A 121,896-nucleotide genomic window follows, 5' to 3' on the forward strand; every position below is an offset into this window, starting at 1 on the left:
TAGCGAAGCTGAAAAGTGCTGTGGCGGTGTTTATGACTGGATTCTTGACGGTTCATTAAACGACGGTTTCGTAGGCTGCTTGATCCTCGGCATGCAGTTGCTGCTTGCACTCGGCTGCACAAGCCTATTCTTGTTCCCGGGCTACAGTATAGGCACAGCGTGTATGAGCTCGTTCCAGGTTCTGTTCGCGGCGTTGCTGATCGAAAACTGCCTACTCCTCAGGAGTACGTATGACGCGCGGCCTACCCATTTCGGAGCAGGAGAGAAACTGCTGCGCGTGCGCTCTGCTGCGACCGAGAGCAACGACGACACTACTGGCGCAGCCAGCCGCGCGCCTCTCTTTCTCTTCTTTTTTTCCCGCATGAGCATGGGGTTGCGCAGGGGGAGTTTTCGGTGTACAGCCGACAGAAGCACGGACAGACGAATCGGCTAGGCATATACAGCTTCGCTGTAAAAGCTTTAATTTAGTAAAATTAAGAACGGTGTAAGATTGGGCTTGTTGGCAAAGCATCCTTCAATGCCTCATTAGCAGCAAAGGATCCCACAGTTGACAGAAGAGAGAACAGACCTCTTACTTACAATATCATATTATCATATTATATATATATATATATATATATATATATATATATATATATATATATATATATATAGTCAAAGAGAAGCACCAAATTCATGCGCAGACCTGAGCGACATACAACACAAACAAAAATTCAACGTAGTGATTGCTCAATGTATCTCATCTCCTTGCCAGTGAAAGCAACAGAGGGGGACTGACGCAACCATCCTTTAAACTTAGAAATTTTTCCGCTTAAGAATAACTCTGTGCCGTTTAGAGGGCCGAGGAAGCCGCCAGAGCTCAAGCGTTCGTGGCCGACGCCTACGCGCGGATATTCACCCAATCCCCGAATAACTCGCCGGACTTTTCAATATAGTTATTATTATTATTCTTCGATTATCTCGCGTATGACATGATCTCTGTGTGTTTTGCCATCATACTACACTCTGTGAATCTTGAGCTGTGTTCACCGGTGCTGCAATCGACAGAAATCCATCCCTGTTTTGCGCGGTCTACATTTCACACGCACCCGCCGTGGTTGCTCAGTGGCTATGGTGTTGAGCTACTGAGCACGAGGTCGCGGGATCGAATTCTGGCCACGGCAGCCGCATTTCGATGGGGGCGAAATGCGAAAACACCCGTGTACTTAGATTTAAGTGCACGTTAAAGAACCCCAGGTGGCCGAAATTTCCGGAGTCCCCTACTAAGGCGTCCCTCATAATCAGAAAGTGGTTTGGGCACGTAAAACCCATAATCTAATTTAACATTTCGCACGTGTTCCTTCGGCTTTTCATTTAAGCATCGGCCTGTCCTTCCGATGCGATATTTACCGCACGACAGGTGAATCTTATATAGTACGTTATATTCCGAAAATAAAATAAATTGATGGAAGTCAGCGCTCTGTTGTCTTTTCTGTCTGCTATAGTGTCCTCGCGCTGTAAGTCACACTTTAAATTAAATTTAGTGATTATCGAAAGCCGACATTTTTATTGAGGCGATCGATTTTTAATATAAATTGAAGGTTGAAAAATTTTGAAACCCTAAATCATGAGGTTCCCAGCCCTAACTATGGTATTATAAATGATGCAAAATTTCTGCAAGAGTTGTTCTCGAAAGCGGACATTATAGGCATAGTATACACCACGTCAAAAATTTTCACGAGTTTCTGACGAGACATTAGGCAAAACCATTGTAAACATTCCAGCAAATTCACGTGGGCTGTCAGTTAATTGTAACAAATTGGTGACCTTTAGATCCTCTGACGGATGCAGTTTGCAGAACGGCGATATATGTGTTTCGTGTATGGGTTCCGAATTTTGAACTTCGTGTCGCTATTTCTTTTTCAAATTTCCCTATTTTGGCACTTTTTTTAAACTTATGTCTTAAATTAAAAGCCCGCTTGCTACAATCACTAGAATGGTGCACGGAATGCGTGACACCATTGAAAACGAGAGATTCTGACAGGCCCGTTTCACACCAAATTTCGAAAATACCATCCTCTGCAGTAAATCATTTCTAAACGCATGAATGTGTTTTTTTTTTCCCGTCGCTTGCCCTTTAATAACGTAGATATAATGAAAACTCTTGTTCATCATTTTCTTTGATTATAGAAATACACGTTTATCGAGTATAGCAACAATAAGTGGAGAGGCGGCGAGCGCGCGGCGGCGTACGCATCTTTCTCTCTCTATGTATTCAAGCTAGCGAACAAACGGAGTTGTACAGCCATGCCTATCGTTGCCGCTTAAATTTCGCCGTGAAAGATCGGTCCATGTGGCCCGGCCTAAATGTATGTGAAATGTTTTGCTCCTTTGCTGCAAAAGTGCGAGAAACGTTGCCAAGGAGGCATATACCGCGGTAATATGTACTTTATGCATGCTGCTGTCGTAATTGACTATACACACACATGCATTTGCGGCGTTATTTTATGCTATAAGTTCTCCTGCCGCTGCCAATCTGCCCTTTATTTCAGGGAGCGAAGCCGCACCTGTCAGCCCCGACGACCAAGACGGGACCAGGGCTGATTCCGTGACCGCAGATCGCCCAGACCAGAGCATCGAGGAGAAAGCGCGCATTAGTGAGGGCTGTCTGGCATCCCTCTGCGGATAGCCACGGTTGCAAAAGAAGGACTCGTGCAAGAAAAATACGAAAACTTCGATACGAGTTGAGTGGAATTCCAAGCGCGTCAGTATAATGATTAGCCTCGAGTAATCGCGGATGGCTTTTCGACATGTTCGTGCAATAAAATGAAGCAAAATATTTGAATTACTGTCGCATCTCATACATGAAAATGGGGGCATGCTAAATGCTGTCATTTACATGTGATCGTTGGCTCTCTTTACTCAACGTCTTTTCATAATTGCATGAACAACACTGCGCAACTGTGTTGTTCCCGCACAATTTGTGCGATTAAACTTTCACAATTAACGCCAGACAAAACTTAATGCTTCTTAACGTTGTTCACTTTCCCTGGCAGTTGCCTTGAGAGATATTCTGGGTGTCTGCATGGAGCAACGTCGTCTTATTCATATTTTTCGTTTTGCCGAGTATATAAGTATATGAAGCAGCAGTCTAAGAAATTTGGTACTGCTGCAAGTTAGAATAGCTGTTGTGTGGATTCTCGTGGCAAAATCGCATTGACGACGCCCCTGTTACCGCAGCTCATGCGCAGCGCTTACCCCTTTTGACATTTTTCTCTGCATATACAGGATTGTGAAGATGTTCCAGGACGCGCTAGTGATGATGAAAAGCTGCAATGTTGTCATCTTCCGCTTCATCACCACTACCAACCTCGAATACAAAATTTCTTCTATTATTGTGTATTATATGTAACGTTTGTATGAACTCTTCCAATCTGTAAAAAAGATGTAAAAATATAGCACTGTCGGCTCACCGAGATGAGGTTTCCCTAGTGAAAACTGTCGCATGCACTGCGAAAACTCGTTATGTTTTCCAAATAGAGATATTGAAAGTTTTACGCTGTTCATATCAAATTCATGCAGATGGCATAATAATATGTTAAACATACAGAATTATTAAAATGGCTGACGGACCGCTTCAATAGCGTTTAGTGACAACATAACGCTCACTAAACCATTCAAAGTGTGTAATATTGGCACCATAATTATTAAGAATACGGATCAGAAAAAAGAGGTGCACTGAAGACCAAGGTGTGCGGTCAGGCTGAAGAACACTTATGAGGAATCAAAAAGTTATCCAGGAACTCTAACCATGCGTAAGCACTGTGCCACTTGCTCATCGCAACGCAGCCCTCCGTCATTATCATATCAAGCTTGATCCAACCAGCATGAACCTTTATTGGCCGTTATCAACCTTATCAAACTCGATCCGACTGTTATTAATCCTTATCGGTTGTTATTAACTTTATTGAAGCCGACCGAGCGCTAGTCCCGATTGATCCTATTCTTATAAACCATTATCTGTCCTCATCAACCCTTATCAGTCCTTATAAAAGTGATCAGACCTGCTCCAACCATTATAAGCCCTTATCGCCCTTTTCCACCCAATCCATCTGCGTCGAACTTTTGTCAACCGTGATGAAACACATATAATCCCTTATCACCTCTAATCCTCCTCATCAACTCATTGACTGCTTCTCCGCCTGTAAACGCGTAAGCGCGTAAGCCCTCATATATTGGTGGCATTTTGATCGGTGAAGGAATGCCCCCACGGAAGTTGCATCTCGTAACCAGCGAAACCCATCGAGGACGTGGCGTGTTCCGCATTATACTATGACCAAATCGGAATTTTCCTGATGTCTACAAGGCTCTAAGTCGGCTGGGCACTTGGTTTAGAGATTGTTTTTATTCCACCATCACCAAATATTTCAACAAAGCCTTCATAGAAGCTGTTCTCCTTTGAAATTTGTTTTGTACCAGCAGTACAAAACATTGGAGAAGGTTGCAAACCAGAACCTTCCGAAACCCGGCACATTTAAAGACAGAAAATTCAAGACAATACACAGAAGCGAGCTGCAAGCTCTGCAAGCACAAATACTCAGAAGTGGCACACATCTTATGGAAATGCACCGAGATCAGAGCAATATACGTATTGATGTGGTTAAGATATATTCAGCTTTTGCAAGCGCGAGTGTTTAGCCCAAAAGGTAAGACACTCGGCTTCTAAGCGTGGGGTCGTAGGTTCGAAACTCACCAACGCCAACTTTTTCCCTTTCAAATTTATTCTGTTTTTCTTTCTGAGCGCATCGTGCTACGTTACCGACAGACAGACCGACGCACGGATTTGCTAAGGAAGTCGCCCAAGAATGGTTACTGATTAACAGTGGAGTCTCCAGGAAATGACGCAGTCCATACTCTGTCGACAATACTTCCGAGTGATTTACAAGCAGCCTATACCTGCATCTCGTAGTATGCTCCTAAATCCGAAATCTTTGTTGATGTTTCCACGACCCTGCAAGCCTGAGTGCGCCGAAGGGACGCACATTTACAAAGAACCCAGCAGCTTCAGGTCGCAGAGATTAACATCCATCGGGTGCAGATGAATGACTGTAGATGATAGTGATTGTCAAAGTGAGCTTCCTCGTCCGTGTGGGCCTGCGAAGCAGGCGGCCGATGCCTCTGCTCAAAAGGGAAGGGTGGTCGAAGTGGAATCACAGCTCCAATAAAGGACACATGCACACAGCAATGTAAAATTCTTCTCTTTCTCTTTGAGTATATGATAGACCAAAAACTCAGGCGGTGATAACAGAATAACAATTAATGATGTAGTACAAATAATGCGATGGAACCACAGGGGATTTTGCAAAAGCATCGAACAGTTGCACGAACTTTTAGAGGGACATTAACCAAGTGTATATTCGTTCCGGAAACAAACTTCTACAAAATGTATCGGCAGAACCTATATTATGAAGAATGTCGAGGTTAATGGCATTAGCACTGAAGCAATAGCGATATGACATATAGCCACCACCGAAACCCATGAAAAATGAGGCAAGTATGCAGCCAGGTTCTCTATTGACGCGCTCATTAGAAAAGCCTACAGAACCGCACTGAGTCTCCCGTAACACACAAGAAACGAAAGGTTACTACAACTCGGGGTACATAACACGTTGGACGAAATCGCGGCAGCACACAGGATAGCGCATCTCGAAAGACTCTCCGGGTCCAAGGTGGGCAGAGAAGTCATGGAAAAGATTGGCATAAACTACAAGGGAATGAAGGGCCCCAAGAAGCAGATTCACGCGGACGTCCGAGCCGCAATAAACACTGAAAACATCTCAAAGAAATTAACGTGCACTCCGTGCGCAATGTCAAGAGAAGAAAATGCCGCAAGGAAACGATTCTCAAAACCCACGGAGCGAATTAAGGAGTGGGTGCGCTTTGTAGACGCCGCCTGCTACCCCTCAGACCGGGACGATAATGGTGGCGTAGGCGCTGACGACGGTATCCCGCTCTTCGCAGTGGCGGTCGTAGACACGAATGGAAAGACCGTGAACGGAAAGGCTCCTTAAGGATTAGGTCGTCGGAAGCTGCGAAAAAACTGCAATTGCATTGGCTGTAATGAGTGGTCGGCAACAAGACAACAATAATCAGCGATTCCAAGACGGCAATTAGGAACTTCATAAGGGCTGGGTTGCCACCGAGGCGGCAAAAATCCTGAACTGCAGAGTAGACGACTTGAAGAACGGCAAAATCACACCCAAATACCTCAAATGGATCCCGGCACATATGGGGGATGTAACCACAGAATACTCAAGCACCCCTCCCAACCTCAACGAGATGGCCCACCAAGCCGCGCGAGAACTAACCCACCACGGCATGGACAGTGACGGCCCAGAAAGGATAAGAAACACGGAGGAGGCGACGAGGACGAAGTAACGATACAAGACGACAGGGACTTGCCCTGTTCGTCAGAGGCTCCGGCTGCTCACTACTGGTGCGTTCCCACAGCACGTGCTGCAGCGTCGCTCTGGCTCCGCACGCTTTACACTCGCCTCGCGCAACAGGCACATGCGAGACCTGTAAAAGAAATCCGTCAGCAACAAAGAAACCGCTTACGTAGATGCGGCCCGTTATGAGCGGCGAAGCGGTTTCGCGGGCGCAATCACGGACCACAGCGGAACTTGCGTCGAGATCGTGACGATGCACAACTTCCTCTTTAACGTTTGATCCAATGACGCTCTTGGCAAAATTGTAACAGTTAAGGCAATTAATGGCAATCAACGCCGCTTTGCGGAGAAAGAGTTTTTCGTGTCAAATATGCAGGCAGGTTGGGCAAAATCGTTGGAACCGCATTAGGGGCAAGCGTTGGCGTTCCCCTTGGCATTCGAACTTCAACACCATTGATGGGATGCACGTAGCCTCTCGCAATAAAATGCGTTTCAAGGTGCAACTCGCGCACCGCGCATTTGGCATCAAGCGGCTTGTCAAGCCGATGGAGGTTACGCTCCAACAGAACTCGTCTTTCTTCGTCTTTCGGGGCTTTAAAAAAGAGATAACTTAGAACTTTCTTACATACGCGCATATCCAGTTGTGCAACCTGGTGCGTAACAATGGTATAGACGCTGCTTTTTTTAGCCGTTTGACGAGGATAAAGAAGCACACGACACGGAAAAAGTCACACCGGCCATGCCGCAGAGCAAACTAAATGGGATGAGTGGGCGATGACAGCGCCGCGTCTACTTTCGCCACAAGCAGTGACAGGGGCAAGCAAGAGGAGCACGCTTTGGTCCCGCCACTAGAAAGCCTTCTAGTTCACTATAACATGGCTGCGCCGTCGAGGACGTGTGCACGTGTGCATTTCACGACCGACGTGCACGTAAAGAAGCTGGTCACAGAGCACACCGGCACACTGTCGCCGCAACCGCGGCATGTGAAAATTTGCAGAAGGCTCTAAATAAACAAAACACAGACTACAAAGGACAATGCTGCACGAGACGCCTAACTACACTTCACCAAACGGATGCTTGGATTGCTTCGGCTCGGCCTCAGTCGTAACGTAGGCGCGTAGTATTAGAGTTGTCGGACGATCTCGCCACTGCCACCATTTGTAAAGGTTGAATGTCGTAGAGAGAAACTTGGGAAGAACTAGGCGTACAGGGTTTATTTGCAGTATATACATTTTAAACGAGAGATACATCGACAGTCTAGCGTGGCTCCCAAATGGAGCACGCAAGACGAGCATACAGCACACAGCTTACGAGCACACAGCTCACGAGTACGATCACAGAGCACGCACTAGCAGCAACAAACAGCTGCTTATAAACACTCCGCGTTCCCTAGATCACTAGGTGGGGGAAACGTTCGACCAGACAGCTCCCGTAGAAAGTCCTTGTGGCCTTTGAGGGAGGGGGGTAGGGGCTTCACACACACACATTCCGCTCAAGTTTCACTGCCCCCTCCGAGGTGAGACGGGCTTCGCAGAACTCGGGGCTTACGTCTTGAAAGGCGCGTTGGTTCCCCGTGCTGACCCCCGCAGCGTGGCTGCCGGTTGTCCATTGCCTTGCGTCCTGTAGTCGCCACGAGTGTCAGCAGACTGTGACGAATCCTGGGGCCCACGTACCGCAAAGCCCCCTTTTGTTAGGGAAGCTCTCCTTGCTGCAGAGAGACCATATCGGCGGTGGTGGGTTCAGTAACAATAGTTGGTCCGCCGATCGCGTTTAGTCACAACGGCACCGAGGGGGTGTTGAAGCGGCACCTCGAGGTCCCTACGAAATGAGTCACCGCAGCAATTGTGATAGGCTTCCATGGTTCTCTTCGGGGAAGCTCGCAACGCTCGCAGCTGCAGTTGGCTGAGAAAACTTGCATATTGCCACCTCGGCAGGCCATTCCTAACAGTAGATAATCTTATAAATCTTTTGCCTAGTGTCGACAGACATTATTTGTATATATATTAACTGCTTTTAATAAAAATAGTTTAATCTATTTTACTTCATATGCCTGATTTCATATTTTAAAAAATGATAACGCAGCAGTGATCAGAAGCTGATGGCGCTGCCGGTGCATGCGACCTCAGTGCGGCTTGCGTTTGGGGCCGCTAACATATAAAGCGTTTCTGCTTGCGTAGCCAAACGCAAACGCGCCCAAGCGCTAGGGGCCCCAACGCGTTGCGTCCCCTAAAATAAAGCTCTCGAATACTTGGCCTTCTGCTTGAGGTAAACGGAGAGCATCCCATTTGTCTGCTAGAATAAAACTCTAGTCCTTCCAAGTTGCATTCAGCATATTAACTAGGAAGTATGCTAAAATGCAGTTTACAAAGAAACGTGTCTGTTTCGTGCACTCCTTTGACTGCACCCCGGTCAATGCATATCGTCGCTTAGACTGAGGCTCTGTTTAGCGGCCACCTGCGTCCGATACACACTGTTACCAGCAGAAACCATTGTGTGTTGCCGTTACGTCATAGTCGCCTAGGCGACCGTGCAATAATAATAATAATAATAATAATAATAATAATAATAATAATAATAATAATAGTAACAATATACGTAGATTCGTCGATTGAGGTAAATCACACCACAGCTTCGCTGCTCATCCTTCTTCACAAAGTTGAGCGAGTTTTTTTTTTTAATTTTTTGTCTAACTTTTTTTCTTTCCCGTGAAGATTTGAGTGAAATAATATTGCACGGCATGCAGAAGGAAGTTCGCAGTGATGTGTCATATGCAGTGAACAGGCGCTTGCTCTTCTGCAATCTCATCACCGAAAGCTTGTCGAAGTACTTTTCCAACCAACGCTAATGACTGATTCCGCTAGTGCGACAACAGTCTCAGTAATACATAATTGCTAATTTTTAGTTAGAAAAATGTGCGAAATTTGCTTCTGCGATCTCAAACAGACTGAAAAAATAATTAAATTTTAGCACTTCGCACAGCTGCGCCTAGTGTGGATTCCTTCAAGATGACAGCCACGTGCTGCGTAATGTAGTCTATATAACGCGGCCGCCCCGGGGTTCCGCGGCGAGCACTTTTGCCCGCACGGCACCAGCTTTTGGCCAGGTCTTTGCTCTCTTGGCTTCTCGCGCTGAAGCATCCAGCGGGCTAGCGGAGACGAAAAGACCAGTGTCTCGTGCATTGTGGGCACGGGTCACGGTCGGCATTGTAACAACTAGACAATTTGACCAGTTGCTTCAACCTTACGCATGCTCTAACATTATAACCGCGCCTACGCGTGGGGCAGCACACAGTGCCACTTTATGAGATGATTGGTATCACCAATCTAGAAACCCCTACTTTGATAAAGGGCGTCATGTCTGCCGACATGAGCGATCATCTTCCTATCTTCTGCTTTTTGCCGTGCCCTCAGAAATTCAAGCGTAATGCGCTTGAATATCCTTATCGCCAAATTGACACATCTGCGCTAACACACTTTCGCTGTCCCGTCACTGAAATTCATTGGGAAAATGAACTCCTAGGAAGCTACCCAAATAAGGCATACAATTGATTTTTTGATAAAATCGTTGCTTGCTCCGATAAGGCATTCCCACAGCGAAATGCTACTATACGATATAAGAAGATAAGAAAGCCGTGGATAAACTTGGCTCGTTTGAAGAAAATTCAAAATAAAAATAAAACGTACCATACCTTTCTTAGAACGCAAAATGTTGATAAATTGGCTGGATTCAAGAAATATCGCAGCCAAGTAAATTCAGAACATAAAAAAGCGCAAGATCAACACTATGAAAATTATTCACGCGTATTTATACCAATCCAACGAAAAATTTGCAGGAAGTTAGAAATCTGACTGGAAAGAAAGGCAACTCTGAAAGACTCTCTATCTCCTCTTTAAATGGCATCCTTAGTGAAGTTCGATTCCGCATTCGTAATGCAAAAAAGGTGATGCTCCAGCATAGATAGAGAGATCGAGCTGCGGGATCAGATGAAGAGGTTGGAAGCACGTGCCTCCTGCCACACCATTTCACTTATACATGGACTAAAGCGCTAGATCTAGTCATCAAAATTACTCATTACTGATTTAAATTCCAAAAGTGAAAAAAAGTTGCAAATGGTGGGTTATCACACTTAAGTGCGAAATTGAAAAAGAAATATAAACAAATCAAATTGAAGGTCGGACACACGAACACTAAGTACAAAGAAAAAGGAAGCAAAATGTAGTAAAAAATACCATAAATGATAAAAATTAAAACGCATATACTCTTTCAGTACTTTGAAGCAGGGTTACACAAACGAGAAATTTCAGCAGAGCACATAATGCCCTCTTTAAAATGTCTAGAGGAAATAGCGACACCAGTTTCTATGTAAGCTACCGATATGGCTGTTGCGTCGGCGTCGGAATAAAAGTCCGTATAATGTATTTGTCTAAACTTGATTCTTCTGACTTGAAACACGCTTCTCGTCGGTACCTATTCGCCTTCTAGGAACTAATTTCTTGGTGCTCATTTCCTCTAAGCCCGCAATGAACTTATTTTCATCGCTGAGCGCTATACCGTGCAAATTTTTAGACGAACTTTCTACAGAAAAAAAAAAGAAGATGCTAACAATTGTAAGCATATGTTGAACAATGTGCCTTTCAGTTTCTAAATAATTTCATTTTTTTTTTGCAATGAACATGCCCAACACCATCACGATTCACTTATTACACTGAAATTTTCGCAATAAAGGTTGTCAGTATTGACCATTATAACTTGACCACCGCTAGTGAGTGTGAATACTGAAGAGGATGCGGATCATCTTATAGGGCCAATGAAGCTGCTTTCGGTATACGAAGCACGTGGCTACACTGAAGAAAAGTGATGTATGATGCGTCATTCTCGCATTGGTTGATCTATAAGCGTGCATAAATCACCTTCTAGTGAGCCTTAGTAATGTTGAGGGACACACAACCACGATCACCCTTCTAACCACAGCAGTCACGCATGGCTGACAATGTACAGGGTCTCATTTTTAAGTTTGCTGGAATTTTTAAAGGTCGCCTTGTCGCACGTAGGATATTTCTTGTCGTTCAGCTGGGTTATTCCACGATGGGGACATTATAGTAGCACGATAAATCGAAACGTATATTCAACTAATGCAGAAAAATTTGCTAATTATCTCCTTAATTAATTTCTCTATGGCGCAAATAGGAATTTACGAATCGCAGTCGGTGAGATTGCAATGCATACCTATATTTGAAATGAATCTTCAGGATGACGCCAGTTTCGAGATAAGATTTATCAAAGTGTGGGACGAAATGCATCGGCGTTCAAGCTAATGTTGGGCTTCAAGGATACGAGAACATTTTGTTCAAAAAGTAAGTTTAACAACGGTGCCTTTCTTTTGCGACTTTGATGTCACACATCTCCAAACTTGTGTCATCCAACTTATTCATACCAAGTGGATACGCCTTGCAAGCTCACCTGCTACAATCCGTAAATTCCCATATGTGCCGTAAAGTAATAATTTAAGATGTTAATTAGCAAGTTTCTAATTTGTTGAATACATATAATTCTATCTATCGTGCAAGTAATGTCCCCTCCCTGCATAATCCAGCTCAATGAGTAGAATGATGTTATCTGCACCAGGCAATTTTCCAAAATTTCTGGAAAACTTCAACATGACCACTCCTATAGTATATACGCATATGTGTAGTGGATAGAAGGAGCGGTTCTTCGCAATCGAAATTCTTTCGCTCTGCAACGTCCGTCACTTCTAATATTTTCCAGTGGCGTCGCTTAGGTGAGCCTGTATTATAGTCGGCTTCCTGGCTGAAGGCGCTCGCGAACGTAGACATTACGTGCGTCAACGTTAGATAAGGCGAAAGTGTTTTTGGAAGGTCGTCCTTTAAGCACGCGCGTCAGCATTATTGAGCGATTAGTATCGCTACGTTGGTTCCTGGCGAGTGACGTCACCGGCGACTGAGTGCCCCGCGTCCTTCCCGTACACCGTAATTTACAGGTTTGGCTGGACGTGGTTCACAATTGCGCTCCAAAGAGGTGGAACATCGTTAGGTGCGATGAGTGGAGGTAAGCAACGGAAGCACCCCACACGCCATGAGTTCTCGAAGCAGTTTTCGAATAATTGACTATATGTGTAATAGAGCTTGCAATAGTATGTGTGTATATGTGTGTAATAGAACTATGTGTGTAACGGTGGCTGACGTGAAGGAGACGGGCACTTCTGGCTCGGTAATCATGAAGTGCTAGACAAGCTAGAGATACTCTCAAGAAGTGCTAGTTAATTTAGATGCCGAACATGTACCGTCGGAGTACATGAACAGCCAACGACACACCACAGTTACGGGCAAAAAACATAATGAATTTAGCCGATTCCAAAAGAGTATGTTGTTCGTAAGTAAGACCTGTTTGTCAGCACCTCGACAAACAAGAGTGCCTCGAGTGGCTATAGCCACTATAGTCACGTGGCAATTTGGCGTGTATTCGCAGGCTTCTTTCACGCTCAGAAAAACACTTTTATGTAGCACGTATTCAGCAACAAAAAGCTGTATCACGAGTTTCTCATGTTGCGTTACAATTTTCTCACTGACACTTCTCATGTAATCTTGTATTTGAAAAGTTAAGTATTTACTTAACGCTAATTATGTAATTAGACAGAATAAAAAATAATAATCTATCTCCAAGCGACAGCAAACAGCATTACCTTGGTTCTGTCCAGCTACCTGGCGTTTGCATATTCTTAAAGTTTGGCTAAACTTACGTTGGACACCCTGTATATTTGACATGCGAAAGGTGCGCGCTTTGATTAGGCTGTTGCATAGCTCGTGCAACGGGCCTCGGCTTATATGTGAGCGGCGTGGTTAGCCATTTTCTGCTCTGTGTCATAATAATTCGGGTATTACCGCGTTCAGCCCTCCAATGTGACCCTCCACGGTGGCTCGGTGTCTGTAAATTATATTCTTAGTGCAGCGTCGCAATTCGATTCTCACTCGCGGAGTCCCCCGTCCGCGCTTATCGAACCCTACGTAACAAGTGCTATAACATTGTGGGAATAATTTTGAAGTGCAGTGGCGGTAGTCATGCCAAACAATTGCGCTCACTGAATAACAGTGAAAAGCGCCAATAAAGTGGTACGTTGGTTATGAGCTACTTATGAAAAAGGTGCATGACGTAGAAATTGTCCAGAGCTGGGATTTCAGATTGTCGTATTCACGGTTTAGCTTGTTTTTTTTTGTAATTAGTATCAACGTTATTGAGAGCTCATTGCTGCAAAGCGGACTGTGGATTTGCTTATTGCAACAATTTTTATGAGAGATGCATGTGAGGTCATGTATGGTTCATGGTTGGGCAAAATGCGTGGTGCGCTAGTTTGGGGTGTTGATAGTTTCGCGAAAGTTTGTGTCTTCCAAAAGCGGCGAGCCGAAATAGGAGTTTCTAAACTTCATAATTAGTGAGTAGTATTCAATAATAATAATAATAATATTTGGGGTTTTACGTGCCAAAACCACTTTCTGATTATGAGGCACGCCGTAGTGGAGGACTCCGGAAATTTTGACCACCTGGGGTTCTTTAACGTGCGCCTAAATCTAAGCACACGGGTGTTTTCACATTTCGCCCCCAACGAAATGCGGCCGCCGTGGCCGGGATTCGATCCCGCGACCTCGTGCTCAGCAGCCCAACACCATAGCCACTGAGCAACCACGGCGGGTGAGTAGTATTCGAGGAACTGCTGGATTTAAGTCTGATCGTCAGGGTGTCTTGTTATAGTAGTCATTCACTCATTCGGTTATGCCACTACGGGGATCCATCCGTCTCCGTGCCTGATCAAAATAAACATTTCTCTCTCTTCCCTCTCTCTCTCTATGCCACGAAAAGCATAAGTTGGGATATTTAGGAGCCGGTTACTAGCATACTTTCTATATTGTTAAGTGATCGTAATAGTCACAATCCCGGGACATACTGTAACCTATTTGTTGTTTTGTGCGCACTTGTGACAGCTGAAAAAATGCCATTGCTTCCTGAAAAAAATCGCTGTCTTGTTGAAAGAGCAAATCAATGGGCTAATCAATCAATTAGCCTAAAATCTTCATTTGGAAGTTTAAAGACTGCGGAAGTTTCGCAGGAATATGCAGAGTCTATTACTCCAGATGCATTTGCGCCATTCGCGTGTTCATGCAACGACGGTAAGAGCCACTCAGGGACGCTACATCGAACGCAGATATTGGCAGAATTTCCCGTGCAATCTTAAGGGCCAAACAATGAAATCTTCCTTACCTCAGTAAGTAAGCCTTCATTGCGGTGAGGCTACCTTATGTCACTCTGAAAGCTTCCTTACTGAGGGGCCCTCGGTGAAGGCTTCCTTAGTGCTTCCTCAGCATAAGGTAGCTCCAAAGCTACCTTCATGCGTCCTTACGCCGCTCCTGGCCCTGAACGACCGCTTCACCTCACTGTTTAACACCGCACCTTTGCTTGCGCATGCGCGCTGTCGCCCACCTGCGGAGAAGCGCGAGCACGGTACGCCTTGCCAGGCGTGTTCGTTTCAGTCACGCGTGCGGCATGAAAGCGTTGCTAGGCGTTGCTAGGCGTTGCACGACGCCGGCGTGCCAGCGTTGATGGAGCACATCAAGTTTTGCACTGTAATGCGCTACTTTTTTTAAAGTTTAGTAAACAAAACTAGAAGAAAGCGTCCATGCTTCTCTACATTAGCTCTTCAATTTAAAGATTGTGCGACGATACAACATTTTTTATTGAATAATGGTGTTCGCGTAAAGCTTTTAAGAGATAATCTCGAACCCAGGCATCCGGCGACCGCTCCTTACGTGAGGACGGGTGAAGGGAGCTTTCAGAGTACGCTTTCTTCCTCCATCGGTCCTTCGCTGTAAGGAGGGCTCACGTAAGGTTAGGAAGCGCTCGAAGGAAAGGAACGTTTCATTGTTTGGACCTTAAGTTATGTTACACAGCTCTGTAGTGACGGCTTTTCTATGCAGTGGTAACTCCCGCCTCTGACGCAGAACGTGTGTCGTGCCCGAGTTTTTGCTTAAGTGCTACGAAAGTTCGTTCTTGATGGTTGCTTTATCTGTCGCAAGCGACAAGTATCCGAACACCGTTATTGGTTTCGGTTCGAGGGCATGCTTGAGCTAGCGTTTTCATATTCTGATTTATTCCTTGCTAGAGGTTCGCTTTCAGTTTTATATTTAGTGCCCTCTTGGTATATGTGTTTAGTTCTTGTGTCGGGAATCAATTTTATACCGGCGCTTAATTTGCACCGCCAGACGTGACTTCCTCGCATCACTGCCGCGGAAATTGCCTGTGCTGAAATAAATACCGAAATGAAAATACACACCAACAGAACCCGTATATCACGACGACTCTCCATGTTAATGCGATTTGTGTTAAAGCAATGTAGTGACACACCGTATCCCTAAAGGCTCCGGTATTTACAATATGTGGTGGTCATTCTGAGATATCTATTGCTTCGGGTTAGTTATACCTGATGCACATATGAAAAGTTTGTTCAACACCTATGGACGCCACGAAGAAAGTTTCACTAAACGCGACCTCCCGAGCGCAGCCAGTTTTGTCCCAATGGCGTTCTAGAACTGTGGCACAGCATGTCTGACTTCGAATTAACTACGCGCGATTGGAGAGGCTTATTTTTTGTCAGGCGTAAACTTTTATTTTCATTGTCAGCTAGAAGGGCGCGTATCTCACTTTTGTAAGTAAGCTGTTGCCATACGACGCGACTCACGTACCAAACGCCTGAAAGCGTTGTTCTGCGCGATTGAAGCTGGTAAGGATGTTATGTGGGATTTCCAGGCGTGCGTCAATGGTCTAATGGGTGCGTCATGCTGCTGTGCAGAGGGAACCGGGTTCGAAACCACACGTCGAACATGTTTTTTTTTTTTTGTAGAGTCGTGTGATAGCCGTTAGATAGCAGCTAGTGAACCAAAGTGGCGTTAGTAGGCTTATAATGCTTGTGGCATGTTAAAAAATATCCTTGCGTCCTCGCTAGGGCTGCTCACATAAAGTACTACCTAGATGGTTCGCTACGGCAAAATAATTTCGACAAAGAAACACTTACAGGAAGACAGAACATAAAGGCGACAACAGTTTGGAACAATACCAATATTTATTTGTTCCTTTTAACTATACTTCCTGACGTTGTCTGCATGAGTATCATTGCACAAGTACTCTGAACCACATACGCGAAGGCTGATTTCGTGGTCACTTGCTCTCGTAAAAGGTTTTACGGCTGTCGATTGGACAGGCACAAAAGGACTGCACGAAATAATGTTGGTAATGTGTTTGAAATGTTCACTTACGTCGCTTTGTGTAAGTTTTGGAACACAATGAACGAGCGCAGACGGAAAATTCTAGAAACACATGGTTCTCTCGTAGTTGTTATGCTAATAACAGGAGAAGGTGTTTTTCAATTGTCTCCTATCCTTCTTTCCGCTCACCTTTTTTGTCATATAATGCCTTTCAGAAAGTGCAACCAACTAGCTCAATTTAAGGTTCTTCCAGAGCGCTTAAGTGCCGCGCTTCGAAACAAAGAAAGCGATTTTGTTCCATTGCTGCTCGGTGTGAAACAATGAATGAGAGCAGCGGCTGTCTTCGAGTGGCTATAGATACAAGAGCTACATGGCATGCAACCCAGTGTCTTGACCCTCGCAGCTGCTCTGGTGTTGCTACTTATTTGTTCCTCAGCGTATCTATAGTGCTGGAGCATTCTAGATGAAAGTGCGGACATGTGTACATCCAAGTTAATTCGTCATAGGCGATATGCTGCCGCCGGACTTCTGTTATAGGCTTCAGGTTTCAGCCAGCGGTGACAGTCATCACTGCAAAATCGGTCTTTTCAAGAGTGTTTCGATGTGGACCGAATCCCGCGTCCTTGTGGTACTGAACACACTTCTGGTACTTGTCCTACAAATAAAAAAAAGAACTAGAACGTTGGTTAAAACACGTTCGCGGGCTAGTTGGTTAGAATCCATGGTAGAGTGTATAAGCGCGACTGGACGAGGACGAAGAAAGAAACAGATACACAGACACAGACACAAAGCGCTGTGTCTGTGTATCTGTTTCTTTCTTCGTCTTCGTCCAGTCGCGCTTATACACTCTACCATGAACTAGAACGTTAGCAGTCAACATAGCCGTACGAGAGTGTGAAATGTCAACTGAACATTCCACGTTTCTGCAAAATGTGCCTTACCGCCACAGAATGTGCGACCGCCGTCTGAAATTATACGCCGGCGGCTCTATTGACAAAGAAATGGAGCTGGTGCAACGGCTTACGTGATCCCATTTCTCAGTGTATCATGGTCTTCCAGACTTAACCGCATCGTGTCTTCTATGGCAGCCTTGCGGTAGCTGAATTCCAATCAGCCTCAACCTGCTGCTCTTTTTTCAGACAGTAAGACTACGCTGCAACTACTACAGCGCGGATTTCACCTTGACGCCCACATCCAGCGTACAGTAGATGCTGTTTAAGACTTACAGAAGGTCACATTTACCATCGATTTCCAGTGGGTAGCTTCACATATCGGCGCGGCAGGCTCCGAGGTCACTGACAGTCTTGCGCTCAAAGTGTTGCAGGCCAACGAAGAATGCTCCTCGGGACGCAAAGAGACATGAAGCCATAATCCTGTAATCATCATCGTAATCTACTTCCGTTCGTTGTGGTCTCCACCACACCAACCTTGTGTAATTATTGGCCTTAACAAAACTGAAGCCACGCTATTTTATCGCATCTGCACAGGAACAGCGCAAACTCCAGCCTGGCGGTTCAAGACAGAACTTAGCACAACATCGTCGTGTGTGCATTGTCAAGCTCCTGGTGCCATCGACCCCTACTTTATAGAGCGTCCTGAATTTCACGCATATCTTAACGTATTGACACATCGACTGAAGCGCAAGTCGGTGTTAAACTCAAGTGCAAGGGACATTTTATTCGCGCGAGGACACATGATATCTATGAGAGAGGTACTTAGGCTCCTCATAAAATTCATCCTTGATACGAGGTTGGAGTGTGAATTGTGAGCCGTGTGAGTCGACGTGGTTTGGATAAGACGCAACGTGTTATGCTCCCTGTCAAGTTCTGTGAAAGTGGGTGTTGTTACCAGGTGGACTATGACGGGCTTTAGAGTAGCGCATTTGATAGGTGACGCTCGGGCGGAGCAGTTTTCCAGCAACCTTTGCAAGGCTAGGTCCGCCTGCAACAAGCAACACTCCTCCTCCTCCTCATCCAAGAGTTGTGCATCTACTTACTTTCCTAGCCGCACTTTCGGTTCAGAGGCTCAGATGTGGCCTTGTCGCTCTTCGACTCCGCAAGGCTTTTTTCGACGGGGAAATGCTTTCAAGAGGCGCGCAGCAACAAAAGTGACACGCTTAGCTGCCTCCGTTCCTTGTCTACTTCACAAAAAAAACACAGACACACACACACAACGACACGCACATCACGTAATAGCTTGAGAGGAAATTATCAGCAGCTCAAGCGGTAAGTCACGAAATGTTGCATTTCCCTTAACGCCGTTCCGTCGACCGGTAGAAAAAACGGCACGGCGCTTCGGAAACGTTCGTCAGAAGTTTTGGGGCTGTGAGAACGGTTAATAGGGGCCGTTAAAAAGTAGGTGCAGCGTTATAGTCGCGAATATCTATTCATATCCCGGTGTAGCTCAAGGTGCCTAGGATGATCCATATCAGCAAAGGTAGTTATATTCTTCTTTAATCAACCTAAGTGGAGTTCGAAGAAAATATCAACCGGAGCTTCCTAAAAAGTTTGTGCTTCCGATGATTACACGAGCGTGAAGACGTATGCAAGCCTAAAGCGTCTGAACAGAAAACGGTCACTACTTCTTGCGCCCATAGGCGGCATTTCCTCCCTTACGGTTTCATGCCGCCAATTAGTTAAGGTGCCTTGAATCACCGTTTATGAATGCGCGCGTATTAGTATTAAGGAGAGCGGTAACGGTAGGAAGCAAGTAAACTAGAACTCACTTAGTAATTATCTCGTCGCCATTCGTAGCAAACTTCTGGGCGCCCGGTAATGGATATAAGAAAAGGTTTCCGTGTTTCAATTTCACCAGCGGTTGCTCTGGTTATTGCGGCGTTCTTCTCCTGTGGAGTGCGACTCTCGTGTGGCCGCGCTACAAATGAAGATGGCATCACCACGGGCACAGCAACCCCTAATCCACAAAAGAATTTTATGGACCAACTGCGTGAGATGGTTGCCGACGCCTTTGACCGTTCATGGTCGGCTACTTCGCGGAGACTAGTGCAAGCTGAAGTGTCACCCACTTGCAGCGCTGGTCTCTTGAATATGGCGCGTGGCTTGAGGAACTTGGAGCCTTGGGCATTTCGTTGTGAGTATACCAAGCGCTTTGTTTTGTTTGTTTGTTTTCGTTTTATTTGTTTTTCTCTTATTTTCTCTATCTTGTTTGAACCCCGCTTTACAAGAAAGCAACAAAGTTGCAAAGCTACTGAACAGTTTGCTCTCGCTCTGCTCCACTTGAGGTTGGGCCAACGTTTGAAATTATCAAAGCCCTAATGCACGTTTCTTAGTAAACCTCGCTTTTCAAACATTCAAAGTAGCGGACTCAGAGGGAGAAATGTCACCGGAGACCTTTTTCTCAGTACGCCGGTTGCTAAAAAAGGCCTAGACGCAATTAACACTTGTTGCTCCGAATTCATGGCTACTGCAACTAAATCTATCTGAAGCTAAAGTTATGTCTTTCGATAAGCCTGGTTGGTCAATACAAACTCTTTATAGCATAATTAACAGTTCGATTGAACATGTTTCGTTTCTGCTTCCAAGTGTCTTGGTGGTTACTTAAACTGGAACTATCTGGATCTAAACTGGATTAACTTTAAAACCGACATTGCACTGGTCGTAGTTTCAGCTAAAAGCTCACTCAGTCTGCTCAAAACCATAATAAAACGTGCTTCTTCTTAGCTGTGCAAGCTAGCTTATCTAACAGTAATTCGGCCAAAGTTCCAATACGCTGTACTACGGACCAGAGGAACTATGGTCACTTAGCACGAATCGACAAATTTAAGGACAGGAAGGGACAAGCTGAGCGCCCACCCTGTCCCTTCCTCCCCTTATTTTTCTCGATTTGCGCTAAGTGGCCGAAGTTCCTATGGTCTGTAGTACAGTATGAACCGACTAGCCCAGCAACAAGCATTACTGAGTTCCAATATGCTTCGGGGATTTACGGCCCAGATCGAGTACATTTACCTAAGAACATTCAAGCCCTGCTAAACCGATTCACCATTCCTGACAAGCCACGTTACTCAAGCTGACTAGCACTAAAACGACGTGAACTAGAGGACATGTCGTACAGCAGTTGCCCTCACCAGCAGCTTGTCCCGTTTTCATAAGCTTTACTATAATTCTTCGGTTCATGAAGAATTCTTTGATAACTGATATACAGGGTGTTTCAACGAACACTTTCTAAAATTCTTAAAGGTTCCCTGTGACAGATAGAACAATTATAGTTCATGACGTGGTTACTCAAAGCGGCGGACACTACTTGCACGAAAACGTTAAATGGATAATCGACTAGTTAACAAATATACAGTAATTAACTGTTGAAGTAATTGTCTTATGGCCCATATTGCAATTTATAAATTCTAGCTGTGGAGTTCGCAAGGCGGATCCACTCGGAACGAATTTTCAGGATGACACCAGTTTAGAGATATTAATTCCCGGATATAGCGGAGAAATGCCTCGGCGCTCCTGTTACTTTTGTTCTTGAATGCATAAAACGAAGTTGTGATCAGAACGTCACTGGAACGCCCATGCATTTCTCTGCAAAGTTCGGGAATTCATATATCGAAACTGGTGTCATCCGGAGAAATCGTTCCAAGTGAATCCCCCTTGCGAAGTCCAAGTCCATTTGTATATTGCAATATGGGCCAAAAGACTTTAAAAAGTTAATTAGGGACTTTTTGTTAACTAGTCGATTATGCATTTCAGTGTTTCATGCAAGTAGTGTCTGCCGCTTCGAGTAGACCGCCTCATGAACTACAATTATGCTATCTGCCACAGGCAACGTACGTTTAAGAATCTTATAAAGTGCTGAAAGACCCGGCATATCCGCAATATTTTCTCGACGCGATTATACATGCAAAGTAAATCTATTTATGCGTCGATCATGCCATTTCGCTAGACGGTTATTCCAGGAAAGAAAGGATAGTCCATCCGATTGGAATAATGTGCCATCAAAAAGATAGTCTTTGAAGCTGATACTGATCAATTCGATGCTCTTAGGCTTAGCGCCTACAAACCGATACTATTTGTTTTTTTTCTACATGGTTATCCGCAGGAAAGTTGTCATTTGTATTGTTCGTCAACGCTGCAGCTCATTTTGATTGATAACGTTTATTGTTTATCATTTTGACCTGGAGACAACTACTGGCCCTGTTCGAAAATGTTACCGAGTACTTAAAGGGACTGACAACCAATTTTCATGGTGCCCACTTTCTTTAGTGCGATGGAAAGTTTATACCAGCGAGAGAGTCTAATCATGTAGTAACGCGGAAAGCACCGGGAACATTTTTTATCAGAAGTTTTCGATCTGCAGTGAGGATGATGTCGTTCACTGGAAGCATGCTGAAAACCGTGGTAGGTGAGAGGGACAACGTTTATAGACTGGCATTAGTAGGAGGCAGACGACAAGTACTGCCGTAGGTGCGAGAAAGTATTATTTTGTTTATCGAGTGGATGTTCCTGCGATTCATGTTTTCCAAAGTGTTAAAAAATTTTCTGCGGTAATAGCTACGTGTTATTGCGGTTTCCTGTCCAACCGCTTTGGTATTTGACTGAAAACGAAATCAATCCCATCGAAAACGAAACAACGCTTTTGCACGTGATGCGCGGTTCCCGCCGCTGTAGCCAGGCGTGCGCTTCTGATTTCCGATGTCGCCTCCCGAAGACCTGAGCGAGACAAAGGATTTTAGCTCGCACGCGCGCTCAGAATTTATATCCTTACGAAGTAGCACCCGAACGTCATGCTTGGATGGACGAAAGCGGCAGCGGAAGCGACGAGTCCGACTTGCACAATAGACCACCGTCCCCGCCACAAGCAGCGCGCCTGGAGAATGCCGATTGGTAAATGGTCGCTCACACTAGGCCAACCCGATACGGATTTCGGTCTGCCGACTGTCGGCGACAGCGTTTTTTCCTTCGCGTCGGCGCTTCTGTCACACTGTACCACACCGACAATCTGCCGACGGTCGGAGGAGAGCACGGCGTCGGTACAGTTTGACAGAGGCTCCGAAACGAAGGTAAAAGACGCGCCCACTTACGGCACAACTCGTCGATGGTACCTTGTATTATACACTGTAAACGAAAATAAACCCACCTGGGAGTTTTTAAGAGGTGATGTGCCCTAAAACCTCCCCTCTCAAATATTTACTCCGATGTATTGGGAGCAAAACAGCGCCATCCCCTCGTTTCACTCCGCTGGCTAGCTGTGGGAGTATTAAGGCGACATGACGCGATTTTACTCCGCTTAAAAATCTTGTTCTCCCGTGAAACTCCGACAGGGAGTTTTAAAAAAACTCCCATCCGCCGATACAGGTTGGTCACGTGGCGCTTCCCATGAGGCTGTGCGCCTCGCCAGCGACCGGGCGCGTTCGGCGGAGCGGGCAGTGCTCATGGCTGACGGTTTGTTTACGTCTGTGAAGTGTCGTTCCGCGACAGCGTTTCGTCAATTTGTTTCCCGTATTTCCTTCCAGAAAGTGTTATTGGCATGCCTGAAGCTCACTGTATCTCAGCATCAAGTACATTAGCTGTGATCGCTTTGCTGACAACGATGATTGCAAGAACCACGTTTTCAAGTGCGGAAAAAGGCTTAGGTATACCTCGAAGCTGCTCACTGGCTCGTGATGTCGGCTCACGTTCTGGCTGTGTTTTCGTGCTGCGTCACCCTGTCTTGTGTTCTTCAGTACGTGAAATGCGACTTCTATGACCTTTTAGTACATGCTGACAACGTCCAGTGTAGTGTTTGAAAGGACCGCGTAGCAATGGCAACAGTAGCCACTGTTCGAGCGACGACATCCGTGCTAGTCGCGCATGAATGGCGTAACCCAAGTTCGTTGCGGTGCTGTGTTGCCAGTGAGAAAGACCGGAGTGCAAGCAACTGTTTTTATGTATCTGTGAACGGATATCCTCGCCCGAAGAAAAACGGTAGGACATAAGTATGCGTACTGAAAATAAAGCTTCTTATTGAGCGATGTGAATCGAATTGTTATCGCGCATATATGTTTTGGTCACGTTGTTGCTTCCTATATTGCATTAACATTACGCTCTATCCGAGACATTGATTTAGACGCATGCCTGCTGGCTCCGAGTTTAGGGATTCACTCGACAGATCAGCGATGTAGCTCCTTTTCGCAACCGAGACAGATTGCTCGGACGCAGAGCAAGTAGTGCGGTGTATAAAATGTATGACTGCGCATTTCTCGGTGTTAATTATGGCGGCTGCTGCGGGTCATGCTCAAACGTAATAATTTCTTGCTACGCTACCACTATATCGCAAAAATTTAATTTTGCTATGCAACACATGCACTTACATTTTTCTTGCTTACTGTAACTAACGCACTACTTTTTGGCCGCGAACGCCGGCAGTGTGCGAAGTCGCTTCAGCACTCACAGAATGGCATGATAATTTTGAAAAATTACGCCATTAACTTTTTCTCTCTCACTATTTTGAATTAACAGTTTTGTGTTGCTTAAGGTATTCTGTTAATTTCAGAGAGAGAGATCTCGTATGAACGAGCATGTGAGTCGTAATTCTGAAAACAGCACAGCTGCTCCCTAGGCGGTTTCGAGGCACACAATATCGTGGCTATATATACTGGCACCGTTGCTTCTTGAGTATCGCGTGTACGTGTGATGTCTTTCAAATTTCTGCATTGGGTGTTTCTGAAATGTTTATGTATGTCATGATATATGTGCTTTCATTGACTTGTTCCGTCGGATTCGACGCGGTCTCGTGTGCATATTTCGAAATTTGACCAGCAGCCTCTGCATGTAAACATGTTCGCGCAAACTCACGCGATGGCTCTTTTTATACTCCCATTGCACCTCGAAAGAACTCCGTCAATAGCAAAGCAAAAAATAAAGAAAAGACAGAAAAAAAACTCCCATAATTCCACGCGAAAATTCCGCTCGTACGGAGTAAAAATTCTACTCCGATCATACGGAGCAAAAAAAACTCCGAACCGGGGGGTCGCTATAGGACAAGCAGTATACTCCCACCTCGGAGTTATTTCCGTTTACAGTGTAGGGAGATCGTAGAACTTTGGGTACTTGCAAACTCGTCCTACACTCGCGCGCGAACAACAGCATGTGCACCGCCATGCATGTGGGAGTCTTTACATGTGGGTCGACGCGACCGGCGCTCGTTAGCATGGACTTTCTTCACTTTGTAATACGCATAAAATAAAGCTCAAGTGTCTAATTTATAGTAACTGCAATTTTAAGCAATAATTATATTGCACTTAGTGACAGTCGACTTACGTACAGTGATCTCTTCACTTTATTTCGAAGTATCACGATTTCACCGGCACGCCTCGCCACTTACTGGTTTTTCTAACTTTCTTTGCCAATTTAAAATTATACTTCCTGCTTCAATTCCGAACAGCGTGCTGGACTCTATCACTATAAATCATGGTCATATCATTTCCATCAACGTCTGACAACACATTCTGGCCAGTTGTCAGTCCCTTTAAGGAAGGTTTTATTTGTTCGTTTTCAATCATTTTACATAACTGCCCGTGATTAACACGTGTTGGTTTATATGTAGTTTAAATGTGCTTCATTTACGCCTCCATCCCTCCCCCTCTCCAACACAACGACAACCTATGTAATAGTATAGTGTTCTAGATTGAAAATCCAGATGGCGCCACTGTGGCCTTCTCCTTGACACCACGGCCGCGCGCCGGAGGCGCCGGCTGGCCGCGTCCGAGCGTGGCGAACAGAATCACGGCTGTGCTTAAACGCAGCGTTGCAGTTGTGTTAGAGCGTGACCACAATCAGATGGATCGCGTTTGTGGTTTCCTCACCCTTTTAAACCTTATGTGCGTGTTTTCATTGTGTTGCGAGAGCACGAAATTCAGAGCTGATCTTGCGAAGAAATGGCGTTCATGCACAGGAGTGGGACGAGGTACAGGAATAAATGACCTGTTTGGCTTAATTAGGTGTTAAATAAAATTGGTCAACTGTCGTTTTCTACCTTTCTCAAGGCGATATATTGAATGCTAACAAAATTACCCCGATGCCCTAATAACGGCCGCAATTTGACATTTAGGGAGCATGTAGGCTACAGTATTCGTTACGTGCAGCAAGTCTTTTTTTTTAGTTTAATTGTGTGTTTTGAAAATATTTACAGCCTAGGCGGGTTCTTTCTCTATTTTTATGCGTGATACGCCTGAGACGTAGTATGTTTTCAAGGTCGCCTGGGTGAATAAAGCAAAACACATTGTTTATATTTGCTTGAATTAAGATGCATGTCTATGTCTTCGAGCTCGCGCACGTTTCCAGTGTCACATGCCTCCAATGTCAATGACGGTTCAACTCATAGCGGGGGCGTTCTCTTTGATGACCGGCCTTCATCGGTTGCATGTGAGGCCGTTCTCTTTCACGTGGGCTGCTCCGGTGGGGGCTACTACTCGTAGAGATACTCCGGAAGATACGGCAAGAATGTGGGTACCGCATCAGACCGAAGCGCAGGGTTTCCACGCTGTGTCGATACTTTCTGGCTTTCAATGATGTGCACATAGTGCCTCAGTATCTACTTTGCATCAAAGTGCGCCTCACAAATGAAGTCGGTGGCTTCCAGAGGGTCGATAGGTGCGGTGAAGATCGCGCTCCCACACCCGGCACCTTTCTTCATCTTTAGCGACTCCGAAGAGCGAGAGTTTGGCCTGACCTTTCAATCTACCGTATATGGTTTTGCAGTCCACAGGCACGTTTCCAGTGTCACAGGCCTCCAATGTCAATGACGGTTCAACTCATAGCGGGGGCGTTCTCTTTGATGACCGGCCTTCATCGGTTGCATGTGAGGCCGTTCTCTTTCACGTGGGCTGCTCCGGTGGGGGCTACTACTCGTAGAGATACTCCGGAAGATACGGCAAGAATGTGGGTACCGCATCAGACCGAAGCGCAGGGTTTCCACGCTGTGTCGATACTTTCTGGCTTTCAATGATGTGCACATAGTGCCTCAGTATCTACTTTGCATCAAAGTGCGCCTCACAAATGAAGTCGGTGGCTTCCAGAGGGTCGATAGGTGCGGTGAAGATCGCGCTCCCACACCCGGCACCTTTCTTCATCTTTAGCGACTCCGAAGAGCGAGAGTTTGGCCTGACCTTTCAATCTACCGTATATGGTTTTGCAGTCCACTACACAACAGTAGTTTTTTCGCCGACGTGTGCTCACCCTCTCATTCTTCGAACACTCTAAATTAAATTAATAAAATTATGAGGTTCTACGTGCCAAAGCCACTTTCTGATTATGACGCACGCCGTAGTGGAGGTCTCCAGAAATTTTGACCACTTCGGGTTCTCTAACGCGCATCTAAATCTAAGTACACGGGTGTTTTCGCATTTCACCCCCATCGAAATACGGCCGCCGTGGCCGGGATTCGATGCGCGCTTCGAACGCTCTGCCAAGTCGCCGAGTTAAGAGACAAACTAATCAGACATATGCGCGGGACGTCTGCGCGCGTATACATCGTGCAGACGGTATCGTTTGACGGAAGTGGGGAACTGAATTCATGGCAAAGCAGTAATTTTATTGTATTCTTTCTTTTTTCGTGCACTTACTACGTACAAAAATGTTGGGAAAGAACGCAAGCATGACGGTGTGTCGAGGAGACGACAGGTCGGCGCCGCCGTAACCGCCGCCGTTACGCGCGGTTTCGCCGGGCCACCGAGGCACCGGATTGGCCGGAATTTCAGAAGAAGGCGATGGCAGGGCCGCCGCGAAATTCAGCGTTTCTTGCTTCCATCTCGCCGTTTGCCGTTGCCTCCGTTCCGGACTCACTCCCCCATTCTAGTATACTCTAGTAATAACCTCGAAAGGCGGCCTTCGGCCAATACTTTGAAATGAATGAATGAATAAATAAATTAAGGAAGCGTACCACGGGCGACTAGGCACCTACACGCATGTCCCTTTTCGTTCTTGTAGTCGTCTTTTCCTTCTGTGACGTTATGCTAGCACTTTACGGTGCAACTCAAAGAAAGGCGTCACGCTTCCCTGAGGTCATATGCGGTGGCTATATATGTATCAAGGTTGTCTATGAAAGAAGCCGGCACCTTGGTTGTGGTTAGGAGTGGAGAGGTACAGATGGACAACGGAGACGAGAACAAGACAAACGAAGTCTTATAGTTTATAAAACTAAGTTGATAAAATCTTTGTTATTCGTTTTCCTCTATGTCCTTCTTTTACTTAAAATTATGCCATTGTAAAAGACAGAATAATCTCGCTCCTTTTTAATCGTTCCAGGGCAGGGTACAAAATTCAGTTTTAATTTGGGAAGATAAGACCGTATTAACAGAAAATTGAGCTTGACCGATCTTTGCCATTAGTTCCCAGTTTTATCTCTTGTCTCTCGTATTTATTTTTAATGCAAGGAAATGCGCTATTCACTGGAGCGTTGCTGAAAGGGCGCAATGAATAAATGAACGAAGTTTAATTCTGTTTCTGCTCAGCTCTTGCGCTCTCCTGTACATAATCAGATGCTTCGATAGGGGCCAGTTCATATGACGTGACTTGATGGCGTAAATAGTGCTCCTCAGGTGAGACACACAGGGACACTGACACATGAACGCGAGCTCTGTATACGTTTCGTGCATACTATCAGTGTCCCTCTTAGTGTCACTTGGGCCGTGCAACTGACACCATCAACCGCTCCAGAACAGGCAACGGGAACAGGTTGTCGAGGCATTGATTCATTCGTTTGCGCGCAGTGTTCGACGCGTCTGGCAAGTACCCCAACGGCATCTTACAAGCCACGAACTCCGATCCGGGAGCCTTCGACGAGTGCATCGAGACTGTGCTGCACGACCCAGTCTCGGGCCGCGAGACCCTACGCGCACAGTATTGCAACCTCCGGCTGCGGCTCACAAGGGATCCCGAACTTTGGCGCGAGCTCGTTGCTTCAATTCGAATTGGCCATCCAAGGGTAAGTCACGCAGGCATCATGTACTTACGTCTAGTCGTAGCAGCACTGTCCTGCTTGGACAGCGGGAGCTTATGTCGTCTGAATGTGACAATTTAGAGAGCAACAGTTATCACGTACGTTTTTTTTTTCTGCTGCGGCCTTCGGTTATACTTTCATCTATCACGTTCCTTTAGCGGATTCTGCCATTTAGTACGAATAACTTTATTTTGGCATTGCTGAAATTTATTTTCCTTACTTACTGCCCTTGTAGATCCATATTCAGAAAATGTTTCTCGCGTTTTCCTACTTGGTAGGATTCGGGCACCCTCTGCTCCTAATAGCAATTGGCGCGATGATGACGCGTACCAGGCGGCACTAACTAAAAGACGTTTTGTGGATACCGGTGCTCGTATTGTGTGATGTGTTATCTGTAAATAAGCCATGCGTTCAGCTACGTATTCTTTTGTGCCTTAACGCTATACAGTGGTCGAAGGGTAGTCAAGCCGACTAAATCATTGTTTATATAAAGGCGTCTCCAAGTCTATAATTATTAATCGTGTTAAAGCTTTATACCTTACTCATGGCTCACCATGAGTGAGGTGTAAAGCTTTAAAACGGCGGTATAACAGTGTGATGTGTTATCTGTAAATAAGCCATGCGTTCAGCTACGTATTCCTTTGTGCCTTAACGCTATACAGGGGTCGAAGGGTAGTCAAGCCGACTAAATAATTGTTTACATAAAGGCGTCTCCAAGTCTCTAATTATTAATCATGTTAAAACTTGATACCCTACTCTTAGCTCACCACGAGTGAGGTGTAAAGCTTTAAAGCGGCGGTGTAACAGTGTTACAACAGTGCCTAAGTACCCGCGGTGGTGGTGATGGTTGCCTTGGCTGTCCAAGGGCACCCCCCCCCCCCCCGTGAGGTGAAAGGATATGGTGAACCCATTATTCTATTAGGCGTGCGCTTTTCCTTTCTTTATTCGTGTGTTTGTTCATTGTTCCTTCTTTTTAACACCTGGAAACACAATCACAAGAAATAAGAAAACACTTTCAAGGTCACAAAGTACAATTGTGATGATCAAAGACCAATTAAGATGTTTTCTTAAGCTTAGTCAAGATTGATTCAAACTTGGATTGAGGCTGAGCAGTACCCAAGTTATCCTGAAACCTTATGTTTCAGGCCTTTTGCAGTTTTGTAGAAGAAACTGAGATGCTTCTCCATCACGGAGATTGCTGGAAAAAAAAGAATAAGAAATATACTTTATTTGTCTGGGCGATTTCAATGCATCTGGCATTCATTGGCCCTCTCTATCGACATGCGGTCATGATGGCTCTTTCGAAAAAGAACTTTTGAATTTTAGCCTGAATTTGGGGCTTACTCAGATCGTTTGCGAGCCTACCAGGCAGCATGCTCTTTTGGACTTGGTCTTTCTTAGCTCGAACCTCACCGCGAATGACTACACTTGCAAAGTGGTAGAAGGCATTTCTGATCATAAGGCTGTTCTCGTTTCCCTTCCGTGCATTGTTCCAAAACCATCCTTCGTTCTTACTACATGTCGCGATTTCAATCACGCTGACGACACCTCTATTTTAGATACATTGGCCGATGCCTTCGACACCTTTGAAACACTCAGCATATCAAGTGACTTGAATGTTCTCGTGACATATTTTGAAAATATTGTCATGTCATGTATCGAACACTTCATTCCCGTCAAAACAAAAAAGAAAAATTCTAAAATCCTTTGGATGAACAGAGATATACTACATCTTTCACGTCGTGTTCGCAGGCTTAGACGCTTGAAGGACTCCCATAACCCCGTACACACTGCTAGGTTAGCTAAGGCGAAGGAGGATCTTTGTACAAAAACCAAATCGGCCAAAGATGTTTTTTATAGCGTGCAGCTACCGCTTCTGTTGAAAAGCAACCCGCATAAATTCTTGGGATCTATTTTTCCTCGTGACAGCTCTTGTACATCCTTGTGTGTGAAGAACGAAATGACTAGTGATTCACTATTAATCTCCAACGCCTTCAACGCATACTTTAAGTCCGTTTTTACTTGCGATAATCATGTTGTTCCTCCTTTTCCAAACATTCATCCGACTTGCCCCATTAATGATATCTTAGTTAGCACAGAAGGTGTCTTAAACCTTATACTAAACCTTGACACAAAGTACAGTGAAGGCCCTGATGGAATCCCGAATTTGTTTCTCGTTCGGTATGCCTTATGGACTTCACGATACCTTACTCTTATCTTCAATAAATCACTAACTTCCGGCATAGTACCTTCATCATGGAAGATGGCTAAGGTGCTTCCGTTACATAAGTCAGGAAGTAAGCAGCATCTTTCTAACTACCGGCCAATATCTTTAACACCATATTCATGCAAAATACTAGAGCATATAATATACAAACACATTACGGAATTCCTTGAATCAAATAACATTCTCTCTAATGTACAACATGGATTCAGACGCGGTTTTAGCACCATAACACAACTTCTCGAGTTCCCGCATGACATAGCTTCTAACCTGGATAAGGGATTTCAAATTGACGCTATATTCATAGATTTTTTCAAAGCTTTCGATACCGTACTTCACTCAAAACTGCTGTCCAAACTAAATGCCATTCTTAACAACCCTCAATTAGTGAACTGGATAGAAAGTTTTTTGTCTCACCGCACTCAATTCGTAATCTTTAACTCTATCAATTCTTCGGTGGTGGATGTGTCATCAGGCGTCCCACAAGGCTCGGTCCTCGGTTCTCTACTTTTCTTACTATATATTAATGATTTGCCATGCGAGATATCATCCAACATTCGAATGTATGCAGATGACTGCGTATTGTATGACATCATTTCATCTCCCTCTGAGCATGTTCGCCTTAGTGAATCATTCGTCAGATTTTCTAAATGGTGTGAAACATGGCAAATGAATATTAACTTCCGTAACACTGTGTTATGTCCTTCTCTAATAAAGCTAACCCGTTCCTTTTCAGCTACGGATTTAATGATAATTTAATTCAACGCGTTTCTGAATATAGATATCTTGGTCTCACGTTCACCACTAGCCTGTCCTGGTCAAAGCACAGTGATTCCATTACGACTAAAGCTCTACAAAAACTCGGTTATTTACGTCGTACTCTGTCTAATTCTCCGCGCGACACTAAATTACTGTTATATAAAACTATTGTTCGCCCTATACTTGAGTATGGTAGTATCGTTTGGAATCCCTACAAGCAGTACGAAATAGACAGAGTTGAGGCCATACAAAGGAAAGCCATTAGATTTGTCTACCGACGTTATGACCACCAGTTCTCACCATCGTCAGTCATGTCCTCACTCAACCTGACATCTCTCGCCGAACAGCGACACGTTAATTCTTTAAAATGTTTTCATGGCCTTATTCACTCATCTTGTCGCCTATCCATTAATGAATATATCACCTTTGCAAAAATCTCTTCTAGTAGGAGACATCACGCGCTTAACATTACACCATTTTTTGCACGCACTAATACTTTTAAGTATAGCTTCTTCCCTAAAACAATTGAAACATGGAATTCGCTACTAGGAACCAACCGTTCTCTCCCATTAAATGAATTCTTGTCTGTACTCCCTCAACACTGCGCCTAAACTTTCTTTGTTGCCTATTGTATTTCTTTCTTGTATTGTATTATCCACTCCTGCTATAGCCCCAGCAGGGGCTGCAGTATGTGTAAATAAATAAATAAATAAATAAATAAATAAATGAGAAATGAAATCAGTTCTGAAGCTTTTTATCTGCAAAAAGCTATACTTCCACCTTGCCTGCGCCTCAAGCCCTCTCACAGGAACAACGAGTTCAGTTCCGAGATTGAACGTTAGCGTTATCATGGTCTCTAATCCTGAAGAATGCCTCAGTGCTCACGAAAGCGAAATATTTATCGCGCGCAGTTCTTACATGGAAGAACCTGAGGGGCGGTACCGCATTTCAACCATCAAGGGGACTATAGGGATAGTGTCTTACACGGTACCTTAACAGGTCAATGTATAGCCACCGGTAGTTCAGCCACGAACTACAACTAATATGCCAGTATTACCATGCAGTACGCGTTAAAATACTGATGGCCCGCTTGTGTACCGGTTAAAATAGATTTACGAAAAAGTTCGCATCGCAATAATGAACATTCCTGTTTCGTAGAGGGTACAATTATTCGACGTACCGAAATTTGAGAATGTATAGCGGTCGCAGCACACTCATGAAGCACGTTAAAGTTTCACAATTTAAAGTATAAGATCAAAAATAACATACAGCAGGATATGATCACTTTCGCGTGTATGTGAATTCCAGCTAGTGGATGGCAGTGAACTGTGCTATAATTTGGCTCTCACGAGTGAGTTACATTCCGTCATTTTTCAGTATTTTATGCGGGACTTTAATATTACTAAGAAAACAAAAAACACTCGTGTAGCTTTAGAAAACTCTCGGTATGTTATAATTCGTGTAAAGTAGTAACGATAACTCATAACACGGCGTTCTAGTTATTGTTAGAATATTTATCTTCCAATATTAATTTAGGCGTTTATTATCTACATAAGTGGTAAAAGTCGAAAGACAGACGAATCGGCAACGAACTACAGAAAACACAAAAGTCAATGATCATGATTAGCGGCAAATAAAAGTGATCAGGAATTAGAAAAAAATTAAACCTGTGGGAAGCGAGCAATGTAACAAGAATAAACAAGAATTAGAAATACTGAAGACACAAGCGCAGAAAGAATACAAAACCAAAGTTGCGAAATTCAAATGTTGATGCTCAGTACGAAAGCCAGAAGTGCAGCTGTCCAGCATAGAGGTTTTCGGCGAAAAATGTAGAAGCACTACTTGCAATGCCTAAACGAAAGTTGTTTTACTTTTTATTTGCGACCAATAGCGCACACATTCCTGAGCAGATGATGAAAGGACGGACGGGACATAACACTATTTTCTCATGTCCTCCAACACAGCTTGAAACTATTCCCCGGTGGATGCAGAGCAGAGAGTCGGCTTCTAGGTTGTTCTATGGTTTTTTTATCTCCTGGAGATGGCTGGAAGGCCACGTACCGTGGCGTATGAACGCCTTTGTGTGAATGATGCGAAGCAACATTGGCGTGCAAGAGCTGACTACTATGGACATGACAGGGAATAGAATTTTTGGAAAGCCTGAAAGCCTGGGAATTTTCTAGCGGAATTCGATGCAATAGAAAAGATAGGACCTGCACTATGAGTGCTGCTTGACACGTGAAATATCTGAGTAATCGGAATAGGCAGACCTCGCAGTACGATCTTGGAACGATTCCAGCAACTTGGTTCTCTAACGTATAGCAGAGCGTGGGTGTAGGCCATTTAGTAATTCATGATTTTGAGAAGTTACCGCAAGCAAAACACGAGACTTTAAGAAAGCGACAACACGAAGCGGTTCGTGTAGTCCCTTTCTTGAAGTCTCGTGTTTTGCTTGTGGTAACTCTCCCCACCTCCCCCCAAAAAAGAAAGTTGATTCTTCTGAAGGGGTCCCAAATGATAGCTATGGCATATACCAGCTCCAGCCGCATTAGTACAGAGAAGTAAGTATAGAGGTTTATTTAGGATGCAGGTCAAACGAAGGTTACAATGTGGATACTTGAGCTTCTAAATTACGGGCTTACCGCACTGCCATTTGTGTTTTGGTTTCGTTTTATTTTAGCAGTGCATTCTGCGCTAGCAGCTTCTTTACTCAAAGGAAACATCAATCGAATGTCTGATTTCATGGAAAAGTATCTGGGTAGTGCAGCAAAACAAGGAGAAAAGAAGAAACGAAGGCGAAGACAAGCGTTTGTTTTCATTTCTTCTTGTGTCCCTGTTTTGCTGCGCTATCCAGATACCTTTCCATGATCACCGACCAACGAGCCTATATTGCCACTCTCGTCTGACGAGGGCCGGTATTTTGTAGCGATGCCTTTTCCCATTCTATGCTTTTTCAGGCTTTTCGCGCTTGGCCAGTGGTCAGAGTGACGGTCTGCCCATATTATCAACGTGATCAGGTGGCCGTGTGTGGTGGATGATAAGAATAGCATAGAATAAGGCGTAAGGCATCGCTACAAAATAGCGGCCCTGAGGTCGTATTCTCCGCCCATGTCATTTTCATTTCTTTTCGTCGTTTCTCATTATCTCGGATAAATCCGTGCCACCGTTATCGCTGAAACAGGACACTCGGTGAGGTGTAAGGCAAGCAAAGGATAATGGAAAATGTACTACTGGGACGTTGAAAAACTTACGAACCCAGCTTGAATGACTTCCACCTCAACCTACCCTCTACCAAATAAACCGCTTACTAGGCTAGGCTTCTGCATACGCCCGCGCCGGACGACGGGTGTACCGCGCGTAAGTGGGCTGTAAGCCAGCTACCGCCAACGTGAACTAGGCTCCATCTAGTGCTGTGCACCTGTGGCTACAGCTGACATAGTTCGTATTCTATTCGATCGGCGGCGCTACTTTATCATTCGCTGGAGTGTCCTCTCTATATGTGTGCCCTGCAGAGTGTGCCCTGTATATATAGTACATGCTCCCTTCGGGATCATATACCGTGTTTCCCTGCTAACGTTAGCCAAGCTCTTTAAAGAAAAAAAAAACGCGGTGCAAGACACAAGTAAAAATCCTATAATGTTCCCACGTCACTGGCCTGACGACCGAATACTGTAGGTTGTATAGCTGTATTTTACACCGCGGTTTTTTTTCCCAATTGTTTTCTTATAACAGCTTGGATAATGTTATCTGCGCACCCTACATACGCGGACAAAACTTCGCTGTAATGCCCTTGAGTTTCCAACTAGCTGCAGTGTCTCTGTGATGCTCTACAGGGGCACTCATTCACTGTAAACCGATTTCATTGGCGTTTTTGTTAATATTATTTCTTTACGGCTTTGTTCTCATGAATATTGGTACGCGAGCGGTAGAGATGAGTAAGTGGCTAGGGTTGGACAATGTTCGGATTTTTCCAATAACAAATTGAACGTAGGGATGTCAGATTCGTTGTTTGAGTGTAACGGTTATGCAGAAACCAATGTTTCAGGCATTTTTCTACAATTCTCCAAGGAACCAACTAACATCTTTGCTACTGCGTACCATCAAGAGCAACAACAACTACGCATTTCCCGCGAAGAACCCAGCTGATATATACGATCACAGATTTCTTCGCCATTTAAACAAACGACTGCATTAAAAAAAAAACAAGTGATTTCCATAAATTATTCGTGTTTCCTTATTACAATGGGGCCATCATTGCAGATTGTAGATGTATGGCTTGTGAGAGTTTATAAATGCGTCACGCCAATATATTTACCCCAATTAAAGTCTAGCGGTGAGTCGTGTACATAGACAACTGTCATGGCGAATATTCTATGCGTACTATTAGAGCTCGTGCTGCTTAAGCATATCTTCTACTTTGGCGACGTATAGTGGACGATGGCGTTCAACAGTGATATCTGTCATTGAAACGTTAGCCTCCCGCATTTTACGCCACACTGCGTATAGCAACGGGAGCCTCAATACCGATTAGCTGTTTCCCTCTATTGTGGACGACCCTGTACATTGATCAAAAGGCGGTTGCAGTATTCTTGCATTTTCTCGTATTTTAAGCATTAAATAACGGGAACAATTGCGCTGCGTCTGATATTTGGCTTACATTTCGTTATTGATGGACGTTATAAGCAACTAAAATTTCAATAACAAGCTCTTTCCTCCTCCGGCAAAAAGGGGGTACTTTTTACGAAATAAGGTTTACCGACGAAAGCGTCACCGGTCTCCGAACGTCACCAGTCTCCGAACGACACCACGCAGTTATATTTTGCGTATGTGTGGAAGTTTCATGCGGAAACGGCATGAAACTTGCAAATACACTCAAAGTTGTGAAAGAAATTATAGAAGCGTACGTGCTTTATGGGAAAGCGATGGAATTTACCGGCGAAACGAAAGAATTTGCAAACTCGAATAGCCACTTTATGTGTTTTGATTAATGTTTGGTTGCTCTGCAACAAAATCTACCTCGTTTTCCTTGCAGCTAGCCCAGTTCAAAGATTACTTCACGGACGAGACACTGTCCGCTGTTCGTATTGGTATATGTGTGCTCAACACCTGCAACGAGACAGAACTTCAAGCGCTCGTCGACACAGGTAAATACGACAAAACCACGCTGCAATATGCGGAAATCATTTTCTTCTAGTAAAGCATAGCAAATTCCCTTCTCTATATTCTCAGACAAAAGCGATTGCGCAGAGCCATTGTGTCAGTGTCCTAATCAAACGTGCCAAGATCAAGCTGCGCTGGTAGCGTAGGCTCAAGCGATGTGGGATACCACCTATAGCACAATTGTTGGCACAGTAAACAACGGCATGAATGGAAGGCTGGTGGCGACTCCCCCATGAAATCGATGAGGATAGCTATAGGGGCTTGTTGGTACGGCATATCTTATTTTGTTGTAGCGCAAGCTGAACAAGGACAACAGAAAGGCACATCTGACACACTCAGCGCTGTGTGTGTCAGATGTGCCTTTCTGTTGTCCTTGTTCAGCTTTCGCTACAACAAAATAAGATCCACTATGAAAGCCCCAGCGATCTCTGTGACGGCTCAGTTAATGGCAGTGACTAAACGAGACTAGTTGATAACGTTTAATATTTCAGAAAAAAATTACACTTGATCAGAAAAAAAAATCCTGCCCTGGAGAGCGTTCTCTCAGGCGCCATCTGCGTATCAAAGTATCTTACATACAGCATACATTGCCTTCGTCCTCCTGACATCGCTGAACAGATGTCTCACACTGCGCGTCAGCTTGATTTGGTGATTGCATTTCGGCGTAGCTTGCGAGTGGTGTCCTTCATAAACATTTAAAAAATTCCATTATATTAAAAGTGTGACTATTGTAGTGGACAAACATGAACATTGCATGACGTTACGTATTGCGTGTGAGGAAAGTAAACATAATTGTACGCATCACCATTCATTGTTAGTAACTTATTTATCTGCCGCACTGAAGCTTCACATCACACGCATTGCAACATGCGCATTGGATCTGCATAACTATTTACCCATGCCCCGCGAAGACAGGACATCGGTCCGTGAAAAGAACGCACATTCTGTCATGCCATGCAGTGAACACATTGCGTCTGTGGTTATTACATTATTTTTACAGTAAAAATGTCCTGTTCAGTCGAAACGTCGAAGAAGCTATCAAAGAGGAGCCTTCTTCACTATCTTATAGGCTTTTTTGAGTATGAAGGGTCAACATCCTCTTTCTAACTTTTTTTTCATCCTCTCTTTTCTTTACATTATCTTTCTTCTAGTACTTCACTGACTACGTTAACACGTGCTGTTACAGTGCATCATCTTACCTTTACAACAGTTTACTTATAAATTCTGAAGCAACTCCTTTGAAAACCTAGAAAGTCGGCCGCAATAGCGCGTCTCTATCCTGTTATGCGCCGGATAAGAGGAAAAGGGAAGACAAGGGAAATAAAAGGACTGTAAAACGTGAGTATGCTTTAACCAAGGCTGCGATATACAGCCTATACACCATTGTGCTTCAAGCTTTAAAAAAAGATGTGCAATGTTATGAGGAGCAACCTATGTACATATAGTTCGCAGAGAAGTGGAACAGGTGCCATTAATTTTGTGTTGATCACGTTCAATTATTCATCTCTACAAATTATGTAACTCGCTAATTACTCTTCTAAGTGCCAAGTTATCACTTAGGAAGTAATAGAAAATAATAGGGAACGTTGAATCCGGATCTTTTCAGAGGTACAATTTGCGTCCTTATTTTTTTCAGGCTGGAAAACTCACAAAACAGGAAAGACACAACGTGACTACGCACACATTCGCTTTATAATTCACCACCTGAAAACACATTGGACCAAACGCACCGCCGAAAAAAACACAAACGCATTTTGCAAAGTCACAGGTGTGCACGAATGTTCCCTTCATATATTTATACATGCAGAAAAACTCCCGTGTTATGTCACAGATAAGGTAGATGCCGTCCTACATAAAAGCTTCGACAGTATTGTACGTTCTCGCGACGCCAGTACATGGTACATACCACCTGCATGGGAGGCACCTTCGTTTCATTTTTCATTTCGTTTTATTATTTCCTTATGAAATCAAGATGACCTTGGGACTAAAGGCAAAAAGCCTGACAGAGGTCAAACACCCTTGTAAACAGTTCATACAGCACTCAGATATACACAAAAATATTGCCAGTAATAGAAACGGTACAAAAGAGCTTAATGGTTTCCATAGCACCTAATCTAACGTGCAAGCAAAGATGTATATATACAATGTGGCATAGACAACCTGGGACAACTGAAAAGTGTTAATCTAGTGCAACGGAAAACTGGAATCACTCAGCAAATAAAAAATATGATAAGACAGAACGAAAAATATATATAAATATAGACTACTGAATACAATACACAAGAATCACCTAACTTAACTACGCGTTTTAACTTAATTACCCTTTCGTTATCGGCTGAGAAAATTCAGTTGTGGCGGCAGACAATATGCCACGCAATGCACTGATACATTGATTTGATAAAAAAAAATTCTTGACTTAGCAACTAACTCAGGCGACGCGGTTACGAGTACGCTCAAGACAACTGGCGAAAAGCGCCGTATGGTTCAGGTACCCTTCTGATAATGCATCACATTTCTATACTTGCATTCTTCGTGTACTCCTGTAATACTTTTTTCTCTATTTTCTCCGTTTTAGACTCGTTTGCTTCGTTAGTGTTTCGTTATGTTGTTATAGACTTGTTCTGACAGTTTGTTTTTCTTTTCGTAGCTACGATTTGGAGATAGGCGGTTATGTATCTGTTACCAAACTTTTCACGTAGCGAGGTAATAAAGAATTAGTTTTAAACGTTTGGGCTGACAGTCGACGCTTTTGAAGTTGATGTTGCGTTCTTGTACTTGGGTCCCTTTACGCCGTTTTCGACCGCTAAAACTGTTGGAAACAGATAGCAAGGTGCGAAAAACACTTAGTCACGCGTGTGCGCTCTTGATGAGGGAATTAGGTTCCGGCAAAACGGAAAAATACGCAAGATGCAGGGGTTTAGTCACGCGATTCGCTAATGATCGCTGCGGCTATTTGGTATCCGTCCGAGAAGGACATTCGTGACTGGCCATTTAAGAGCCATGTTGGCTGGTCTGTCACGCTCGAGCGTTAACCACATTTTCCCACAATGTTCTGTTGGCATCGACGAGCTGATCAAATTGACTTTGCGTATGGCACGCAGTTTCACGTTCGTGCTCGCAAAACAAATCGAGCATGCTTACCAGTCGCCCTCTTTTGTATAAACGGCCCAGCGCACTCAAAAAGCAGCAGGGTAGAATGGCATTGTAGACGTAATTGGCTAAATATCTCTTCTTTTTATTCTGGAAGTGCACAGTGCTCAGCAGTTGAAACGCGATACTCGGACCGCTTGGTTGGTGGTCGGTGCGTTTTGCAATATCGGTGAGCGCTGGATGATAGCTGACACGCTGGGGTGCCAAATTCAGTCACACTGCGTCACAAAAGCCCTCGCTTCCACTGTATATGTAGGGTGTTTTTTTTTTGTTAGCTGTGGACGAAATTTCTAAACATTCTAAAGATTGCCTGTGGCAGATAGTACAATTATAACACCGCACCGGCCTCTGAAAAGGTGGTATCGGCTCTTGGCGTAGTCTGGCAGCGACCGCAGTTTAAGTGAGCGTAGCGGCCACAGGCGGCTTCTGGGGAGCAACCTGCACTGAGTCAGGGACTTCCCCTTGGATGACGTTGCGCAGAGTGAATGGCAAGGGAGTGGCAGGCACCTGGGTGAAAGGATTCCAGGGACAGCTGTCACGCTACTTCTGAGCGGACAAAGGCATTGATCTGCGTGATCAGTGACGCTTTGTCGGAACCACAGTGCATTTCGTCGGACAGTTTGAAAATTAAAATCTCGAAACTGGTGCAGTCCTGAGAATTCGTTCCACGTGGATACGCCTTGCGAACTCGCCGTCTATAATTCGTAGATTGAAATATGCGCCGTACAGTAAATAGTCAAAAAGGTGAATTCTAATTTCTCGTAGCACTAACGGTCGCCCAATTGAGTAATTTAGATCAAGGGTTAGAATTGCGCTATCTCCTAGAGGCATTTTTTTAAAATTTGGTGTAGCTAAAAAAACCCTACACTGTAAACGGAAATGAGCCGAAAAGGGCATATTAAGGGATGTGACCTCCCTTGAAACTACGTGCCTGAAAACCGTGCTCCCTTACAGTGGTGCAGAAATGTTCAGCGTCCTCCATTTTGCTCCCTCGCAAAATGGGGATGAAATAAGGAGAAAGAACCTCAATTATACATCCATTTTAAGAGGGAGTTTAGAAGATAGAGGCCTCCCTTTAGCGTAAACGGAGTTCTCTGTTTCTTATTTTATGTGTTATTTTATTTTATTAACACATCTGTGAGAAGGAGACTAGAAAGGAGAGATATATTGTCCAAGTGGTTGCTTTTCTTTCTTTTTATTTCTGCAAATTTATACATTTCCAGAGTGCAAGCCAGCTTATTTAGGGCGATATAATAGACGATTTGTTCGTCTCGTCGACCACAATGTCCTGTCGCGCTGCCAGAACCCCCGGTCGGCACCTGACGACCTGACTTCGGAAGCGGGACCATGCAAAACTTCGACGGCTTCGGCCGTAGAATGTCCTTGCTTCTGTTTGTTTTCCCATCAACTAAAAGTGAAACTGAAGGCAAAGCCCTCGAAGCGCCACTGTCGTCGGCGCCGGTGACGGCACCTGTTTTGCTCTTCGTAGTTCTGCGTGTGTGTCTTTGTGCGTTCTTACGAGAGAATTACGGCGGCCGTTGGAGAGTGTTGCGTGTAATGTGAAACCTCACGAGAATACCTGCCCCACTGCGCAGCACGGCGGTGATCGGCCACCGCGTAGCCATCGCCTTGTGATCTGTGTACTACAATACACTTTTGTGGTTCGCGCGGCCGTGCTCGGGCATTCCCTACTGCGCCACGATATGAAAGCGGCTAGTGAAACCTCACCCCCAGTCCTCACAAAATCGGAGCGCGTACGGTGTCGACTGGTTTGGAAACGGCGCGTTTCTGATTACCGCTTGCCCAGTTGCCTCATGTTTCAGGCGGCCTTATATATTCAGCTGCGGTGGTGAGTACGGCGCGGACCCATTGCGTAATGCACATAATGCTCACACCTTTTATGTTGCGGTTTTGAGACCCGTCGGTCCGCTCAAGAAAACTCAAGGAGCTAGTGCCGCACAAAAAAAGAGACATTGTTTTGTTTTTTTTTCAATTTCTCGCGTTTTACGTGCCGGAACCACGATCTGATTACGAGGCACGCCGTATGCAGCTGGGGACTTCGGATTAATATTGATCTCCTGGGGTTCTTTACCGTGCACAGCCACGGCACGCGGGCGTTCTTGCACGCCACCGCATCGAAGTGCGGCCGCCGTGGCCAGGATTTGATCCTGCGACCTCGTGCTTAATACTAAGCACAACGCCAAGGACACTTATAGCAACCACGGCGGGTTAGAGTGTTGTATTTTCGTCATGAGGTGTGTTTGATAACCATTCCCTAAGTGTCGATATAGGTTGTGACAGCGATTTGTGTCGCAGCAACATTATTTTTAAGGCGGCAAATTACTGTTATGCAGCATGAACAATGCAAACAGCCAGCCTGTTTCTGTGTTAAATGGAGGCATGCAGTGCGTGCACACAATTATGTTCATTTTATCAGTTTTGTGAAATAAGCTTAAAACTGCATGCATTTTCACTGGGAAATCCATACCAGCACATTCTTGTACCAAATTGTCTATGCACAAAAGTTTGTCCATTAGAAATAAATTTCAGGCAGTTACAGCATAGAATTTCTTTTTCTGTATGCAGACACCAACTGCATTTTCATAATCATGTATTGCACGTTTGACCAGTGCCGAAAAGGATAAATGGAATAAATTCAAAGAAGCCTGCGAATTAGTCTGCTTGGTCAGGCTTTGATGTATTTTAGTAACATATGTTCATGTGCTGATGTCGTGTGAATGCATACTTGGACTTTAGTTACGTTTCACTGCATTAAAAGAAAGCACCTAGCCAATCTCAATTCTTTTTCTTGTTTCTTGCCCTTGGTGTCCGCATACCTGAATGTATTCTGAGGTTTTGTACCAAAACAACGGCAGGGCATCACACATGCTACGAACATTAAAACAAAGAACAAGGAATGTGGCACAAATGATCCACAGAGTCACAAAACAACAAAGAGGCTTCAAAGAAGCAGAGGCAGTCAGACTTGTGCAAGCATTCATTATTAGCAGGGTGACCTATAGCCTCCCATTTCAAAAACTAAATAAGGCTGAAATGTCTAAAGTGAGCTCCATCATCAGGGCAGTTAGGGCTCCCAAAAACACAAGTGCCAAAAATCTGGATGCTCTTGGTATTCACAACACATATAAAGAACATGCCACATCAGTGGTCACGCCTCAGACAGAACGTCTGAATTCGACAAAACAAGGAAAGGCCCTATTGCAAAAGGTGGGATATCCCCTGAGAGCGCAGTATGGCTGGGAAAAAACAGTTTCGCTACCCAGACAAACAAGAGAGAAAATTCTAGTTTCATCAATCCCAAAGAATATGAGCACGGAACACCACCAAAGCAGAAAAGCGCAATCAAAGGCTTTACAAAAGAAATATGAAAGAAATCCAGACATATACTACACAAATGCGTGTAGAGTGGCAGCGACAAATTCACAATAGTGGCCTTCAATCGGTTCACAGTGATAACAACCTCCATTCGGAACCCTTCAACCTGTACCGTGGATGCAGCAGCCATAGCACTGGCCTTTTGAGATGCAGAAGCAAAAGAAACAATCTGCATTGGCCATGATGTACTCTAAGGCAGCATGCTGTTCGTTAATGACGGGTACCGTCCCACGCAAAATTCACAGAATAGCACCAGGTGGTAATTTGGTGCCCAGCGCATTCTGGACTCGAGGGAAATGAGAGGGCAGACCGAACTGCTCGGGCAATAAGCATCCAAGCACTAGTCGGTCCTTTCAAGGAACCCCCCATTGACCCACGCGACACCTTCAAAAACCAGGAAAAAGAGAGACAAAAATACAGGCGTCCGCACCCCTACCTTATGGGAGAACAGGCCAGGGATTAGTACTGTGCACAGACTAACACATATCTACGCCTACAAGTACTCGGTAAGATACACCCTGCATTCTATGAAAGTATGTGTTCTTGGTGCGGGGAGCTGCCAACTCTTGCCCACGTAACATGAATGTATAAACTACAGTCTCCAAATTCCAATTCGCCCCTTATGGTGCAAGTGCCAAGGAACAGACAATGGGATGTTTGGCTTGCTAGTGAAGATGCAGAGAGCCAGAGAGCTCTTCTCGATCAAGCCCAGCAAACCACAGAGACCAGTGGAGCCCTGGACTGAGGGACGCACCGACCGCACAAACCACTAAGAGAAATAAAGTTTATACTACTACTACTTGCCCTTAGTGCTATCAGCCATCAAGTTTACGTGCAATTACAAATGAGCCACATGTCACTTGAGTCACTCAGTTTCCATCCAGAAAATGCACTCTTTGTTGGAGGGCATGCATGATTGATTGTGTATGTGCAACATTTTTTTGCCACAGAGGGGCATGTAATATGGAAACCAACGTAAACATTAATACACTCTGCAGCAACTTGTTCTGAATTGAACTTTTAAAAATGAAGAGCAATTTCAATAAATGACAGCATGTGTTTGTTTTTTTATCTCGCTGAGTAGTGTGCTACCGTCTGGTTTTTTTTTTTTTATTCCACGTGGTAGAGGTGTGTGGCTATCATTGTATTGCTTTTAAGCTTCTGCAATAAGTGTGCTTCTGGCACCTAGGACAAATTCTCAAGGCAAATATGTTTCAGGTAATTGTGAATTCTAGTGAAACATGACACACATATTGCTGTATTTGTCTTGGAAAATTTATTCAGACAAGCAGCTTTTATAGCTTCAGTAAATTATTCATTGTGGCAAATTCAGCTGACCCTTTTCAAGACTAACCATTAATTTTACAGCAGTGGCTTTCTATAATTCTAGTATTTAGTGTGTATACTGCTTCTTTTCAGGTATGTTAACATCGTGCAAGTCTGCATTCCTAAGAACTTAAACAGCCAGAGGCCACATTGCAAAGACGGGGATCTGAGTATAAAGAAAAAAAAAATCAATAATGAAGGTAGCAAGAAGTACTCACAAGCAAATGTTTATTGTCAGAGGGATGCAAGAATAATACAGCCCATGCAGGGGTTGCACGAAAGCCAGATAATAGCCACAAAAAACAAAGCCTACTCATATGTCACAGCCATTTTAATCAAAAATACATTTAACTCCAGTGCATGCATAATGAAGCCTTGCTACTTATGTCAATTTACTAGCATTACCGCCCAGTACTGCTGTGCTCCTGAATGGTGGCTCACATTTGCAGGCAGCAATAGGTGCAGCGACATCCATCATTCGTGCATCACTCATTTTGGACAATACACACATTGCTGCAAGGAAAAGGAGCCACAGTACGGCTTTCTAACAATTCTTGGCAATTAGTTTGAGAGAGGCGTTTCCAACCACACCAGTCTAGACCGGCATTGCCTTGCAGCATGCTCGACACCGGGAACGTAACTTCTTGCCCCCAAACCCAAAATTTCTGTTTACCTGGCATAAGACAACGTGCAGACAATCCTCACCTGACCCCTGCCCTCATCGCCCCCTCTCCCCCAACACATGTACAAAAATATTCCTGGCTATGGCACTGGTCCTTGTTACTTGAAATAGAAGTACAGATCCTTGGTCTCGATGTTCGCCAATCTGGAACACGATAAAATTGGCTAGGCAAAGTAAAGAAGATACCAATGTCAACCTTCCAGCTGATATGAAGGATTGCTTCAAAATATGGAGGGGCATGTACCGAAGTAGCCAGTAATGTTGTTTGGTCTGTACTCCAGCCACGTATTATCAGGCTCAGTTTTACTGGCTTTCACCGAAGCAGAAGGACCAGATTGAGATCATTATTCAGAATGTGATGAGGGCAATAGCTGCTCTCCCTCTATTCGCTCAAGAACATGTCCAGGTAAACACCATGGCAGCGTTGCTTATTCAATGGGAATAAGCATGTGAATTAAAGAGGTTGCATGTTGCAGTCACTTCTGATTGCTTGGGTGCAAGAACAGACTTAAGGCTATGGCACGGCTGTACACTGATATTCCTTTGGACCAATGTATTTTGTACAGACGCTGCTATTACAGGAGATGGAAGCATAGTATGAGTCAGCCTTAAGTACTTCCCTCTTTATAAAAATAAGGAATATACAATGAGTGTCTACAACTCTACTTCAGCTTCATACCATACATGACAAGACTATGCAGAGCAGGGCTGGTACGCGATAAAGTCACACATGACACCAATGAGGCAGCCTCATTTTTATCAAACATCGCCCAAATACAGACACACACCAATTCCTTGAGTGCCATTTAACAGCTGAAGCAAGACAGTAAAGCCACATAGCTTTGTCAGAAGATACACAAGCTTCACAACTACTCACTTTTAATGCTTGCTTACACTAGGTACAGGGACACATCCCTGGCCTTTTCAATGCCATGGCAGATAACAAAGCACACAACAACATCAACGACATGTATCTACCTGCACCTCTTGTGCCAGGCTCACTTACCGTCTTTCTACCCCGGAAAGTTTGCTCTGATGCGACACATGCTTTTACGCTCAAATTCGACAGCCTTTGCTGCATCAATTTTGCCAGCACTGTCAAGGACACAGTATTCTTAACTGCAACTTATCATCAGGAAATACGTAATTTTAATAATGTGAGCGCAGGCATTTTGACTCACTTATTATGAATGGAAAGAAATGTCACTGCTACCTGAATGAAGAGAGTAATCTTCTGCAGTTGTAGAGAGTCAGTGTAGCTTCATGCAATACTGTTTCACAGCAAATTTGTACAAAGGATCATTACAGGCAGGGAATTATAGGCCTAATTGTGCTTTTCACTTGCTCTGAATGTGACCTCAAACAAAGCATTGTGTGTAAAAACGGCAAATGTTCTTTGAAATGGAGCATCTATCAGCAAGGAGAATTTTGCCTTTTGAGACTTTTTAGCATCCATGGTGGAGAGATTCAATTGCCAATGTATCTCTATAAGTCATGCCTCTAAAGATGCACTTGGCGTTTAGGAAGGTAAATTTTTTTTAACCAGGGAGGGACATACAGAAAAAAACTTTAGTGAGAAAAGGATCTGCAAGGTTGCCAGCCTGGACTTGGGCCACCCGGGTATTATGTGCGGTGAGTCATAGCCTTTCCACCGCTGCCCGGGCCCATTGGATAGCCCATAGTTGGTCATGTAGTTCCGAGCTAGTCAGAGCGCTTAGCCATCGCTCCGCGAGAAAGCCTGGTTCTATCTTGTCCTCTAGATATACCGATCTGATCTGTGTGCACTTCCATAAAATGTGTGCCATGTCTGCATGTTCGTGCTTGCAGAGCTTGCAGCTCGTGTCTGAGTATTGTGTTGAATTTACTCTGTTTAAGTGTACTGGGTTTCGGAACGTTCTGATTTGCAACCTTCTCCAACCTGTTTCTTGAGACCTGTTGAGTTGTTTGCGGGGTTGTGGGTATGTTTCTCTTTGTTTCGTATAGTGTGTCAGTATGTCGTGGTACCTGACCAGTCTGTCCCTGGTGTCTCGTATCGCTACTTTGTTGTCGTCGCCTCCCCGCAGTCCTTCTTCTTTCCCCGGGGGTGGCGGGGTGTTGGGCCGTTACTGTCCGAGCCGCAGTGGGTTAGTTCTCACGCGGCTCGATGGGCCTTCTCGTGAGGTTTGGAGGGCCATTCATGGTTACTTCTCCCATATGTGCCGGGATCCATTTGAGGTATTTCGGTCATGTCAGAGAAACACAAATGTATTGTTCCAAAATGGTACAGTGTTACTCCGCTGTTAGAAAGGTGATTCAGAGGAGCTCGCTAACTCCATTGACTAAATTTTCAGAGGTGATTGCAGTGGGTGATTTCCCTGCTACTCTGGTATTGCTAGTCTGGTGCTTACGGTCGGTGATATACAGAGCATACCAGTCTTGGAGCTCAACTTTCAAGAGCCAAGAGGCATGTCATGGGTGATTAAATCATGGATTTTCTCAGACCGATGGAATTGTCACATTAAAACTGTGTACAAGCATTTCATCATCAGTACAGCTGTGAAAAGGTAGTAGTTTTATGTAGTATAGCCTCCAAAATGCCTGACCAGTGGCGTTCTTTGTTGAGCCGACCATTCAGGCCTCCCCACTAGCTAAATTGTGGACACCACAGGTAGTATCTCCTCCATGCTGGGTTACGAGTTTATTAGGCTTTCTTATAAACAAACAATTAATTTATTCTTTATTTTTGCTCTCATTGTGCTGGCCTGTCTATGCTTTTTGTTTTCAAAGGCTATATTATTTTCATTATTATGGCCTTCAATGTTTAAAATTGTAATATCCCATACAATCCACCGTGATAACTCATAAGAGAGAAATCAATATAGAACAAACAGTAGATGTGGGCAAATGTATGTGCATTAATTGACTTGAACAGTCACCTGCAAAGGCCTAAGGTCAGGTTGCTCAATGGATTGAATAATCTCGGTTGGAAAGCAGCACTGAGTGTGTTCATATGCCTCTCACTCATCCAGTATACGTAAATGCATGCCTAACCAAGACACTTTCAGACTTTAGTACAATAAGTTAATATGTTGTGTAACGCTGTTCAGTTGAGACTGTGAATGGAACTGTTATTAAAATGAGCAAGCTAGAGACAACTGTTGCAGTGTTTAATGCAGTGTTTATAATTTGCGGTAAGTGCAGCATGATATTGCAAAAGAACATAAATAATGCTCATCTCAATGTTTCTATCTATGCCTTTCATTCATCGCTTAGTCTCTTTGAAATTAAGCAGCAGGGCATGACACAAGCACTGCTGCTTACGTTTATAATGGAGACATCAGTGGGTTTCAGACAGAGCCAACTCCTGTCCCTTATGCACATATGTTTTGCACATATGCAATATGTACGGTACTGTACATATATGCCGCGCTCATCATTCGTCTACACGCTAGTAGGAAGTTCGTTTACAGTTGTGTGCGAGAAAAATACTAAACATCATTTCATCGGCATGTCGTCGGCGAGCAATATATATATCATGAGAGCCTCTCAACTGTACGTGCCAATTCGACCGAGTCATACATACATACGGTGTGATTCCGCAAACACGAACCTATCTTCAGGGCCAGTATATCACATGGATTCCTTTCTCGGGGTTATCGTTATTACCTACCGTCCATATAAACGACCTATTGGTGATAGCGTACGCGCAGCACCGCAAGGAAAGGCCCTAGCGAGTACGGCACCTCAATCCGGCCTGCCTGCTCTATCGCCGACGATGTCGCAGGAAAAAATATATATATTGGCTTTAAGCATAACCATCGGAATAAAGTGATCGCAATCGCACCTACTGTGTAACACAATAAGAAAAACAAAGCGAATGCCAATTAACAGCGCTGTCACGTACCGTCAACACGCTAACTTCATTGTTGACAAAACATGATTTTACGACTAGCGCTGGCCACACAGGAAACGTTGTCGGTCGCATATGCCAAACTCGGTCCGAGGATGCTCGGGGCGGGCAAGCAATTGCTGACTCGAGCCCGGGCCGGGCTTGGACCTAGGAGCGTCTGGCCGGGGAACATTCACTGGCGACAGCCGGGAAGTCAGCGAATCGCTGAAAGTTCTTGCGCGAGCGAAACGCAAGCGAAATTCAAATATGTTCATTTCGACTACAAATTTACAATATCCACCGTCTACAATCGGGCAGCGCGAAGCATTGGGCCGCGCAACTGCTACGCAGTTAATCTAAGAGCCCTCGGCCTAATCACAGGTCATATATCGAACCACGCGTCGCAAGAATGGGCTATTTTCCCATGCCCTTCACCTGCGGGGTTCCCTCATGCAGCGAGCATACCATCCAGAAGTCAATCTATTATTGCCCGGCCGGCATCGCGTATACGGCGGACGTGAGGCGGCACACAACGACGGAAGCTTTGCCCAAGCCGGATTAGCAAACGGCAAGAAGCTGCCGTATTGTAATAAGTCGTGGTTATCAGCGCGTGAAATGACAAGGAATAGCTCGATCATAACCTACGCTTATCCATAACGGCCTAGTCGCTGTGGTCGCGGATATGACACATAGCGTTACAGAAAAGTGTTCACAAAGCATTAACAGCCCTGCTCGTGTATTTAATAACATTTTCTACTCATCGGACCTTTGCGCTAGCTGTTACCAAAACTAAGATAAATCCTAACCAATTCGCCCACCTTGCAGTCTTGCTGACGTACATGTGAGTGGTGAAAGTTATTCTAATGCATGCACATATATATCGTATTCACATGCGCAAATGTTGATTGTTTACTTCAGCATGAAAAGAAAAAGGATGCTCCATCTGTATAATTTCACATAATTACATTTTCCTTCTTTTCTTTCCTTTTTTTTTACTGTTGTGGTGGGTTGAGTACAATATATACAAATAAAATATTTATGTCACTTTTGCACTACTCCATCACTTAGAAACAGCAAATCAGCAATCAGGATGACAGATATATTAATTTTCTTATTATTTTTTTAATTTGTATTCAGTATGAGACAGCTCACACTTAGCTTGCTTGCTTTTTAACAAGCTCTTGGTCAACGACAACACGTATGTTTGGGACTTGGAAGTAACCTGTGCAGTGCATCTGTCTCGGCATTCTTTGGAATGACAAGCCAAACCTTCATCTTCTGCAAGTGTGGAAACTGACAGTTTATGCAACCACACACCCATAACACTTCTACAAACCTGTCATTCTTATACACAAATGGTTGAAGTGTGATGTCAAAATATATGTCACTTTCATCACTCATGGATTCATGCGCGACATCTCTTGTACTAACCAAGACGTGGCTAAACAATACCATCTCCAAGAAAATTTTTCTTTCCACATCTGCATACAACACTTTTTGTTGTGAATGATGCAACTGCATAGAAGGTGGCATGCTCATAGCTTTAAAAAAATAATTTCTTGCAGTTCCAACTGGCATTCCTTCATTCCTAGAGCACATTTTCATTTCACTTCAATGCTCAAGCAGAATGTTATCATAAGCGCATATTACTGCCCTCCAGATGTAAATTAAGCATTTTAAAGCGAGATTCAAAACATTCTAAATGAAGTGCATATGCTATTTTGGCATTCTACTCTGATCATTTAGGGCAATTTTAATTTCTCCATTATTAACTGGACAACAGAATCTGTCGCAGCTGCTCACGCTCAATAGCATGTTTTCCTTCATTGCTGTCTACACTTCCCGTTACCTCAACTCATTACTCTCCCAACCTGTTCATCATGTACATTGGCCAATATTCTAGATCTCATCAGAGGTAGAAAAATTAGCATTCAAATATGCAAAGCCATCAAAATTGCCCTGGGCCTACCATCTATGGCTTCGACTACGAGACTTCTCAAGATGGGCGTACACAACCCCTGGCAAGAATTAGCAAGCTCATAAAGCCAGTCAGTTAGAATGACTTAACCTCACACCCACCGGGAGATCAGTGCGCTGCAATGGCCGAGCTGCAGTGAAACCTTTATAAGCCACCATGGACCGAAAAGGAAGAATTCCTCCAAACATCCACAAATCCCTGTGCATAGCACTAATCACACGCAACATGCACCTCATACGTACAACAAGGAAAGAAGACAAACCAGAGTGGATGCCCTACGGCGAAGACACAGGCAAGATCCGGATGCCAGATACATTGACGCAGCCAAATACCCACAAAGAAATGCTTACGCCCTGAACGTCGTAGATTCTCAGGGCAGAGAGCTAGCGTCTGCCACAGTCCATGCACAAAACCCTGAGACTGCAGAAGAGACTGCAATCACCCTAGCAACTACCAAGTGCAAGGACGCAGCTGTCGTTTTTTCTGATTCTTAAGCAGCTGTCAGGAACTACGCTAAGGCTCACATGTCGACAGAAGCACTAAAGATATTGAAGCACGACAGCACTCCGATCCCCTACACACCTGGGTTCCTGGGCATGACGGGCTGGAGGGGAATGAAGCAGCACATGCCGCGGCCCGAGGCCACACCTGCCGGGCCAACCCTTCCTACTCTCAAGATGCCCGGTCTGCGTCAGCAGGGGCAAAGACCGTACCCGTCACCTACTCAGTGATCCTTCAACATCACAGGCTGGAATGCAGGGTGTACCCACCACCTCACCCAAAGCTCACCAAAGAAGAAAGTACCACACTCGGAAGGCTACAGAGTAACACTTACACCCACGGAATACTCATGCGCAGGCTATACCCAATGCTACAAGGATACCACTGCCCAATGTGCGACTTACCACACACCTTGGCGCACCTGATCCTCGAGTGTCCATGGCATCTAGATACAGACGCATCGCCTTCACCGAAAGAATATAACGCCAGACAAAAAAGCAAGGACCTCATTGAAATGTGGGAGGCCAAGCTCGTCTCCGAGGGCCTGGAACAACAATGACACCTCGTCGCCAGGGCCAAGGAGGCAGCGAAGGCCAGAGGGTTCCTGGAATGAGGAGACCTCCCACCGAGAGTAGAACTGGGATTTAACCGGGGATACTGTTTCAAAAATAAATGTTTATTCCTCCTCCTCATCTCGACGAGCGATCCTCTAATCTGTTCTGGCATTACTCACCTGGACGGGTTGTCTGATCATGCAGTTATAGTAGGTCTGCTTAACTTCTCTTTAACAAAAAAGAAAACATGGCATGGCAAAGATACATATTATGTGACAAAGAATGCCAGATGCTACTAAAATCCACGTGTCAGCAAGATTACAGCTATGATTTATTATGAATAACAGTGATTATGGCACGTAATAAACCCCTATTCACAGCCTGACATAATCCTAATTCTGGTGGTGACGTAGTTCCCGAGTTATAGTGTGTGCAGTCACTAAATGACATGTTTTGTCGAGTGTCCACCTGCAAAGAGATCACTGCATGCCCTGACTTCCCCATGCAATCTGATATGTCTGAAATTGTTATTAATGAGTAGGGCATTTTTACCTTACTAAACAGATTAAAAAATTCATCTACATCAGGTCACAGCGAATTTAATAACAAGCTACTCAAGAATGTGTCACAGTGTCTCGACATACCCCCCTGGGTCCATTCCTAAGACTAGTGAGTGGCTAAAGTCATCCCATTCTATAAATCTGGCGAGTGTTTCTCACCCCTTAACTACCAATGAAGATCATCAACCAGCACAATTTGCAAACTTATGGAACACATTATTAATTCACACTTCATCGACTATTTCGAAGATCCCAGTTGAACATTCAACTACCAGCACAGGTTTTCATTTACATTACGACTTAACATCAAACCACCACATTTACTCCATCTTTGCAGCAGTTGGTCACTCTCTTGGCATCATCAAATGAAACCTAAAGCATGCTCTTGTCAACATACATAAACTTGCTTACACTACACTAATCCACACAAAGCTCGAATACGCATCGCTAATATAGTACTCTGGCAGGTATACATTGTTGACGAGATTGCATTTGTTCAAAACTGGGCTGCTCGCCTTCATATTTTCCAACTATTCATCTTACACTTGCGTGTCATCATTAAAAGCACATACTGATTTACAAGCACTATCCCTTTGCCACAAATCATTGAGTCTTTGCCTGCTTGACAAACTTTATAATCATACTTCTCTTCACAATAATTTCTTTCAGTCACCACCTGTCGTCTTTTCATGCCGGTATCACCACCCCAAATTCAAGTGCACACCATTTCACACGTTACAATATGCATGCTTTTTACACCCTGCATCATCACTGAATGGAACTGCTTTCCCTCTGATATTGCCACAGAATCTGACACTAAAATTTTACGACGTGCTACGCACTGTTAATTAGTTGCCTTTTTTTTATTACATTCTTGTTTAGTTGTTCTTGTGAGTTACTAATAAATACGTGTATTAATACCGTAGTTCATGTGGGCATGCATATTTTCAACATTGGATGGTGCTGTGTGCATAACTTTCATTTTGCAATTCTTATGATTTCTTACATTCTGTTTTTTAATAGCTAAGCAATGTTAGCATACTTTTGTTCTGTACTTTGTCCTATTATTTATTGTAACTATTACTTTGTAATCTCATTTATGTTTGTACTCCTCTCTCCCCTGTTATGTGATGCGCTCAACTGAATGCCTTTAAGGGCACCATTGAGCACTGCAACATTGCTACTTTGATGTAGCAGTGTTGTGAGGCATTTTGCCACTCCAGGTAAAGTTAACTACACCACTCCTCTCCATTCTAGCACCAAATTCAGGCGCATCATATGAAGAATTTTAAGGCACATTGTAAGGCATTGGTAACTAGTATGGGAAGAAAGTTGGTGCATGGGTTTCCAGGCATCACGTCATTGTTATTTCAAAAGTCAGTCATCCATAGTGCATTTGAAATTGGATATTTTACGGAATCCAACATTGTCCTTTGCCCATTGGTGATATGTAGATGTTAAAGTGGGGTGAGGAACGACTAGGTGCGATGTGCCCATCTAGAGCTGCCAAACCTAAGTGGCCACCTGTTTGCTGCAACACAAAATACCTCTGCTTGGTTGTGTTGCTGGTCAGATATATACATACAAAATACCAGAAGGTGCCGCTGTGCCAATATATTCACAAAAGTCTTACATGATTTTACAGGTGCCATCCATTAGCATTAAAACATGGCCTGCACAACAAGCACAGTATCTTCAGTGGAAATTGTAGTGTTATATCTTGCATACAGAAATGTAGAAAAGTGTAAACAAGGCACTGTGCTAAAATTTCTCTTGTGAATTCCTACTGTGCCAACTGTGCAGATTGATGACATATAGTTTGATCTGGGAGCTGGCCCAATGCACATGTACACAAAGGAAAATGATTCACCTCTTAAATATGTGAAATGACGCCTAGGTAGGCACAATAAATTTTCAGCTCTGTATGCTTCAGTGTTATGCTAGAAGAAAACGTTTTTTTTTTAGTGTGTTGCTGATTCACAATTATATACCAACTATGCATATAGAAGAAGAATCTGCAATCTTTTAGGCTGCATGTTAAAATACCATGTATACAAACCCAGGGAAAACATTGGGAAGGCGGGAGATGGAAATTCAAGACGATGAGCAAAATGAGAACATGGTGAAAGCAGGAGCCAACGTTTCAACAAGTGGGCTTGTCTTCTTCAAGGCGACATATGCTTTCCTCGCCACAGTTATGATGCCCAGCCTGATACTGCGTGATTATACTGACACATATGCATACAATTGTTTGTCCTTTTTCTGTAGATTGCATTTCACCTACTAACAACTGAAAGATATCAGTCAACCCGAGATGAAAATAGTGTTGTACTTTGCGGAAGGTATATGAAGGTATATATATATATATATATATATATATATAGCACCAGTGATTACGTTACGACCTTTGACAAGTCATGTGTGACGCGCTTGACACACCATGCTTGCCGCTAGGTTGTTGTGCTTTGAATGCCACATGTTTTTTTGGGCACAGGTTTGACCAATAAAGAGTCAATGCTTTGAAGTGATGTTGCCAGTGTGTATATTCTACACTGTCACGACAACGCGACAGTGCTCTGAAGTATATTTATTGATTTGACAGCAAAAATTCCATAGCCATATTCTGTGGCATGAAGGAAGGAGATGCAGATCTGAATCATTATCATTATTATATACACATATTATTACTGTATTAACCATTAATATACGTTGTTGTACTGTGTGGTAGTACAATATATAGTATACTGATCAACACAATCAGTGCTCAAAGTTAGCCGGGGCTCGAGAGAGTCCGGCCTCTCTTCTATTTTCTGAGCAAGCCCCGCCTTTGCAAGTCAACTGTAACACTGCGGCACCCATTCGACAAGCACTGAAGGTGATTTTATTTCCAGTAGTGCCTTGTGAGGGGAAATTCCAACTCTCCAATTTTTGGAATAATGACTTAAATAAATAACAACTCGGTTTACAACCTCTGTCTGAGCAGCGTGATCGTGAATGCCTTAAATTGCTGCATAATCTAATTAACACCCCACGCTACTCATTAAAGAACAACTATCTGTCTCCTGATAAATTGAAACCTACTAGGAAGAGCCACAAACTTAGCCTTTCACCATTTCAACCGCGTATTAACCTTTTTAAGTATAGCTTCTTTCCTCATACAATTGAAAAATGGAACTTAATTACTTCCAGGTGAAACTAGGTCACTGTCTTTAGGGAAATTTTTGCATAAATTAACTTGATTCATGCTGTGTTTTTTATACTGATTGTATCTTTTATTTTGAAGGTATCATGTTTCTTAAGGTGCTGAAGTTGATTTGTGCAGAAGAATATTTTGTTATATGCAGTGTACAAACCCACTCCTGTGATAGCCCAATTGGGCTGCAGTATGTGAAAATAAAAATAAATAAATAAATAAGTGATTAATCAGCTGATAGGGAATGAGCAAAAACAGGGCAACAGCTATATTGTCCTACTTCTGCATGCATTTCCCCAAGGCATTGCACATCACCACCCTTAATTGCTCGACTAATTAAGATTCTTGACACAGCTAGCATACTGTTTCATGAGTCAGTTGAGTGCGAACCTACCTGTTCGTGAATTATTGAAGGTTCACCTAGGCTTATTAGTTTACAAATTAATTTTAATTCGTTTATTTTTGCATTACGAGTACAGTGCGATACCATGCATGTATTTTGTACACTTATGTAGTAAGCAGGTGTGAAACCATGAAATATATTCTTGTAGTGCGCTGAGGTTCTAGGTCCTTTCGGCTCCTCTTACCACCGGTACCACTAGCCGTTACTACCAGTGGTGCGGCCGGTATGTCGATACCGCCGGAGTGCTTTATTGAGCGATATGTGTGAACGTGACACGCGCGGCTTGCCCGTAAATCCGTGCGCGTGCCGCGTCAACAGAAACACGCAGCTTTTCTTTTTCTGGTGAAAATGGGGCACAACATCGAATAAACGAAGCTTTTCACAACACGTTCACAAACGGACAAACACGAAAGAATCACGTCCAATCTGAGTCATCATTAACATGTCTAATTGACCAACGATTTGGCGGCTGTCCATTGTATTTGTTAGGTTGTTAATTATGCTGTTTCTCACTGGTCACCCAAGCGAGACTGTACTAGTAATCATGCAAGCCGTTCGCTTTCTTGCATTTCGTGACTTGCTCGTCCGGCTCCTTTTGCCGACGAGAAGCAGCCTAATACTCGCTCCATCCCCAACAGCAATACTCTACAGAACGAAATATTGTCCCTCTATTTAAACCCCATTCAACCAGGTTCAGTGCTTGCAATATTGAGCCACAACATGTAAGGAATATCGTTTAAAGGCCGCAGGCCGGCTGACAATGGACATAAATCGGAGGGGCCAAAGAAACTAGACTAAACCATTGTTTGCCGTGAGTATTTTCTAAACAGCATGTGCCTTTTATCTTAAATAAATAAATATAAAGAAATCTAGACGGAAATAAATAAATATAAAGAAATCTAGACGGACATATGTTAGAACTTTGTTTCGTTCCGTCCATATTTAAACTCTTCTAGGTGGCGCCACAACAACTCATCGAAATGCACGCGGCGCGAATTCGAATCCACAGCGAGATTTGAGCGCGGGAAGCTGCTGTGTGCCGTTATGCCGGGGTAAGCTAGACAGCTCAAAATTTTCTGTTTGTACTTACGAGGCAGCAGTATTTGACAGAAAATAATAATACTTTGATGCTCTTCTCACGCCTGCAAGCGAGGGCGGCGTGATTAACAACACAGCGTAATGCGCAATGGTGAACGTCAACGAACTCCACCACCAACCTGGGACGAAGCATTTTGGTAAGCTTATATTTTATTTCTTGTTTGCAAAGTTTGTCGTAGGCAAACAATCTTTTTCTTTATTTCTAAAAGGATGGCATTTGACTTCGCTATCGTGAGTCTCACGTCGTGAACAACGGCTTCTGCGATATCCAGAACGTATTGATGTGCTCAGTGCGCATGCATGATGTAAGACGATACTACTGATATGGAATAAGCAGAAATGTGTAACCTCTATATCGTACAGGGGGGGAAAGACGCGAAGATAATATGTCAGTTAAATAAAAACGACACGTCTCGTTTTTACTCGTCCTTTTGTTTTAGTTACTGTATATTTTGTTAATGTATCGTCATATGGTTTACCAGCCATGGCCGGACTTGGTGCTCTCGTTCTCGCGTGCAAATGTCCCGGTTTGCTGAGGGGGCACTGTGAGCAGCGCCAGGCAGGGCGCGATTCCCCCGGTTATTGAGCCCCTGGCCAAAAACTTATTTCTGGTGTAGGAAAAATTTTCACAGCTCTTTACTATACCCACCGTGGTTGCTTTAGTGGCTGTGGTGCTGGGCTGCTAAGCGCGAGGTCGTAAGATCGAATCCCGGCCACGGCGGCCGCATTTTGAGGGGGGCGGAATGCGGAAACACCCGTGCACTTTGATTTAGGTGCACGTTAAAGAACCCGAGGTAGCCAAATTATTTCGGAGTCCCCCCACTATGGCGCGCCTCATAATCAGATTCTAGTTTTGGCAAGCAGAACTCCATGATCTATTTTTTTTTACCTCTGCACTATGTGTTTTGAAATGTTCTCCTTTGTTTAAGCGTGTTGGTACAATCCTTTACCGTAGTTTTAGCGTTAAGATTTGATCATATTCTCTCGGTGCGTAATGCATTTATATACAACAACCGCGGATAGAAGCTGCGACTGTTTGAGATCGTAGCGCCTTTCCTCTAAGTTGTAGTGATTAGATGTCATTGGAAATGTCTAAGTTTGGGAATGCTTGTTTTCATCCTTCACATTCTAGAATACAAATTTATACTAGGGTAATTAAAACTTGCAAAATGCAGTGTGAAAGTTAATACTAAACTTTATTCATTCAAAGAAAATAAACTATATTTTCAATGTCCCTTTATAATAGCATCATCGTGCACTGTGGACACTGAACCGGTTCGAAGGCACAAACTGACTGAATGGATTCTTGTCTTGCTTTAGCATAACTCAGTTTGAGCATGAAAGAAAATGTACAGGTGACAGGAGGATGAGCGCTAACTTCCAACTGGTTTTATTCCATGACCCTACTGCACATTATATGCGCCACTCATAGCACACATGAGAAAAACAATTGAAACAACAACCTTACAAGAAGCATACGGCTGCAGTTCACTGAAAATGTGCCAACCAACTTAGAAAGTAAAGTTCCTTGTCGGATAAAGATAGGAGGGTGTACTCACGCACATCCTAACGTATTTGGCAATGGCATTAGCCTCAATAATCTCGCGCATCAGTTGAGTGCGGCTGCATCCTATGATGACACATTCTTTAGAAAAACTAGTTTGCATCCACAAGTCTTGCAATGCATGGCAAGGGACCTACTTCGTTAACTTTTATGAAGGTTGTAACTATGCTTGCCCAAGCAATCATTGCTACCCCATCCCGTCTGTCTAATGTAGATGCCTTGCACGACACGGGAAACTTTTGTACCACAACTCAAGTGCAATCAACATGCCCGTCCATGTCTTTTTTTCAACCAGTGTGTCAAAACTTGTGTAAAATACTGGCAAACATTTAATGACCAGTACGTCACTTCACATTTATTCTGCGATACTCTGCTATCTCAACTGCAGGTTGCCAAGAATTAAAAATTACCAGAGGGCTCTACTCGAATGGTGTTCACTGTACCTTGATGAGTGTTGTTCATGGCAGCCACTGCAAATATTTCTCATTCATTGTGCACGAACATGTTACATTAGCTGAATTTTTAAATTTACCTAATCGATGAGAAGCGAAAAAGTTTTGTATGATGGTTATAAATGCCCCGTAACAGCATTTAAAACAGCCTAGGATTTGTGAAAACTTTCTTTAATGAGAAAAAGCCCGTGAAATGACTAAAAGGTGAAAATAAACCGTCCTGACCATGCCAGCGCTTCAGCGCACCAAATATTGCATCAATCTTTACACAAACTTTGCCAAATAGGGGCACTGGGAATGAGCAGCTGCAGTTTTTTCTCGACATGTCAGCAGTTTTTGGCGTGCAAGTACAGTCCCTACCCAACGCGAAGTAGCGCGATCTTGGTAACCGTTCACTTTGCGAACCTTTACAAGACTGTGCCCCAGGTTTGCACATTCGTAATATATGCAGTACGCTGATGACAATGTTTCCATCTGAGACCGCTTATATTACTGATGCGGGGCGCATTGTCACGTGAATTTTTAAAGAAAAATTTGCATGTTTTGTATTTTTTTTGTCGGAAAAAAAAAAGACCACACATGACCTAGGTCATTGTAACACTGTTATCGGTCATTTCTCGGGGTATTCCACAACCTTTGCATTGACACTGTGTTGGATAAGTAAGGAAATAAACATTCATTACAATTACATATTAACTGCTTGTTTACAATGAAAAAAAAAAAGCTTCAGTAGCACTAACGTAAGCCTATCAAAATAGAGTGGGCGATGTTCACGGAAAGCACTCATTTATTTTTTTCTTGGCCACAGTTAGTTGTCACATCCAGTATGTAATTTAATGGTGGATTCCGAGAAACCTGTACAGGTTTCCTTCGTAGCTTCATGCTAAAGTAGGGTGCGTGAAAATTTTTCCTGTCATGAATTTTACTTGCCTTGCAGGCTTCCGCAGAACTGATCTGCCATAACCAAATAGTGCTCTGTAAAGTAAACTAAGGGGCACCTTTTCTTCATATGCCTGTATTTCACTCACTGACCTTTACCAAGCTACTCATGTAAACATGTATTTACTGCTCCAAAACGGGCTATTCATGCTCCAGTGTGTCAAATTTGCTGCTCTCAGAGCTGCTCCAAAACTTCTTTGACTGCTTCCATCCCTGTATGAGTGGCCCATATAATGTTTAACGAAATTATGACTGGCATCCCAGAAACTTCAACATGTTAGCATCCGTCTGCCAAAGTGCCTGCATCTCAACATTTTGGTTAGAACTGATCACTTTATTTGCTGCAGGACTGAAGCTGCCTTGATATCTACAATACATTGGATACTACGTGCAGAATAATGAATGGCTACCTGAACGCTGCTTGAAGCGGCAAGCTCTACAGCATCACTTATGCTCCTTTCCATGGGTTGGCAAGAGGAACCGTGGCACGCAGCTCTAAGGCACCTGTGCTCTTCACTACCTTCGCAGGAGATGCATTGGTATGCTGTACATATATTTGACTGTGTGTTCCAGCTGCATCTCTTGCACTGTCATTTGATGTGCAGGCAGAGGAATTGCCTATTGGGCGCACGTGTTGGTTAAAGATACAAAAAGGAAGTTGGTTCTTTGAACACTGATGACCCTGTCCTCCACTTATTTCTTTTCATTTTCTTGTTACCTTATTTTTGCTGGTGATATAAAGGTCGCAGGCAATTAAACCAAGAAAAGCATTGGTGTAATTAGCTGTGGTTTAAATTGAAATGTAGAATATATTGAAAAAAAGTAATGAAAGCAGACGGAAAGACCTTGTCTCTGGTGGTGACTGAACCCAGAACCTTTGCAGTACACACGCGATGTGCTGCCAATTGTGCTAACTTGGGTATTTATGTGTGGTATACGTGGCCCTGGGAGTGTTAGCCAGCGCCATTTAGAGCCGTGGTGGGCAGATGTGGAACATCCTTTTTTGCATGATAGTGTCGTGTAACACCTGAACTGAAGCGAGCAGGCATGTGGCTAATAAACCCATGCATGCTACCTTAAGGCATCAAGGCTATGAGGTTTCAGACCCTCGCAAGAATGAATGAGAAGGAAAACTGGTTTCATTTTTTTAATCATGACCATATAAAGCCAGCAGGCTTTTCTTTGATAAAGGTGATTATTCTGCCATTTCACAGGAATTATTTGCTCATTTGTCTGTTTTTGATTATCTTTGTGAGAATTCTGATGTTGTACAAATGTAGTCTCTTTTTAAAACAAAATTTACAGAACTGACGGAAAAGTATATAACGAGTGTCCATTCAGTTGGGCTGAAAAACTAAGAAACCATGGGTGAAGCCTAGTATTCTGAGGTTAATAAGGAAAAGAAGAGTATATAACGCATTCAAAAGAACCCAAAGCAGTTATCAGTTTAAGAAGCAGGTCGAAGTAATTCATGAATATAAAACTAAAGTTCACATTGGAAAGGGTCAGTATTCAATCGACTTTATGATAATATGAAAACAAATCCAAAGCTTTTTTGGAAATACGTAAAAGAATGCGGATCTGACTCAACGGGAGTAAATGAACTTGTTCACCATAATAAGGTCCTATCCGATGATACAGCTAAGGCAGCTTGCTATAATGATTTTTTCATTCTGCATTGCTTGCCCAAAAGAACCTTTGGAAAATTTCATGTGAGAGCTGAGCCATTAATGAAACCTGTCGAATTCAGTGTTGGTGGTATCGAATCATTGTTACAAAGTATAGATGAAACTAATTCCCCCGGCCCAGACGGTATTTCTCCCCGCATATTGAAGTGCTGTGCCTGGCCAATCGCATCCTACCTCTACCTAATCTACACTAAATCTCTTTCTACTGGAGTGCTGCCGGATGATTGGAAAATGGCACATGTAGTTACGGTTCATAAGGGTGGTCCAAAAAAATATGTAAACAATTATAGGCCTATCTCTTTAACATCCATTTCCTGTAAAATATTAGAGCATATATTATACAAAGAAATAATGAAACATTTATTACAACATAGATTATTAATTGATAATCAACATGGTTTTCGCAAGGGACTGTCCTGTACAATACAGCTAATTGAATTCTATCATGACTCAGTGGCTCAGGTGGATGAGAACGGGCAAACAGATTGTGTCGTCTTAGATTTTCGAAAGGCGATTGACATGGTTTGTCACTCATTGCTCCTTCAAAAACTTAATGAGGCAAATGTTAAGAAGTGTGTAGCTGGATTGCCAATTACTTGTCGCAGCATCGGCAATGCGTAATACTGAACGGTGCTACTTCTCCTTGGGTCGAGGTCACATCAGGAGTTCCTCAAGGGTCTTTTTTAGGGCCGCTATTGTTCTTGGTTTATATTAACGATATTCCTGCCAGGATATCTTCGCGTTTACGCTTGTTTGCCGATGACTGCGTAGTGTATAGGAAAATAGAAAAATGAACAGGACTCCATTGATATGCAGGTTGATCTTACTAGCATTGTCTCGTGGTGTCTGAGAAGTGGAAAATCCAACTAAATACAAAAAAAATGAGTGCATCTGTTTTTCACGAAAAAAAAGAAAATTATATAAACGCGTTAGTTTTTGAACACTGATATTATTGACCAGCAATATATGTATAAATATTTGGGTGTGATCTTTTCAAGTGATTGTTCTTGGAATGCACATGTGAGTAATGTAGTTGCAAATGCTGCTAGAGCGCTAAATTTTATTCAGCGAAATTTGAAATCTTTATTTTTTGCCCTAAAGAATACTGCTTATATTTCATTCGTCCGATCTTGGAGTATGCGTGTGGTGTTTGGGACCCTCGTCAGAAAACCTTGATCGACCAAATCAAGAGAATACAAAAAAGAGCGGGAAAGTTCGTTTATGGGCGATACAAGCGAGAGGAGAGCTGCACTGCAATGAAAAGTGAGCTCGGATGGGAAGCGCTCTCGTCTTGCCGATGAAAACTGTGACTAAAATTGCTATTTAGCATATATAATAACAAAACCTGAATTAATAGACACTTATTTTAAACCACTGCACCATGTATCTAAAGAACAGATCATGACTTTAAAATTCGAGAGTACCGAACTAGAACGAACCTTTATGCTATCATTTATTGCCCAAACTGCAACAGAGTGGAATCGATTATCTTGTGACCAGGTGTGCTGTGCGAATGAAGATGTTTTTTTCGAAGTTGTAACCACCCTGCTTGCACGCCCCCGGGCAATGTGGGGTATCTCTGAATAAAGAATAAAGGCACTGAAGCCAAGAAAAGCATAGGGGTAACTAGCTGTGGTTGAAACTGAAATGTTGAATTGGCTCTGCAGCCATCTATCAAATTTCACCGCAATGCATTATCGTAACTCAATGGGCAGCACGTTTAAAAATTATAATTCAAAAGACTGCCGGAATTTCAACAAATGATCAGTTAGCAAGAATGAGAGTGCACGCCTTTCTAATATTCTGCGTATTTATGGCTCTTATTCATAACTTTTCTGCTGTGTTATATCAGTGTTTTAATTCGGACCGAAACTGTGCTATAATGTAGCAAAGAGGTTACGGTCTAGTGGCGTAAATGAGCATGTTAATGAGAGGGCAAATTGTCTTGACATTGTTAACTGAGAGTTGTTTAAACTTGAGCAGCCTTCCGAAGTATACTTCTTTTGAAGTTGCTGCTCATTGAGTTACACTGGTACACTGTGTCGTTTGAGCTACTGCAACGAGATGGCGCTTCGTACGCGGTCATGTAAGATGCAGAACGATTCCTCGGGGAGAGTGGACCAGACTGTGTAAGCCGAGCCGGCATGTAGCCGTACGTGTTTTGCATATGCAACCTAGTAAACAGTCCCCAGTTAACACCTATGTTTTGTTAATCATGTATGCTCGTCATCCGGCCACGACATGGAGGCAGCGGTGGGATACTCGACAACGCTGTGAGAAATGCACCACGCAAGTAACGCAGTGCGGTGAATACGAAACTTTGCTACCCATGGCTTCGCCTACAGTTTCCACCAGCCCAGCACGCAGCTCCGCTCAACTCGTTCGTCGTCAAACTGCCGGAAAAACTTGATTTTTGGCGACCCGAGGAGTGGAAACAGTGGTTCACAAGATGGGAGTGCTATAGAGCCATCACCAGACTAAAGAAGCAATACAACGAGACGCAGGTGAACACGCTCATTTATGCCATGGGTCGTGAAGCCGAAGACGTCCTAGCCTTGTTCAGGCTCTGTTATGCTGAGAAACTCGACTACAACACAGTAATGCAAGTGTTCATAAAAAATTTCCTGCCACGGATGAACGTGTTATACGAGTGTGCAAAGTTCAACAGCCGGAAGCAAGACGCGCACGAAACAGCCGATATGTTCATCACTGAAGTCTTCAGACTAGCTGAAGCCTCTGAGTACAGTGCCCTGAAAGAGGAACTGATCTGTGATAGACTCGTGGTCGGTCCCACAGACACGCAGGTAAGTGAGTAGCTGCAACTTAACGCCGAGCTTACTCTGGAAGCCGCTGTCAATGCTGATCACAACATGGTGACAAACAGCAGCAAAAGGACCTACGGCCACAGCTACAGTAACTTGAAGCTGTCAACACCATGTGCAGCTTCTCAAAGAGCAAAGGAAAGTCAAATAATTATAAAAAAAAAACAGCGTGACCACACTGCACAGACATGCAAGTGGTATGGTTCAACAGAACACCTATGGTTAACCATCACACACTGTGTGCCCAGTGAATGGCAAAACATGCAGTGCCTGCAGTAAAAAGGAACACTGCTGCCGTATGCTTTTCTGCTTGCAAAAAGCAGAACAAAAAGCACATACCAAGCTGTTTTGGAAGAGGTTTACTTGGACCAACAGGATCCAACTGACCAACAGGATCCTGGGCCATGGAAAATCAATGTGATGGTCAATGACTTGCCAATGAAGTTCAAGGTAGACACTGGTGCAAATGTAACTGCCATGCCAACAAGTCTCTGCGACGAACAAGTCATGGGCAACCTGAAGCAAGCAAATGAACAGCTGCTCGCACCCGGCAGGACCAAAATAGCAACGGTTAGACTCTTCACTGTGACCCTGTGCTGAAATGGCTGGTTGTGTCAAGAAGAACTTTATGTAATAGACTAGCTGCATGACGCACTTTTTGACCTCCCACAATCAAGTCCTTCAATGTCCTCCAAGTCTCCTAGAAGTAGCAGAGTCAGCAGGCAAGGTCAGTGACTCAGCCAACATTTTATGCCGCTACCTCTACCTGGCTACAGACCTGGGCCTTCTCAAGACCGCTTACAAAATATCGCTACTCCTTGATGCCAAGCAGTGTGCTATTATGTACTCGAGGCGAGTACCTCTGCCCGTGTTGCCGAGTGTCCAATGTGAGTTGGAGAGAATGGAGAGCCTGGGTGTCATCATAAAGGTCGAAGAGACCACAGAGTGGCGTGCACCTATGGTAGTTGCGAAAAATAAAGGAGGCGAGCTGCAAATCTGCAGTGACTTTGGAAGGTTGAAATAGAACATTCTGTGTGAATGAGTCTTAGTGCCCACCAGAGCTGCCTGGTTTAGCAAACTTGATCCAAGGGCCGGTTATTGGTTACTGGTTACCTCTGTCCTAGAGGTACACTTTCCTGATGCCAATTGGCCATTTAAGTTCCTCCGATTGCCCTTCGGAATTTCCACAGCAACTGAATATTTCTACAGGGAAATGCTAAGACCGCTAGAAGGCCTGGACGGCCAAGCATGTCTGCAAGACTACATAATAGTGTTTGGCCGCATGAAGGCAGAACATGATGCATGACTGCACAAAGTACTTCAGCACCTGCAAGAAGCTGGCATCACCCTAAACGCAGGAGAGTGTGTACTACACCAGCAGTAAAAAAAATCAGGCCCCTTCGTTAACCCCCTTGTTCATTACATAATGAGGGTCTCGAATCTGGCAACATTGGTGCCTTCAGGTAGCATGTGTGGGTTTATTGACCAGTTGCCTTCACCCAAAAAGATCACATACTCTTGATGCCTGCGGCAGAAAGAATGCTCTACATCCCCCGCCAAGGTTTGTGAGTGGTGGCACTGGCTAACAATCCCAGGCTTAGTTCTAGTAGTAACATAAACACCCCAGAAAATGGATGGGAAGATGGTGCCATGGTAGCTCAATCGGTAGAGCATCACACGCGTAATATCAAGATGTGGAATCGTTCCCGAATTGCAGGAAGTTGTTTCTTCATCCACTTTCAATTCCATTAATTTATAATTTCTTTATTTGAATTAGTAAGTACAATTTCCCCTGTGTTGTCCTTGGTATCTTTGTTGGCGTCTTATGATATGATTAATAAAAATCGGGCCCCTCTGTTAACCTGCTTTCTTCTCGTTCATTACATAACAAGGGTCTCGAATCCGGCAACATTGATACCTTCAGTTGGCATGTGGGGCTTTACTGACCAGTTGCCTTCACCAAAAAAGATCACGTACTTGTGACGCCTGCAGCAGAAAGGATGTTCCACATCCATCGCATGTGTGCCATGTTTTCTAAGAAAGCAGGAACTATTCATATAATCTCTCTGGAAGTTCATAAAAGAGGGGGAGGGAGGAAAGCTTGCAAAGAAGGGAGCAGGGTCAAACAAATTGAGGTGTAGCAATCTGTGTAAACCAAAAGCAAAAAACATTCATACACATACTTGTGAGAAATAGAAAAAAATAAGAAAATGAATAATTACACAGTCACTCCCACTCTATGATATTAGAAGAACTTATGATATCAGTTGTGCATTCGTGTTTCTACTCCTCCCAAGAATATATTTTACGTTAAGGATGACAAGTGCATGTGTTACAATGCTCACCTACATTGGTCTTCCTTTGTTTTTATATTCTGCAAATGTTCTCTTGCCCTTTCATCAGTGCAGCGTCCAATTAGGCTTGTGTAGAGCTTACCAGAAATAAGAGGTTATTTGTTAAACCATTCAAGTGGCACAATTCATGAACGGTGTTGCATGCCTTTTGTTAAAAGCAGCTGTATTTTTACACTCAAGCATGGGAATAAAGCTTAGATGGCTTCTTCGGAACCAGCGGCACAAATGGGCCCCACATTTGTCATCAAACTTCTTCAGTCAGTGCAACTGCTGTGCTCATGAGGCAGTGCCTCTGGCTGCTTCAAAGTGCGTGCTTTTGTCTTTTGCTGCTTTCAACTCCTGAAGTTTTCGCAGTAGGGATTCTGAGATTCCGATGATGAGAGTGAGGGGGGCCAGCTGCTATGAACCTGCCAACCTGAGCACAAAAGCTATTGCGCATTGTGTGAATACACATTTTTAGAGCCTATTCAAGGCCCATTGGGGCAATAGTGGGTTTAACATGGGTGTAGGCTGGTTCATGCAGTAGCTAACCATTCTTTGCTCTTTGTTGGTAACTTTTGGAAACATGCTTTAGGGGGACCATCAAATGTTTACCTAAGATATGCAGCGCATTGTCAATGGGTTAATGAAGTTGAGTCTGACGAAGTCTTGTCCGGTTAGGAAGAGTTAAGGGAAAAAACAGAACTGACACTGACCAAGGTGAAAAATTATTTAAAAACACGTGGGAGCCTTGCTAACAATGCTTTCGCCATGCGTGTCTCAGGTGTAAAGGTTAGTCCTTTTCCATGCCCGTTAAAAAGATTTCAAATGTAATCTGCTGTATTCTCATGTGTCACATTAGAGTTAGGTTGTAAAAGAATTAAGATATTGATGTATCAAAAACACTTAGAACCATGGCCTTGTCAAATATGTAGTGATGTAATGTCACAAAGCACAGGAGCATTGTGATCATCACATCTCAATACCCCTACAGCAGAAGCTTGAATTCCAAATGCAATGAAATTTCACTTTGGCTAAATTGGTAATAAATGAGTAGTAAATACTACTGTAGTGATCTTGGTAAAGCTGCGGTGCTGGTAACTGTCTAATTTTTTTTTGTATTCTTTTAATAGTGTATTAGCAGATGACGCATGAACCTGGTGGTTAGTGGCTATGACGAGAGTCCACATGACCTCCAGGTTTTTTATCACACTGCAGGCAGCTGCAGGTGGTCCCTTATCTCGTAGGCCGCACTAAGGAGCCCTGCAATCTGAGTCATGCCTCACTGCCAGTTACTGGTAATTATAGCATTCATTTCAGTCTCGCTATCAAGAATGCTAGAAGGCTGTTTTGTATTTACACTGGCTGAATCATTTTTTTACGCAGCCTTAACTTTTGTTGTAGCTGGGCTTTAAGGGCTGCAAAACAGCAAAAGCCAGCAGTGCACACACTTAGAAGCAGCTGAAGCAGCTGGAAGTACTGCCTCATGAGCACCAAGCGACGCACTCACTGCAGAAGGTTGCTGACAAGCATGGGCTCCGAGTTGGGCTGTTTGATGTTGCGCTGCCAAGCCTGAGAGTGGATGATCAAATTGTAGGTGTGGCAGTTGCATTTTGATAGGTGTTAAATGCATGTGTGCTGTGCATTGTATGCACAGTAGAGTAACTAAGGCAGTCAAAATTAATCCAGATTCCCTCGTACTTCATGCCTCATAATCATATTGTGGTTTTGGCACATAAAACTACAGAATTTGGTTCAATTTATTAGTTGGTGCTCTTTGATTTTCCAGTTCTCTAATTTTCTTGCTTAGAAAAGCTCTGGTTCTTGCTACAAATGATGAATTTGCTATTAAGAAAGGCCAACCTTCAATCTAACTTAACTCATTATTTTCCTTTAGTGTCCCTTTACCATGCATTAAAAGCATGGAACACTAATACTTTTGTATTAATTTTTATTTGACTTGTGCTCAACAGCTAGATGGCATAGAAGCTGAACTACTACTGTGGGCTTCAAGCTGATAGGTTGCCGTATAAAAGCTTGTCTTTTCTTTTAGAGATAAAAACACCTGAGCCTAGTTTTCTGTCTTTAGATAGACTACTGAGAAAAGCAAACATCGCTTGCATGATAGATAAGTGATTAGTTAATTGTGCTCAGTTTTTGCCCCCGCCCCAAAAAAGGAAAGTGAACATAATTGTATATTTTAGTTGCAGAACTTGAAACTAGGAACCGAAATGCACTTAACCATTTCCCTACTGAGGATGAGCAAGGCTTGTCATTGAAATTTGTGCCTGTACAACTGAGGTACCCAGGCTTCTGATGGACCCAGGCTGCGCTGGGTCCATCAGAAGTAAAACCACAAAGTTCTGCTTCGCCGTCCATAGGTTCGGCTCCACTACACACTTCTTTTTAATGCATGATAGATGATACCACAGGGCAGTATGTTTCTGTACTGGCAGCCAACTTTTCAAAATGATGTCATCATCTTGCAGAAGCTTTTGACCATCTGGGGTTCCTTAACATGTACCCAATGCATGGTACACAGGTATTTTTGCATTTCACCCCCATTAAAATGTAGCGGCGCTGTGGCTGGGATTCAAGCCCTTGGGCTTAGTAGCGCCGCACCATAGCCACTATGCCCCCACAGCGGGTATGTTATGGCTGGTCACTTGCCAGTTCTCCATGTGCATTCTGCTAACTGCTAAAAGTCAAAAGCCAACAAGGATACACTTCGTGTGCTAAAAACATCCCTCAGGTGATCGAAAGAGATGCACTTGAAGGGAAATCAAGACATGGTGTAAATGCTGCTGCTGGCACTGTGAAATATTCATTGCTTTGGTCTTCAGAACAGTCAAAGCCAAGTTACACGGGCATTCATCAGTTATAGTATTGCTGTTTTGGAGCAAAGAACGCATCTTTTCAGCTAAGCTATTTCCTTCGCTTCTAGTAACCCACCTGAACCAGTAGAAGTGTGCTATATGTGACAAAGATAAAATATATAAAAGATACAACAAACTTTTATGTCCCTGTTATGTAGCTCACATTGTATTACCAACATAGTTTAGGTTAATAAAATTACAGTGGACAACATATATTATAGCAGAGCTTCTGCTTAAGCTACTAAGTCAGACATACTAGTAGACATATAGCACGAAGAAATGGGCACAAAGAAACACGTCGAAAGTGCTCGCACCAAGTACCGCCCGATTTTATTCTTGGAGGGAGTGCAATCATAACCACATTCACTCTTTTTGGGATAGTGATGAGTCTGACTGGTCCAGTGATTTCATTTTACCTACTCATTGCCATGTACAAGCGGCAATGTTTTCATCAGTTTGGTGTGAGTGATGTCAGTTTCTGAGCAAAATGATATCTGAGGGTGCAGAGAGCAGAAATTGTGCAGAAGTTGGTTTCCCTGGGTTTTACAAATGACCGTGCAAAGTTAGGTGGCTGCAGTGACAAAGGTTGCCTGTCCAGTGCAAGAATTTATATCATGTCAAAATATGTCATGTATTTGTTCATCTGAAGTAAAGAATTGAAGCTGGAAAGCTAACAACTCATGTTTGGAGCTTCAACTTAATACTAATGATTGGGAGGAATATGTGGGCCCCTAGCGACCTGTTTAGAAAAAAACGCCTTTTTTGCTTACTACTCTGCGGTTTACTTATCATGCCGCACCTGCAATAACATATAAGAAGCCAACAAACACTTGCACCAAGAACAACATAGGGGAACTTACTTCAGGTTAAATGAAATAACGAAACAATAAATTAATAGAAATGAAAGTGGATGAAAAGAGCAACTTGCCGCAGGTGGGGAACGATCCCACAACCCTCGCATTTCGCGTGCGATTCTCTACCAATAGAGCTACCGTGGCACCGTTTCCCATCCACTTCCTTGGGTATTTATGTTTCCTTGTAGAACCCTGGGAGTGTTATCCAGCGCCACCACTCACAGACCTTGGCGGTGGACGTGAAACACCCTTTCTGCCGCAAGTGTTACGAGAACGTGATCTTTTTTGGGTGAAGGCAACCGGTCAAAACCCACACATGCTACCTGATGGCATCAATGTTGCCGGATTTGAGACCCTCGTTACGTAATAAATGAGGAGAAAGGGGGTTAACTGTGGGGCTGTTATTAGTCATATCATAAGAAGCCAACAAACACTGACACCAAGGACAACATAGGGGAAATTACTTGAGCTTAATGAATGAAACAACGAAAGGATAAATTAATGGAAATGAAAGTGGATCAAAAAACAACTTGCCGCAACTTATGGGATCGTTCCCCACCTGCGGCAAGTTGTTTTTTCATCCACTTTCATTTCGATTGATTTATCGCTTCGTTATTTCATTTATTAAGCTCAAGTAATTTCCCCTATGTTGTCCTTGGTGTCAGTGTTTGTTGGCTTATCAGCTTGTAGTTGTTGCTGGTCCGGTTGATAGGTCTTTCTCCTTGTTTTTTCATGCTATCATACTTCTAAGTACAAATAATCTTGCATACTAATGCTGAAAGCTGAGAGAGTCGGTTATTGGCATTAGGAAACAGTTACTATACTATTAGATGAAGCACATGAAATGCACAGGATGAGCACTGTACATGAACTTGTTTTAGTACATGAGTGCAATTATATGCATGCATGAAAGGCTCACATTTTCAGCAAAATTTGACGATACGTAACATATAAGATACATCACTCATTCTATTTTGCATGTACCATGCATCTTTTTCAAGTAATCAATTTTTCTATTCGAGATTTCAATAGAAGGTGTGCTATTGTATTTATCGGTTTGTCTGGGAAGGCCCTTATATATCAGTGTGCACTTTTAGCCTTACATATTCTGAGTATTTTGTGCTGTTGTATTTTGCCATGCATTGGCATCTTTTACAATGCCCTGCAAGTTTTTCAGACCTTGCTAACCTGCACAGAATGCTCAGCCTGTCTTTGGGGCACCTTTGAGTGCCTTTAATGCCTTCAGCAGCAAGTGTTACGTAGGATAGACCAGGATTTGTGGTAATGGCAGGCTGCAGGAGCATTGTGCACAGATGTAGGTGGTAACAGCATGTGGATATCTCGCAAAACATTGCAAAAGATGCCAAACTGTGCCAAAATTTGACTGTACAGATGCGCTTTGCAAATATAAGGCAGGGAAGTGCAGATTTGCATACTAGGCCTTTTCCATCCAAGAAACCAATAATTGCATTAACAAACCTTCTACAGGGGTCTTGAATAAAGAAGTAGGTTACTTGAACAATATGATGTATGACATGGGTGCATCATGAATCACATAGTTTATATGTCGTGTATTGTGAAATTTCCTGTGAATGTGTCGTTTTATATATGTAGTCATTGTTTAGTGAGGTCATTTCATTTCCAGCACCCATTCTCTGCATATCATGTTGGTATTTTGTTTTGTCTTAGAACCGTAATTATGTTTCATAAAACCTTACATTGCTAAAATTTGACTTTGGGGCAGTTTGGTCTTTTCATCCACATTCTTGTTTTTGTCATTTCCCTTACCATGTAAGCATTTTTCTGGAGCACTTGCAGTATTTCGTCATGCTCTTGCGTTTACAAGCCAGATGTCTGTCTCTGAGCAGCCCAAACCACTTGAAGCATGCAAATCTGATGCATCCTCAATAGAACTCCATAGTGAACGTATTGCTAAAACTATTTTTAGGGGATGAAGCACTTCTGTAACTGCCGAGTTTTGCAGCAATAAAGAAGCAGAATGCTTGCATCTCTGTAATCCATATTTAACTTTGTATCATCTTTTATCTGACTGTCTGTCAGCATGGTAACATTGCATATTGTCTTCTTTATTAACATTCATAGGTTCCAAATTGCTCCTATAATGTTTTTGTCCTCACATTTTCTGCAATATCCTTCACCAGAAGGACAACTAGCAGTTCACTTGATTTACCACTTTTACAGGCAACAAATTAACCATAATAGTAGTGTCATGCCCATTGCTTAAAAGCTCCTAAACAATTCTGCACATCTGAAAGTTCCTTGAATTCATGCAAGCAGGTGCTGTTTATAATATGGCTGAATGCTCATGTGATTGGTTTTTTAGGCCATTGTGAAAGAAAAACCCCAGTACCTGTGTTGCTTTATGATGTTGACCTGCATTTATTATTACATTGGTGAACTGTGTGTGCACTCTGAAGATATGCGCATTACTGCTGGTGTTTTGTATAATCTGTGTATAATAAAACAACGCATTATATTATCAAGAACACATTCATTTTATTAGTTTTTTAATATGTTGTCATGATTTCCTTTCATTGTCAGTGCTGCTAGGCATCCTAATACCTAATTAAAGAGCTTCTGCAGATATAGAGTCGATTCAAAATTTCATAAACTTTTAATCATGCAGCTATAGTTTCTTTTTAATGATACGCTCTTTCTTCATTACAAAATAGAGGTTCCTAAATTGGTTATTCGTACCTATAAACCACTCTAGCTGGATGAAAATACTTTTCAGAAACTGCTCGAAGGTCTATAATCAAGTCGGCATAAGAAGATACTCTTTGCAGATACAAAACATTAATGGTCTATCGCAATTAATGAAACATTCTGGAAAGCCTTGTGGTCATTCATAGAAACACTTGTTTGTAGCTTTCTCAGTGCCGTGATGTTTCAGCCTTAGTCTACAAGATAACGATGCTCACACGATGTGAAATTTTCACGAGGTATTCTGTGTGTGCGTTCTGCAACTTAAAAGGAAGAGGTCCGAACATTGGCCAAAATGGTTTAAAATAATTATTTGCATTTTGGCTTCCCTTGGGGGTCTTGTTCACAAGGCTCCCGTGGGGGAGCCAAAAGGTAAATAACTATTTTAAGCCATTTTGATCGGTGTCTGGACCTCTTCCTTTTAGTATGCATAATCCCGACCAGACGGGCTTTTGTCATACTCTCGACTTCATCCAGTCTGCAACTGTACAATGCGTTCGTGTTGTCCACTTCTCTACTCTTGTGCCTGTCTGCGCAACTCACCTTTTTTGCATATGAATCCTTAGCAACTAGCTCGGCTTTCTGTCCTAATGTACAATGGGCTGTAATTTTTCCTAAAATCTGAGGTGGCCAAGATACACTTGGCGTGGTAGCATTGACTGGCACAGCACTGTTGAATAATTCGTAGTGCTATGTTTAGATACTCATGTGGTGTCAGTTTGCAATACAATAATACATAATCTATTTACGTTTGGTTTTTCAGGATGCTCCCTATCATGCACTGCCATCTCAACAGTACCATGGCTTTTTGTGTGGATTCCTTCCATTTTGAAGGCCACCACTGCTTGCACAGCATCACAGCCTGCCTGCCTTGATCTTGCGGAAGAAAATACAAAATGCCTATTTTTTGAAATGCGTGCATGGCTCCACGCAAGACACCACCTGCCGTCGGGGTGTTAGGGCTTTTTGCAGAGAAAATGTTTGTAATGATGCCTTGTGTGTGCCCTGGTGGCTAAATGTTGGCCTCTTTGCCTGTGTAAAAATTTCACACTTATGAATACTGTTAAGGGTTCCTGTATTATTGTTATTACTTACAGGTTCCTGTTAAGGATTCCTGTATTATAAATTTTTGTTTCATTATAAAACTAAATATTATAGTTGAATTGCTGCTTTGTGTGATATGCAATATTCAGCTGAAGGTGATCAGCAGAGATCGAACAAGTGTTATATCAGGTGGAGAAATTTTTTTGAGAAGCGGACTTCTTCGTTAGGGTAACAACTGTTTTCCTTGGCAGTATTTACATAGTTCACTTTTCTCCACTTCATGGATATCCAGTAAAATGACTGAGTGCATAGGGAGGGTGAGGCAAGTTTAAATGCTCAACATGGGGATTTAGTTGGGATAGCAAGGTGTGTAGAAGGAGAGTTTGGCAGGTTGCTGACACCGATTTCTATGAGTAATCTTGTTGATTGTGTCAATGTCGGTTATTTAATGCGAGGCATCTTCTAAGGCAAGAAATTTTGAAAAAGCTCCTTATAGTTGTGGAAATTCAGTATGTGCCCCCTGGGGCTACCATGTGTATGTGTCACTGTGGCCATTGGTTATAAGCACTTGAGGCCACTGGGTAGATGCAGCTCTTAATGAAGTTTTTTGAAACAAACTTGTGTATGTACACTGGGTGTGTGCCACTGCATATGTGCCACTCTTTAATGAACCTCTTTGATGCTGACTTAGGTCATGGGGCATCACAACAAGAACCTACGTAGTGACATCTGTGTATGCATGTAAGTGTGAGCTGAAATTGTCTGCTTGGATATTCTTTCCCTGACGACGACTAGTCTCCTTGTTGAATTTACTTCAGCCTGAGATATCACCTGTTTGACTACTGTTATCACATTATGCCCATTTTGCTGTGAACTTGTCATGTTCTCTAGCTGGCAAGCTTGAATTTCAGGTACTGCACAGTGCTAGGAAATTAATTCAGAGTGGGTGGTACCACCTCTGCTTCTTTTTCTTTACAGCTGCATGTTACATGAGAGAATAAGTTGTACGTAGATGTCTATTAGAAATAGCATAGGTATTCAAAGGTACTTTCATTATGTTCTAGGTCATAGGTGCTGTCTGGCCTCCTTTGCTTCATTTTTTGTAGCATGCTCGTTTACATGCAAAAACAAATGTGGCCTGTTCTAATACATGCAAGGACTGCCCAATAGCTCATGATGTTTTGAGCCACTCAATTTCAGTCTTGGCTTCACTTGTGGGTTTTGAACTGTACTGAAGCTTGCAATATGCTTGAGTTTCCTGTCAAACTGGTTTGCTTGTTTGTATCCAATTTATTGAATTATTTCACTTTCATTATGCTAATAGTCATTGATTGTACTATCATGTTGGCACATTTGATTCTAGAACTGTAATAAATTTCCAGACATTTTATTGCTTTGTCATAATTTCTGCACCTCGTTAGACACAATCTACTAAACACACACAAAAAAACTCCCTTCAACCTCGTAAAACTACCAAAAGGCGCATAATAAACTCCCAGACCTACCTGTAAAAGCTATAATAAAGAGCTAAAATGCACTCCCAAAACATCTGTTTAAAACTCCCTTAAAACAGCTCCCTAAAGCTGTAAAAATTAACTCCCAAACATTCTCATATATTCCCATAAAAAGCAAAAATTAAACTCTCAAAATTAACCATAATTGCTCCCTTAAGCAAAGCTCCCAAAATATGGGAACAGTTGCTCCCTTGTTTACACCTAAGCACACCTACAAGGAGGCAAAATAATTTCCCAAAGGTCTCCTTCAACACTCCCTTAAGAAGCCAAACGTTTCCGAAAATGTACGTAAGGACTCCCATCGCTTCTCCTATAAATTCCCATAAGCAGCAAAATAAAATACCCATGTCAACTTGTAAAAGCTCCCAAAGCTCCTCATAAAAACTTCCATAGTGCTGGTGTTCAAAAGAGGAATAAAAAACTCCCAACGTTCCCTATAAAGACTCCTGCAACCGCTCAGGGGTCGGTGTTCAAAGGAGAATTAAAAAACTCCCATAATTCCCCATAAAACCACCAAACACAAGGGTGTGAAAAAAAACTCCGTTCGAATGGAGGATATTGTCCTCCCTTAAGGGCTTGAGTTATGCAACGAGGCCAAAACTCCCTAAAAGGGTCAAACCTGTTTACAGTGTATATAATATACTGCATTACATTGGTGTGACAATCGCCCACCATGGGCACGAAAAGCGCCGGCTGCTATGCTCTCCGAATTTCGTGCTTAGATTGATGAACACTGTACATGTGTGCACCTCAGATTTAACAGTATATACAATACATAAAATAATCTCTTTTGTACAACGTGCGTATTTATTTTATGCAGAAAAGCACGAAACATTTATGAGGTCCCTGACAGGCCCCGGTTTAGTTTACTACAGTATAAGGTATGAACTAAGAGAAAAGGAAGCCGAATGTATGTGCGATTCTTCTTTCAAGAGTATAATGAGGCTACCACAACCATTAATTTCATTGTGGACAGTGAGCTTCAGCTGACAAAGTAGCACCTCACTAGACAATATTCCTGACATCCGAATTTTAGCCAGACCCAAAGATACACCACACAAGATGATCTGTTCATCACCGGCAGATATAATCTACTTATCCACAGAGGTGAATCGTTCATCTTCCTAAATTATGCCCTACAAGACTAAATATTGCTCTGCGAACTTGACCTTTAGTCACACTGCAGCAGGCTTTATAGACGGCTACGGCGCAGTTGCCACTTTGCTTTCAAAATTGAATATCGCTATTTTAAAAGGGCGTTATTGCTTACGAAGACACTGCACCATTGTGTAGTATTAAGTGATTGCAATGCCGACAGGAAAAAAATATTCTGTAGGTATATGTGCGGCGGCACGACAGACATATGATAAAATATATGTTGTTTAGCATACGAAATTAATTAAAAAATTCACAATGAAAAGCACCGTAGAGCATGATATACCATTAAGTTGCAGGCGGGCCTTCAAAGCACTCGAAGGGACAGACAGCCAATTTTCATGGTACCACTTTCTTTTTTCTTTTTCTTTTTTTTTTTTGCTGCAACGTAAAGCTTACCGGTCAGTGTTTTAGATACTTTACTGGTAACGCGGTAAACGTCGTGGAACATTTCTAACAAAAAAAAATCGATCCGCACTTGCGATTGTGGTTCTAGAGTGGGCTGTGGAGCGAGATCAGGCAGAAATTCGGGAACCATCACTGCGCAACCTGCGCATGCATTAGGCAGGCTTCTCCATACAGCGACCTCGTCCGTCTCAAATAGACTACATGCGCAGTATGTAGCCCAGACTCTATGCTAGTTAGGTGCAGCTCACGTCTGACCTCAGGCGCACTGTGGTTTTTGTCGTGGGCTTCAAGCAGGAGAAGCGCAAGCATGCGCTATTCAGGCTGTCCCATCAGTGACCTGGTGCAACCATGCTAGAAGAGTCAAAGCTGACTACAGACAAATTATTCATGATGCAACCACGGCTGTCCAGCAAAAGTATACCGCAAGAAAAGCGGAATGTAGGTCGACCCCCCCCCCCCCCCCAAACTTTAATTCTAAAGCAATGACGGAAAGAACTCTATAAACTGGCATTACATTACCCGTATATAAGACGGGGTTCGAGTGTTTGCCCCGGTTTTCTGAAAAAAAAAAACTTGGACATATACTTCGGTTCTTACAATACACTGTGCTTGACATTGGCTGCGAAACACAAGCGGCCTCAGCGTTCTGTCATCGAACTAATTCGTGATTCACCTCAGCAAGTGGACGTTAAATTTCTCGTCCATGACAACATTCAAACGACGCGCATCTAAAGTTGCAGCACATACCGCCTGTTACTGCAGATTGCCGTTGGTGCTATCAAACATATACTTCCTTTTTTACACTCAATTCACAGTGCAGAGCAATGTAATCTCGCCTCTCTATCTCTCGGAAACAAACATTCGTCATGTCCATCTGTTTCGTTTTCTTGCACGTATGCCATCACGCTGATACTACAGTGAAGCCTGCGGGTATGAAGGTCGAGGTCAACAACTGCGTCACCAGTATACCGGTACCGTTGAGCAACAGACAAAAAGCAATTATGTAAGTCTCAAGGCACCAAATTCTTTCCGCTATTTTTTGATGGGAAGGGGAGGGATGGATTGCTTGAATAGGATTGCTTGTCAAGGAAGGGACTTCCTGCGGATAGCGCACTATTGTCCCTATACTGTAAATATCTTCAGAAGAGGGTATCACTTGCTCAAAGGTGTATATACATTTTATTAATTACTTTAGCGCGAATGCTACAGCGCGCTTATTTCCATGGTGATGCAGAATTATAGCCCATCACCGCTAAGACGACGCCTATATTTAGAATAGGGCAACAGACCTGCCTAAACGGCTGTAGACTGAATTGGTGTTCATTGTGTTCCACGCCATTCTGTGCTGTGATAGCGCGCAGTGATCGTAACCGGCTGTGATTGTATGTCTCTCTCTCTCTTTCACGACATTTGTCTACAAATATGAATTTTCATTAATCTATAGGCAGTTTATAGAGTGTCTATAGACTCACTTATTTTTTAGACTAGTCTACAAAAAGTGTAAGGTCATAAGTCATTAACTGTCTGTAGACAATTCCTGCAGATCAGTCTATAGCTAATCCATAAACTTTAGCCTTACACAATTTGCCGATTATTCTCAATGCAGGGTGTCCGAGCTAACATAAAGTCAGTGAAGCTGTTCAATGAAGAATAATGTAAAAAAGAGGGTGCAGTAAGATCCGAATTTAAGGCTTATGGTGTTCAGCCATCAGAGGTCTGACCTGTAGGTCTTTTTATAATAGTATATCTTGCACCGTGTTCTTTTTAAATCTTGTATTTTCATTGCCCAGATTGGCTAAAATAGCCAGGATCGACACCCTATATACTAGCTATATAAACCATACATTTTGCTAAATACATTTCTATTATCTTTAAGCACTCGCTGCGGGGGTTGTTATGAGCAGTCCATTGGAAATGTCTATAAATAAGTACTACATCCAGCATGCATATGGTATCATACCCAGACAACTGCACATAGAAAATCATGCATGTGGATGGAAGCAGTCGAAAAATCTGAAATGAATGTAGCCGTGAGTCTTTATGCATGACTGCATTAGTATTTGTGCACTAGCACATTTAAGAAATATTACAGTTGCATGCAATGCATCTGCTTGAACGCAATCTGCTAGCTATCTGATATCTACAAGTTCGTTTACATTTCTGTTAACTAATGGCGGCAAAAAGAATTTTTAATGTATATTATGTATGTTCAGGTGTTGCTTCTCACCTGCACTTATGCATTAATGTCAATAGCTTAATAATGTTCCTGAACCAGCTGCACTCTCAAATGTTGCATAAACAGAAAAAATTGAAGCAATTCCACCAGTGCTGAATCATGCAATGCAAAAAAGAAAACAATTGCACCAGCATTGAAATAACTCTTTTTATTGCGCGATATAATAATTGTCTTAAAATGCAGGTCTTATGCTATGATCGAAAGAGCCTATTTACAGACTACTTAACCTTGGCAAGCAAGACCGCAAGGCCGGCCTTGTCCTTCGTGTCGTATGTTTCAAAGATGCTGCAAGTGTATGCTGCAAATAAGTTGGCGAAACAATTTGAGTCGAAAATAACAATTGTGTATTCTGTGTATGTTTATTGAGCAGCTTCATATATTTACTCAAACCATTTAAGTCAATACTCAATGCGGTTTAAGTATGAGTAATGGCTTCTTGTCAATACAAGTCAGTACTAATATGCAATGTTTCATTTTATGTCATAATGAACACTTAAACATCCCAACTACACCTGGTACTGCAGCAACAGTATGTTGCTTTTAAGACAAGTTCGTGTGTGACACATCATTGTAATTACCCGAAATGATCTCTATATCAATTGCTGAAACAAGGTTTCCGAGTTGGACTGTCTGTGCATTTTTTGCCTGGTAATTAAATATGCCCGCGCAGAGGGATATGCTCAGAAGAGGGACTGGAGTATTCACATTATCATGCCAAATATTGTAATTTATTTTACTTAATACACATTATAATGTCTTTCTCATACTTTTAAATGAATGGGTCATTGGCCATAACTTCAACAGACGGCAGATCGATTGATTGTATTTATATGGTCACTTAGTTTCTTACAGGAAATGAGGCCTTCTGGGCATGTTAACAGGTTAGCAAGTTAGGTATACCACATGTGCACCCGAAATACCACGCGAGCACTTTGTGTCATGGCACGACAGATATGCACCTCCTAGAAAACAAAACTGAAACTATAGTTTGAATGAATGCTATCACAGTAAATTATTTAAGGTGCTCTCAAAGTTGAAAATTTGTTCTTGTGTTTTGAGGGTCAGGGCCTTTTGTGTTCACGCAGAAAAAAACAAATTGAGTAAGAAATGCCATGTCAGTATGCTTGACTTTCATTTTTGTTTCTATAAATGGGAAGTTTGCCTCAACTTTTTATGAGGTGAAACGTATTAAAAATATATTAACAGAGAGATTCTCTGGAAATTTTGTATGATATGTAACAAGACAGCATACCTATGTTGTCATTTTAAAATTTCTCGATCTTTTTCCAAGCCTTTGCTGGCTGTTCTCATGAAAATTCTCTGGCAATCTATGACGCCCGCAGCTTAAGTGCAATAAAAAATATTGTGGTTTAATGTTTGCAAAGTACTGCCAGTCCATAATATTTAGGTAAAACGAATAACACGTCAGTCAATTGACATGGAATATTAGATTGAACTGAATTGAATCCCTTGTTTAATAACGCTGACAAGGGCTTGGGCAAGCTTGTAATTGATGGCCACACAATCACAGCACGGAGGACAAGGACACAGAGACACACACGTAAAGCAAATGCAACAAAGTGAGGGAAAACTATTCAACGAGTTATTTTTACGGTTCAATAGTCGTTTTCAATATAATTCGCTCTCATCACTTATGTCTCTAGTTAACTTGGTTTAACTCTGATTAAAGACTACATGGCAATATGAATCAGTACAATTATGATGTTTCGTTATGTTACAGTATGATGAGCGGTTAGACAACCGTAATGGTCGCCGGTGCCAGCCACGGTACGTTTCGTTTCACGACAGGTTCAGGTGACACAGAGTGTACTTATAAAAATAAAGGAAATGCGAGAATCCCAAACGATTCAAATAATAATAATTGCTAAAACAAAGATACCCGGCTGGACTGCGCACATTTTTCGGGTGTTAATGCAATATACCCGTACGGAACGAACATGCTCAGCATAGTGACTGCAGTTTTGAATCATCACGTCAAGAATTGCAATTTATTTCCGCTTAGAACAGTCTCCAATGTCTCTTTTTTTCATACATCAAGATAAATACATTTGCCACACTTTCAAGATAATGCACATGAATGTGTAGATAAGGTTACTTACCAGCTAAAAGGTTTTGCGATCACTTAGGTGTGTTGATAAGGGTAGAACAAGTGCAATGTCCACTAAGTTATTTGAATAATCTGTGCGTTATCTACAAAGAAAAGACCACCAAATGAATAATCTGGCTCTTTTTTCTCTGGTACAGCGCATGTAGTATACAGTCTGTCCAAGACGACGTCACTAAATGCAACAGTAATAAAATCGGAACACTTCTTACGCACGACAAGGGCTTCATACCATGCACGATTGGCACAATGCGAATCTGCGCCAGCAGCTGCCTAGTGATTAACAGCACGTAAACTGCATAACGCCGAAGCATCAACAGGCGCTTAACGCTTTTCAAATAGCCCGAAAGATAACATCTGCTGCTAAAATGTTCATAAAAGAGACAAAAGAAATCTTCCAAGTATCGCCAAACGCAATGACATTAGTTTGAAACGTGTAAAGGTGCTTCCCCAAGCAAGTAATTTACTGTTCTCTAATTTTTTTGGCTAAGTTGTGAAGCTGAAATCGAGGGTTCGACGGAAGCCCGTCTGGTCGGGATGAAGCATTGAAGAAATAAAACGAAGGACACCGACCAACATAGAAGTGCTAAAAAATGAAAAAAATCTAAAAGACGTTTCGGCTTCGCTACGGAAGCCTGATTGTGAACAAGGCTTCCGTAGCGAAGCCGAAACGTCTTTTAGATTTTTTTTCATTTTTTAGCACTTCTATGTTGGTCGGTGTCCTTCGTTTTATTTCTTCAAGTTGTGAAGCTGCGAGTGGCTGAGCTCTTATCGCAGGTTTCATGCTCCAAAAGATTTTGTGGTTGCATATATTTAGATTAGGTGAATCTAGATATTTCTTCAAGTCTCGTGTTTTGCTTGCGGTAACTTCCCAAAACCATTTAGATTGGTTGCCAGGAATCTTAGAAGTACTGTTACTTTTAAACTGTACGAAAACGGCAGCGCACACATTGCTGATGCACGCCCTGCGAACACGGCCTTTCACCCGAGTACGCTAGCATTTGTTCACCTATACGTCTCCGCTTGAAAATTCTTCATGCTAACACAATTTCTAGATATCTACGTAAAGCGTGTCACAACAATTTCACTACGCATGCGGTGCAGCATTCATCGCGGCCGGATTGAGTGCCATGAAATGAGATCTACAGGATTCTCAACACACACAATCCGCTTAATGGCAGCTCAGTATCAAGTTAATACATGGTGCACTTTCTTTTTCACGCACATCAACTGTGACGCTAAAATCAACAAGCGTGAGTGATCGCTTACTGTAAAACATTACGTATAGTAGAAGCGAGATCAAGAGTGCCTTATCAAATCATGAAAACGACAAACCGATACTATAGCCGATTCGCGCTACGAAATGCGCTTACCTAATCATGAGCTATTGATGGAAAACATCTTTGTTAAAAAAACCGTTCAGTGTAGTTGACGTGTGATACCACATACACAGACACCAAGGTTAAGGCAGACACCGCACACCGCTACAAGCGTTTACGTGCCTGGCGCAATAGTTGAGAATTCAAATTGACGCGGACAGATGGCGCACCGCCGCGCATGCGCAGGAGCAACGGGCGGCGAGGGCGTGCGCGCTCCGAGGAGTCTGAGCGCCTTTTCCTTTGTCTTTCTCTCTCTCTCTCTTCTCTCTCTGCACGCCATGCGCGCGGACCGGGTTGCTTTTCTTTTCCATTTTTCATTTTCATTTTCATGGATGAAGGAAATGCGCTGGCAAGTTGTATTAGAAACTCTGTGGGCTATCGTATGAAACTCGAACGCACACATGGATGAATGCGCTGTTTGTAAAAGCCGTTACAGGGCGTTTCAGGCCCTGTAACGGCTTTTACAAATACAGTGTAAAATGCTACAAATACAAAATGCTACAAATACAGTGCATTTGTAGCATTTCTTCCAGCGTACCGCAAAATGTGATACCCGCTCGTATGTTAGTGCAAATTTTCCGTTTTGATGATAGGTCAAAGTGATCAGTACAGCAACGACGTACTCATATTCGTGGCCGCGCAGGCATACCGCCTGCGAGATACCGGGTGGGCTCAGAGAATTTGGCACATATTTTAAGTGAATGAGAAACTTTGATGAATTTATAGTGCAGGATATCAGTCAACAAAAAACTGCCCGATGTTAGTGAAGCAGCCGAGATATGAAGACAATGTAAAAAATATCTGAGAATCCGACGACACACAACGCGCACACCACATGCGCGACATCGGTTCAACGCACACTCACAAAGTCTGCGTTGTCAGCTACAAACATTACGAGTCCCTGTGTTGTTACCTTGATGCCTGTTTGGAATTCACTTGTAGCTAAAGTTGGCGTTCATAACATCTATTATCATGATTGGATCGGCGTTTTGCTTTCTTTATTCTACTGTCGCAAAAAGTCATACTAGGACAACTGTGAAGACTGTCTTGGGATTGCCGAGAGCGACTACGTATATATATAGTTCACATCATGTGGTCAACAAATGCGGAGATACACACTATGTGTATACTTAAGTCTACAAATATATGCTCTACAGAAATATCAGCATTATACAACTTCAGTGGTTTATATCAAACGCAGCTCCATATTATCCACCGGTACCTGCGCTTGGTTACAGCGTACACGGGTTGGGCCGAGATTAGCGAGTTTTGTCTATTATCAATCTATAGACGGCATGTAAACCTAAAGCCATCGGAATTTTACAGTATCGGCTGTCTTCTACTTCATGTCACGCCTTACCACAATCGGTATACGGGCTGTTCGCACAAGGTAACATGATCTTTGGTGACGTCCCACCCTATGGGCTTCACCGACGATGATATAGGAAACCGTGGAAAATAATTTGAAATGCGAAGAAGTATACGGGGTGTTTCACTTACTTTGAGCCAGACATTAAAATATACAAATGCTACGTAGCTGGGGAGAACCAAGGTAGTGTTTGCCGTCGCATGGAGATACTCAGATAATTTTTTGCGTTCCCCCTAAATATATAATTAGTGTTAATTACGCGAATGTGTACATGCGCGTGTTTGTGAAGAACTACGTAGGCTGGGAATAAACAAGCAATATACACCTTGTCGACTCTCGTCTATAGACAGTCTAAAGATCAAGAATACACAACAATAAATAGAAACTGTATCGACTTTTCTCTATAGGTAGTCTATTGAGGGGAAGCAGACAAAAAAGAAACAAACACCTTATTTAATTTTTCCTATAGACCCTTATAGACTGCGACTACACAAAAAGAAATAGAAACCTGATCGACTTTCATCTATAGAGAGTCTATAGACAAATAATAGGCAAAAATAAATAGAGACTATCGACTTTCCTCTATAGGTGTCTATAGAGGGGAAGTAGACAAAAAAGAAACAAACACCTTATCGACTTTTTTTATAGACCGTCTATAGACTGGGAATAGACAAAAAGAAATAGAAGCTTTATCGACTTTCGTCTATAGAGGGTCTATAGAGTGTATCAACAAAAGTACAAGTATATCGAAAGGAAAGGTCTTCTATAAAAAGTGTATAGATTTTCTATAGACAGCCTGAAGTCATTTTTATAAGGGTACTACATCGACCGTAAAAGTGGTACGCCGTGGCAGTTCGGTGACGAATGCCTCCGTATACAGTTGCTTGGCAAAAAAAAAAAAAACGATGGCCTCGGCTACTGACCGCTACGAAATATCGATACTCAAACCTGATGTAAATACTTCAAAAGCTTGTATAACGCTGCTATTTGTCCAACTATGTGCAAAATTGTTTACCATGGAAGTAACTTCGTTTCACCATGCCGCTGGACAAGCTACCGAATTTCACAAAAAAAACAGTGATGCATTTGGGCGGTCAAGCGATATTGTCTAATCTAAGGGTCCGTACTCACTCAATTCCGTACTCACGCAATGGTTCTTCGAACACCCGCAGTGGTTGCTCAATGGCCATGAAATTCGGTGTGGATATAAGCGCTGAATGCGTAAGCTCTGTCGTGCCGTGATTATAGAGCACGACAAAAAACCTCAGGGGTCAAAAACAAAAACAAATCCGGAGTCCCAAGTAGGGGGCCTCGTGTGCTGCTTTGGCTCGTGAAAGCCAATAATTTAATTTTCGCGGCTAATAAAGGGTGCAGAGCGATAGCAAACGTAAAATTAGCAATGGTAGCTTGGTCATGGTGTCTTATTACGAACAAAAATATTCGTTAATTTGATCTCAAGGGCTGAATTAACGAATAAGTTCGTTCAAAGGGCGATTGAGAAAAATGCTCTTACGAACCTGTGAGCCACTTTAGGAAGATGGGTACGCGTATTTAATTAAAAAGGAAAACACAAATACTCAGCATAGTAAGCGTACAGATGTCAAACGGAAGGGCCTTAATCAAAGAAATTCGAGTTCACAATAATTGTCACTTTCTTTGGATTGCCTGTGCGTGTTGTTTGATTCCTTTCTGTCATTCTCCTTTGAATGGTTATTCTATATGGCTGGAACCCATATGCGTATGCGCGAAATTCTGAATTACCAAAACGGTTAATTAAGATGTTCACGTGTCCTTAAACCAACTTTAAATATATGGTTGTGCTGTTTTTACTAGTAGTCTAAGATTGATTGCTGTTGCTCTCCGTTTGCCTTCTTTTGTCGAATGGATCAACTTCTCATTCTCAGTCAGTTCGAACTACAAAGCAACGTTTCGTGCTATATTTTTACGAAGCTCATCTTTTTCTTCCTTTTTTTCCCACTAGCGCAATATTTTCACGTTATCCTTTTCTATGTGAAACTAATGCTTTTAGAATCAGAGATGATGGTAAAAGGGCACAGCCCATGGGACATGTACACTTTATTTTCTGATTTCAAGCCCTCTTTAAGGAAGGCAACATGTACACCTAATTATTTGGCTACAAGATGATGCTTGAAGCTGGGCTTTCTAAGTGCTCAAAGAACTGAGGTACGTAGGAAGTATCGTAGACACTACCAAAGTTGAGCGTCATGTAATTTACGAGAACCCTAGAATAAAACAACATGAAAGGAACAGACAAACGTATGCATAGGTAAAGTGGGAAACGGAGACAAAACAGTAACTGTCAAGCAAAATAAGGTTGGTGTGAAGTGAGTGAATAAAGCTATTAAAAAGTCGGAAAAGTCACTCTTTCCTATTAAACAAATAACTCCTTTTGCTGGCTGCTTTCAAGTTATGTACATGTAGCTTTGTCACCAAACTGTACCTATCGCGAGTTCTCCATGACCTTTAATGGCTGGGACATTTGCTTCAGCGTCTTCCTGACAATACTGGGCGCCATTGTTGTGATGGGCACCACTGCGGACCTATACCTTGCGCGCAAGGCACGAAGAAACGACAAAGTTGGTAAGTTTATCGCTTTACAAGTTTTGAGAGAATTCCTAAATAGTGAGTATTTTGGGTCAAACTAAGCCAGAAAAGAATATCTGAAACATGCGGGCATCGAATAACTCGTCGAAAGCAGAAAAAAGAAAAGGGAACACTCATAGCACAAGCGCTACGGAACAGTTACAGCCTTTAAAGAGCACGCAAGGCTTGTTGGAACTAGGTTCTGTATTCGAGCTAGCTGGTACGTCGACCATAGTTGGTGACATAAACGAGGAAAGCGCTCGACTGGGCTGTTCAAAACATCCCTCCCCTATCCCCTTACCACCGTGCAGGGTAGCCAACCGGAACTACCTCTGCTTAACCTACCTGCCTTTATGTGAATTCTTTCTTTATCTCTTTCTCTCTCTCTTTGTGGGTAACGTAACTTGCGTCTGCGCTTGCTTAAATTGGATGTCAGAAGATTGGAATAAAGTCAGATGGAAGAGCTTTGCATTATAGGGGTGCCCTTTGTTTTGTCGGAAAGGTGGCGTCCTTGGCTAATGCTAATCGAGAAATCAAAGGAAAGTTTGACTATTAACTAAGTAAATGTTTATAAATGTGCAAGTACCGGATGCGCTAAACGATAATAAATGCTTTACTCGAGGGGCGAAGACAAAAAGTTTTCATCAGTACAGTAAAACCTCGTTTTAACAGTAAATGGAACAGCAAGTGGACTTCGTGATAAGCAGCCTTTCTGCAGAAGTGGTAGACCTCTTAACAGAGCCATAGTAACGTGAAACGAGCATCGCAGCAGCACGGGAGCTCGTAGAACATATAATAAAATAAAGCATCGTTCCATAGTGGCAACACGGCAGTGGTGACATTCTGCTGGAAGTATATGTGAGCAACTACCTCGTCTGCCGCTTATCAACAGGTGATAGAGTAAGTTCTAATATGCTGCCGCCACGTAGCGGAGTGGCCTTCGCGGCGCTCTTAGCCTCTCCAAGTTGGTACGAAGAAAAACAAAAAGGTAATGGCGTATGCTGCATTTAGCGGTCCCGTATGGATGTTGTGCCTCGCATGTACGTTCAAATCGGAGCCCAACGCCACCGTACTTCGCGAAATTCTGTCTGAAATGCATGCCTTGCATTCTGGACCACGAAAACATCGGAATAAAACCATTTTTTGATTAAGGCAGTTACGTTGAAACGAGGGTTTATCTGATGTATCCTAATTTTGGTATTGACATAGCCACAGCGCAATCGTATGCAATCGCATCAAGAGTCTTCTCTTCGCCATAGGCATTCTTACTACATACCTCATCGCATTTTCTGCTGCGGCAAACACCGGCTTCATAACAAGGACCACGAAGAAGAACTCGGATGTCTACGGCCTCCGCTTTCTCCATGGCATGAGGTTACTCAGCTTGGTCTGGATCATGCTGGGGCACTCGTACGGCACCATTTCGGACACACTGTGTGAGTTATCGCAGCCTACTTATTATTTTGACCTTGAAGCTTTCATTGGTACCTATAAAGCGCTTAGTAGGAATTTGGTGTTGTGGCGGTAAGTCGGACTAACCACTGAAACACGTTCTACAGTGCACAACAATACTATAAAACTAATTTTTTTGTTTTTTTAGAGCTTCCGAGATTGTAAAACATTAAAAATTTAAATTTCGGGCTAATTTTCCAAAGCCAAAGCCCTGAACGAAACGTTCTAACCGAGTTGTAACAGAGTGCTAGTTGAAAGGATTCGGCAGTCACTTCACACTGGGCTTCATCTGCATGTCACAGTAAATGAATTAGGCATAAAAGGCTAATAATAGCTATACGATATGGCGTCGCTCTGTGTCTTTCCTTCTTGCCTTTCAACCGTAGTGTTCCTTATTTCCGTCAAGAGGGTCACGTGTTTAGCAAAACACTACTCCTTTCTTGTCCTCCTGTTTTGACCGCAGCCGGCTTGGCCAACAACATTGGGTATTTCGAGAGATGGGAAAACATGATCGTGACCGGAGGCTACCTCAGCGTTGACACGTTCTTCTTTCTGAGGTGAGTGCAAATAATTCGACAGAAACACTTACGACTACTTACGTGTGGGAATGCGAAATCATTATAATCTCTTGATGCGTTTTTTTTTTCTCGTGCGTTCTTTGTTCGCGCAAGCTGTCACTTGCAATCTAACTGCGCCTCGGCAAAGCCAAATCAAAAGGGGCGAAGTGTTTCAGCGCGCTCGCTTGCCCGCGATGAGTTCATAACTCGAACGACCGCTCAGTGGCGTTCAATGGGACAGTAAGGTTTTTTTTATCCATTCATTTTATCCGCTCATATCACGGCGCCACTTGCTCCTCATTGGCTGCACCATCACGTGCCCCATGACGCACGCACGAGGCACACCAAGGTAAATATACCTGGTAGCGAAGCTTCCATAGGAGCTCATACGTTAAAAACATGGTGGTTCATCCATGGTTCATGGGGCTTAGCGCCATCTGTATGTGGAGGGAACAATTCCGGCGGAAGAAAAATAATGTGACGCCATATCCGTTAAAAAGAGGAGTGACGTCATTTTGTTTACGAAGGCGTCAAATTTGTTTTGTTGGCCTGCCTTTAGAGCTGTATATTCAAGTGCTACGCCATTCGACTTGATGGGCGTTTCGAGCTCTCAGCGTGGAAAGCGATGCAGGAAAAGGCCAGCTGTACGGTTGTCGAAATCGCACCCCTGCACAGAACCTACTTTCTTTGGAGGCCAACGAAAGCTTTAGGTGTAGAGTGCTGATCCTATCATCGGATGCCAAGCCCGTCTCCAGCGCAGCCGCACGAAAACAACTAAACAATTATCTGACGGTCGTAACTCACTACTGTTGACTGAACAGGCTAAGAAGAGATGAAGCTACCCGCGTTACGAATTCAGACAAACTTCGACAAGCAAAAAAGCACAACGTTTGAGGGGGAATATTTCAACAGGTGAACTTTAGGAGCGCGCCTTTCTGCACATTTCACGAGCTGCATTGCATTGTGAGTGATAACGACGTCAACGCCTCCAGTAACGATGGGCGCTGAAAAGAAATATATTCATTACTAATAGTAAAATGAAATAAACTTGTATTTTCTTAACTCGTCACAAATATATAAAATTGACCAGGAAGTTCATTTTCGTTGGGCGAATATAACTGTGTCTAGCTTGAATTGAGAAACGCTCTTTTTTCTTTCCCAATGATTGTTCCCTCCAAGTATAGTCGAGCTTCAATCGCTGCTCCCATAACCACCCTTGATAATGTCGGTGACAATTTGTACTTAACCGCTTGTCGCCCGAAGCTTCGCGACCTATTTGGATCGGCCTTGTGCACACCTTTAGTCAACCAAAACCATGGAGCCGCCGTGGCGTTGGGGGCACGTGCGCGCCTCGAGGCTCGGGTTCGGTTCCCACCGAGGCCGAAATGTATGAAATTCTGTTTTAAGACACATTTCCCCCCATTTTTAAAGGAATCCCCCATAGAAATTTAGCGTCAATCTGAGCATTTTCTGGCGTGTTTTAACTCTTCGCGCCTTCGGCCATTTTTGGTACCATCATTCGGTCACGCCGCCGACTACGACGGATTTTCGTGTAATGGGGTATATAATGCTCTCGCATAAGAATAGATTAGTTGGGCGAACTTTCGTACCGCCTGCGGGAACCGCGTTACACTCGTTGAATAAACGGCCTAGCAGCGGAAGCAAAGGACGGCAGTCTGGCACGATTGTCTCGGATGCTGTTGAAGGCTTTAAAGAGACGCCAAAGAGAATCCCTAGGTCGGTTTACACTGATGAAATATTCTTTCAGTTTTCTTTGACGTCGTGTTAATGAGTTGATTATGAGAGAACAGTAAGACCAACGTAGAACAATGTTTTCTTTCATCTCGCTCTGAAACCAAACAATGTCACAAAGTTTAAAGTAGATTCTTCTTTCTATTTGGATCGTTGTGGCTTATTAAAAATCCTCCAAGTTCAGTCTTTGGATTATTTAGAACATAATGTGTACCATTTTTACCGATAAAAAGTTAACTAGGTTCGTGCAGACGCCGTCAAAATGCATGACGTCACGGCAGAGTGGTGCGGAAACTTAAAGGCGACGTTGCCACTTATCGTTTCTTCTCGCGTTGTTTCTGGCTTGCCAAAACTATTCTCACAATCAGAGTAATGTTTTTGGCATCGTAGAAAGGATAAGCTTTGGTATCGTAGAAAGGGTAAATCAATAATGTTTGGGGTTTTACGTGCCAAAACCACTTTCTGATTATGAGGCACGCCGTAGTGGAGGACTCCGGAAATTTTGACCACCTGGGGTTCTTTAACGTGCACCTAAATCTAAGCACACGGGTGTTTTCGCATTTCGCCCCCATCGAAATGCGGCCGCCGTGGCCGGGATTCGATCCCGCGACCTCGTGCTCAGCAGCCCAACACCATAGCCACTGAGCAACCACGGCGGGTAAAGGGTAAATCATTTGTCTGTTTTGCGTATCTCTAAGCACACATTTTCGAGCATCGCACGCTTGACCCAATACGTTTCTCAGTATTCGGGGACTGTCTGACCTGCACCATAGACTAAGGTTATGCGCCACGTTGATTTGAAAACACAAGTACACGGCAACGTCTCCTTTACGATGGTTGCCTATTCAAGAGATATTCTTCCGCGATGAACTGCAATTTACGACTTGCAATATGTTTCAGTGGTTTTCTTATGTGCTACACAATTGCCAAGCAAAGAGCAAGTGGATGGATAATATTTCTGCTGGCTACGATCCGCAGATTCATCAGGTAAACTGCTCAATATTTATTTTGCTATTTCTCCCCGGCGTACTCAATTTACTGTTGCAACCAATCTACGGCCGCAGTTTGTGCGAGTAAGGTGCTTTGTTAATGCCCTTCTTGAGCATCAATGTAGCGGAATCACGCGCCATTTCAGCCCGGTTCCCTAAAAAATTCTTAAAGATAAGTTCTGGGGTGTTACGTACCGAAACCAGGATTAGATTATCAGGCTTGCTTTGATGATTTACTCCGAAATAATTTTGACCTCCTTGGGTCATTTAAGATGCATCTAAATCTACGTACTCGAGAATTTTTCTGTTCTTTTGTTTGCATTTTGCCCCTCATCGATATGCGTAGAGCAATATGGCCGCTCTACACTGACCTACTCTGTAAGAAGATGACTGAAGCCACCGTGGTAGCTCAGTGGCTAGGGCGCATGCGCTAGCAGAGCTCAAGATTCTGTCCCGGCCGTGGTCACCGGGATCAAAGCGGGATTTTCTTACTCACTCCCATGCATTTACTGGCAAAACTGAAACCTAAACTATTGCTCCCTACCTAGCGTTGTTGTGCAACCACCACGAAGGAAGCCGTAACTTCACTTAACTGAAAAAAGAACAGCAACTGTTGCGGCCGTTACAGAAAAAGACGTTTCTTAGAAACGCATGTTGCCTTTTACGAGCAAAAAAGACAACGCGTCATCGTCTTTACTGCAATTTCAGCCCAACAATTTTTTTTTGGTTAGTGCATGTTTTGTGCTGATGAATGACTTGTATCAGGATGGATAATTGGGCGAGCGGGTATATGGGAACATATTTTGTTGGAGCCACAAAAGGCTTAGACGGGGACAAGCGCCCATCTTTTCGCGCTGCAATGCAGTGGGCGGTCGAACGCGACAGGAGCGTCGACATGTTACGCCGCGGAGCTGCCAAAGTGCTTATGCCTACAAACCCAAATGAATTTCAGGTCAACGACACCGGTCTTCTTTATGATTATGTGCATGTACCTGCTGCCCGCAATAACGTCTGGACCGGACGCAAAAACTTTCTTTGACAAGTTTTACTACGAAGTCAACAACCACTGGTGGGACTTGCTGCTTCAAATACGGAATTTCCGCGGAGAAATCACTTTCGTGAGTGCACTTGGTCGTTGCCCCACATCCCTTCATCTGCACAAACCACACTCCGTTGCGTTTCATGCATGCTCAGACCGTAAATACATAATAGGAATTTTGCCTTTCAAGACCGGCATCGCTCAAGTAAATGCGTAGGACAAAGACAATGCATTATGTAACAACTGAGGCTGACCTCATCTCGCTAGTAATTGGGGAAACTTAAGCTCGTTTGTCATTGGAGAAGGGTAGATTGCAGAAGGGTAGAGTGGAGATATCAGATTCGGCATTTGACGGCGCTTGACAGACTCGGTAAGATGGAAGGCGAACAAAATACCAGCATCGCATTCGGCATTGACTGCCAGTGGGCAGATGATGGGTTGGGAAATATAGATACCAGTTATTATAACGCTACTGAGTTTCTTTCTTGAGGAGTTGTTGACATTTCTTTTATAACTGCAGAAGAAGCTTTAGTACAATATAATATAGCTTAATTTCTTTGATGTCCCTTGTGTGACGTTGCACGTTTACCAAAGTGACCTAAAAGTTCCAATTTTCGCAACCGGCAAACGAAGCTGAATTAGTTGGCACTTCTGCCGCTTATACAATATGAACTTGGCAGCCTCCAAATTACTAGTGAATAAATTTTGTGCTCGTATGCTTATCGGTTTACCTAATAAAATGTACAGAGTAAAGTCATTAACGACTCTACTTCACGTATATTTGGGATGCACAAACTTCAAAAGGGTTCATATGAAGTTCATACAAGAAACTCTCCAACAAATCAGGCCATTTGTCAATAGACTGCTTATTCTCATTATGTACACATGACAGAAACACGTATATGGACATTCCAGTAACTGTCCAAAAAATTTGCTGTGAGAGGCAGCTGGCTCTGCGAAATGACTGACATGAATGGCGGGAGGATTCATGGGACGTTGTTGCTGTCGTCAGCATATTTACAGTTTGTTGTGGTGGATATTACTATTGTTTTGATCTAAGAGCCGCTTGACTTTTGTACACGGGGTGTCTCAACTATCAAACACCAATATTTAAAAATATGCAAAATGCCACGTAGCTGGACAGAACCAAGGTAATGTTGTTTGCCGTCGCTGGGATATACTCAGATTATTTTTTTGTATTACGCCTATTTCCATAATTAGTCCTAAATTAGTAATAAACTTTTCAAACATTATAATTAGATGAAAAGAATCAATGAGAAAATTGTAGAGCAACAGGAAAAACTCCCGAGACAGCTTTCTGTTGTTCGATACGTACTACATAAAAGTGTTTTTCCGAGCGTGAAAGAAGCCCGAGAATACACGCAAAATTGCCGCGCGACTGGCCGCTGGAGGCACTTAGCGTGTGTTCGCGGGCTTCCATCCCGCTCGGAAAAACACTTTTACGTAGCACGTATTCAGCAACAGAAAACTGAATCGGGAGTTTTTCATGTTGCTCTAGAATATTCTCAATGGCACTTTTGATCTAATTATGATATTTGAGAATTGGATTAATTAATTAAGATTGTGTAATTAAGCAAAATGCAGAAAATTATCTGAGTATCTCCAAGCGACAGCAAACACCTTACCTTGGTTCTGTCCAGGTACGTGGCATCAGCATACTTTTAAACCTTGGTGCATGATAGTTGCGACACCCCGCATGCAATTCCGGAAGCATGAACTAAATTTACATTAGTAGCAAAAAAATTGGGGCGTTTGCCTTTTTAATGTTCCAAAAAAAGACACATTTTCTTAGAAATTACCTGCGAACCAAAAGTAGCTCAGTGGAAACATTTCAGCGATGGCTTCTACACAATGGCACAGGAACGAAGGCTTTTTGTGGGTTCCATACACAATTTATTACGCTATAAATTTTTTTATGACACCCTGTACCAAGTAAACGAACTGCAAAGGAACTCGCAAGACTAATGTTCGGTAGCGTCTTTTTCATCCTTGCCAGAAATACTGATTTTGGAAAAACACGTGCGGCAGACGTGCGGCACACGTGGTGGATAAGAACTCCCTTACAAGACATGAAACAAATCTCAAGATAACAAAGCAATTAACAATATCGCTCAGTGCATCAATATTCATCTGCGCACTTTTTCAAACGGAAAGCTAACCCCTGAAATTATAAAGAAAGCGTAAAGACGCCAAGTTTATTCTTATATAGGATTCCTTTATGGAACTCATCATATTTTGCTCGATACTTTGCAGTCTGTGATGCCACATATCTGGTACCTGTCTGCCGATTACCAACTTTTCCTTGTTTCCCTGGTGATCGTCCTGCTGTTAAAAAGGTGAGTACCAACCGTTCTGAAAAAATAAAAAGAAAGAATTCGCAAAAAAACGTCATGCACACTACTATCTCGTGATCTGAGTAGCAGTTTCACTCTATTATTTGAAAGATTGGCATTCTCTATGTTAGAAATCGGGAAATGTAACCGCGGCATTGGACCTCTCAGTGAGCGGAGCTAACTTAAGCAGCATGGGAAGAAGATGTCAGTTAGAAACGAGAATGCATTTCTAACCAATCTTCATTGCAAGTATTTGACGAAAAAAACTAGTTGTTGAATAAAGGCACAGATACAGTAACTTACACATTTGATTCCTCGATTATACAAATGCAATGCTTACAATGTTTACGATTGTACAAATACAACTTCGTAGCACACAGTACCATGTTTTCCTTCTGCTTACCTGTTCACCATGAAAGGGATTTTTTTAATAAAGTATTATTATTACTACAGTTAAAATTGCGCCTGATATACTTCCTCTGAACGTCATTAGTAAACCGGCAAACATTATTTTTTGCAAGGCTGAAAATTTCGGGATGCTTGTAGAGGATATTCTTCTGTTAACCAAGCTTGTCTCTTTGTAAAAGTATAATACGAATTCCTATATAAGGCTTTCTGAAACTGACATGAAGTCAATGAGGTGCTTACCCAAGGACACCCAGTTTGCTGCCTAGTTTCTCGAGATAATTATCTGTCATTGATTGCGGACAAAGTGTTGAGAACCACACATACACACTAGAACTCAAATTGTCAGCCCATGACAGCAGAAAAGAACGCACCCGTGAGCAAAGGCTAGACGATGGTAATAAAGGCAATAAGGGTGGGAAAAAAGTGGCTGAGAGTGACCTTGAACAAACAGTGATAGTGATGGATGATGATGTATGGGTTCTTTTTTTTTGGCGCAAGGGCCAGGAATGTCGCTGAAAGGTCACGACTCGGATCAAACGAGTGTTATGAAGACATCAAGGCATCTTGCGCATGTAACATTTTAATAGGAAGGAAAAAGACAAAAAAAAACAACAATAGCCCTGAAATGTTTTATTCGTTTTCCAAGTGTGTAACCATACACTACAGTACCTGCGTCATTCACTGCTTCACGTAAACACGAGCGAGGAATCCTGAACGGACGCTATCTTTCTGGACCGATAGTTTCTGGAGCGAATCGAAAAAAAAGGACGCCAGCATGTATCGCAAAATCTCGGTGCCTGACCCTATCAGTGTAATCTCTTGATCAAAACTTTCTCAACCCGGCATTGGGAAACGCCGCCACGCACACCGCTCCGTCGGCTGGCCTCCACATTTCCATTTCCCGCCAACGTCGATTAAGCGATAATTGTTGCGGCCATTTGTTTCGTAACCGCTGCGACTGTCTAAATGACCACCAAGCAGAATTCGAAGAAAATAAAACTACGGTGAGCATATATCATTTATAAGAATGCGAAATAATCGTCGACTGTTGGGGCAGCTTTTTTCGCGCATCGGGTTTTTCGAAGTCTTACAGAACTCTAGTTGAATCGAGAGAAACTGAGTACGGGCTAGTTGGAACATATTTGATGTATTTTTGAGCGCCACCAGGATGGAACAATTTTTTTTTAGTTTTAGGGTTTTACGTGTCAAAACCATTATCTGATTATAAGGCACGCCGTAGTAGGGGATTTCGGAAATATTGACCACCTGGAGTTCTTTAAGGTGCACGTAAAGCTAAGTACACAGGTGTTTTCACAATTCGCCCCCATCAAAATGCGGCCGCCATGGCCTGGATTCGATCCTGCAACTTCGTGCTTAGCAGCCCAACCTATAGCTACTAAGCAATCACGGCGGGTAAGATGAAGCTTTTTCTACAAGGAAGGAGAAGGACAGACGAAACCGCTTGTAACAACTGATTCATGTATGTCTAGCTTCGTTGGGGTTATGTTCACCCATGCTATTGTATTTTCCTAACCTCATACACTTATATTTGACGTGACATAATCGCTTAAAATCAGTTGCTGGAAGCGCTATTATCTGTCCGTCTTCTTTCTTTGTCGAAGAACATTTCATCTTGGCACTGCTTGAAAACACATCAATCTAATCGCACGCTTCTCTGCACAAAGATTGGCTTTTGAAAGCCCCTGACATTGTGAGGGTGCTCCTTGGCTATAGATACATATAACAAATAAATTGATAGCCCGCATAGGAAAACATTGCGCCCTTTGAAATCAAAGTTAACTTTACAGCCGTCACAAGGAAGTATAAAATGCTTTGGCATTGCTTCTCCTGAATATAGTATAACCTAAAGGTAGACTGCGACCTCCCAGACACAAACGGTGTCGCACGGGAGTTTTCAATGAATCCTTTTCGCCGACCACGAAGACTGGCAACTTCGGGCGTGCTCTGGGCGACATGGACGTAGGTACACAAAACTTAGAAGGAAGGTTTCGTTCAGGACTAAGTTCTCTTTTGAAATATAGGCTATGTAGACAAGAAAATATAAATAATTTAGCCAAGCGCTGAACCGAACTGAACAAAATCTATCTCGCTTGACGCACACGCGACGCGAGCCGTGCCACCGAAATGTCAATCCCCATCCCCTCGTTTTTACTAACTGATAAACTTTTCCCCGCCACAAGGTACGCCACAAGTCATTCTTTCTGAAATAAATCATTTTTGGTCATCCCACATGCACATGTTGCAGAGTTCATGCTCATTTGCACAGGTAGTGCATTGTGAACATTGCGCTGAGCGGTAAAAATAAAAGAAAAGAAAGTTTCATGAAAGGGAGAGGCAAGGCGCCTGTCCCATACCCAGGAATTTCGGACATTGTCCCAGTGGCAATCTGTCGAACTTCACCGCAATGGACCAGCGTCACTCTATGGGCAGCATTTAAAAAAGTGATATTTCAAGAATCCCGCCCGAATATCCACAACTTTCAGATAGCACTGTCGAGAGGATACGCCCTTCTCGTATCAGGCGTATTTACGGCCCTTATTCGTAACTTTTCTGCTGCGTATTGGAGCGTTTTAATTTTGGCCAATGTCCTGCTGCCCTACTACTAAGACTAATTGACGTAAATACACATATTAATCTGCTCGACCGCGCTAACTGGAAGTTGCTGAAAATCGGGTGGACTTCCGAAATAACTTTTTTTAAATTCTGCTCACTGAGTTATGCTGGTGCGATGGGGGGAAGTTTGACAGATAGCCGAAGGGTCAGTGTCCAAAATTCCTGGGAGTCACCATGCCTCCTTTCTTTTCCTGTAAAAAAAAACTGTTGTGCCACTCAGCGCAGGGTTCAAAATTGATATTGATTGTTAAATGTATCTATAGATGTATCTGGCGTTTACTAACTACTACTAATAGTATTTTACTATGCACTACTAATAATGTCAATGCTTCTAGCAGCTGTGGTAGTATTCGTGGAGTTAAACTTGTTAGTTGCTGTAGTAGTGGTATACTTAGGCAGTAGTAGCGGCCGGAAATGTAGCGATAATAAAATTGCGCCGATACGATGTGTGGCTCATGAACGTGTAGAACGTGAGAGAACGCTGCACAATCCTCATGTCGACAGGATTAGTGTTTCAAACAAGCCCCTGCGTTCTCTTCTCTCGAATTATGTCGTAATGACAGTCGCTCTCTTGCTGCCTCCCTACAGCCGCCGCAGATGTGCCATCGGAGCCTTCGTCCTACTCTCACTTCTGGGCTGTTCACTGGCTACGTGGCAAGTGGCCGGCACACACATGAATCCGTTCATGGTGGCCATGAGCGAGACCGTAACGTAAGGCTCTCCGACTCGATCCTACCATTCAGATTATCTCACAGAGACTGCTTACTCATTATAGCAGTGGAAGATTGGGCGAGTTGCTATAGCACTTATATAGCACGCACACGCACACACACACACACACACACACACACACACACACACACACACACACACACACACACACACACACACACACACACACACACACACACACACACACACACACACACACACACACACACGCACGCACGCACGCGCACACACACACACACACACACACGCACGCACGCACGCACGCACGCACACACACACACACACACACACACACACACACACACACACACACACACACACACACACACGCACGCACGCACGCAAACACACGCAAACACACGCGCACACACACACGCACGCACGCAAACACACGCAAACACACGCGCACACACGCATACACAGACGCACACGCACACGCGCAGTGGCGTAGCCAGAAATCTCGTTCGGGGGCGGGGGGGGGGGGGGGTGCTCACGTTGCAGCTCGGCTTCCTCCTAATAGCATTTGTCGAGAGATCAAATAAATGAATAATAACTGCATTGCCATTGCCAAAGATGCTGCAACCGAATTCTTGAAAGCTACGCATTGTCAAGAAAAGTAAAATATTTATTTTGTCATACAAAAATATACTTGTATCTATGTCCCAAACATTGTGCCCGAAATAACTGATATAAACGCCTCCTTGTCTTTTGTCAAGTTAATAAGTAAATAAAATATCACACGTACTTAAGAACTGCATCAGTTCGAAACCAGCAAAGCAGTGCATGCCGCTGATATGAAAAATGTAAAGGCCATGAAATGAACAAGTTGAGGACAAATATTTTTAGTAAAGTTTGTCATTCAAAAACCTTGTTTACATTTTTGTAGATATGCAACAGCCAAGGAAAAATGTCAATGACGCTGTCTTTTGTTCCAATGTATTGCGCAGGAGCAGCTGCCACCGGTCGTGTATTGGGAGTAGTTACTCCGAAATTTAGTCGCAACTGAGAGCACATATAAAAAGCAGGAGTTTTGCAAAATATACGAGTACATTAGCTATGCGAAGGTACAATGGAATATACAAACGCGAAGCTGGAGCTTGACAAAGGGCAAAAATGTGCCGCTGAAAACAAAGTTCACTCATGTATACACAAAACCTCGCAACAATATATTTAAATATGCGTAAAAGTCTGCAATAAATCTAGGTATCTAAGAAAAAGTCACTGTATATGATTCGCCATACAAAGCAAACAAACATGTCGGGCAATCATAGATTTGCAGATCACATAATCCTACGCTCCCCCTCTCTCCACTCCCCCTGATGTATCGCGCGAGAGGAAAGGCGCCGCGCTTAGTCCCCGTTTTTCTCCCTTGCGCACACAAGACGGAGCCCCCATCGTCAGACCACTGATGCCCCCCCCCCCCCTTCCATGTCGCTTTCCTTCGCACATTACTGCATGCGCTGCGCGGTCACGATGTTATCGCCCTTCGACTTTATACAGAACATGACGGCGACGGTGACTGCAGGAATGCGCCAGGAATGTCTATATAATTGCTATAGCAATAATATAATAAGAGCACCCGTCAAGTGAAGCGTCCCGTGACCCATTACTTTCCGCAAAATAAGACGGAACAATATCGAACATTCACCATGCGACAATTCGCTGCACCGCAACACTATATATATATTTTTCTTTCGAGGGGGGGGGGGGGCGGGGACCGAAATGCTAAAAAAAAGGCAAAGGAAAGCACGTTGGCCACAATCGAAGGCCTACTTTGAGCATCTATTATGATGCTTCATATGATGCTACTTGGTGCAAAAGCTCGAAAAAAGAAAACAGAGAGAGGAAAAAAGGAAAGAAAAGACGGGCGCTATACAACTGTTTATTCCGAGAACAGAGCATCCTATATATACACAAACATACGCATTCGCAAACACAGAAAACAAGTAAAGAATGCCAGTCAGCCGAAGGCATTGTATCACTTTTATTTTAAAATGCTTAGCAATCTCAATTCCGAGTCATAAAGCGTAACAGAGGTTTGACTCACGCAACCTAGACCAGTGGTTTGGATATGATAGGCCTCTAAGAGTTCACCTGCGGTTTTGCTCTTGCTTCTGCCTGGGATGCTGACAGTAAAAAACAGTGGTTCGCAGTCAGGAAAAGACCTGCAATGCGCAGATCAGTGCGCAGTTGTATCCTTCTATAAAATATTTGCGTGCTCTCTCATTCGGTGTTTCATGCGGCGCCCAGTTTGCCCAATGTAGCACTTGCCACAGCTAAGAGGAATCAGATAAACTACTCCAGTGGAGCATGCACGTATAACTTGCACGCATCCGCACCAACTAGCCCGCCAACACATTGTGCTGAACTTTTAACGTGCTGTACTGTACACGCGTTCCTAGCGCCGCCCGTGATTCTGATTCGGGCGCAGAGATGGGCCAGCTTGTTTGCGGCGAAGAAGAGCACAAGTAATCCATACCTGTTCGCCACCTTCTTAAGGTTGTGGCTAACCCGGTGAAGGTACGGGGCGACTTGTGCCTTTTTTTTTTTTTGAGCGCTACGCTCGACTTCATCGCCCTCCTCAGGCTTTTTGTTGCCTTTCAGCTTCTGGAGCAAAGTTTCCCCCACTGACGTCAACACCGAGCGAGGGTAGCCGGCTTTTAAAAGCCGCTCAACCTGATTGTCAAAACTAACCTGATCCTATGGTCACACGATTTCTTAAGCGCAGACCCCACGCAAGTTGTTGCCATCCCTCGTTTTATATTTTCGAGTGGGCAGAATCGTATGGTAACAGCCCCCTTTTGTGCATGGTGAGTATAGCACAAACATGTTGTTCTAAAAACGTCATATTCAAATCTAAAAACTGCAGCACGTTGTGTCAGCCAGAATCTCGCGGGTAAAAGACAGGCCATTGCCGTGAAGCTTAAAAAGGCTTAAAACCGTGCTTATTTCATCATTTCCAGTTGAAGAATAATGTTCGTCCAAAATGATGAAAAAATTATCTACACATCTCAAAACTTTCATCACGTGCGTGTTACTAAACCAGTTGTCAAGGGTTATATACATTTGAGAAAGAAATGCGTCACATAGCAGAGGCGCTAGGCATGAACCAACACAGATTCCCTTCTTTTGTAAGTAGAGTTGGTTGTCAAAAAGAATAAAAATGCTTTGGACATAGCCTTCCAATAAGGCCAGAAAATTGTCGGAGCTAAGACCAGTTGCGTTTTGAAATACCGGTTCACCACGGTGCATCGATGCGTGCTTTGATGGCAACAAACAATCCGCGATGCGGAACAGAGTAAACTAATTCTTCTGTATCCACAGAAAAGCCAAAACGAATGTTATGGTTGACACGAAAAAAAAAAATAAAACTGATGATATAGTCGGAGTTAATGACTAGACAAGGATCATCGACATTGGGCTGCTTGAGGCAATTCAACAAAAATCGGCTAACCTCGAGTTGCCAAGTGCCGCGTTCACTAACATTAGTGCTTAAAGGGCTATCCGGTTTGTGCATTTTTGCACTAAGAAACACAGCCAGCGAGTCATTTTTGCTTTTTCCTGTGCTTTCTTGCAGGTTCTTTTATGTTGTTGTCTTCGCAGAAACGAAGAAAGTCGTTCCTCACGCGTGATGTCCGGACTTTCCGGGGGCGATATTCTTGTTAATGGCACTAACCGCTTTTATTTTAAAACTACCTTTACGCAAAACGACGAAGCCGCAATGTTTGTTTGTTTGCAACAGGCACAGCTCTTTGTGCTTGAAGTAGGTTACAATATGCTGAATGGAACACTTTTTATTCCCACAATTGCGATTTCCTGTCACGCTGTCACCTTTCACGCTGTTCCACAGCCGCTTTTGCCGCCATACTTCTATTCACTGCAGCTAATTCACGCGTTGTTATTCTTGGTTCCATTTGGACACCTAATGTGGCTACCGAAGGAATATCGAAAGAAACGTGAGACGGTTGGTCCACAGAGAACCATACGCATACTGATCGGCATCCTACGCCGGCGAGACAAGACAGTCGTTGCGCTCAAGTGAGCGCGTTTCAATCCGTCGAGTCCCCACAGTGATGGTGGCGAGCGACAATTTTTTTTTTCTTGTCTGCTATCCAGAGAGCGTCCAAAACGCTGCCAAGCCAAATCCACTCGGGCTGAGAAAAACGAACACTCACCGAAGTGCGCCTCGCGGTGGTCGGGGAAACATGAGAAAAACGCGTGCGCTCTGGCTGGCTCTGGCAGCCCGCGGGTAGCGAGAAGAATAAAATTAGAGAGGCTCAATGTGTCCTCACGAATAACAGCCAAAGTAAGAAATAAAAATAAATAAGAGCGTAGTTACCTATGCTGGGCTTTAGTATTTTGACATGGATGTTTTGGCGCAGGTGAAAAATAAAAAAAAATGAATTATGAGGTTTTACGTGCCAAAACCACTTTCTGATTATGAGGCACGCCGTAGTGGAGGACTCCGGAAATTTCGACCACCTGGGGTTCTTTAACGTGCACCTAAATCTAAGCACACGGGTGTTTTCGCATTTCGCCCCCATCGAAATGCGGCCGCCGTGGCCGGGATTCGATCCCGCGACCTCGTGCTCAGCAGCCCAGCACCATAGCCACAGAGCAACCACGGCGGGTCAGGTGAAAAATATGTTGATATTCTTTTCTGTGACATGACGGAACAAATGAACTACTACAACGCTTCGTCTGATTGGACCTCGCTGCGTGCTTTGCCAACTTGTCTGATAGTGTGTTGATTTGGTTTGTCTCGTTGTATGTTCCGATGTACGACGTTAGAAAAGTCAATGCACCTTCGGCATCTAATGTTTATAACAACTTTAAACCCGCAAAGTCTCGGAATGGAAAATCCAAAACAGGACTTTGGAAATGTCAGTGAACCTCTCGCATCAAAATTTTATGAGAACTTTATACCCATAAATATTCCGAACCGAGATGCATGCGCTCCGTAGATTCTGCGGCCTCCGCGAGGTGCCGCGACGAGCCCGCTCGCCATCAAACCACCCTCGAAACTTGGTGCTCGGTTGGGGCTCATTGCGTTATGTGACGCCAGGTGCATCGGCGTTTCCACTAAATCCAGCCTGAGTTCGCAATGTTCGCGGCGAAATGTCTTTTTGAGCGTGAAAGACATAAAATCCAGAATGATTTCCGGCCCCGGGAGTTGTTTTGGTCGGCGGTGCATGACAGCAGGAAAAAAATTCGGGGGGGAGGTGGGAAGCCCCATAAGCGCCCCCCCCCCCTGGCTACGCCCCTGCACACACACACACACACACACACACACACACACACACACACACACACACACACACACACACACACACACACACACACACACACACACACACACACACACACACACACGCACGCACACACGCACGCACCCACATAGAGACAGACAGACAGAGACAGAGTGGTCTGTGTGCGTATGTCCCTCTTATTATCAGTATAATTACTAATATCGTACGTGCGGGATGCTGTGCTGAACTAGACTGAGCACGAATACTGCTCGGAGGTATTTGGCTGGCGGTATCATAAACCCGAGTGCCACTTCGCAGTAAATTGTTTGCGTTGAAGCTCCCAAACACACTTATGGGTTAATTATATTAGATGCCAGGTCTTCCGTGGTATGGACCAGGTACCGCACTAAAGAAACTTAGGCCTTCTGTAATCTGGTTTTAGCCCGCTTTATAGATAGTGACAGAACAAGTTATAACCAGTTACCCTTTACAATTTTTAGTTTCCAAGCATCTGCTACGACGCTTTGCTGCTTTAGCTGAATTCAAGTTGGAGCTATGGCTCGGAGACGTACTTGAAAATGTTTTTTGCAATTTTTTCCATGCGTGGATCTCTGAGGCCGGACAAGACAGACAATAAAATATACGTTTGTGATATTTTTCCGCGAAGCCAGCTCAGCTGTTACCGCACCATAGATCTCCGACGCATATCAGTACAGTCGCTCGTATCGAAAGCGCGGTAAATGCAATTCATGCAGCCACCATTACTAAATTACTAAAGCAAATGGTGGCCGGCCTGATGGTTTCTGAACAGCAACGGCATTTAGACTGAGGTGGTCGGCAAGCAAGCCCGTATTCTTTAGGCGCTGAAGCCTTGCCTCCATACTCATAAATGCACCTTAGCTTGAAATCGACGTTTGGCTTCGTAAAGATAACGCCTGCCAAGCACGGGTCCAAGATGCTCATTGCCTTTGTTTGGGAGCATTCACGTCATGCGTTATCTTGACCATGTCATGCGCTAGCTTCAATTCCGGGTGGATTTCTGAATACGGGGGTTAAATTCTTATATTACGCCGAAGTCTTAAACAGTCAATATGATGAAACAAATGATGACTTCTCAGCTATATCACAAATTCAGAGCACAAACACCTCATCTACAATATAGCTGGACTCTGAAGCCGATCGAACCGTGAAGCAGTGGATTGAGCTTGAACTGCCAAAACGATAATTTTAACGGAGCTTCCTTCAACAGCGTTGATAATAGCCTATAACCCCCAGCTCGCGGCCACGATTATTATTATTAGTATTTGATTTTAAAAAAGAAATATATATATATATATATATATATATATATATATATATATATATATATATATATACTTAACAAGAAAGGGAAAGCGAGGAACAGCCTATCAACTGCCCCCGGAAGGGACACAATGCTTGCCTACTCTTCAGGAAGGAGGAGACAGAAATATATAGATGTAAGTTGGGAAGGAAGGGAACAGAGAGGAAAGAAAGAGCAAGATGGCATATCTGAAATACACACAGTACAGGTCACACATAGTAGAGCCGGCCACTGCAGGTTACGCTACTAAACTATGTTAAAATGGAAGAAATAGTGTCTGATGTCTTGTCAGCTGGAAACCCCGACACAAAGTATAGAAAAGCAAAGTGCATTCTGACAAACGTAATTTAGCTAAGTACGAAGATGCACGAGCACGCATTTAATTGCCGGCACCATTTTTCGCGAACTGTCAAGTTGATAAACTCGCAGCTAACACAGGGGAAACGATTGTATCTGTACCCTCGGTGTCATTATTTTTAATTCGTTAACGGCCTGCGCAATCAGGCCACAAGTAGCTCGCACGCAGGCAGGCGTGGCAAGAGGCATTGACCTTTACGTTGCTGACAAACGGGAACACGGCTTGGCTACGTGCTCGGGTCCATGCGCGGCCCGTTTCCAGCTGCGTGAGCAGCACAGATGGGTGCGCGAAGCGTACGTCATGGTGGCGTCACACTTATCACGTGGATCCTTTTTCGCAGTGCGTGCGAAATACCGGCGGATTACATCGTCGTCGGCCCAGTTGCTGTCCAACCGCGATCCACGCTTGGCTTCGCGAGCAGACACGAGCAAACACAGATACCATCGGCCGCATTCACAACCAGCGACTTGTTTTTGCTGCAACGGCTCAGATGCGGGACGACGAGCGGAAAGCGGGAGAAAGTCTCGCAGTGGTAGTGGGGGAAGTCACTGTATCGGCCACGGTCGCTTAACCCAATCTGAAAGGGTGGTTATCTAGCGCCCATCTTGTTATGTCACCGCGTTATAGTTAACCTTCGAATGCTTCTTCTTTAATCCTTTGTGGCCACATAGGTTTAGTATTATTCTTTTCGTCCATCGCGAGCACTCTTATGCGTCGTAGAGATGATGGGTGATAAAATTTCACTTAAGAAACGTCGTTTTTTAAAAAGGAATCCTGAGGTGCGGAAATGTGACGCAGCATAAAATGTTCGAGCCATATATAGCAGCTTGAAGTGTATAGTGCGCAATCGCTAAGCGTAAGTGTTGTTTTTATATGTTCATCAGAAATTGTTATGTTATTCAGACATGGTTTTCTGCTATTCGTGTAGAGACGGGGGAGGGGGTCATGTTTTTGAGCTATTCAGTAACACTGCAAATTAAAGCGTAACACTGTGCTTTTCAATACCGTTAAGATAGAGGAGCTAGAGAATTGGAAATTTTTAAGCGCCGTTTTTCGCAACAGTCTATGTTAAATACACATTTTCAAAAATGAAGTGCAAGACTAATTGCACCTGTTGATAGCCCTTTAAAACCCAGTTACATATTGCCTTCTTGTTTAAATAACATGTTGTACAGTACCCTATACCGTCTTCCAGGTAATCACTGCATGTACTCTTGTATAAATAAGGTACCACAACTTCTTCAAAGAGCGCTGAAGAGAGCACAGAAATAAGTGTCCTATTGTATCAGGCGACGGTTTTCTTGCTTTCCATTGTAAAACGTGTCCCCCCCCCCCCCATGTCAGTCTTGTCGCCCACTTCTAGAGGGTACCGCTATTACAGATAGGGGTAATCGCGAATGTATAAGACTAATAATAGATATGGAGCAGATCCTCTCGGCCGCTGAACAATGCATCAGCAAACCATCACTGTCATTGTAGGCGAGAGAGTTGGATTATTTGCGCATGGCATAAAAGCTGAACTGCATTTTCCATATGCCATTTAGATTTTCTTCTGTTTACCTGTTGTATTGGTTCTGGTTTGTTTTCATACCGTAATGTACGTAAGTACATCCTCAGGCATGGTTGACATCATAGTGTGCACTTGGTTCTTTGGAGGTATAAGTATGACCGATCCCGGAAGTAAAATTTTCGTTGTTGATAGTTAGCGCTTGTCTTCGCCTTCGTTTCTTCTTGTGTCCTTGCTTTGTTGCTCTCTACAGATACCTTTCAATGATGACCGACCAACAAGCCTATATCGCTACCCTCGTCGAAAACAGTTTGTCCAATTTAACTGAGTGTTTCATTTCATTTCTGGGTTTCTTGCGCCTATTTATTCTGCCGTAGCCTTTAGTATATTATGCGCGAGTGTAGGTAGCGTTCTAGTCAACAGCACTTAATTATTTTTAATATTCACGGATGGTCTGTATATAATGTAGTTATTGTTTATTTACTGTACCTTCATTTTAGTATTCGAAGTTAGTCAATCCGAAATATTGCAAACATGGGCACATTGTCTGAATTAAAAGTCGTCTTTCAGGCTTGGCTGTAGCACTTTCTGGACCTTCTGTCGCACTCACGGCAACACTAAAGGGAAAAATACCTTGAGCTGAATAAGTACATTACCCTTCTGCAATACCAAAGTAAAAGCGTTCTTATTTGGAGAGGAGGCTTGGTAAGAAGAGACAAAAAAAAATGAAAGGCGGATAGCGACGTAGCCTTGAAATTTTCGCACCAGTGATGTCGCGGATTTTTACATTGTCTACTATTTTTTTTATCGGCAGAGATCGACTAAATTTTATTCTAAAGCAGCCAAAGACGGAGTTTCAACAACCTTTACTTAGCCACAACGGCCAAAATACGCAAGTAGAAATACCTTGAAATCCGTAACGTTCCGCTGACGTATCGCCGCTGGTGTTTCGGCGCGCAATTAAATAAAGAAATGAAACTTTCACCTTTGCGTTGACTTCATAATAATGAACCTACTACGGCTAAATGAAACGAAATAAAGGTTTGAAAGAATACCTTATCGGTCTACACTGATTGAGCATTTGTCTTTAGTGTCATTTTAACCTAAGGAAAAAAAAGATCCTCTTTAAATTAGTAAAAACATGCCAGGGCAAAAAATTATAGCGCTACGTCATAAGCGAAGGTGACCGAATAATAAAATACTAGGAGCTAAACGGTCACTGATGTATTGGTACGTTTAGTATTATTTTATACTTCCGTAAATAAAGACACCTTCAACCAATGTAAGCGTCCTTTACAGGATATGAAATTTACCTTTGGTCCTCAAGTAGGAACTCACCATACCTTATTTAAGCGGCGAGATCTTTGTGGGGCCGCATTTATTACTTATAACTTCAAGTCTTGTACTGAAAGGAGCTTAAAAAAGGAGCTGTACTGAAAGGAGTTTAAACACCCATAGAAGGTTTTTGATTGGAGGCTTGAGCACGTGTCTCTTCGGGCGTTGAACTTGCCTTAGCCTGGATATCTTTAATGTAAGTGTAGCGACACTTTATAGCACGCTAACGAACGCAGTAAAAGGTAAGGCTAGAGAAAAGGCCTTTCTAATTAGCCTACCTTCCACGCGGCATTGCGCAAGGTAAGATCACGCTCGAGAAGTCGACCTCGGCCGAGAAAAAGAGAACGAAAGTAATTACTTGATAACATTGCCTATTAACGACGCCTTACATAGGCAGTTGCAATTCGCTGTCGCTCCCGCCTGCAGCACAGAAACTGCAACGCGCTAACCTTGGTAGCAAAGAGTTGGGCAGGCTGCAGGATAAGGTGCAATGCTAGCCGTACGAGCAATACACGCCGCCTCGTACAGCATTCTTACGCATATATGACCGTTGCCTGGAGCCGCTGTTTTGCAACCCGGGGCATATCGACGTTTTACAATCGACTGTACGCGTTGTTGTGCACTTTGTTTCTTGTTCCAGTTTTCAGCTACTTACACGAGATGATTGCGAGCGCTGTTTTTTCGTCGGATCAATGGGACGTACAGGTGGGCGTCTTTCAATAACTGCCTCGATATTTACTTTGCGTTGCAGAATGCTAGTGGATACCATGAACAACTATTATGTCCTGCCTTTCTACCACGCCGTCGCCTACTTTTCCGGATGCATCACATATTTACTCATGGACGAGTATAAGGAGCGGCCTCTTTCGAAGGTAAGTTTATTGCTAACAAGGCATCCAGCACGATGGATTGACACGGCGTAAACAGACAGCCGTGGCAACCAGTGGAATGCATTTCAGTACGCTCTGGACGTTAAATAAATCACGGCGTAGATGACTATTGCAGTTTTCTGTATTATATATACATGATGTTTTTTTGTTATTAGGCCTTAACACCATTATTAAGTTATCGCCTGTGACCAACGGCCCAATTCAATTGTTAAACTGTGTTACCGCAGAAGCGTATATTACCTGCAGGATCAATTGCAATCCACAGTTGACCAATTAGACAATGTTTTACTGGTTGCCTTCCTGGGAGCAATTACATTAGAGTAAAGATGGCAATGTAGAAATTTGAGCTGTTTTCTTCTCAGGCACGTCCACTTCGAAACAATTTTAAAAGTATACAGCGCTTGCGTTTACATAGGCGCTGTCAGCCTTGCGGCAAAATGCACCATTCCGAAACCCGATTCCAAAAGCTTAATGGCCTAAATTTTGTCAATCAGTCAACTGTGCATTTTAAATTATCGTGAAAGTATGTCCGCCTCGGAGAGTATAATACATCTCAAGGAATGCAAAGGGGCTATTGCTGCGGTCGATTACTAAGAATTTCTAATAAGACAAATAAATAAGTCCTAGTGCTCGTATAAAATAGCCAACGCCTTCTTCCTGTCCAATAAATGTAACATAAGTCACTGCTCCTTTCACCTCATATACCTGTTAGCTCTTACAGCCACTGAGAGGGTGGCTGCTATCATGCTTACCTTATTAGTGCGTTAGAATCTGATGTACTTCTGACGAGCGCCACTGAAAAAAAAATTGCGAATAGCTTGAATAAAAGGCCGCGCAGTAAGATAACTACATGAACCTTCCCCAGTCGTTTGTCTTCCACTGACGCTATCGCACAGTTGACTTTAATTACAGTAATGGTGTGCAGTGCGTCCTCATTATAACTGCGTCGATGAGTCTCCGAAGGGCTCGAATGTGAGCGCTTTATTGTTAAAAGTCCTGACGCCGAGCAATGATAAGCCTGTGGTCAATTCAAAACTTCTGCGCCTGATCGCATCGCTCGCCTTCCAATGTATTCGATAAAATTTGGTCGTCTCAGACTACCCTTGGCACACATTAAACAAATTGGCAAACTTCGGGTGTGTTTCGTTGTGCAGAGATTCGTATTTATTCTTTCAAGACCTTGCAGCCTCGCGTCCGCACTTCCCTGCATATGTTCACATCTACGTGTCATGAAGACACCACGTAATGGAACGGCAACTCGATGCATATGGAATAAAGACAGCGTGGAAAGCAGAACATGTGCTGGCTCTCAGTCAATAATTTTCGGAAAAAATGTTAGTGGACATGTGCGGACAAGAAAAAGAAAACGCCACGAAATAACCACAAAACTGCAGGAACGCGACTGCGCATCGTCACAATTGTGCTCGTGGTCTTCTACATGTGCTTGGAAGATACGTAAATTATTCATAGCTAATTGCGATGGAAGCTTGACTGACGCACTTTTTTCCTTGCCTTCAAGTATGAAGAACTTCCTTGACCACAGGGATTAGCTGCTGAATTTGACTAGGCAATATGACCCTGTCAGAAAAGACAGGAGTACAGTCCATGCATTTGGCAATGCGCGACAATATGGGAAAGGTTCGAGACAGCAGTGCAAACGCCTTTGCTAACTAAACCTAATGTTTACACGTTGATGGCTTTTACAACGCTCCCGTTTCGGAATCTGCATTGTCCGACCTGTAGCGAAGCGGTCTCGAAGAATAAATAGAGGTCACGTTTTGTGACAAGGCCAAACAACGGCAGTGCCTTGTTTTTTTTTTTTTTTCAGTACGGGTATTTTAATTTCAGTACATACAATTGATCCCAGAGGTTCAAGAATGTGTCGGCGTAGATAGATTTATTGAGTGTTAGAGTTACAGAGTGACGCACGCTTTGCAATGAGTATGAGTCGTGCATCACCTTGCACTCCAAGGAATTGAGCCGTTGTAGCATGGACGATGGGGCAATGCTTGGCGTGAAAATACACACACATTCGCGCGCACTCACGCTCACTCACTCACTCACTCACTCACTCACTCACTCACTCACTCACTCACTCACTCACTCACTCACTCACTCACTCACTCACTCACTCACTCACTCACTCACTCACTCACTCACTCACTCACTCACTCACTCACTCACTCACTCACTCACACACACCACGCGCACCATCCGAAAGGAAAGACCGGCGGAGATCATATTTGCTTAGAGATGTGCACTGTTATGTGTAACAGCGCAACGTGGACAATAGGACGGCTTTCTGCGCACGTTACAGGTTTCCGGCTGACGTGCTGAATAAGAATTTACTTCTTTATGCTTTGTGACTTCGGGCCACCTTGATGTGGATTGTTTTGGTGTGCTACGTTGTTGCATTTATGCGACGTTAAGTACTTTCATTCCCAATGAAGAGGCTGCTAAACTATCCCTCATGCATTCAAAATCTGAAATCACTAGAACGCGCAAATGTGAAGCCTACCCACAGTGACTCAGGCTAAAATATTTAACATGAAAACACATAGGTGTGTTTTAACAACTGTGTTTTGTCTGTGCAGTGTACTCTACTAATGTAAACTTTGCCGGCAAAGAAGAGTGCTGAGTTCGTGAACAATCAACAGCGCACCAAAAGTGTAGCATACGTTTGATGGCAGTTGACGGTAGTGTGTTCACTGTGTTTGCGGGACAGTTGGTTAGCGTTTGCTTAGCTCTGTGTTCTCGACGTGTTCTTTCGTATATTTTTTCTGGATTTCATAATTTGCCGTAAGCCTTGCTATTGTGAAGGAGCCGCAGCCCGCCAGCACTTTTACAGCAATTAATTATTGACACAATGGAAAGAAAACCACAGTATATCGTATTTCGTATACAGGAGCACTTGTTATTGGGTAAAGGGTGCAACCATGTGGGGGACGGGTGATATTCGTTGTGCCCAAGCCTTTCGTATTCCCAGATACTCGTGCTGCGATGTGGCAGGCGTAACTTTCTTCATCCTCAGGTGTATTTTTAGCCGTGACTGAACGCTCGGCAAATACCAAACAGAAGTGTGGACTTTGCTCTTTGACTCGCGTTGCTGTTCCAAGAAGCCTGGACGCCTAAATGTGAGCAACAACGCACTCAAGAGTGACGCCCTTGGATCGATGAGCTTCCTTGTACGAGTTCCCTCTCAAACTAAACACTTTCCGTTCAGTATTTTTTTTTCTTCTCTTTAAGGAGGCTAGGCTATGTGCGTTGCGCAACTCGGCTGTGCAGCAAACATCGATAGAGGTGTGCAAGAAATATTGAAGCAATAGCACATAACAGATGGTGTAAGAGGAGTTAACATTTAACGAAGATTTCAATGAGCTGCAACGGTAGACTTTTTAAGATTATTTTCCACGTGCTATTTGTAAATTAACGCTGGATAATACTCTCCTGATTCGGGACTCATATTCAATGCAGCATTTTCGAGACATTTGTATGGCACACACACTTTTTAACTAAACTAAATTATGGAATTTTACATGCCATAACCACGATTTGATTATGAGGCCCCCCATACTGGGGGGCTCCGCAATTTTAACCAGCTGGGGTTCTCTAAAATGCACACAACGCACGGTACGCGAACTTTTTTGCATTCCATGCCCATCGGAATCTTATACTTATCCAATGAGTCATTTAACACATGCTAATACTTGCGCTGATGGTGTGAACACTAAGCACTGCTTAGTGGAATCAAATTTGTTATGAACACCCACTACATGTGACTGGTTAATCGTGCATTACACTTTTAACATTTGTCTTCAGTTGCCTCTAATACCTTTACGCAACTTTTCCGCACTCAAAAAATGCTTCAAGAATATTCTACCAGAAATTGTGCAAGGGTACGTGAACCGTTGCTTGAAGCTCATCATCACCTTTTTTTGCGTTTTAAGCCTCCCGTGAATGTTGCAGGAAACGCGTGCTGCTGAATATCCTCGACGACAGAGCTGACAGCGTGCCATCAAATTTTGGTCAGCGCTGGGCTTTAGGGTATGAGAACAGCTTGCAGAGGAAGTTGGTGTTCAGAAATTACCAAAAAGCTATCGGCACGTGGTGAACGTGAGGATTTTATACAACGTCTTGTTAATACAGACTTAATACCAGGACATAATACGTTATAGCCTTATTATGTGCTTAACAAAAGTGACTTAATACGTCCTCGTCCTAATACGAACCTGATAACAGGGCTTAATACGTTGTCATCTTAATACCTGCTTAAGAACAGCAGTTAACACGTCCTCTTCGTGTGCGTTAAGTTCGGGTCCGATGTTGACGTCGATATTTTCTGCTAAGGGGGGCCCTATATTCGCAACAGAGCGTTTGCTGCGTAGAGCGGCGACGCCAAAAAAGCGCAAAAAAAAACGTTTCCCTCGACGAAACTGAATGTGTAGGTTGGGAGGGGATCATCCTTAGTTTCATTGTAATTCAGAGATATAGACTGGTGAGTCCTGCTGGTGTGCTGGCCGGATGAGGGACGGTATACGGAGTGAGTGAGCGCAACCTTTAGATGCGTCATTTCTTTCTCCGCCAAACAGCTTTTGAGAGGATAGCTCATGTTGTTCTCATCTACTTCTTTTTTTTTTCCATATAGAGTCATGAGCGAAAGCATACGAACCCGAGACCCGCCGAGAAAACCGGATTTATTTCTACTTGAGACGCAGGAACCGAAATTTACGAGTGCACAGGGAATTATTGCAATGCCAAGTCGGTCTTCCATCCTCAGTTTCAAGTGTCCGCTCCTCCCATTCATAGGCGGAGAAGAAAATAACCTTGGGCGCTATAACGTAAAACTGTTCCAAACTTTTCTATTCCAATTCTGCTATCAGCCCTCCACGATTGGTCAAAAACTTTTTTCGACCACCCCCACTTCACCTGTCTGTCACGCGACGTCACGAAAGCCGCGATACTTCCCCATCTGATATGATGTGTACACACTGATTATGCATGATTTGACAGAAAAAAGAAAAACAGTTATTTCTGATTCGACAACTTTTCGCCATTAGCCTCAGGCTATTGGTCGAAAGTTTTCGGGCTGCACCCACTTCACCTGCCTGTGACGCGACGTCACAAAACCACGAAAACTCACCGCGTCAAAGTGACGTGTACGCGATAAAGATGCATTAATATGCCGAACAAAACTGAATTTTCTTCTGAACAGCCGCAGGGTGCCCCGTTCCGAAAGGAAAAAAGATGGCTGCTGCCGATCGCTCAGGCGCTGGCTACTCGTACCTGCCGGAGAGCATGGGTGTATGTGCGTATAATAAAACTTCTTGCGTGGCCATGTAACGTTTTCGAGCACTTTCGGCACGTTTACCACCTCATTCTGCCAACTCTTCTTTGCTGAGTGTCCCTTTTAGCGTCATTCTTAAGCTTCCGTTGCACGCCGCCGTGATTTTCGACCAGCCACCGCAAGCTAAGTAAGGGAAAGCCGACCAATCGCAGACGCCGGCACCACCCTCTTCATCCGGTTATCGATTTTCAGTGCACTGGCTCTGCCCCATCGAATCGCTCTCCCCTTGAGCGTTCTCCCCGCCTCTTGTCAGCCAATTAGATACGACAAGCCGCTCGGTGTAGGCAATGTCATTCGTTTTTCAAGCAAATAAAAGTGACCTCCTATGAACGAGGAGAGCGTTTTATTGGTGTGTTCAGACAACCCTGCGTGTGACCGCCCGGTGCTTGCGTCGGTGGTTACGCAAATTTGACGTCAGGAGATTGGAATAGAAATATATTGGAATAGTTTTACGTTATAGGGCCCCTTATCGCTGAATCCTATGTTCGTATACATACTTTCGGTCAAGGGAGTACGCGCGTGCGCCATCAAACAATGATTAAAATTAATTTGAAAGATAATCAGCGACCTCTCAAAAAATGCTCAAGAGTCCTTTTGAGCGCGTGGTTTATATTGTGTTACGCTGATTTTGTAAATGTAAAATATATTTAATCACTTTTCTACTTTATCCAGAACATGATAAGCAGAACTTTATTGCAAAGGACTTGCTTTCATTCGAGATCGTATGTACCTCAAGCAGTGTACAGTGCAGGGGGCTAGGAAGACAAGCTGTCGATGTAGGCTCATTTGCCTCTCGCCTCACCGAAGCGAAGAGGTCATGCTGGCTAGTAGTAAAGAAAATGTGCATTGAAACCGAGTTCGTGCGTTGGGGTTCATTAAAATGACTGCTATGAACAAGTTAGAAACAGAATAGACCCTGGCTCACTGAATCTGAGGTGAGTGTGAATCAGTAGATTTACCTCCGGCTCGGAGCTCCTTCACAGCGACAAGCCACGCTCTCATGGGGTACATTGCCACCTCCCTCTTCGTGAGGCATACACAACGTCGTCCTCGTCGGCTACGCTATTCTCTATTGCGGCTTCAGAAATGCATGGACAGACGCCGCCCTTCTCGGAGTCTTTGTGGAGCGCAGCACCCCGTACAATTGCCCAGTTTCATAACTGCATGATAGCGCAGAGGTTACAGTGTCCAGCATGCGCATTGACGCAGGTGTGCTAGTTCGAATCTCAGTAGTTTTGCGAGTTTTGTTTCCCATAACTAGGAAAATGAGGAGGTGGCCCGTGTAAAAGGACGCAAGGATACAGCGATGTCAGTTTTTAACTCTGCAATGCAGTTGCAGTAAATGTCTCCCAACGACCCAGTGGGATGCGAGCTTTGAACCCTTAGATGTTGAGGCCCTGAACGAAGAAATTTTGACCTCTTGGTGAAAGCTAGAGTTTACGTGGTTTGCAATGGCAAATTTCTGTTTCTTCTCTCGACAACTTAGTGCGCTCTTCGGACAACTTACTTGAACAGATATGGAATGTTATTGCGCAATAATGCGCCGCATATTCGTTCACTAGGTGGTTATTCAAGTAAGATGCGCGCAATTGCTTCATCTTTCGTTTTGTTGTATAGACGGCGTCATATTGATAACGGCGATATTGCAGTGCCACTCGCGAGAAAAATTATGCCAATGCGGGATTTTCTTTGTAACGACGCAATAATTTCACAATGAACGTAAAGCACATCCGCTCCTTGGAAAGGGACCGCAAAACAGAACCATTAGTGAAAGACCTGAGTAAAAATTAAGGTCGCGCACAATAATGGTAGCGACGCCGCATAGCGACCGCGAGTTCTTATTCGACGGTAATTTAACGCTAAGTTGCGGTCAAGGCGCTTACGATCGCTTTAAAATGGTCTCCACGGTGGCAAGTTCCATTAAATGACCAAAGTAAGGTATTACGCCAAATAAGTCAGCCAGGTTAGTTAGAATAAAAGTAATAGGTACTTCTACGTGAAAGTATTTGGCGCGACATATAGCTTACTCGACCGCTGAAATGCCATTTAGTGATTGCAGCGAACAGGCGTGCGCTAAAACAGCGGATGCAGTGGCCGTGCGTCATTTCCACAACCTTGACTTCGTTCTCGCGCACTGGTGTATAGCTGGCAATGCCTGTATTCAAGTCAATAGTGCGTGCAGAAATGTTTCCTTATACGAGCGCGCAAGCAGTTGCGCATGCGACTTGCCTGTTCGTCAGGTGTGTGCCAGTAGCACCTCGAAAGAGACAACCTCGGTGGCGTGGTTTTAGCGAAACGACTGGAACGATCTTGATTTTCTTTTTTCTGATGTACGCCGTGAAAGGTATGGTTTAAGACAAGGGATCGTTTGCGAAACTGAAAAACCCCAATATTTGGCTTGCATACTCTGCCCTTGCGGGTCGCTTTTTTGTAATGCCCTTTCTCTCAATTTTCTGCGCCGGCATCACGGCAGGCATTACAGGTCATCGCCTGGTGCGTGTCGCTGGCAGCCGGCTTGTGCTGCCTGTTCATGAAGATCGGTTGGTACCAGCAGCGGAATCCAACTTCAGAGTCCGGGAAGCTGTTCGCAGCCTTCTTCGACCGCATTCTCTGGTCGCTGTGCGTGTCGTGGATCACGTTTGCCTGCTCGACGGCCAGAGGAGGCAAGCATACCAGGAGCTGCTTGAGTTGCGACTGGTCACTCGAGATTGAAACGAGAGGGTTCTTGAGTACAGAAAATGCAAAACGCTTTGCTAAGAAAAGAAAACACCCTAGACTAGTGTGTCCTTGCAGAATAGCAGCCCGATTTCGACCAAAGCTGCATGGGGCCGAATGAAGGGAGGTTTTCGTTCGTAAGGGCTATCTGCCGTATAGGCCGCCCCCTACGACAATAATGTGTCCAGCATCAGCATTTGCTGGTATTTTACTCTTATAAGCAATCCTTGCGTAAAAGCATTTTGTGGACACGGGCTCTGTTGCTTATGAGCGGAGGCTTGAATATTTCGTAATGCCTGTAATTAAACCGCCCCGTTTAAAATTATGTCTCCACGTGACATGGCTGATTTTACCTGCAAATTTAATCTCGGTGCCACATTACGCTGTCTGTGGACGCAATATATATATTGAATGCTTTCGCCCGGTACAATAGGTCATTTACGACAAAGGAAGTAATACACCTACGCACTTTAAATTTGGTCACTGCATTAGACATAGCGTACTCAACTTTTTTGCGAAATGTGAAGTCGTTGCGAGCTTCAGTTCTCTCAAGACACTGCTAATCATTGCCTATAGCAGCTGTATAACGTGTCCGAGCACTTGCTTAAGTAATGAAATGTGAAGGCCTTAAGGGACAATAAGCTTTGTACGCATATAAGCCATAATGTGTCCACGATTTCCAACAACCTTGGACTCCTTGATAGCTGTAGTTCCCAGACTGGTCAAATTTCCTACGTGGTTCGTAAGGCACGCGTATTACGCATTGGAACACTTCCATAAATAATTAATTGAGAAGGCTATAAATAATCTACAGGCATTAAACTTGGCCACCACATCACCCATAACTTGAGCCTTATTTCCATCAAATGTAATACCGGAGCTTGCAGCGGACACATTGAAAACTTTTTAACAATTGCCTTTGGCAGAGAGCCCAATTCTAGTCGATGAGCTGCCATACTCGAAGAGGTGGAAATTACTTACACGCACACAAAAAATAAGTTTTTTAGTAAAAACCGCATGGCACATATTGCAATTCACAAATTCTAGCCGGCGAGTTAGCAAGGCGGATCCACCTGGAACAAATTCTGAGGATTACAGCAGTTTCGGGATAATGATTCCGGAACTTTGCGGATAAATGCATTGAAGTTCTAGTTACTTTTGTGCTTAAATGCATAAAATGACGTTTTTTAGGAAAGTAAGTGGAACAACAGTGCATTTTTTGCCGCAAGTCTGACGGCACATATCTCGTGAATGGTGTCATCCACATAATTCTTTTCAAGTGGAGATGCAGTCTCGCCCGCGAGAATGTGTAAATTGCAACTTGAACCATAAGGTAATTAGTGAAAACTTAATTAGTAATTTTCTGTTAATAACTTGATTATGCATTACAATTCTTGTGCAAGTAATGTCTGTCTCTTCGAGTAAACCAGCTCGCGGACTGGAATTGTTCTATCTGCCACCGACAATACTAAAGAAAATTGAAAGTGTTCGCCGAAATACCCTGTATATAGATGCTGCTTCGAGCTACTCGAGGGCACTAGGAAACTGTTCTGATGAGTTTTGCGCGACTTCCGAAAACAGGGAGAGAACGAGTGTTCACTAAGTAGCTGAAATTAGCACCACTGCCTAATACTCCCCGCACTGATGTTTCCGCATACACATATGCCCAAGAAAGTGAGCGGGAGGATGGCCGTCGTGGCTGCCTAATCTGTAAAACACCGCGCGCGTGAAGCGGAAGGTGTCGGTCCGGTTCACACCTGCGGCAAGTAGTCCACTTTATTTTTTTACTTATTATTTCTACAATTCAACGAAGCATGAAAATTAATGTCCCCTCTGCTTTCTCTAACTTCATTGTATGTTTTCTTCATGTGGTTGCAACTGAAGAAATAAATATCGAGCCCCTTGGATCTACTTATCCTTCTCGCCCATCCTCGTATTTGAATATTAAAACATTCCTTATACTTGTAAGCCGTGTTGAGGCAGACTTAAGTACTTGTAAACATGTCCGCTGTTCGCTGATGTCTAAAAGCTGATGCAAATTCACACCGCGTTACTGCACTCCGAAGTGTAGACCTTTATGTTTAGACCTTTATAGGTGCATAAAGGGTGTTCGGTTGTCCCATGGCTAACAGCCTCCAGTTTAATGGGTGGGATCGAACCTTTGGTGGGGACAAAAAATGGTATCTTGTTTGTCGACTTTTTCTGTCAAGATATTGATAGCTGTAACAGACGACCCGCAAAGCGCATTAAATAAACTTTCAAAGCCTTCGCTGTCAAATTCACCTGTGGAATATATCTATGCGCCCGAAGCTGTCAGAATTATTACACAGTTTCCAACCACGCTTTTTCTACTCGCATGTCTAGTTAGAGCTCGTAGTCATACACTACAAAAAAATTTAAAGCCTTAATAGTAGGGGTGTTAGCCATCGGAAAAGCAAAGACCCTTGAGGATGCAAAATTTTTTAGAGTGAAAAAAAAAAAGACATCTTTTGTGTTGACTCTTCGCGGCAATTCCTCGGTGCTAGCCATAGGACGAGCATACTGCCTTGTGGGTATAAAAATTTTTAGAGTTCAAAGACACATTGTTTCAGCTAATTCTTCGCGGCAATTCCTCGGAAAGGCGGTCCTGGAGTGTCAACAGCTATCGAGGCTGCTGCGGCAGATTTGCGTCTCGCAAGATTTCCTATTTTTATTTTACAGAGCATTTATAATGGCCTATGTGCAAAATACATGTGCAAAATGATGCTCTTTTTTTCATGTGGCTGCTTTCGTTGTACCACAAGTACATAAAGCAACCTGCCAATAAATCCAAAAGATGTGCTTTATGCCCAGTTGAGTTAGATGATATGACAACCTAACAAAAGAATGCAAATGCTGTTATGTGTATCCATAACGTTCTTAGGACGTTGATGGTTTATCGTTGGTATAAAAAAAACAGACGTATTTTACGGAAATTGCCGTCTTGACAGCTGCACTGCAACGTATTAACGTAATAATTCGACGCGGCAAACTGCGGCTACAGATTCAAGTAAGGACGCTCTTAGCGCACAAATGAGCATTTCCACACTGCCCTTGCTAAAGGCGCCTTACGAATCACCAAAAATACTCGCATGTTGCTTTTTTTTTCGAATTATGGGGTTTTACGTGCCAAAACCACTTTCTGATTATGAGGAACGCCGTAGTGGAGGACTCCGAAAATTTCGACCACTTGAGGTTATTTAACGTGCAGCCAATTCTAAGTACACGGGTGTTTGCGCATTTCACCCCCATCGAAATGCGGCCGCCGTGGCCGGGATTCGATCCCGCGACCTCGTGCTCAGCAGCCCAACACCATAGCCACTAAGGAACCATGGCGGGTTACATGTTACTTTTTTAACATGTCTGCTACTTTTGAAGTGCTGTGTAAATATGGACACAGCAGGGGGCGCATGCTTGCTTCTTATTCTATTCAGTTCCCTACAGAAATTTAAAAAAAAAACGCACAAGTAGATGCTACACACGCTCGTTATAGTCGAGGCCAGAATAATAGAACTGCACCAGGAAGCTCACTGCGCTGTAGACACAAACTATGACGACCTTTTAACGCTTTCCTCTACTCGCGCTAAATGCGACCTTTATAATTTCTTGTAAAAAGCAAAACAAAAACTAAAAGAGATTACCTTCATTAATAA

General features: G+C 43.4%; 1 protein-coding gene and 1 long non-coding RNA gene across 2 annotated transcripts; both read left to right on the forward strand.

Moving 5' to 3' along the window:
* Nucleotides 1-19,012: 19,012 nt before the first annotated feature.
* LOC142572859 (nose resistant to fluoxetine protein 6-like) lies at nt 19,013-121,135 on the forward strand. The gene is made up of 15 exons (XM_075682313.1): nt 19,013-19,132; nt 19,511-19,786; nt 28,401-28,615; nt 36,646-36,757; nt 78,774-78,858; nt 87,474-87,565; nt 88,828-89,004; nt 89,484-89,577; nt 92,230-92,316; nt 93,271-93,436; nt 95,632-95,714; nt 99,342-99,464; nt 110,028-110,148; nt 117,984-118,173; nt 121,128-121,135. The coding sequence occupies exons 1-15, from the start codon at nt 19,114-19,116 to the stop codon at nt 121,133-121,135; spliced, it is 1,848 nt and encodes a 615-aa protein (XP_075538428.1). The 5' UTR covers nt 19,013-19,113.
* Nucleotides 57,326-75,542, forward strand: LOC142571062 (uncharacterized). Its single transcript, XR_012825745.1, has 3 exons — nt 57,326-57,619; nt 60,785-60,976; nt 74,498-75,542. It is a non-coding gene; the product is annotated as an uncharacterized LOC142571062 (long non-coding RNA).
* Nucleotides 121,136-121,896: the final 761 nt, after the last annotated feature.

This window comes from Dermacentor variabilis, chromosome 1, assembly GCF_050947875.1.
Source record: "Dermacentor variabilis isolate Ectoservices chromosome 1, ASM5094787v1, whole genome shotgun sequence".
Classification (NCBI taxonomy): domain Eukaryota; kingdom Metazoa; phylum Arthropoda; class Arachnida; order Ixodida; family Ixodidae; genus Dermacentor; species Dermacentor variabilis.

What these genes read in the sequence shown, in the direction of transcription:
- LOC142572859 (XM_075682313.1), top strand. An exon ending in GGAGCCTTGGGCATTTCGTT is followed by an intron (nt 19,787 to 28,400) that starts GTGAGTATACCA and finishes GTTTGCGCGCAG; the next exon opens with TGTTCGACGCGTCTGGCAAG. An exon ending in TCAAGCGCTCGTCGACACAG is followed by an intron (nt 36,758 to 78,773) that starts GTAAATACGACA and finishes CTGATACTACAG; the next exon opens with TGAAGCCTGCGGGTATGAAG.